Source organism: Pagrus pagrus (genome assembly GCF_965226575.1).
Source record: "Pagrus pagrus genome assembly, chromosome: 17".
Lineage (NCBI taxonomy): Eukaryota > Metazoa > Chordata > Actinopteri > Spariformes > Sparidae > Pagrus > Pagrus pagrus.
In genome coordinates this window covers 28,653,525-28,797,703 of record NC_140201.1, presented here as the reverse complement: position 1 = coordinate 28,797,703, position 144,179 = coordinate 28,653,525, and the positions used below count along the sequence as shown (strand labels likewise).

Here is a 144,179-nt window from a genome sequence, read left to right as displayed (position 1 = left end):
AATTGACGACGCAGAAGTCAGAAGATGCCCCGCCCCCCTACCGCTACGGTGGCCTATGAGGCATTCACCGCCGGCTACATGTATAACAACCTGTGCTATAGATGCTGATCCTAAGCTACTTTGTGTAATGTTATAGTATAGTACATTATTGTATTAATATGCTCTTTTTATAGCTTAGTGACATAAAATGGCATTAATGGAACATGCAGTCAATAGTTTGATATTATGCATATTAGTATTTGCAAAAATGTACAAAGAAATCCCCATTTCAAATGAATGGAGGCCATGTATGATGAAGCTTATTGCTTAAACCACTTAGATGTATGCCATGTTTTGAACAAAGGTTGGCATCTTCTCATCAGTAAAGCTGAACAGCTCTGCATGTGCAGCTCCTTACACTATGTGACGTATATGTAACAATCTGGATATGTACAGTATTGTCCTGTCATTTACTCTGTGTGATCTGTGCATTTTCAGTTGCAAAAATATTCACAGTGGGAAAAACACCATGACAGAAGTTACAGTGCACAGCAGCAGCTTTGAATAAATCAGCCTAGCTGCTGCTGTCTGTTATCACCTACTCCAGGAGTGTCAGTGCCAGGCTTCATGCGAGGTTCACGGTGATAAATATGGAAGTCCATTTACGCCAGTAAAGGAAAGTATAAGATAAAAACTGAGCTTGATGAAAAAATATTTACATGGTAATTCAAAATTATGAGAGAAAAAGACATAATCATGAGATTAAAGGTAGAGATTATGACATTTAAATAAATGCAAATGATGAGATAAAAGTCATTATTATGAGATAGGATTCAAAATTATGAAATAAAAAGTCAAGGTTATGAGATAAAAACAGTTGAAATTAGATTCTAAAAAATCTAAATTGAGGCTAAGTTTTTATTAATTTGTTGTGTTTAATCGACAGAAATGGGTTTCCATAGTAAGGGTCATATCAGGGCTATAAAAAAGTCCTGTATCAGAGAGAAGTCAGTCTCTTCTGGGTCAGTGAGTTGCTCCAGATTTTTTTTTTAACAAGATTTTCCTTTTTAATGCTGCTCCTTCTAGTAGGCCTATGCATGACCTCATGACCTCAAAATCCTGGCTACAGGCCTTCAAGCAAGAAAATGACCCATAGCTAGCTAACATTAACTAGTCAGCATGACGGCAGCAAAACATCCTTTCATTGTTTAGGAATAGCTAAATAGGTAAAAGCTCACACTGCTGTTGTTAAAAATAGTGGAACCATGTGCTAGCAGTCCCGCACATGATGCATGTGCACATGCGGTACACAGTACTAAAACAAATAGCACCAGAGCCGGCTCGAGGCATAAGCGAACTAAGCGGCTGCTTGGGACCCCCTGGCTTGTGTAGCCAGGTGAACAAGAGACCAAGAATGTTTTCAGACTGTTAAGACCGTGTTTTATTATTCTGTAGGAAATTGTTACTGTGTTAGCAGTTTCTTTTTGTTTAGGTGTTTTGTTTTTTTTTTCAACTTTATTTGACAAAATCATGTACAAACAACATGGCTTACATCAATTTTAACATTCCAAAAGGAGCAGGTGCATTGAGGAATGCAGAATAGAGACTTTACATGAGAAATAAATAAATGAAATATAATAAAATAAAATAAAATAAAATATTATAGCTAGGGCTTTTGTCGCAGATCATATTTTTCAAATAAACTGAAAAGTTTCATTGCATATCTACTTTTCATTATGTTAAGGGCTTTGGTGAAAGAGAGAAACTCATTATGAAACACATAGAACCTAGGTTTCACTTTCATGTATTTACATTTGTGTATGTAAAATTTTCCGAGGATGAGTATATTGTTTACCAGAAAGTCCCATTCATTATTGTCCATAACAATTCCATAGATAATGTCTTTTTGAGAATAGGGTTTCAGTCAGATCTTTATGTGCAGCCAGTTGTGCATATCAGTCCAGAGTGCTTCAGAAAACATACATTGAAAAAATAAATGATCAGAGGTTTCAATATTATCACAAAATTCACATTTGTTTGTTTCAAAACCAAATCTCTGTCGTAATAGTTCACCAGATGGGTACACACCACTTAAAATTTTAAAATGGATTTCTTTCGCTTTTGGATTTATGGGAAATTTTAAGTATTTAGTGCGTAAAGAATATATGATATCTTTGGGGAAGACTTGTTTAATGGAGTTTTGAAAAGACAATAAAGGGTTTGTGATGTCACCAAGCATCTTTCTAATTGTTTTATTAGGGATTTTAATACTCTCGAAATCACAGTTTCCAACTAGGAGATGTGGAAGATTAGGAGAAATGTGAGTCGAGTTCGAAACAATCCCTTGAATTAAATTTAAAGTAGGCTTAGGGATGGCTCTCATTATGGAAGCAAAAGAATTACGATCAACTGCTAGATCATATTTAAGACAAACATTTTCATATGTCATCACACGGCCATCATCGTCGGTCAAATGAATTAAGGACCAAATACCTTTATCGATCCAGTCCTTTTTATACAACAACTTGTTTTTAACTGTAATGTATCTATTGTTCCATATCGGTGTGTTGTGTGGGGTGAAATTATGATTGTACAAAAGTTTCCAATATAAAAGACTTGCTGATGAAACAGGGATAATTTGACCGGAAGCTTCTGAATACTGAAATCACATTTTAACAGAAAATCAATACCTCCAAGCTTCTTGAAGATTTCTCTGGGGATATGATACCAGAAGCTCTTATTGTTAAGGAAAGATTTTAACCAGTTAATTTTCAGTGTTCCATTGATGAAATCCAAATCGATAGCCTGTAGGCCCCCTTCTTTGTATTCCTTGGTCATTTCTGTTCTCTTAATGTAGTGCATTTTTTTTCTCCAGATATAATCAAAATTAATTTGGTTGACCTTCTTGATGGCTCTGTTAGGAATGGCCAACGAATACGCTGGATAGATACATCTCGATATGCTTTCCATCTTAGTAAGAAAGACTCGCCCCAGTAAACTGATGTCTCTCAATAACCAGGAGTTAAGTTTAGTTTGACATTCAGTTATTATTCTCCGCACATTCAAATTTTCTCTTTCAGTTGGGTTTTTAGATGTATTCCAAAATATTTGACAACTGATCTTATAGGAATGTTGTATGCTTCTGTTAAATCACTTTGATGAATTGGCATCAACTCACATTTATTCAAATTAAGTTTAAGCCCAGAGGCATTGGAAAACGTATTAATTGCTTGTATTATCTTGGGGGTCTCAGTTAGGTGTTTCATAAAGATGGTCGTGTTGTCTGCAAGCTTGCTAATGACAACAGGAAGCCCCATAACATTTAAAGGAGCAATGTCTGAATTTTTTATAAAAATAGAAAGCATTTCGGTGGCAATTATAAAGAGGAATGGAGAGATAGGGCAGGCTTGTTTGACCCCACGTTTGATAGCAAATCTTGGTGATGTACCTCCTGGTAGTGAAATGGAGCTATTTGCATTATCATAAAGAGACTCTATGGTGGCTCGAAATTTGTTCCTAAACCCTAAAAGTTTTAAACAAAAAATTTTGTTTAGGGGTGTTCGATACAGTCAAAGGCTTTATAAAAATCAAGAAATAAAATAAAGCCATCATCACCTATTAAATGTTTATAATCTAGGAGATCGATCACCAAACGGATGTTGTTGTGAATGGATCTATCTTTCATAAATCCAGATTGGGAGTCGCTTGTATTGTATCTAGTTTACTCTTTAATCTATTGGCATAAGCAAGGGTTACAATTTTATAATCAGTATTCAATAACGTGATAGGTCTAAGATTATCCAATATCTTGGAGTCTTTACCCGGTTTGGGGATTAAAGTAATTATACCTTGTTTCATAGTGGGAGGAAAAGACAAATTATCAGTTGCTTCCTTTAACATGAGGAAAAAAAGGATTTTTTAATAGATCCCAAAAGTGTCGGTAGAAATTAGATGTAAGGCCATCACAGCCGGGAGATATATTTAAAGACAAGTTGTCTACAGCTTTATCCAGCTCAAAAATAATAATATCAGCTTCACATAACTCTGCAAAATCATCATCAATACAGGGGATAAGATCCTTGATATGGTTAAAAAAAAGAGTCTGAATCAATTGCAGAGAAAGCAGACGAGTATAACTTACTGTAAAAGGAAGTCAGATCAAATCAAATCAAATTTAATTTGTATAGCCCAAATTCACAAATCACAGTTTGCCTCAGAGGGCTTTACAATCTGTACAGAGACGACACCCTCTGTCCTTCGACCCTCGATTCGAGTGAGGAAAAACTTGCCCCCAAAAAAACCCTTTTAACAGGGAAAAAATGCGGAAGAAACCTCAGGAAGAGCCACAGAGGAGGGATCCCTCTCCCAGGACGGACAGACGTGCAATAGATGTCGCATGTACAGAGCAGATCAACGAGATCACAATGTATACAATTATAATAGATGGTTGACAGGAATGAAAGTACATAAAGAGGTATTATAGCAATAATAATGAAATGCACATAATGGAAATGTGACTACTAGTAATAACATTAGTAGTGGTTAACGGTAAGGATAGTATGTAGTCATGCATTACAATAATAGTAGTGAAACGTATGTAACAGAGATATGACTAATATTAGCAACAGTAGTGGTGGGTGTCAGGCAGGGCCATGGCAGTAGGCGCATCCACGATCCACGACCCGGGCGCGGCCAGGATCCATGAGAGCCTGTAGGACTAGAAAGCACAAGGACTCCGGGGAAGAAGTGAAGTCAGTGACATGCAGAGATGGGGCATGTATACAGGCATAATGTATACAGGTGGAGAGGAGAGGAGGAGAGAGAAGCTCAGTGTATCATTTGTCCCCCGGACTGGGCCTATAACAGCATAACTAAGAGCTGGTCCAAGACAGGCCTGGGCCAGCCCTAACTATAAGCTATATCAAAAAGGAAGGTCTTAAGTCTACTCTTAAAGGTAGAGAGGGTGTCCGCCTCCCGGACCAAAACAGGAAGATGGTTCCACAGAAGAGGAGCTTGATAACTGAAGGCTCTGGCTCCCATTCTGCTTTTGGAGACTTGGAACTACAAGTAATCCTGCGTTCTGGGAGCGTAATGCTCTAGTTGGGTAATAGGGTAGTATGAGCTCCTGGAGATATGATGGTGCCTGACCATTACCAGCTTTGTAAGTGAGGAGAAGGATTTTAAACTCTATTCTTGATTTTACAGGGAGCCAGTGCAGAGAGGCCAATATAGGAGTAATATGATCTCTTTTCTTAGTTCCTGTCAGTACACGTGCTGCAGCATTCTGGACCAGCTGGAGACTCTTTAGAGACTTGTTAGGGCAGACTGATAATAGAGAATTACAATAATCCAGCCTGGAAGTAACAAATGCATGGACTAGCTTTTCTGCGTCTTTTTGAGACAGGATGGGCCTGATTTTTGCAATGTTACGTGGATGAAAAAATGCAGACCTTGAAATTTGTTTTATGTGGGAGTTGAAGGACATGTCTTGATCAAAGATAACTCCCAGATTCCTGACGGTGGTGCTGGAGGCCAAGTTAATGCCATCCAAACTAGCTATATCATTAGATAATGCATCTCTAAGGTGTTTAGGACCAAGTACTATAACTTCGGTTTTATCTGAATTTAACAGCAGAAAATTGCAGGTCATCCAGGTCTTAATGTCCTTGAGACATGCATGGAGTTTAGTTAGCTGATTAGTTTCATCTGGCTTTATTGATAAGTATAACTGGGTATCATCTGCGTAACAATGAAAGTTTATGGAGTGTTTCCGAATTATATTTCCTAGAGGGAGCATATATAAGGTGAATAGTATGGGTCCAAGCACGGAGCCTTGAGGAACACAATGACTAACCTTGGTATACAGGGATGACTCATCATTAACATGTACAAACTGAAATCGATCCGATAAATAGGACTTAAACCAGTTTAATGCGGGTCCTTTAATGCCAATTAAGTGTTCCAGTCTCTGTAGTAGAATGTGATGATCAATGGTATCAAATGCAGCACTAAGATCTAGCAAGACCAGGACAGAGACAAGTCTTTTGTCAGAAGCGATTAGGAGGTCATTTGTAACTTTCACCAGTGCCGTCTCTGTGCTATGATGTGCTCTAAAACCTGATTGAAAATCCTCATATAAACTATTGTTATGAAGAAAGTCACATACCTGGTTGGCAACTGCTTTCTCAAGGATCTTGGAGAGGAAAGGGAGGTTGGATATAGGTCTATAGTTGGCTAAAGCTTCTGGATCAAGATTAGGCTTTTTAAGGAGCGGTCTAATTGCAGCTAGTTTAAAGGACTGTGGTACGTATCCTATTAATAGAGACAGGTTGATCATTTCTAGTAGAGATGAGCTAATTAAAGGTAAAGTTTCTTTCAGCAACCTAGTTGGGATGGGGTCTAGGAGACAAGTTGTTGGTCTAGATGAAGAAATCATCGAAGTTAGTTGGTGGAGGTCAATGGGAGAGAAGCAGTCTAAATATAAGTCAGAATTTGCAACTGTTTCTGAGGTTCCTGTGTTTAAAGATACAATAGTGCCAGTTGAGGGCAAGCGATGATGGATTTTGTCTCTAATAGTTAAAATTTTATCATTAAAGAAGCTCATGAAGTCATTACTACTGAGCGTTGTAGGAATACATGGTTCAGTAGAGCTGTGACTTTCTGTCAGCCTGGCTACAGTGCTGAAAAGAAACCTGGTGTTGTTTTTATTTTCCTCTATTAATGACGAGAAATAGCTTGCTCTGGCATTGCGAAGGGCCTTCCTATATATTTTAAGGCTATCTTTCCAGGCTAAGCGAGATTCTTCCAAATTGGAACGCCATTTCCTTTTAAATTTCCTTGATGTTTGCTTCAATTTGCGGGTATCCGAGTTATACCAAGGTGCTAACCTCCTGTGTTTTATAGGTTTCTTTTTCAGAGGGGCAATAGAGTCCAGTGTTGTTCGCAATGAGCCTGCAGTGCTATCAACAAGATGATCAATTTGTGAGGAACTGAGGTTAGCGGAGGAGTCCTCTATTATATTAAGACATGTCATTGAATTAAGTGCCAGCGGTATAATTTCTTTAAATTTAGCTACAGCACTATCAGATAGACATCTAGTGAAGGAGTTTTTGCCTAATGGTGTGTAGTCCAGTAATAGAACTTCAAAAGTTATTAAGTGATGGTCTGATAAAAGAGGATTCTGTGGAGAAACTTTTAGATTTTCAATCTCGATACCATAAGCTAGAACAAGGTCAAGGGTGTGGTCAAAACAGTGAGTTGGTTTATGTACACACTGAGAGAAGCCAATAGAGTCTAATAATGAGATAAATGCAGTACTAAGGCTATCATTAACGACATCCACATGAATATTAAAATCACCTACAATAATTACTTTATCTGATTTGAGGACTAGACTTGATAAAAACTCAGAGAATTCAGATAAAAATTCTGAGTAAGGACCAGGTGCTCGATACACTACAACAAATAGAACTGGCTGTAAAGTTTTCCACGTTGGATGTGAAAGACTAAGAACAAGGCTTTCAAATGAGTTATAATTTAATTTAGGTTTAGGATTGATTGACAGACTTAAGTCATAAATAGCTGCAACACCACCTCCTCGGCCGGAGCCTCGAGGAATGTGAGTATTAATATGACTAGGGGGAGTGGATTCATTCAGGCTGACATATTCTTCAGGATGCAGCCAGGTTTCAGTAAGACAGAATAAATCAATATTACAATCTGAAATTAAGTCATTTACTAATACAGCTTTCGATGACAGGGATCTGATGTTTAGGAGTCCACATTTAATTCTCTTGTCTTGTTTTGAAATTGCAGAGTTGCTGTTAATTTTTATTAGATTTTCATGCACAACTCCTCTTCTGCTGACTTTTGATTTGATTAATTTAGGTGGTCGGGGGGCAGACACAGTCTCAATAAAGTTTTGGTTGTGCAACTGATCTAATGGAAGCTCAGAGAAGCGTGTAAGACTGCAGCTCTGCCTCCTGGTCTCAACTCTGGGTTGTCAGGTTGGTGGTTGGCTAATAAAATGGGTCAGATTTCTAGAGATGAGAGCCGCTCCGTCCAAAGTGGGATGGATGCTGTCTCTCCTAATCAGACCAGGTTTTCCCCAGAAAGTCCGCCAGTTATCAACAAAGCCCACATCGTTTGCTGGACACCACCTCGACAGCCAGCAGTTGAATAATGACATGCGGCTAAACATGTCATCACTGGTCAGATTTGGCAGGGGCCCAGAGAAAACTATGGAGTCCGACATTGTTTTGGCATAGGTACACACCGACTCAACATTAATCTTAGTGACTTCCGACTGGCGTAGCCGGGAGTCATTACCGCCGACATGTATTATGATCTTACTATATTTACGTTTAACTTTAGCCAGCAGTTTCAAATTTGATTCGATGTCGCCCGCTCTGGCCCCTGGGATACATTTCACTATGGTCGCTGGTGCCGCTAACTTCACGTTTCGTACTATGGAGCTGCCAATAACCAGAGTTGGTTTCTCAGCGGGTGTGTCGCTGAGTGGAGAAAATCTGTTAGAAACGTGAAGCGGCAGATGGTGTACCGTGGGCTTTGGCTTGGTGCTATGCTTCCTTCGACTAGTCACCCAGCCGCCCTGCTCTCCTGGCTGCTCGGGAGCTAAGAGAGCTACAAACAGCAGTAAGTTTAGCGACTTAGCTATAAACACAGAGTACTGTTGAATGCTTTAGTGGACTAGTACGTGCTTAATTGTAAGCGGGAATTCGGCCGCTGCAATAAGGAATATAACAATAATCTGCTCGGACGAGCTGGAGCAGCACAGGTACGCTATCACTATCAGTAACACAACAACAGGAAATGACGCAGTGACGCAATGACGCAACACGCTTACCGTAGTACGTAGCAGTAGAAGTCAATTCCTTTGAAATCAAGGTTGGATCTGTACATAGTTGGTTTTGAATCAATAAGGCTTTAATTTAATTTCTCTCTTGCCTTCTTTTTTCTTATCGACAGAAATAAGCTGTACTTCTTTCACCATCTTCGATCCATTTAGCTCTGGATCTTATGTAGGCCCCTTCTGCTTTTTTGAGATAAATCTCATCAAGTTTTGTTTGCAGAGTTAGTCATTTCTGTTTATCATTGTCAGATGGTGATGCCTTATTACAATGAATGTTTATTTCTTTAATTAAATTAAGTTCTGCTAGTTTGTTATTTTTGTGAAATGATTTCCCAAAATGAATGGAAAATTCTCGAAATTTGAATTTTAAAAACTCCCACTTTGAAACATAGGATATTATAGTGTCGTCAGCCATCACTTCAGCAATTAGAGATTTTATACCATCACAATACACTTGACAATTTAATAAGGATGAATTGAATTTCCAGTAGCCCTCGTTTCTGCAGCAGCCACCAGGGGGTTTAAAACTCAACTTAATAACCGAGTGATCAGATAGAGGAGCTGCTGACATACAGCAGTCTGAGATGCATAATTGAAGCAGAAATGAACCAGAAGTCGATTCTGGATTTTAATGTATTATTAGGTTTGAACCAGGAGCATTGTTTAGTGTTAGGGTGTACAAGGCGCCAGGGGTCTACTAAGTTATGATTGCCACAGAAATTAGATAAGGCAGGGTTCTGAGAGCTGTGTTGACATTTAGATCTATCCAGGTATTCATCATAAACCATGTTGTAATCTCCTCCCACAATTACATTTGCAAGTGGGTAGGTGAGTTTTAGATTTTTAATATTATCAGAAAGCTCTGTAAGTAGTAATTTATTTTGAGCTGGGTTGTTAAAGCCATAGATATTAGCGAGAATACTATACTGTTCATCAATATTCAAAACACAGATTAGCCAGTGACCATTATTACTAGATTTAGAAGCCATCAATTTACCAGGAGAGTTACAGAAAATAATGGCCTGCCCAGCTGATTTTGTGGAGCCATGGTCAAAAATGATTTTATCTCCCCATTGATTAATCCAGAATTTTTCATCATCCGGTTTTGAGTGTGTTTCCAATAAAGTTTGCTTTCTCGCCCTTACAAAATGAAAAAATAGATTTTCTCTTAGTGATATCTCTTAAGCCCCTAGCATTCAAGGAAATACAAGAAAAATCAACATTCATTTTAAACCACAACTAGCAACCGCTAGTGAACAGTAAGAAGTCCAACTGAGTGAAGAGAAGTCAAAGATGAGAAAAAGCCCGCAAAGATAAGTGTGGGCAGTGTCCCTTCAATATCAGAAAAAAAATTAACTTAACCATCCAATCTTTTATCACAGGGGAAATTAAGACCCTGTTTAATGCTTATGTTTGTATAGGTTTTAACTACCAGTATAACTCAAGTGTTTTTATTTAAGTGATTCTGTGTCCATCGATGTATCCGTCTCCTCCTCTGTAGTAAGCTCGTTTTCCAGCCGACCGTGCTTGTTGTATCTTCGGCCACAGCACCGCTCGAGCCTCCCTGTCAACCTTGCAGAGGTCTTCGATGAATCCGATCCCCAGTTCTTTGCAGATGGAGGAATCCTTGGTCATCTTCCATAGCGCGTCCCAGTGTATTCTCTGTGTGAATTGGACAATGACCTGCCTGGTCTTGTTTTCCTCTCGTCTCCCCAGTCAGTGAGCTGAGTCCACGATGTGGTTGATGTTCGGAGCCCATGGAGGGGAGATTTTTATCAGCAAGTTAACAACCGCTTCTTGTGTTCATTTTCCTTTATCCCTCGGATTCTGAGGTTCCAATGGCACTTGTACCGTTCAATCTCCATGACTCTTTCCATTAACTCAGCGTTGTCTTTTTTAATCACCAACATCTCCCGCTCGGTGGTTTGTAGCTGAGTTTTGCAGTCTTTGATCTCCGCCGCGTTGAACTCAACCGCTTTAGCCATGCTAGCTAGCATAACAGTTCTGTTTTATTTGGGTGCCGAGACAATCCACTTTATCAGTGAGCTTTTTTATCGCTTCGCTTCCAATATGACAGACAGCAAGAGCGGGGCGGCCGGGATGCGAACCGACGTCCGATGGTTTAAAATGCAAAATTTGCCATTGGCCTTGACCACTCGGCCATCGTAACACATAAACTATTTTGAGAGTATTCACACTAGATAACATATTTCCGCTAATATTGAATGAGAAAGAGAATCTAAACTACGATAACTCGTTTTACGATTACTTAAGAATAATTATGCATAAATATGCTGGCGTCTTAAATAAGTGACGATTCAAATAGCTGGCTAATATGGTAAACTGGTGTATTTTGAGAGAAGCAGTTTTACAAACAGACCATATACCCGCCCCTACGGAGCACTCAAAAAAGTGCGAAGGAACGCACCCAAGGCGGCATCCGTCATTTGATTGGTCCACACTCTAGCTGTCCCCTATTGGCTGGTGAAACACAATAGTTTGAGCGCAAGGAGGGACAGCCTCGAGTCTGAGCAGACTCCTCAACCTGAGAGGAGGTGCTTGTTCTGAGTGCGTGCACATTAGTTTTGAGCGCGCAGACTTTAGATCTGAGCGAGCGCAGGACATATTTGAATGCGAGCGAAATTTTTGAGTGCAAGCAGAAGAAATGTGAGCACGAGCATGTGATTTTTGAGTTCAAGCACACATTTTGAAAGAAAGCAGCAGACATCCAAGTGCGAGCAGAAAATATGAGTGCGAGGAGAATAAATCTGAGCGCGAGAAGGAGCTATGTCACTGAAAAGGAATGAAATCATGCTCTCAAACTGAAAATCTACGCTCTTGAATAAAGATAGGATAATTCTTCCATAATCCGCCACCTTGCCGGAACTGTTCCCGTGCAAAGTTAGTTACACGGAAGTAGCAGTAGTGGGAGTGAAAAACGGACTGCTGAGGTGTGTATTTTGATGTCGCGTTGACGCACGAGCTGCACACAGGAGTGAGAGTGAGTTTAAGACTATTCACTTGAAAATTTATTTTGTTCATTAGTGTAATTTACAGTATGGTTTCTGTGAACTAAAGAATATGCTGTAATGTGACTATGAGTAATGTGGCTGGGAAAATGTATTTATTTGTTTTTCTGTTTTTTATTTTATTTTTTCAGAAAGAGCCACTACTGTTGTCTAGTCAAGTCTAGAGTGTCTAGTCAAGTCTAGAGTCACTTTTAACTAGAGCAAATGTCTAGGACACAGAGATAAGTATTTTAAGTTCATAACCTAACTGAGGTTTACTGTCAGTGTGACGTAGCCTACAGTGAGGAAAAATATTTTGTTTGTTTGATACTGATTACTTCAAATCCTCAAAATTGCAGTGTTAATGCTGTTTCTTTTATAAATTGCAGTCAGGGAATAAAAGACTCACAATAATTATTCTACTGTGTCCGGTCTCCTCATTTATGACCTGGCCACACTTGTTTACAACAGCCCATGTACCTTCCGTTCATTCTATTTCCAATTTTGAAACGAAAATCAAAAAACAAATTTAGGGCCATTTTTTCTATTTCCATTTCTTAAACAAAAATCGGACAACCAATTTAATGACCCGGTGTAAAAAAAAACCATTGCATTTTCTGACCCAAAATGCAGTTTTCGTGAAAGGCCTCGAATTTCTGTATATCCATTTTCAATTTTCAATTTTTACGCTTTGCAGCCTGTAGCCCAGAAATAAAATAAATTATCGCGCGGATTGATCCGCGTTGCAGGAAGCGCAGGAAGCAGTGCGGTCCATGTACCTTTATGCTGTAGCCTAGTTTAATTAACTTCAGCGTGGTGTCGGTGCGGTAAGAATGGAGTCGAGTTTTATCCTTTTTAAAGGAAACAAAAGGCTCACGCTTAAGGAGAGTGACACGATTGGAGATAAAATCGCCAGAATATTTCAGGTAGGTAACACTTTTTTCGTATGCTTGGAGAACATGCTAAGACTAAAGGATGCTATGCATGGCACATGCATAGACGTCGGAACTAGGGGTGCGGGGGGTGCGGCCGCACCCCCTCCCATCCACCGCCCCGCACCCCATCAGCCTCCCTACCCACTGCATTACGCTTTAAAAAAATAAGGAATCTGATACACATTTATCTCTTACATATAATTAATGCATAGATCTATGCTTTTGATGTGACATGCAGCCTGCCTGACTACATACAGTAGCCTAGGCATCTGGCATAGGAGTCAGGCTGCATCTGGACCTGGTGCGCTCCGAGGCGGAGCGGCGTTTTGATCAGGAAGGACTCCGCATAGCTGCAGGGCGAGAGCAGGCAGTTCTTGAGGCGGCTCAGGGGAAACGAGTGGATGTGGGTTCCTCGGAACTGACCCCCTTTCCACGAGAGCAGCTAAGCCTTGAGCTGGACATACTGAGGAATGTGTGTAGGGGACATACTGGACATACTGAGGAATGTGTGTAGGGGACGAGAAGTAAGCACCATCCAGGATGTGTCCATCCTGCATACCTTGCAGCCCCAAACCCGCTCCATGCTGTTGGAGGTGGAGAAGCTCATTAAGCTGTGTCTGGCCCTGCCAATATCTGTCGCGGCATCCAAGCGCTCTTTCTCAGCCTTGCGCAGGCTGAAAACCTGGCTGTGCACCATGACGCAGGAGAGACTAACACATTTGACCGTTATGAACATTCACAGTGACCTTATGGATGAAAGCGATGTCTCGACCCTGCTTAAAATCTTCATCAGTAGGTCGACTGAGAGAAGGTCCACTTTTGGATATGCATGAAAGCCCTGAGTCAGGAGCGCAGACTTTTTTTTTTTTCATTCAAGGGTACAAATAATGCTGTTATGTTCCTTAAATGGCTTGATTTAGTGATCAAAGTTTCATTTTCTTAACAATAAAGATGCCATGTTCATCCATTCTAGTTCTCTTGTAACTGCACGCCATTATAAAATAACTTCAAATCAAATCCTTAATCATTGATAAAAGTGCGTGCTTCCCCCGCCCCTCCCAACAAAAATCCCGCCCCCCCTCTCAGAAAATAGTTCCGACGTCCATGAAGCCGGTGAATCAGATCAATAGAACGTTTTTTTTCTGGTTATCATCTATTGATATTCGGTACTACAGTTGTGGTGTCAGAATTTAATGTATTTTATGTACACAAGCAGGAAAGCTGGTGCCGCGGCCCGGCGAAAAATTAGTGCTCATTTGCTCATTTATTTGCTCAAACTTGGGGTCATATGTGATCATAATGATGATGAGAAAAGACAAAAAAATTAACTAAGGGTACAACCTATACTGAGATTCAAACCCATACTAGCAGATGATTCTGCTTACTGAGGGAGCTGCTCTACCAGGGGAGCTATACATCAGTAATAATGCTCTCATGTGTCTTATGGATCACCAACCCGCTGCCCCAGCTGACACACATCAGCGTCTGGACATACGTGCTGCTGTCGTGTCTTCAACCTAAAAACTGATCTTTATAAATTTTTTCGTTTTTTTCCTCTCTGAATTATGGAACTGATAAGAATAATTTCTTAAATGCTTGTATGGACGTTGAAACTTCTGTAGGCTGTGCGTAATTGTTTCTGCCTCCGCTTAGCCATGGCTGCAGCGAGCGAGCAAAATCACAACCTCAGATGTCTTTAGGGTATCAGATATTATTATAGGCTATTCTTATATTCAAGCAACATCCAGTCAGGCCGTGATATAGGCTCACAGGGGCGGACTGGGACAATAATTCAGGTCGGCAATTTTACCAGTAAACAGTGATATAGGCTCACGGGGGCGGACTGGGACAATAATTCAGGTCGGCAATTTTACCAGTAAACAAACAACTAATGTCCATATTTTAGCTCTACTGTAAAACAAAGAAAGCACAAGTGATTATCCAAGGTCACCCAGATAATCGAGGTGTCCCACCACTGTGAAACAATCAGTCTGAATCAATCTGATACGGTTTAGCAGTCCCCCTCTCCATTCACTCTACCTGTAGCCTAAAACAGCGCCACTCTCCATTGCAGCTACATTGTGGTCAAATGTGGAATTGTCCCAGAATCGTTTGAGCTGCAATTCAGCACTATGCTTCCACCTAGTGGCTACAGTTGTCACTTACATTTCACGCGTTTCCATTGGCTGAGCACTCTCTGCTCTTCTTTTTGTGGCTCTCTCCAATTTCGTGTTGTTGAACATAAGGCGACAACTGTGGTGATACTGCGCCTTGTTCCTCCTCAGAGTTTCTTCAATGCCACCACCATCATCAAGTCTGGCTGGATCCAGAACAATAGGCATCTCATTAATTGTGTGAAAGAGGGGAATATTAGTCGCAATCATAGTGTAGCCATCATGTTGTTGTGGTTGTTGTGCATGTGGTGACTTGAGCTCTTCACTATTCTTCTTCTGGCAAAGACAACACTTGCTCCAGTCAGTCCGGAATTTAGACGATCCTGGATCTGTATTTGCCATCTTGATGAATGGTAATCAAGGTATCACAGTATGATAATTATCTGTATTCAGTGAATCAAGGCCGAGGGGTTATTCTTTTACCACCTTGCACAATGCGCAATCAAGCACAATAAGGTATGGGATACCATAGGGTTGGGGTTGGGGTTAGGGTTAACCCCCTAGTACAGGAAGATGCTACACATACTAAACCTCTAACACTACTACGATATACACTACCATGCATTTTAGCCGAGTCAGACGTAACATGAACCTCTAATGTAGCAGAATATTAGGATTCCGGGACTGATATATGGTACAAGGAAGCCAGTGAGTAAGTCCATGGGTACAAATTCGGATTCTACATAGTGAAAAATGTATTATTTGACACCAAGATCATTCAAATAGGACAAGTCTTTGCGATTGTATTCCGAAATGCAATCTTACTGTAAATTCAATGGCGGCCATCTTGAAAAATGGCCACCGTCTTGAATTTTTAGGTGGCTAATGGGTTTTATCAAAAGAGCAATCCCCAAGGAGTATGTGTGCCAATTTTGGTGTTGTTTCCAGAAATGAACGATTATTACAGTTATCTGCCCCACTACTTTGAAGTAGTACCTACTGTATGTAGAGTACTTCACCATGTCTTCAGCATGAGCCTGAGTCTACACAGGGTCCCTGTCATGTGGAAGACATCCTGCCTTGTCCCTGTGCCGAAGACAACGCGTCCCTGTGGCGTCAAGGACTACAGACCTGTGGCACTGACCTCCCACATCATGAAGACCCTGGAGAGACTCGTCTTGGAGTAGCTCCTGCCCTAAGTCAAACCACTCTTGGACCCTCTACAGTTCGCCTATCAGCCCTAGACCACGGACTTCAACTACTGCACAGAGACCTGTCATCTCCAGAAGTTCTCGGATGACTCAGCAATAGTTGGATGTATCAGTGAAGGTGCTGAGGATGAGTACAGGACTACTGTGGAGAACTTTGTCACATGTGACAGTGACACGTGACATGTGTGAGCGGAGCCATCTACAGCTCAGTGTGACAAAGACCAAGGAACTGGTTGTGGACCTGAGGAGGACCAAGGTGCCGTTGACCCCGTTTCCATCCAGGGGGTCAGCGTGGACATTGTGGAGGATTATAAGTATCTGGGGGTCCACATTGATAATAAACTGGACTGGATTAAGAACACTAATGCCTTCTACAGGAAGGGACAGAGTCGTCTCTATTTTCTGAGACAGCTGAGGTCATTCAACATCTGCCGGACTATGCTCAGGATGTTTTATGAGTCTGTGGTGGCCAGTGCTATCCTCTATGCTGTTGTGTGCTGGGACAGCAGGCTGAGGGTCACTCAATAACACACACACGCGTGGACGCACACACACATACACACACAGGGAGAAGTTGAAAATGTCACAAAAAAGTAAAAAACGTTGGTTTATGTACCACTTTATGCATTTTATGTAATAAGTGTAGCGTAGTTTAAAACCCATCAAACAGGTTAATAATAATGTTATGTTCATTTAGGTGTCTTTTTATTCAAGAATTAAATATTAACCCAACATCCAATCTGCCATCTAGTCTGAGATACGTTGCAAAGAGATACCTGTGTTTTTCCAAACCTCATGACCATGGGGGGCGGGAACTAAAACTCATTGAGGAGTGCGCACCGCCCGTACGATCTGCCCCTTTGATCCGCGCACAGATTAAGAGCGAGCACACCTCCTGAACTGCCGTCAACACCTCTCTGGGATAAAAATAGCTGTCAGCGTTGGTTACAGCGAGCTGCAGTCATTGATGCTTGGACCAGCATTACTCTTTCCTTGTGAAGCTGTATGAACTAACGTTACCACCTTGGTTTCTGGGGCAGAGAGGCGAGGTAAGCATTTTCACTGTAACTGTTAGCGTTAGTCTGTGGCTGAAAATGTGCTTGCTCTGGCAATGCTTCTGAAATAAGCTCTGTATTTAGCTCACGACAGCTAACGTTAACTACGCTAACACTAATGGTAGCATCGACGACATTTCAATGCTGTCTGGTTGTTAATATCTCTTATGTCGTGTTTGCAGAGGCAAAGTCACGTTATCTATTACATTGCCATCTGTTTTATTGGAGTTTAGTAAATTGGCTGAGTCCCAGTAGGCTAAATTGGCTAGCTACCGTTAGTGCGCTAAAAACGTTAGCTACTCCACCGACCGTTGGTCGGCTTAACGTTATTTAACTTTACCATTAACGCTACATTTTTAGTGTCTGTGGGTTGTAATATGTCAGTTACTGTTTTAACGGTGCAAATTAAACGCTATGCCAAAGTTACATTTGACAATATCAACCAGTTTGGTTGATGAGTTCTTTTTGGATATTTTATTTATAAGTTGCTAAAATTGGCGCCCAAAGCTTTTTTCCCGGCGGTGTTCGTCCCCTCCATTGCCTGCTGAAAAGCGAACATTGGAGAGACATTTGTATTTAGCTATCATGTATTTTGAATGCTCACATGAGCATAGTGCCTGTCTTTTCAGTTGTTTGTGGAATACAGTAATGTATTAAGTACTGTTATGCCCCGGCCTAGGGTCTACCAGAACATAACATACGGCTTCCCTCTCTTTCTCCCACTCCCAAGAATAACACACCACAAAACTAAGGATGCAGTCCAAAATAAGGGAATTTATTTACCCAAACAAAAAAACAACTTCAGGGTGAGCATTACCATACAACAAACAAAACGATCTGGGTTTTCAAACTCACTTTCCTAACCAAAAACAAAAATCAACATACCTCACTCCCAAACAATAAACAGGAGAAAAAGTGCACAAAGAAAAAGGCTACTCACCCCTACTACAAAACTGGACTGAATGATATGATCAATACTATTTACAATATATACAATTGAGATATGAGATCTCTGCGAAAACACGAACATCAATCTGTTTCTGTCACAACGGGAGTCAAAATGATCAGGCCAAAGATGCGATCGAGAGAGAGAGAGAGGCGACGAGGTCTGCTCCAGGCTCCACTTTTAAATTGTCCCAGTGTCTGGATCCGACCAATCAGCAGCCTTCCAGCTTTCCCCAATCCGCAGCCTCCACCTGTACGGACGTTCTGGGACACAAATAGAAACACAGCACCTCCTCTTGACAGGGAGGGGGAAAACAACACTGACAAATACAAACAGGACTGAACATACAAATTATGACCCCTGGGGTCATAACAGTACTGTATAATTGGCCTTTTTAATTATTAAGTTATTATTACGTTATTAAAATCATATTAATTGACTAGTTTGAAGTAGGTATATTAAGAAAGGAAATATGTCCTTGATCATTGATAAATTCTGTTAAAACTTGTATTACGCCTTTTGACATTTTTTTATCATCTTGAATTTATGCTGTAAATGAAACATATTACAGGCAATTAACAGATTGTTTTATGTTATGCCAAGGACTGGCCCTTGAGTGATAGCTTCATTGCTCTGATAAACAGTGGTTATTGAAAAAACACAATTTCAGTAGGGTCCATTCAGGATTTTCACAGATTCAGAGTAGGTCTACATCCTAAACAACATTATAACTTTTTGTTTCTTTATTCAGTATGAGAAATATAATTCATGTCTCCACCCTGTTACTGCAGTTACAAACAAATGCCATGCAGAGCAGCCACTTCACACTTAACTGATAACAGCTACATGACTCTCATGTTTTACCTGTAAGACTCGTGTTTTAATGCTGTTTATCACCTGTGATGTGTTTATTTCCACACAAAGAAATAAAAAGTGTGTCCTGGTTTTAGTTCAGTTATAAAATCCAAGCCCAGGAAACACGGTTGCTCTGACTTCCGTTTTCATCATCCCTCTGTTTCAACTAGAAGAGTGCAGATTTCCGCCAGGTATGTCTGTGGGCATGTGGGTGCAGTAGTATGCGAGATTAGCTGTGGACTGATACACACACACACGACCAAATGCATGATCAGGGCAGGTAGCAGCAAGTTGGTTACTTCAATAATAACCAGAGAGCAAATAAAACAACAAGTGTTCCCTGATGCAGTCATTCTGTGTTCAATGCCTGTATGGGACATGGGATAAAAGACTTATTGTATGTTCCGGCTGGCCCTTGGGACCCTGAATTGATATAATGTAATCAGTTTTGTCTTCTCTTAACAGATAATGGCACAGCAGTGGACAGTTGGTGACGTTTCCATTTGGCAGGAAGAAAATGAGTTAAACAACTACCAGCAAGCCTTCATAGGTGAGGCTTTTGATGGAGGCATCCTATCAGTGTCCACGGTGCTCCACAAGAAAACCAACCCATGAGAAACTACTCAAACATCAACAAATCTATCATCAAAACAAAAGTAGATTCTCTATTGTGTGCGGACTAGAAAACTGTCCAAAAGAGTATTTGTCAGTAAAATCTTTACAAAATCACATAAGGAAGAAACATAAGCAATGGTGATTCTGAGGGGTGGCCTGGGGTGGCCGGGGCCACCGCTGAAAACTCATTGGCCACCGCTGTGGCCACCCCAGATCAGATAGGTAGTTGGTCAAATTCGTCAACACAAGAAACAAGAGAAACGCTGTCAATCAATGATGACAGCTGATCAGCTGATTTAGGGCCAGGTTTACATTTTTAACTAACACAGTAATGGTTGTACTGAGGCTGTGAGAGCTGATTTCTGCTCAGCGGACATTTGGCCATGCAGGTCTGATAGGTGAGCCATAAGAGATGAGCACGGCACGCTGCATCTGCTGCTGCTGCTGCTGGTCCAGTCATTAATGAAACAGGAGGACGGTCACAGTGACAACGTCAACTGCTGGATAAAAACGCTGAAATCTGTTGATTGAGAGGTATGGTAATTTAATGTTTAGTTATGTCGTAGTTCCCTCTGAATGTGTAGGAAAACTTTATCTAGCACGAGTGGCGTATCCAGGACATTTTTACTGGGGTGGCCAAGATGGGACACAAAGCTAGTGTGGGGTGGCCATGGCATAGCGAAGTTTAATACCACATATTAAACATATCATCCCCTCTCTCTCCCATGATGTCCTTTCTCGTAACTGTCCAATAAAGGTGTCTATGCTGGTAAAAAAAATCTTTTAAAAAAAGTCTTTTTTTTCCCCATTTCCACCTATCACAATCCTCAGGAATCTCTGGTTATTTTAACATGTCTATTTTTAATCAGTAATTATGTTCAGAATAGGGTACACATTTTCTAAGAGCCATTTCCTTGGAGTGGATTAGGGTCAGTCCCAATACACCCCCTCGCCCTACTTTTTAGCCCTATCCCTACATTTTGCGCGTTCCCGTGAGGGTAGTGGTGTCCCAATTACTCTTTGCATATAGGGGTAGTGGGCATAACGAGGGGTAGGGGGTATGAATCTAGCCCTTCAAAACGAGGGATTTCCCAGAATGCTTTACGTCCTGTTAACGTTACTTGTTAGCTCTCATATTTCCTGCAAATTTGTCGGATATTTCACATAAGTAAGATAATAAGCAGCAAGTAAGGTTATTTATGTTACTGCGTACCGACCGCTACGACTGCGACCGTTACGAACGTTAGCAAGCTAACGTTAGCTAGCAGAAGCCCCCCGGCTGCTCCCAAAGTCCCAGTTGTTAACGTTAGCACAGCGCTATGGTAGCAAGCAAAGGGCGTTTATGCCTTCCAGTAATCACACACCGATCACAACCGTTAACTCCATTGCTGCCGGGTTTGTTGTTATGGTTGGACGATGTGCAAACGTAACTACATAGTCGCTTACGTGCCCGAACGTAAACAATGCAGTGACGTAGCAAGTGTTGTCCCAATTCCTAGGGAAGATTACAAAGCTCTACCCCTTGTTGCTTCATTTCCAGGGTGTAGTGGTAGTGGGTGAGGGCTAGTGGTAGTGAGTGAGGGCTAGTGGTAGTGAGTAGGGTGAACATTGGGATTCAGCCTTAAAGTCCTCATCTCTTCACAAGTTAGATTAAGGTAGCAAAATTCAACTGCTCTTAACTCATCCTATAGAATAACATTCTCATCATCATCAGCTCACCATCTGTGTCACCTGTATTGTTACCTGTGTTTGCTTTATTAATTGAGGTGCCATCTTGTGGTTACATAAAAACACAGCAATCCAGGCAACAGAACAAACCAAAAACTTCAAATCAAAGCTTAATACTTAAAGATAGGCCTTATTAAAAAGTTTATCTGTAAGCAAAAGATAAACTAAGCTTGTAAGGAAAAAACAAATATTTGTTGTTCTTTACATGCTTAGGTTATGTTATTATTTAGCTTAGATATAATTTGTTGGAGATACTGGAATTTGATTTCTTTGGTTTGTTCTTTGCCAGGTGTGTTTTTATTCAACCACAAGATGGCGCCTAAATTAGTAAAGCAAAGAAATGTAATCAATGTCAATCACTCAATCAATCAATCAATCAATCAGTCAGTCAATTAACTTTGAAGTAATAGCTATAACTACAAACGTCAAGCAGGATCATTGTCAAATTGGGTTAGAATCAGTGTGTAAAATACAGGTGTTCATGGGGCTCTGGAACCCCTTAAATAACAGCTTTGACTCCATTAAAATGTCAAAAAGAAAAGAGGTGTCAACAATGTGCTTAATAATGTCTATTTATAGTATCTACAAAGGTTTATTTTTACATAACTACAGACATCTTCGATCACTTTTAATAACACAATTAACACATATTTCATCTCAAGCATTTGTGGCATTTGAATGCAATTTGCTCTGCCTCTGCCTATTTAACGTCTAAAACATGTGATCTGTGAAGATGAGCTAATTGATACAAACAAAAAGTGCTTTATCTCCAAGAGAAAAAAGGCTTTTTAACAGCCCTTAAGTCAGATAGTAAATAAATAAATCACAGCTTGTTCTTGTGTTGTAGCTACTTCAATCTAGACTGTCACACTATATTTCACACTATATTTTTTGGTTGGTCAAAAATATAACATTAGCTCTATTGAACACACACATCTGCAAAAAACACTCTCAGTCTTCAGTCCAGAAAACAGCGTTTGATATTTCATGGCGCTATCCAAATAACAATAAAAAAAACAAAACACTAACATTAAATGCTTAACTTGGTTTGCAGGCTGCTAAGCTAGGCTAGCTTAGCAGCTAGTTCGTCTTTTAGCTAGCAGCTAAAAGATGAACTACACTGCACTAGCTGTAAAAAACAACTGGCTTTATTCTCTTTGAACCTGCAGGAGAAAAATGTTGTAACTAGAAAAGTTCAAACATTTGTTGTCAATGAAGTAGAGTCACTTCTTAAATATTTCATTGAAAACTACAGGAATATTTTTTCTAAATGTTTGCAGTATTTAAATGTTGATCTATCAAGTCTCCAGTTTCTGAATATTGAAGATAATAGTTTGGCAGAACATTGCTTCAGTGCAGTCAGAAGCACATACCAACTAGATAAATATTGTGCTGAGAAACTGAACTTAATTGAACCTGTTGAATATGTCTTGAGTGTAGACCCTTCTACTGGGAAACAGGACACTTTTCAGTATATCCCATTGCTAAAAGTGTTGACTTTAATTTGTAATGACCATAGTGTTGTCAGGCAGATTTTCAGAGCAGATTTCTCCGTTTCTGACACCTTGACTGATTTCAATGATGACAAAATCTACCAAGAAAATCAGTTTTTCAACACTAATGAACCACGTTTGAGAATTCAGCTGTACAGTGATGAATTTGAAGTTGCTAATCCTTTAGGATCAAAGAAACTTCTATGTAAAGTATCTGCCTTTTATTTTACTGTGGGAAATATTCCACCAAAACACAGATCTCTTTTGAGCCATATTCATCTGTCGATACTTGTCAAACACAGATTGGTGAAAACATATGGATTTGAAAACATTTTAGAACCACTTATTTGTGACCTTCAAAGATTGCAAGAGGGTGGATTACACCTGGATTTTGAGGGGAGGAACTATTGCATCAAAGGTGGTCTTACTACTGTATCTGCAGACAACCTCACTGCTCACACACTTGCAGGTTTTAGCTGCTCATTCAGTAATGGTAGAATATGCAGATTTTGTATATGTCATTATAAAGACCTGTCTACGACAATTAGTGATGGAAATTGTGTGCTTAGGACAAAGGCAACTCATGCATACCATACCATTTGAAATGTGTTCAGGATGATCCAAATTGTAAGTCAATCTATGGTGTAAGTGGCCCATGTGTTTTTAACAAGCTGTCATATTTTGATACTACAAAGGCATTCCTGCCAGATGTAATGCATGCTTTTCTTGAGGGGGTTGTTCCTCTTGTTCTGAAGTCTGTTTTAAAGGCCTTGCACAGGGACAAAACTATAGGCATCCATGACGTTAATGACAGTTTAAGAAAGTTTTGTTATGGACAGAATGATCGCCCTTCCAGACCTGTTCTGATACCTGAGAAGGTTGCACTGGATGGAAATATCTCTGGAACTGCTGTTGAGAAATGGACATTATTCAGGACCCTCCCTTTCCTCATTGGACCCAAAATTGAAAAGGACAATAAGTTCTGGCAGCTCTATCTTGTGGCTCGAGAAATAGGAGAGATAATACTTGCTCCAACCATCAGCACTCATTGGATTAGTCATCTACATACACTGATTACGGTTTTTGACGGATTTCAATGAACTGTTTCCTGAAGCCTTCACACCTAAACTGTATTTCCTTGTGCATTATCCTCAGCTCATCCTTGAGTATGGGTCAACTCGGTCTCACTGGTGCATGAGGTTTGAGAGTTGCAAGAATCACCAAAAACTGTGTAAATGTATGTTAGACTCTTGCAAAGAGACATCAGCTCCGTCAGTGCTGGGAGTGGCAGCCTGAAAGTCTCATCAAAGAGGATCATACACAAGCAGCAGTCAGTGAGTTGTCCCTTCAAGAAGTTCCAGCGAGCTTGCAGGCTCGTTTGCTGCACTTAGAGACAGCTATTGCTGTGGATGAGAAACTCTGGAAGAGTAAATGCATTGTCTTAAACTCTATCAAGTATGCAATCGGGGATTTCTTCATCTTGGATCTTGTGCATGCAGAGCAGATACCACTGTTTGTGAAAATAACCCTGATTTGTGCATATTCGGGCAAACTGGATTCTTGTTGGAAAACTTTTCACAACAAGAGAGTTTTTAAGACACCCTCATTCATACCACATCAGAGAGACTGATGAACAATCAATGATCAAGCCTGGTGATGAGGTGGACTTTCATGCTCTGGATGCATACAGATGTGATGGTAAAGACCTCATAACACTGATCCATCGGCCTTTGAAAGCACTTCCCGCAGAGTAAGGTAAGAATGTTACATCATAAACATTGGGAGACAATGCATTATACTATATTTGGGGTGGAAAGGTGCAACAAAATTTGAAACAAAAACATGATCACAGAGTGACCAAAGATGTTTCACCCAGTTGAGATGCAGCAGACTAACTAATGAAATTATCACAACTTTTTTAGCAATGCTTTAGGATGTCTTTTCCTCTTATTCCACTTTTGCTGACTTCTAACGTTGTTTTTCATATATTGTTTCTCTGTGCCACAGACAATGAAATAGATGGGTCTACACTTCTGCAGATGACCGAAACAATGAGTGAGCGACTTGTGACGGGCTGAAGTAATCTCCGTTCACGTGACCGCCAGGTGAAAAAAAAGGATACGTCACCAGTGTCATGGCGTCGCCCGTAGGAGAGGCAATAGAGACGTCATAAGTGTCATGGCGGCGCCGGTAGCGGCGGGAATGGCAGCAGCAGGAGCAGGAGAGGAAGCAGAGCTGCATATCTCCAGTTAGAGTGGCCGAGTCGAGTCGCAGAAGTGACGTAGTGGAGAATAGCAAAGGAGAGGTAGTTAAGCCCGTTCGTCCGCCACGTTTGGCCACCTGAAACTCGGTTACTGTCTCCTTGCTGTGAACGTCTTGCTTCTTGCTTCTCCGGAATCCCTCTGACTATTAGACTGACTGACGTGACTGGTACGTTTGAACGGCTCCCCCCAGTGGTGTGTGTGAGTACTACCTATCAAGTTTTGTTGGATTACTTTTGTTTTTTTTTGTTTTTTTCTGGATACTTTGGGGGTTTTCTGGTTACCCTCTTTTTGTTTTTACAAGGTCAGATTTTTTGTTGAAAAGAACTGAGATAAGAACTCATCCAAGAACATTGTTTATTGTTTGTGGGCAATTTAAATACATTTTTGAAAAGAACAAAAAAAAGCTTTTGTGGTGTCTTGTTTCATTGCCTTTTGTGCTGGGTACAGTGTGCTTACATGTGTTTTAAAATATGGTTATGTGCTTAGCTTGAACTATTAAGAAGGTACATATCCTTTGTGGGGGGTTTATTCATAAGTGGGACACAGACAGACTCTTTGTCAGGACACAGACACCTGACTGGCACCCCAGCATAAACCAAAAGTCACTCTTTAAAAACCGTCACATAAAAAAATGGCACCCCAGATGGGACCCACATCTCCTGTCCCCAGCTAAACAAGGAATCAACTGTGAAACAAACAAAAGGAAACAATAAAAAAAAACAAAAAAAAAACAAGGAAAAAGCTGCTTGCTCTCAAACAAAACAAAACAAAACAAACAAACAAACAAAAAAACACAACAAACACCCTTGGATCTGGAAACAAACGGACAAACAAAACTACCAACTCAAAAATCAATACAAGCAGCAAACAATCAAACAAGGACTGAAACAAAGGACACAAAATGGCAGATAGCCAGAGCACGGAGCATGTCATACAAAGAAACCCCAGTGAGCCAGGAACTCAGTATTCCCTACTGGAGATGGATCTGGAGTTGGATCCGGATCTGGGCGGAGATTCTATGCTCCTTCAGCCATTGATCCCCCTGCCGGAGGTGAACCTAGGCCTGGGAAAGAAAGAGGTACATGAATTACTGGCAGAGGTGAGCAAGTGCCACCAGGAGGAGTTAAAGAGCTGTCTGGAACAGAGTAAGAGTGACATTGAAAAGGTGAGCCAGGAACAACTGAAGGGCCTGAAGGCCAAACTGGACAAGCAATTTCAATACATTCAGAGTCAGTTCACTTCCACCATAAACTGGCGCCTCAAACAATATCACACAGAACTTGTGGAAGATTTTGAGCATGTATTCACCCCGCTGGTCTCTACACTACAACACCTCGAAGAGGAGGTGACACACTGCACGGCCAGTATTCATACTCTAACAGGGGAAGTGTCAAGCATTCGCAACAGTTCCATCTCCATGCACCCCCCTGTGCTTGTCCATGCATCTGTACAGACCCTCCTTGATGAACATCCTCTATTTAGACCAACTGCTCAACCCGCCCGTCCAAGGCTACAGTCCACAATGTTCCCCAGTGTTACTGACGCAGAGCTCATCTCCCCTGTGTGTGCTGAGACACCCCCTGCGGCTAAAGTTATATTCCGTGGACACAGCCCTATCAACCTGCAATTGCCCATGTTTGGAAGGATAGATGATACACAGGACCCTCTATTTTACCTGGAAAACTGTAAGGATTTCTTGGTACTCCACCCGCTTACTGATGCAGAGGTCATTGCTACCCTTCGTAACGTGCTCCATGGAACAGCCCGTGACTGGTGGGATGTGGCTCGCTTGGAGGTTGCTACCTGGAAAGAGTTTGAGAAAAGATTTACATCTGCTTTCCTGTCAGAGGATTATCAGGACGAGTTGGCTGAGAGAGTCAGAACACGCATACAAGGAGAGGATGAAAGCATAAGAGATTTTGCATATACAGTACAGACCAAAAGTTTGGACACACCTTCTCATTCAATGAGTTTCCTTTCTTTTCATGACTATTGACATTGTAGATTCACACTGGAGGCATCAAAACTATGAATTAACACATGTGGAAATATGTACTTAACAAAAAAGTGTAAAACAACTGAAAATACGCCTTATATTCTAGTTTCTTCAAAGTAGCCACCTTTTGCTCTGATTACTGCTTTGCACACACTCTGCATTCTCTTGATGAGCTTCAAGAGGTAGTCACCTGAAATGGTTTTCACTTCACAGGTGTGCCCTGTCAGGTTTAATAAGTGGGATTTCTTGCCTTATAAATGGGGTTGGGACCATCAGTTGTGTTGTGCAGAAGTCAGGTGGATACACAGCTGATAGTCCTACTGAATAGACTGTTTTGTATTATGGCAAGAAAAAAGCAGCTAAGTAAAGAAAAACGAGTGGCCATCATTACTTTAAGAAATGAAGGTCAGTCAGTCCGAAAAATTGGGAAAACTTTGAAAGTGTCCCCAAGTGCAGTCGCAAAAACCATCAAGCGCTACAAAGAAACTGGCTCACATGAGGACCGCCCCAGGAAAGGAAGACCAAGAGTCACCTCTGCTGCGGAGGATAAGTTCATCCGAGTCACCAGCCTCAGAAATCGCAGGTTAACAGCAGCTCAGATTAGAGACCAGGTCAATGCCACACAGAGTTCTAGCAGCAGACACATCTCTAGAACAACTGTTAAGAGGAGACTGTGTGAATCAGGCCTTCATGGTAGAATAGCTGCTAAGAAACCACTGCTAAGGACAGGCAACAAGCAGAAGAGACTTGTTTGGGCTAAAGAACACAAGGAATGGACATTAGACCAGTGGAAATCTGTGCTTTGGTCTGATGAGTCCAAATTTGAGATCTCTGGTTCCAACCACCGTGTCTTTGTGCGACGCAGAAAAGGTGAACGGATGGACTCTACATGCCTGGTTCCCACCGTGAAGCATGGAGGAGGAGGTGTGATGGTGTGGGGGTGCTTTGATGGTGACACTGTTGGGGATTTATTCAAAATTGAAGGCATACTGAACCAGCATGGCTACCACAGCATCTTGCAGCGGCATGCTATTCCATCCGGTTTGCGTTTAGTTGGACCATCATTTATTTTTCAACAGGACAATGACCCCAAACACACCTCCAGGCTGTGTAAGGGCTATTTGACCAAGAAGGAGAGTGATGGGGTGCTGCGCCAGATGACCTGGCCTCCACAGTCACCGGACCTGAACCCAATCGAGATGGTTTGGGGTGAGCTGGACCGCAGAGTGAAGGCAAAAGGGCCGACAAGTGCTAAGCATCTCTGGGAACTCCTTCAAGACTGTTGGAAGACCATTTCAGGTGACTACCTCTTGAAGCTCATCAAGAGAATGCCAAGAGTCTGCGAAGCAGTAATCAAAGCAAAAGGTGGCTACTTTGAAGAACCTAGAATATAAGACATATTTTCAGTTGTTTCACACTTTTTTGTTAAGTATATAATTCCACGTGTTAATTCATAGTTTTGATGCCTTCAGTGTGAAGCTACAATTTTCATAGTCATGAAAATAAAGAAAACTCTTTGAATGAGAAGGTGTGTCCAAACTTTTGGTCTGTACTGTATGTACAGATCTCTCTGCAAGCGTTGGAACCCAGACATTACCGAGCAGGAAGTTGTAAAGTTGACACTAAAAAACATCAACCCGAAAATGGCCAGCCAGCTGAGGGGCAGCCACATAAGTACAGTGGAAGCTCTTGTTCGCCTTGGTCAACAGCTGGAGAACGACAGAGAAAATCAGCGTCACTATGAACAGCGGAAAAAATTTATGCAGAAACCAGCGAGGTCTGAAGGCGCTGCTCAGCCCCACCCACCTGTCACTCAAGTCACTACCGTTTACTGCTGGCGCTGTAAAAGCAATCATGCCCCATCAGCTTGCCCGCAGTATCAATTTGGAAAAAGCAAGTTTCCTAAACAAACACCCGTACAGGCAAATCATAATCCAAGAGGTAATCACCCCCCCCCCCCCCCCTACACTTAACACACTCACTGGCCCTGGACAGGCTCCTCTTTTTACCTCACCTGCCCCATCTCCTCCTCGACAGCTTGTGATCCCAGTGGCAGTGGGTTTCTGGAACGGAACGGCCATTTTGGACACCGGATCATCATACACCCTCATAAATGACACACTCTGGAAGGAACTGAAAGGGCATGATGAGGTATTACAGCCATGGCTTCATGGTCCACTATATCTGGCTGATGGCACAGGAAGATATCCTATTGGTTGGAGTGAGTTGCAGTTCAACATACAGCAACAGGCGAAGACTGTATCTGTGGTGGTCCTGCCTACGTCAGGTCTGGCACTTCCTGTGGTTCTTGGTCTCGACTTTGTTTCTATCTCCGGCCTGCAGTTTGATGTATCAGACAACGCATATTGGTTCAAGTCTGCTATGAAGAGGAGATATCATTTCCTAAAGGAACAAAGGACTGCACTTGACACAGTTTCACCCCAAATTGCTTACTACTCAGCTGTTCCACCTGTCCTGCCACTCCCCTCCACTGCACATCCTCTGGTTGCTGGCCTAGAGGCTATCATTCAGTCCACTCATCTGGATGAGGGAGGGAAACAGAAATTGACAAACCAGATCGAAGCAAATACAGAGGTTTGTACAACATGAGTGGGAAAAACAAATGTGCTAACTCATAAAATCACATTGTCACAGGACATGCCCGTTTAACAGAAACCATATCGTTGCTCACCTGCCAAGCTTCAAGAACTGAGGGCTCATGTGGAGGAGATGCTAGGGGAGGGGGTTATTGTACCTTCAACATCACCCTATGCGGCTCCCGTGGTCTTAGTGCCTAAGAAAAACACCAACAAATCCCGTTTCTGCATGGATTTCAGAAAACTGAACGCTGCCACACAAACAGATGCCTACCCCATTCCCAATATTCAGGAAATCCTGGAGTCCCTGGCTGGCTCTTCCATTTTCACGACCCTGGACCTGAACAGTGGTTACTGGCAGGTGCCCATGGATGAGAGCAGCAAGGAGAAAACCGCCTTCATCTGTCCCTTTGGCTTATTTCAATTTGAAGTGATACCCTTTGGGCTGAAGAACGCTCCTGCGACCTTTCAAAGGCTTATGGAGGTGATTTTGGCGAAACATCTTGGGAAAATCTGCTTGGTGTACCTAGATGATATCATTATTCATTCATCATCTGTAGAACAACATTTTTATGACATTCAAGCTGTGCTGGACAGTCTGAGGGAAGCTGGACTCACAATCAACATGAAGAAATGTCAGTTATGCAGGACGACACTCAAATTCCCTGGAAATGTTGTCTCCGTCTCAGGGGTTCAAGTGGATGAGGAGAAGACACGGGCAGTGCAGTCCTTCCCTCCTCCCCGAAATCTGAAAGAACTTCAGAGGTTCTTGGGACTGGCCGGCTGGTACCACCGGTTTGTGCCCTATTTTTCCTCTACCGCCAAGCCACTGAACCGATGAAGAGGAAAGGTGTTATATACATATGGACTCCCACCTGTCAAGCTGCCTTTGACACCCTGAAGCAACATCTTGCCTCTCCTCCGATCCTTGGCCACCCAGACTTCACTCTTCCCTTTATCGTCTACACAGATGCTAGCGATGTTGGGTTGGGTGCGGTTCTGGCTCAGCCCACAGGGGGTGGCAGCGAGCAAGTCATTGCGTTCGCCAGCCACACCCTGAACCCGGCTGAGAGGAATTATTCCACCACTGAACAGGAGTGTCTGGCTGTAGTCTGGGCCTTAGAGAAATGGCGTTACTACCTGGAGGGTAGAACATTCACAGTGGTTACTGATCACTCATCCCTGGTCTGGGTTTTCAAAACACAGAAACCCAATACCAGGCTTATACGCTGGGCACTAAGACTACAGGAGTTTTCCTTCACAGTGGAGTATCGCAAGGGGAAATATAACATCGTACCTGACGCTTTATCCAGACCTCCAGTGAATGCGACTGACAGCCTGCTTCTCACCTGCGCTGCAGTTCAGCCTGCAAAGAGGGAGACATCTGAGGATCTCCAGATCTCAGACGAAGACATCTGGAGGGCTCAGAAGAATGATAGAGAAGTACAGAAACTATATGAGTCCATCCTGGAATCTGCTCATCAACCCGTAACCTCTGCTACCAAATTCACTATTTTGGAGGACAAGGTGTATCGTATTGTGCAGCTGCCACATAAGACCCTGTGTCAGATCTACATACCATTACCTCTCCGTGAACAGTTGCTCCAGCTCTTCCATGACCACCCACTGGCAGGACACCTGGGAAGATACAAGACCTATAAACGGTTACAGGCTTTGGCGTACTGGCCCAAAATGAGCTTAGACGTCAAAACTTACATCCAGTGTTGTCAAACCTGCCAAATACAAAAACCGGAGAACCGGAAACACCCTGGGAAGTTGCAACAGACAACAATCACACAAACATGGGAGATGCTGGGGGTTGACCTCATGGGGCCCTTCCCCCGCAGCTCATCTGGCAATATGTATCTACTTGTTTTCGTAGATTACTATTCACGCTTGGTCGAACTATTCCCTCTCCGCCGAGCTACTGCCGAGACAGTTTCCCAGGTCCTCCACAAGGAAATCCTTACCCGGTGGGGTGTGCCTGATTATATACTGTCTGATCAGGGCTCTCAGTTCATCTCTTCTGTCTTCAGCGAGATCTGTAGAAGATGGAACCTGAAACAGAAGAAAACCACTCCATATCACCCCCAAACCAACCTTACCGAGCGAGTAAACAGGAACCTGAAGGCCATGATTGCCTCATATCTGGAGGACAAACATAAAACCTGGGACAAATACTTACCAGAGTTCAGGTTTGCCCTCAACACTGCAGTCCATGAGTCCATCGGAGTGACCCCGGCCGAGCTCAATGTTGGCCGGACCACTGGACACTGAGCTAAAGTCTCAGACCTGCACTCCTGATGAGCCAGCCTATCACCAAATGAAACACATAAATGACTTCCAGAAACATGTCACACAAATCATACAGAAAGCTAAAACCCGCCAAAAACTCAACTACAACCGATACAGGAGAGAGCAAGTTTTTGAAGAGAAAGACTGTCTGGTTAAAAACTCACCCCTACTCCAAGGCGGACAAATCATTCACGGCCAAGCTTGCTCCGCGCTGGAAGGGACCCTACCGCGTGACCCGGCGGACCGGGCCCCTCAACTACGAGATCTTCTTAGAGGACTCAGGAGAGGATCTTCGGATATCAAATGTTGCCCAACTCAAGTCGTGCTATCCCACCGCGAACGAGCTGGAAAAACAGCAGCGCCGTCGCGTCATTGAGCTCTTCGCCGAGGAGTCCGACGACGAGGAGTTTCATGGGTTCACGAAGGCCGACAATGGAGAACAACTGTGTTAAGAGCGCCTGTTCAGGCTTCTCTCATGGGGGAGGGGATGTGACGGGCTGAAGTAATTCCCGTGAAAAAAAAGGATACGTCACCAGTGTCATGGCGTCGCCGGTAGGAGAGGCAATAGAGACGTCATAAGTGTCATGGCGGCGCCGGTAGCGGGGGGAATGGCAGCAGCAGGAGCAGGAGAGGAAGCAGACCTGCATATCTCCAGTTAGAGTGGCCGAGTCGAGTCGCAGAAGCGACGTAGTGGAGAATAGCAAAGGAGAGGTAGTTAAGCCCGTTCGTCTGCCACGTTTAGCCACCTGAAACTCGGTTACCGTCTCCTTGCTGTGAACGTCTTGCTTCTTGCTTCTCCGGAATCCCTCTGACTATTAGACTGACTGACGTGACTGGTACGTTTGAACGGCTCCCCCCAGTGGTGTGTGTGAGTACTACCGATCAAGTTTTGTTGGATTACTTTTGTTTTTTTCCTTTTTTTCTGGATACTTTGGGGTTTTTCTGGTTACCCTCTTTTTGTTTTTACAAGGTCGGATTTTTTGTTGAAAAGAACTGAGATAAGAACTCATCCAAGAACATTGTTTATTGTTTGTGGACAATTTAAATACATTTTTGAAAAGAACAAAAAAAAGCTTTTGTGGTGTCTTGTTTCATTGCCTTTTGTGCTGGGTACAGTGTGCTTACATGTGTTTTAAAATATGGTTATGTGCTTTGGATACACAGTGCTTTGTCAGGACACAGACACCTGACTGGCACCCCAGCATAAACCAAAAGTCACTCTTTAAAAACCGTCACAGACTGTTTCCAAAAATGAAAGACCAAGTTAAATTCCTCTCTGCTTTAGAGCAACTGAAAGTGTGAGTCATCTCTTCATTCAAGTAAACTGTATTTTTTTATTAAGATTCTACTGTTGAAATTCTTGGCTTGAAGTAAAGTCACATTTCTTCATTGCAGTGGAAGAGAGAGTTCAGACACCCCCAGGAGCCCAACCATTGTTAAACTGCAAAGTTCGGTTTTCTCCAGCTGTCCTCACCGCGTTGACAAACAAGGATGCTGCTCTGAAGTCGCATGCGAAGAATAGACTTAAAAACATGTTAATTCAAGCCCTTTTTGACCACTTGAGCCAAGAGACAATGTAAGTCTAAAATAAGAAAATGCAGAAATTAATTCAAAAATGTAGATCAGAATGTAAGTCCCTCACTTAAAACTTGCAGGTATCCATCTCACATGCAGTATGTGGAACTCCTAAGGTCTGTCCTGCTCAGCTTCCCTTTTCTGAAGGAAAGTTATGGATCTGGATATGTACAGTAGGCAGGTTAAGGGGGAGACGCGGGGAACGACGGCCCACTGCGTGGCTGGTCCACTGTCTAACCATCCTTTTGTTCCTTTTTGCCGGGACCTTCAGCCCTTTTGTTTGTTTATTTTTTCTGTTAACTGATTCATTAAAAAAACCTTCGAATGAAACCTGAATCTTCTGAGTGGTGCCCATTTATGTTGCGCCTCCAACCCCTGATTTTGAGCTATAGGTTAATCCCTGCTGATGGAGGCCGTAGCAATGTGGGGAACAGACCAATGCACAATTACAATCCACAAACCATCAGATACATGGGTAGTTCAGATGCGGGCAGAACCGCAGTGGAGAGTAACGTATTATGACTTTTATATAATAGTGGGCATTAATGTTGTCAGAGAGATACCAAACAGAAATGTTCATTCTATGGAGGATAGATGATCCCAGAAACATACCCGAAGAGATCCAAACAACATTAAAACCCAATGACACAATTACTTCTACATTGAAACCCAAAAATGTGACAGTTCCAGAAGTTGTTGATATCATGCTAATGCCAAGAATGCCAAACACTAAAGGTGCGTTCACACCGGACCTTTTATTTTTGTCGCTGTCGCTCATGTCGCTCCAAAAAAATCGCTCGGTTGCTCAGCTGCAGTCGCTCGTCGGCACAATTCAACAGATCGCTCTGATAACGTCATTCAAGCGATTCCAGTGAATTTCACGTCGCTCGGAGGCGCTCATTTCTTCCCGTTTTCAACGGTATACGCGGCTGACAACGGCCCAGTTTGACGAGCTGTTGGCGAGAATCGGAGGCAGGAATTGCCCGGTTGGACACCAACTACAGGCGCTCCATCCCAGAGCGCCTGGCCATTTGTCTCCGGTGTTTGTGTGTGTCAACGTAAAGCCGGCTTTGCTCTTCCGGACCGGTGGAGTTGTATTACGTTTACATGGTTTCAGTAGTTGTCATAATTAGGCCTACATATAGATTACGGCAGCCAGTCAGCGCTGAGCGACAAGCGACTGACGGCCAGAGAGTTGGGGTTTCTCAACTCGAGCGACAGAGCGTTTTTTCGCTCCGTCGCTCGGACGCTGTCGCTCAGAGACCCAGCGACATTTCGCCTGAGCGATTAATCGCTCAGTCGCTCGTTTGCATTAACTTAATATGTAAACTTGTCGCCAGCGACAAAAATAAAAGGTCCGGTGTGAACGCACCTTAATGTGGATGAGAGAGTCGAGAAGGTGAGAAAATACATACCTGCCCAAAACATATGGTGCGATTCGTAATGTCATTCTTCTTAAAGATGCTACAGAAACCAATGCTAGACACTCTGATGTGTGACTGGAGGGAACATTATTTACATGGAGTTTTTACAACATGGGGTACTGATATTTGTGAGGTAAAAGTGTATGGCGGAGCAGGAGAATGGATCTTTGAGGTAAACCAAGCAGTTATAGACCCAAGTAAGGAATATACTCTGGAGTTTATTCACACAAAGCAAAACATGGGGAAGCAGAACAACTGCGTTGAATTGGAATTCTTTAGACAATGTGACTGATATTGACTTTGAACTTGCATTAAATACAACTCATTATCTAATTGGCAACATGGAACCGACTACAACGATTGAACCACTTGTAACCACTGAAACAAATGTAACAACGAAACCAGACACACTGTTAAATACTCTCCCAGATCGCTGGATTGGTCTCTGTACATTGGTAAGAATGAAAATACCGGTACAAGTTGTGTTTAAAGGTGTGAGAGAGCTACTTAACATCAATGATGATGACGAGCTAAGTTGGGTTAAAAGAGATTATTCAGCAGATCCACACATTTATTTAGATGCAATCGATCAACCCAGAGGAATCCCAGATGAATTTAAGGCAAGAAATGAAATACAAACAGGCTTAGAATCTATATTCCTTTGGGTCACACCAAACAAAAACACTGACTGGATTAACTATGTCTATTACAATCAACAGCGTAGTTCATAAACTACACGAATGAGGCTCTCAAAGCTCTTGGAGAGCAGTTGCATGAAACCAGCAGGGTTGCTTGGCAGAACCGACAGGCTTTGGACTGGATATTGGCTGAAAAAGGTGGAGTCTGTCACATGTTTGGAGAACAATGCTGCACGTACATACCTGAAAACACAGCCGCAGGCAGAACATTCACTGCAGCAATGTCTAAACTTAAGAAATTAAGACAGGAAATAACAGAAAATGCAGGAGGGAGTGGAGAATCAGAGGATTGGTTCGCTTCAAGGTTTGGGCAGTGGGGTGCAGTGTTTGCTAAAATAGGAACAACAGCTCTAATAGTCTTGGTTATAATCAGTTTATTGGTTTGTTGCATCATACCCATTCTGAGAAATGTACTTACAAAAGCTTTGGCCCGACAGATGACCATGATGGCAACTACGAAGGTGGCAGAGGCTCAGCTGGCACAAATGGTGATCGAACATCCAGAATTGTTCCCAATACCTGATTACTGCATGGACTCGGACAGTGAATCAAAGGTATAATAGTTCTATGAATGTGAACAAGGACTGAACTTTGAAACAAAGAATTAAAGGATTTCAACATGTGCCTGTACTGTGACCTCTGGACACCGGTGACGATGACATTGTAGTAGTTGCCATCGAATGGACTGATCGAACTTATGAAGTCTATATCAAGTCAAGAAGTGTTTAATTAATCAGTACTATTATATGTGTATTGAAGGAATGAGAAGGTCAAAAGCTCTGAATTTGGGATGTTCCCTATTTAATAATGTTACTGGATTCATACGAAGAATAACAGGAGATTGAAATGTTACTTTCGAACAAATGTTGTTTTCATGCCATGGCTGTCATTTAAGTTTTAATCTGAAGTATATTATTCCATTTTATAGTCATCTAAGTTACACATTACTGCACACCGCAGGCAAACGCTAATGATAATGTTTGGCCATTGTCATGGGCTAAGTTTCCATTTCAGTTTAAACACAACAACAACAAAAACTCCAGGATACAGATGATTACTTTCCATGAAATTTACTGGGAATCTTGTGAAACTAGAAACACAATACAACAAAATGTATGTGTTATTAAACAAATCAAACATCACAGCAGTATTTGGTACGTAGCATGGCTTAGCTGTCCTAGCGGCAGCAAAATATAGAGCTAGCTTAGCTTTGCAACACAATTGGCATCTCAGTAGTCTGAATATTTACATGAACTCAAATTGCTTCATAACTTTACGTTGCTGGATGAATAATACTCACAGACGTTGCCTTAGCAAAGAGGGAGGAAAAGTAGCCTGCTAACTGAAGAACTGACACAACTGTAGCTGCTCACACAACTGTAACTGCTCATACAACTGTAACTGCTCACACAACTGTAACTGCTACTTTGTTGCTATGGTTACGAAAATAAACAAATGACACAGAACTATGTTGTTCTAGAAAGGCACACATTTTCTAGGGGCATAACAGCCATGCTTACATAACATTTATAACAAAGAAAATGTGTATATGCAATATGTATAACCATTGTATGATCAACTCATGTAAACAATGTGAGCCTAAGGTGGTCGTCGAGATAATTTAAAGTAAAAGCAAATCTGGGGGCCATGGGGGAATTTTTTAATCCTTATAAGAATATAGGTTTTTTTTTCGCCCTCACGCACATTGTTCAGTTTTGTGTGGGATCTGTAAACCCACAGAGGGGGGATTATATTGAGAATCCTGGCCTGACTAGATGACCACCAGTATTGACCTTTGAATGAATGTGTCATTCTGCTTTGGGGTCTGAGATAAACAATAGATTGGGAAATACAACTGACATCATACTTGATAAGAACACACACACACACATAACCGCATCAACACGTAGGGCCAAGTCAACCAGGATAAACACACACACACACATGCACGAGCATACACACACTCCATCACACAAGACTCGGGAGTTATTGGAAAATACATGAAATAATAGGAAAGATATGGAACAATGAGTCAAGGGTCATCGTGACATTTTGATAATGGTCTAAGTCAGGGGTGCCCAAATTCTTCCCAGTGGAGGGCCAACATTGAATCTGGGGGGAGGGTCGTGGGCCAAAATGTTAATTTTGCAGTACATTAAGTTAAATATGGGTATATATAGCATATGTGTGAGAAAAAAAACACCATTACAAAGTAATTTTGAATAATGAATGACACTTTATTGTGCTTCACATTTATGTTCATAAAATTACTTCACATCCATATGGCTTCTTTAAATTAGAAAAATAATTGAAGCACTATGAAATATTTGAAGACAGACAGGGAACAATACTAGGCCTTGGGCCTATATCTTCAAATCAAAGACATTTAATGCAATATAATTTCAGTAACATGGGACAAAACATGTCCCCATGGGACCAAAATACATTCTACACTGGTTTCAATCATTTTTAAGTCAGGAATATTAGTAGAATTGGACAACAGCTTGAGAAGGTTTGTAGATATCAGTGTACTGTACTTACTTAAAGACATTCAGTGCAATAAGCAAAGTAACATAGGACAAAACATGCCCCCATGGAACCAAAATACATTCTTCACTGGTCTGAACGAGCATTTTAAAATCAGTGTACAGTACTTACTGTAAGTTGAAACATTAATCATACAGAGCAGAACATACTCCAAGATGACACATTGGAGGCCTAGGCCTACACATTATGTGCCTGAAGTAGGCCTATAAGTGGGAGACATGAAGCCTGTCCTTGGTTTTTAAAAGTCTCTCAATATCAGGCTCTAGCTGACTAACTGACAAAGTGAGAATATCATGTAGGTGAGAATCAGATAAAGCATTTCTCAGTTTGGACTTATTAAGATCCATCAGGCTGAAAGCCTGCTCACAGACATAGGTACTTCCAAAGAGGGATAACATCACCTGTGCATGTTTGCGGATCTTGCCATGTCCTTTTTTACATAACATTGGCTATTGCTAATGACATACACAGTAATTAATCTAGCATACTTTCATTAAATAAATCAATTCAAGCTAAAATTTAAGAGTCTATAATTAGGCTATACTGAGCCTGATCTATTTATACCAGAGATTTTCTAATGAAGTATATACCTTTTAGAAAAATTTCACCTGGGGTAAAACTCCCCCTGCTTCCCTGATTTGCATTTGTATAGCTCACAGCATTTTCATTTACATGTTAAAGCCTCCCCTAGAATTGGGGGGAGGGGGGTCATGGGGGGACAACTGCCAAGCAAGGCCCACTTCAATTTCCGACAATTCACGGCAGTTTTCAGTGTTGCCTGCAAATTGCCGTGTGCAGTCGTAAACCTGAACTTCCACAACAATCTACATTGCCGCTTACTGACGAAAATCCCACTTTTCATGCAGTGTGAGAAGACCAAAGTTCACATTTAAGAGTTTTGCCAAGTCCATCATGTCACGAAAGAGATGCAGGCAAGCAGTGCATGTGGCCATCCCGCCCCTGTCGTTTTTCCAGCCAAAAGAAAAAAGAGGAAGGAGCATCCATTTCATTTGTCATTGAAAAACGAGCCCTGGCAAGAGCCCCTCTTGCTCTATCTTGGAGAAAGAGCCCAAACTTCTCCTTAGTTCAGCCAGGTTTTGTATCTGCTCTGTAGTGTTTTGCTCCATAATCCTCTCCTCAACCTCCTTTATGATGCTCTCCATCCTCCCAATAGCACTTTTCATCTCTGCAGTAGCAGATGCTGTATACTGTTGACAAAAGTGTCTAATTTGGCACTTCCCCACATCCCACCATAAGCTGTGTGAATCAAACTCCTCCTTCCTTTCTCTCCACACCACCCAAAACTCTTTAAAAGAAGAGCAAAAAAGGGCATCTTGCAAAAGCCTCACATTGAATTTCCAATATACAGAGTGCCTACGTCCTGAGGAAATAATCAGGTGACACTGTACCATACGGTGGTCTGAAAATACTGCAGGGGACAACTGTGTCCTGTTGTGCTCACATCACACGAGGCACCATAATGTAGTGCTTCATGCAAGAATTTTGGGTTAAATGTGGCTATCAATAATAATTAATGATTATCAGGGATAATTATTAATTCTGATTACTAATAAGATCCAATTTACATTAGATCACCTTGGGGCACCACCCTTGAAGAAGGGAAAATATAGCCAATTCACCAAATCAGTCTCAGAAAAGGTACTAAACTGTTTGTAACTCTGATTAATAATTAACTTAATAACAACAACCAATATTACCATAACAGCTAGTGATGGTCGAAGGATTTTGGAGCTCTTGACAGAGTAGAGGTTGGCAACATTCACTCTTGTACAATATTAAATAGACAACATGTGGGTTAAAAAGTCTTTTATTCAACACAAAGATGAAAACACACTAACTAACATGTACTATATACAGGTGTGTGTGTGTGTGTGTGTGTGTGTGTGTGTGTGTGTGTGTGTGTGTGTGTGTGTGTGTGAGTGTGTGTCTGGCAGAACAAAGAAACAATGGTGGTCACTGATATCACATGTGGGTGTGATATGCTCCAGGCTTAAGGAATGTGTGTGTGTATGTGTGTGTGTGACGTGATGTGTGACGTGATGCCAGGTTATAGAAGATGGTTAGTTGCATGCAAAGACCCTGAGCCTGTGTGAAGCATCATTCGACTAACTAAGAATTAGCCGTCTAGGAAAGCAGACTACCAATAACCTGACGTGAGATCACAATAACACTCAAACAGTGGACACACATAACTTTAACACATATGCATTACATCAACCAGAGTTTAAAGTCCTGTGCTTAGCCGTGCTATGCTATGCTATCTAAGCCCAGTTCAACGTTACCAGTCTTTGAAGAAAAGGTGCTGGTGGCTGCAGGAGAACGTTGGGATTCCAATGTTGAAGGCTGTTCTTGCTGTGCAAGGACTGATGAGTTGGCAGAGGAGGAAACGGTTCGCTCCTTTCCTCAGCAGGGATAGCAGCTCAGTGCTAACTTGCTTGGTGTTCCTCAGATTGTGAAGTAAGCTGGCAAGCTTTGCGTCGTAGCTGCTGGTGCTAACTTATCAGGAATACTGGCAGGACCTCATGTCGCTGCAGTGAGGAGAAGTTCTTTGGGCCTGCTGCAAATGAAGCTTGCAGCTCTCCGCAGCTGTTAGGCCCAGAAGAAGAGATCTTGAGGGCAGGCAGCCCCGTGGGGGGGGGGATGGAGAGGAGCCCTTGAGGATAAGAGAAGCTTGTGGAGAAGAGAGCTTGTGGAGAAGAGAGAGAACAAAGGAAGGCGCTGGAGGTTTGACTCTCTGATCAGAGGGGGGTCTGTCACCCTGACCAATAGTAGCTCAAAGCTGAATTTTGCACCTAGGTGTGAAGAATGGGGAATTCTGGGACACTGAGTTCAGTTCAGAGTCCATTTTGAAATCCACAATGAATGACTTCATCTGTGGGTCCCAACAGTCCTAATCAGTCTATTGTTGTATCAACTGAAAATATATATCCTGTCCAACCTAGCTGCACTAACCCTATCGGGCCCCTTTCACCCATGTGAAGCACCTCTTGTCTGGATGTTTGACCCTCCATGTATCCACCAGATCATATATGGAGGTGCTATCGTGTGTGTTTGTTTGTTAGTATAAAAGATGTATTAAAAATGATTGTATAGTTTAAAATCAGGCGAGAGAGCAATTGCTTAAACCAAGAAACAACAGATACTTGAGGAGCATAAACACTGATATTTATTCACAGAATAAAATCAGGTTAAAACCACCAGTAAAAGTCCATAAAAAATGGTGAGACAGGGCTGGTAAAAAGGCGCTAAAAGGTTAAAATGAGGGAAGCTAAAAGTAAGTCCAATAAAACAGTTTGGAGTCTTATCTGTGGGAGGAAGGGGCTGCAGCACACGTGCAGAACGCCGGGGGGAGTGGCTCTGTTGGCCCGTAGAAAGAGCATCGATACGTCCTGTGCTTGCGGTCCTGTAGTCGCCTGGCTCCACCGGTCCACCACCATAGTCCTCCGCTGGGCACTGGCCTCGAGCTATCGGGGAGGCAAGACGGCAGTCACTGCACTTTTAACACATACAGGTACAGAGTCATGCTTTGTCATCCAGGGCCCCTACTCACACAAAAGGGCAGAGTATCACTCTGCCCACGTCTTCATGGAGCCTTCTGTCAATCAGCCACCTGGCTTCTCCGTCCAAAATGCACGCAATAAAATCATTACTTTACCCATGTGACATCCCCCCACTGTTTGATGTTGACAGTCCCTGCAACGTAAAAATCACTCAGTCTCTGTACCTTTCTGGCGGTCGGCCAACATTAGGCCAAGTGGAGCGTCGTGGCGCTGCCTCCAGTTCTCCATCCTGAGGGGGCATGGGAATGGCTGCAGGTTGGAACCCATAAAACAATGGTTCTGGCAACCTTTGAGTTTCCCATACTCTCTCTCCTGGCAGCAGTGGCATGGCTTTGGCCTTTTTGTCATAATGCCGTTTATGCTGAGAGGCTGCCTCACCTATCCTCTGCCTTGCCATGTTGTTGGCTAAGGAAAGTCTCTGTTGGTGATCTTTCACCCACCCACCTAGCTCGTGACGAGATTGCTGGGGGCCCACTCCTAGTTCTATGTCTACAGGGAGCCGCAGGTGTCTGCCAAACAGAAGAAAAGAGGGAGCATAACCTGTTGTGCTATGTGTTGTGTTGTTGTAAGTGTGTACTAGCTCAGGAATGTGCTCAGGCCAATGGTTCTGCTTAGCTGTTTCCAGTGAACAAAGCATGTTCAACAAAGTCTGGTTAAAATGCTCTGCACTGCCATTCCCTGCTGGGTGGTATGGTGTCGTGCAGCTTTTGGCTATACCATGGGTGTCACAGAGCTGCTTCATCAAGGCTGACTCAAAATTAGGGCCAAGGACAGAGTGAAAACAAGCCGGACAGCCAAAAGGCTGGATTACATGTATCCATAGTGCTCTAACTGTGGTCTGAGCCGTCTGGTCACGTGTGGGAATGGCCCAGGCAAAACGAGTGAACAGATCCGTAGCAACTAGGATGTTTTGGTAAGTATCTGTGGGCCGACCGAGGGACAAAAAATCTAAACCTTTCACTTCCAAAGGATAGGACACAGTAATAGTAATAGTAGGGCCCTGGGCTCTACCTTCTCTCTTTGCAGGCTGCAAGCGACACAACCCGGACTTCTTGGCATCTGGAACTGGGGCACAAAATCTGATTGACCCACATTCTAATGAAGAGCATTTCCACCCTCCGACACAGTAAATTACCCTTGATCTGGAACTTCTTCCACTGTTGCAGCATCTTCTGGGCTCTGCGGGACATAGCATGCCGTTCAGATCCTGAGGGTTTTACTCGTCCCTCCACGTACTCCTTGACCACTTGGATATCGGGGTCACTGGCTTGAGCTGCCTCCCATTCACCATCAGACCACACCTCACTCCCTAGGGGTTAGCTGCACAGCTGCTGAGAATGCAGCCTCTGCATCAGTGGGTTCGGCATCTGGGGTCTCCACTTGGAACCTAGACAAGGCATCCGCGTTCACATTGCTTTTACCGGAACGATACTTTATGTTATAGTTGAAGGAGGCGAGCTGAGCAACCCAGCGCTGTTCTAATGCGCCCAGGCATGCTGTCTGCAAATGGGCAACAGGGTTATTATCAGTACTGTAAATTGTGCACCAGTCAGGTAATCTTTGAACTTTTCAGTTACCGCCCACTTGAGCGCTAGAAGCTCTAATTTGAATGAGCTGTAGTTGGCATCATTCTGTTTGGCTGGATGTAGACCACGGCTCGCATAGGCTATGACACATTCTTGCCCCCCTTGGACTTGGGCTAACACTGGTCCCAGCCCCTGGTTACTGGCATCTGTGTACAGAATGAACGGGAGGGAGTAGTCAGCATATGCTAAAACAGGAGCCTGTGTGAGTGCTGCCTTTAGTGCGTCAAAGGATGCTTGGCACTCATGGGACCACTGTACTGACTCTGACCGTTTGTCAGTAGGGGCGCCTGCCAACAGTGCTACAAAACATCTGTAATAGCCAGCCAGTCCTAAAAAGGCTCACACCTGTTTCACAGTGGAGGGGGTCGGCCAGTCCTGTACTGCAGAGATTTTATCTGGGTCAGGTCTTACCCCTCACTGGTCTACCATGTGGCCCAAGAAGTTCACCTCACGTTGCAGGAGCTTACACTTATCCAGCTGCAGCTTCAGTCCATGCCGCCACAGCCTTTGAAACACCTCATCCAGGTGCTGTAGGTGAGAGAAGAAATCAGGTGAGTAGATGATGATGTCATCACGATGTAATCATCATGATTTTAGTTTCTTGGCTCGCACAGCTGCACTCATGGCCTGATCCTGCTCACAGCGCCAAATTTTATGTGGAAGTGCTATGGTGTGTGTTTGTTAGTAAAAAAGATGTATTAAAAATGATTATATAGTTTAAAATCAGGCGAGAGAGCACTTGCTAAAACCAAGAAACAACAGATACTTGAGGAGCATTAACAACAGATACTTGGGGAGCATAAACACTGATATTTATTCACAGAATAAAATCAGGTTAAAACCACAGGTAAAAGTCCTAAAAGTAAGGGGTGAGGAAGTCCAATAAAACAGTTTGGAGTCTTATCTGCGGGAGGAAGGGGCCACAGCACACGTGCAGAACGCCGAGGGGGGTAGGCTTTGTTGGCCCGTAGAAAGAGCGTCAATACGTCCTGTGTTCGTGGTCCTGTAGTCGCCTGGCTACGCCGGTCCACCACCGTCGTCCTCCGCTGGGCACTGGCCTCGAGCTATCGGGGAGGCAAGACAGCAGTCACTGCACTTTTAACACATACAGGTACAGAGAGTCACGCTTTGTCATCCAGGGCTGCTACTCACACAAAAGGGCAGAGTATCACTCCGCCCGCTTCTTCATGGAGCTTCTGTTCTGATTGTGCCGGGGGTCTCACAACCGTATGGGATTTTCAAAATAAAAGCACAACACACTCCCAGTGTACAATACATGCAATAAAAACACAGATAAAACTACACACTAAAATCAGAAATATACTTTACCCATGTGACACATAATCTGTTAAAATCCCACTCAAAACACTGGCTGAACCCACACGTGGCTCTTCACCCATCCTGTCTAGATGCGGATCAACAGTACAGTTAAAATCCCCCCCCAGCACTAAGATATTGTCTTGCTCAACCTGAGATAATTCATGTTTCAGAGCCTCAAACAGCACCACCCTTTCCCTGCCTGTATTATGTGCATACACATTCACAAACACAAACACCAGCCCCTGAATTGTTGCCCTTACTACCAACAGCCTGCCTTTACAAGCCTCCTTCTGTGAAATCACACCAACCGCCAGCTCCGGTGTGAATACCACTGAACTCCTGTTTGTGCCATTGCTTAGGATGTGAGTGCCCCTCCACCAGAGCCCCCAGTCCACCTCATTATCCCCATCTGTATGTGTTTCTTTCAAAAAGATTACATTAACATTTTTGTCTTTTACATATTCCATCAACACGCCCCTTTTCCCCTGGTCTCTGGCGCCATTTATATTAAGTGACCCAATTTTTAAAGCCTCAATAAGAAAAGAGGAGATGAGAAACAGAGAAAGAGACAGAACCAGCAGGACAATAGGCCCCCATGACAAACCAGACACACTCATCATATAGCCAGTGATCCAAGATTCCTCCTAACAGTTGTAGCCCATTTCTTCAGCCTAAACCTCTTTCTTGGAGTCACTGCAGCACCTGAGGCCATCCTCCTACCCCCAAGCACGTTTCTCACAGATCTGAGAAACTTTTGGGACTCCGGAAACTATTCAGCCAAATCGATGTTCTTCATGTTCTTGGTTCTCGTCAGAAAATGATCAATTTCCTCAAAGGAGTAAACTTCACCTTCACCTGCCTGACTGCCTGACAACTCAGCCTCTACATCCGCCTGAGACATTTCCATCTCATCCCATTCTCCTTCAGACTCCTCAGCCGGCCTGCTGACTTCCTGCTGACCACCAGTCTGCCCTCTCTGGACCCAAGCCTGCCTTCTCCCCAGTGCAGGTGGCACACAAGGCACCCGTGTGCTTCTTTTCCTTTTCATTCTACCTTCAACCTCGGTCCATCCATCCTCCTCCAGAGCATCTGCCTGCTCCCCCTGATCATCCTCACACACACTGACTCCTGTTGCAGACTGCCCACTCACCTGTCCTCCCCCTGCAGACTGCCATCTCACCTGTCCTCCCGCCGCTACAGGCCCCTGACTCTCCTGAGCTCCATCAGAGGACTGACTTGCAGCGTTACTGTCCTCCGTCACCGTAGCGTCCTTGTTTTACATAGAAGCTGACATTTAGCGTCTGCTCGGGAGATTTCAGATACATCAGCACTTGTCTCCTCAAAGATAACACATGCTTCAGATCTGTGCTTCTACACTTAAAGGGGACATATTATGCAAAACTCACTTTTTCCTTGCTTTAGTATGTATATTTGCGTATCTGGAGTGCCTCCCCACCCCTTAAGCATGAGTTTTGACAACTGAGTCAATATTTTGTACCTGGCAGAGTCAGGAATTGAGTCTCTAAATGAGCCGTTTGGATTTCACCCGGATTGTTACGTAACAGTCCGGGTGATTTGAATAATCCGGCCCTCGCGCTGGGTATCTCCTCCCACATTACGCCAGCTACCTGAGCGAGGATTCGCCATTTTCTCGTTCTCACTAATTTATACGCGACAGCCTGACCGCTACCATGTACAACCCGAAAGCCAAGCACTGCTGCTCTGTCGTCGGATGCACGGATCCTCCTGTTTCGCTACATCGCCTCCCTACCAAAGAGGATATCGGAGCGAAGTGGCTACTTTTTATTTATCAGGATCCCAGCTTCAGTGAGCAGAAGCGTTATGGTCTGTGCCAGTCACTTCACGCCGGACTGTTTCAGCAACCAGGGTCAGTATAATGCTGGACTGGCAACGAGATTGTCCCTTAAAAGATGGATCCATACCCACTGTCAATGATGGAACTGTAAGTATTTAAAAACCAGTATAGTTTGTGTTACTTTGGCCGTTTAGCACATGAGATAACGCTAGCCGTGGGTGTAAATATGAGGCTGAACTAACATTACATGTGAAGTTATCAACGCTGGGCTTACTGGCCGTAGGATTCACGATAATGTTAATGATATGAAACGTTAATTTGTCATATCAGCACTCTTTTAAAACATGACAGTGAATTGAGAAAATGAATTAGGATATTGAGATTTTATCGCTTCTAACCGGCTGGTGAACCACTGCTCGGCCGTGAACATGGGGAGGAGATGGGGTGAAATGTCTCAGATGTTCGCGGACAGTGAGCTGCTGCTCCGCTGTGAACAAACAGAGGAGACGGTGTGAAATCGCCTCAGCTGTGTGTGTCAGTTGTTCGCGGACATTTAGCTGCTGTTCTGCGGTGAACACGCAGAAGAAACAGTATGAACTGGTCTCTGTTATTCACGGCCAGTGAGCTACGTTAATTCATTAGCATGTTGTGCTAAAGGACAGTGTGTAAGCAAACTTCTAGAAGCGTGTCTTGTCTGAATGCACTGCTGACTGTGTGACAGCCCGAGGAGCTGCTGTAGTTTGGCAGATGTCATGGCTCTGGGAGACTGTCCTCTGACCGTTTTTGTGTGTGTTGGTATACATGTAATACGTGTGTAGCGTTAGCCGTAGCCTTAGCCGTAGCGTTAGCTGTAGGCTACAGCTAGCGGTACAGCTAATGCTACAGCCTGTAGCGTTAGCTGCTGGCATGAGAGACCAGACCTGAGAGTACCAAAATGTTATCTGCAGTACAGCAATCACTACTTTATTTTGAAGCCGGAGACAGGGGCTACCTGCTACATGTCTGCTGTGCTACTATCAGTTATATGCAGACATGGACACAGAAAAGTTGCTTCGTGTTGTGTATTGCTCGTTGCCATGGTCACACGATGCCATCCTCACGTCTTCCGGCTGGCAGGAAGAAGTGGGCGGCCACCGACAGCCAGCAGCACGTCCTCCACTGAGGCATCGAAATCTGGCACGCACCTGATGCCGCTTCGCAGCGTAAACTCACCTCAGGGGGGGTCTGGCCATAGGGAGGTTCGGGAGTATCCCGAACGGCCTGTCTGTTCCAGGCCGAACCGGCCGGTGGTCGGAACGTTTTTTTTACCCCATAAAACGGCCACAGGTGGCACAGAGTGGAACATCAGACTGGGTCAATCTAATATTTTGCATATTAAGGGGGGATACAAGCGGCCCCTCCCAACTTGAGTTGATCCTTGTTTCTATTGAAATGTGATTGGCTCAGCCGCTCAGTCAGTGATTAAACCGTTATTTTCCTGTTGAAAAAAAAGAAAGAGGAGCGGGATAAATTACAATTAGCAAATGCTAAAAAAAAAAAAGAAGCCGGAGAAAGAGAGGGGTGGAGCAGAAAAAATAAGGGCAATAAAGAAAAAAAGGTTAATACAGGATGCAGTCAAATGCGCCAAATTAACAGAGCTTTTCCGTGGTGGAGGGGCGAAGGTCAGCACGGCTAGTGTCAGCCAGGCCAGTGAAGACACAGGACCCAGCAGCTTCGGGCAGACAATTAATGCAGGTATGTCGGGCTGCGTCAGGTCGGGTTGTAATTTTCAGGCCCATTGAGAACTCTAGTTTGTGTTTTTGGATGTGTTCAGGGCACACAGAACTAGGCTTTCCGCCGATCTGATAAGCTATATCGGATCGGCCGATATTTTGCCTTTTATGCAATTTGTGAGATGTTTTTTTTTTTTTTTCTTTATTGACAATAGATCTGCCGTAATGTCTTAATTCACCGATCCGATCAATGACGTCATTGTCGTGTTGAAACTTTTTGCAGATGCTCCCGTTGCATAGATTGCAGATGGCTTGTGTTTTATCTGTCTCATTTACTCCGAAGAAGTAAATGACGACACCAACATGTTTGTTTGCTAGTGATGATGTTGCTAGCTTATCATTCAAGATTAAAAAAACTTTATTGTCCGTCACATAGTGACAGGGCTCAAAACATAAACGCCACAAAGACATAAAAAACACATTTAAACCAATGAGACGTGTTTGTTTTGCTTTAAACAAACAAACAAAGCAAAATAAACACGTCTCATTGGTTTAAATGTGTTTTTTATGTCTTTGTGGCATTTATGTTTTGAGTTCTGTCATTATGTGATGGACATCGATTATCGGTTTATTTAAACTCACTTATCGGTGATCGGCCCCAGGAATCCTGATCGTGTAAAGCCAACACAGAACATTAAAGGTAGCCTATCAGCAATGTTAAACCATACGTGCATAAATCATTAATCTGCTTTATCAATTAAAAATAAAATCCATACTGGCTGACCAGAAAAACACACAAATTTCCTTATTGCAAAAGAAAACATATTTCAGGAGTGAGTCTGTGTTCAAAGTTAAAAATATAACATAGTGTGTGAGTATGAGTATGCATAGTATGTGAGAGTATATGTACTTCAATACACTCTACTGACTGACTAATCTGTGTGTGTTGTGTTTAATATCATTAGATTGTTTTTATACTGCAAATAAAGTATTCGTGTTAAAATTACGGTTCCACTTGCATCCGTCATGCGATCGGATAAAAGGCCTCTCCAAACCAAGCTCCCAGGCTGAATTTCAACCCCAGCCCACCCCTGACTCACCTCCACCCTCCGACTCTCCGGCCAGAGTGGACATCGCCACCACCATGCCGAAAAAACAAGAGGATCAAACTCCTAAAAAAACAAATTAGACCCACTGAACTACAAGAAACACTGACCACTCAAACCCTGCCACCAAAGAAAGGAAAATATAAAGAAAAACAAATAAAAGAAAAGTACAAAAACAAAGCACCGGCCTCACGGCGTGTTGCCTCCTCTCAGGAGAGTGAGAGAGAGACAGACAGAGAGAGCAAGGCCAAGGGGAGAGAGAGACACCAGCTGATCCAGGGACCATATAACTGCCCGCAAGATCACATGGATGGAGCTTTGGAAGTCAGAACCAGCTAGAGTCAAGTTTCTGATCCAGGCAATGTATGACGTTCTCCCAAGCTCATCCAACCTGCACTGCTTGGGTCTAGCAACACCCTTGCATGCACACTGTGCCAGAGAAGAGGTTCCATGGAGCACATCTTAAGCTGCTGCCCGAAAGCCCTGGGAGAGGGGAGGTACAGGTGGTGCCATGACCAGGTGCTGAAGGCAGTAGCTGACACCATCTGCACTGGCACTCAGCTGAGCAAACACTAGCTTCACACAAGATCACCTTTGTCAGAGCTGGAGAGAGACGGCAACCAGAGCCCGGGGCCTAAACCGGGCTGCTAGCCTCAGCTCGCGAATGGCATCTGAACGTTGACCTAGGCAAGCAGCTGAAATTCCCTCAACACATTGCAAGGACGTCAATCAGGCCAGACTTGGTCTTGGTCTTAAGCACGTAGTTATGATGGAGCTCACTGTCCCCTGGGAGGAAGCTGTGTACCTCAATTTCACTCCACTTTTCAGAAAGTGTAACACCAGCCACCCCCAGTGATGAATTACCACCCTGCCCTTTATACTCATCTGCAGCTGATCTCATCAACAAGACCTCCCAGTGGACGTCTGTCATAATACATTACATCAGCTGACATCTTTGACCATCATCCCATGACATATACGCTCCATACTGTGAACTTTAACACATCCCATGATGAAGAGGTGTGGAAAAAACTGTACATCTTTATGAGTCTAAAACAGGGCCGGCTCTAGGCATAGGCGATATAGGCGGTCGCCTAGAGCGCCATCTACTGGAGGGGCGCCGCCAGTCACCCTCGAGGGAAATAATAATAATAATAATAATTTTCGATGCCCATTGGTGCCCTCCCTTCGTGTTCTGTCTTGAAAATAATAAATATTAACAAAATAAAGAAACAGATAAACAATGGCATCAAATCAAATCAAATCAAATCAAATTTTATTTGTATAGCCCAAATTCACAAATCACAGTTTGCCTCAGAGGGCTTTACAATCTGTACAGAGACGACACCCTCTGTCCTTCGACCCTCGATTCGAGTGAGGAAAAACTTGCCCCAAAAAAAGCCCTTTTAACAGGAAAAAAAAAAAAAAATGCGGAAGAAACCTCAGGAAGAGCCACAGAGGAGGGATCCCTCTCCCAGGACGGACAGACGTGCAATAGATGTCGCATGTACAGAGCAGATCAACGAGATCACAATGTATACAATTATAAGCGATAGTTGACAGGAATGAAAGTACATAAAGAGGTATTACAGCAATAATAATGAAATGCACATGGAAATGTGATTACTAGTGATAACAGTAATAGTGGTTAATGGTAAGGATGGTATGTAGTAATGCATTACAATAATAGTAGTGGAACGTATGTAACAGAGATATGACTAATATTAGCGACAGTAGTGGTGGGTGTCAGGCAGGGTCGTGGCAGTAGGCGCATCCACGATCAGGCAGGGCCATAGCAGTAGGCGCATCCACGATCAGGCAGGGCCATAGCATTGGGCGCATCCTTGATCAGGCAGGGCCATAGCAGTGGGCGCATCCACGATCCACGACCCGGGCGCGGCCAGGATCCATGGGAGCCTGTAGGACTAGAAAGCACAAGGACTCCGGGGAAGAAGTAAGTCAGTGACATGCAGAGATGGGGCATGTATACAGGCATAATGTATACAGATGGAGAGGAGAGGAGAGGGGAGGAGAGAGAGGCTCAGTGTGTCATTTGTCCCCCGGACTAGGCCTATAGCAGCATAACTAAGAGCTGGCCTGTCCTGGACCAGCTCTAACTATAAGCTCTATCGAAGAGGAAGGTCTTAAGTCTACTCTTAAAGGTAGAGAGGGTGTCCGCCTCCCGGACCGAAACAGGAAGATGGTTCCACAGAAGAGGAGCTTGATAACTGAAGGCTCTGGCTCCCATTCTACTTTTGGAGACTTTAGGAACTACAAGTAATCCTGTCCATGTTTCTCACTTGTGGTGCTGAGTCACGTGACGTGTGGTCATTGGCTGCGCACTTCAGAGGATCAGATAGGTGTCACGTCAAGTGACAGACAGGTTATGTTTTTTTATTTGGCGAGATGAAATGGCCGTCAAAGCCCTCGGGTGCACGATACCGAAAGAGAAGAATAGAGGAGGAGAAGAAGAAGTCCCAATATAAAGGTAACATTATGTCATCTTTTTTTAAATGCCATTTGTGTGAAGACGTTTCATTTGTATTAGCTTGCTAGCTAGGTTGAAATAAAGCAACTGGCTTAACACGCTAGACCAGGGGTCTGCAACCTGTAGCTCTGGAGCCACATGCGGCTCTTTTGCCCCTCTGCAGTGGCTCCCTGTGGCTTTGACATTTTACATGGAAATGAATAATATATTTTTTTTTTATCATCATCACATTTTTAGGCCTTACATTCTCCGACAGTAAAAATGCGCAGCCTACACACAGAATTGTATCTGTTCTATCAAGTTGTGATTAATTGAATGATGAGTTAATATGATTGTGTTTTATGCTCAAGCCCAAGGGTTGATTGCCGTATGTGGCTGAGGATAAAAAAAGGATTGGACTGAAATAGACTAAAATAAAATTTAAACTGTCCTGTGTTTTCAAATCTAGGCTGCTGCTATGTGTTTTATTTATTATCAAATGAGGCTACCTTTTATTTTGTACATTTTCACAAACACAGGGAGGACTTAAGTAGGTCTGCATATATAGCTCTGTATTGCTACTCTATTTCTATTTATTGTAGGCTAGTTCTGTAATTTCATAAATGCACCAAAACATGGCATCATTGAAGTGGAAATGCAAAGTTCAAGTACCTTATACTGTAAGCATAACTAGCCCACTGCAGAGTTGCCACATGATGTGAAAATATGAATGAATGCTCATTTAGGCCTATTAATAATCTTCTTAGGCTAATTTAGACTTTCTAGGCTGTGTTACCTTCATCATAAGGCACAAATATGTTTTGCGGCTCCAGACAGATCTTTTTGGCAAGGGACCGCTAAAATGGCACTTTTGATAGTAAAGGTTGCTGACCCCTGCGCTAGACAATGACACTGATAGCTACTAAGAAGGATAAATGAATCATCAATCAAAGTAGAGGCCAACCCGTCCGGATGCGCCACCAGTGCAGGTTGTACTCTGTGTTGTTTATCGTGAAATAGTAGTGAATCTTTTATTATAAGGTAATTATAAATGTTATGTTGAACACACCACTTATGCAAATAACTGCTGCAAGCTGCAACAGTTGTTTGTCCTATTCTGTCTGCTGTAGTTGTTGTTGTTGTTTTTTTTTTGCTTGTACAGTAGTGAATCTACTCTATATCTGTCTAGATGCGCTCATTTAATATTTCCAGACGCCCCTAACAGCTGCTGAAGAGGGACCTTCTGATGCAACATCCACAGTAATCTCGCCTAAGGCACCAAATGGGCTAGAGCCGGCCCTGGTCTAAAACATACATATAGATACATATAGTATTTCCTTATATTTCTCATTGTAATTTTTGTATGTTATATTTATGTTCTTGACTGTTGCAGTAATTAGCCTTCATTTTTTATGCACCAGACACGAAGGCAAATTCCTTCCTCTAATAAAATAGTGTTCACTATTGCACTGACATTTTTGTAAACTTTTTAAACTTTGTAATAAATGGCAAAACATGAAGGGCTTTTTGTGTTGACAGTAACTGAAATGAAACATTCCAACCTGCTGGAAAGGCTTTTGTGTCAGCTTTACTCAAATGTTTATTACAGTGGTCGTTTAGTATGCCTGCGTACACAGACCTGTGTTTGTTACACCAATAGAATGAGCTTGAAACTTAGTATCAATGTATACCTCCAAAAGTTTTATTTAGGACTTATTGTGTAACAAAAGAATGCAACTGAGCAACTGAGGAATGGTGAATATATGGGTAAATCAAGACATACATATTAGTAATTATTTCAGTCTTTAGAATTTTAACAACTTGAACAACAATGAATTTGCATAGAAAAATGAAATATATAGAAAAAATAAAAAGTGCTCCCTATTTGTTTGGAGCAGATGGCTGTGATTTACAAAATGCTCCTTTAAGGATTAACTTGCAATCCTTAAGTTCAATTGAGAAAGTTATGTTGACCTGCTATAAAAACTAAATATCCCCTTACAACACAGCAAAACAAGTTAAACTGTAACTTTTTAATAATGAAGTTCATTAAAATAAAATTAGCATGTTGAATAAGGTATCTGATGCTCAGCAGGATTATACATCTGTTACTCCTGACACTGTACATTCTTTCTAAACAAACCATTAATACAGTGTTTTCTACAGCGATGTTGTAAACAGGGTTTAGAGTTAAATCATTACATATGCTGTAAGAAAGACATCAAATGCAAACACACAGCAGTTGAGCAAACCCATTTTTTTTAACAATACTGTTTGGATCATAAATTCAAGTCCTTCTGTTTCAGCTTTTACTGCCTCTTCATGTTGTAACTAATGTGAACGTGTGAAGCCAAATTAGAGAACACATATAAACACACAGTAAATACAACCCACCATTTGCTTCATGTTGGGTTAAAACAAATATGATGTTCCTGTAATAACTTAATTTCAAAATTAAATTTCACTGGATTACACTGAGATATCTTTTCCCAGTTCATCAGCCGGACATTCAGTCCGTCGGTATCATGGACAATTCAAAATCTGCAGTGACATTACATTTGCACATATTAAATAGTTCAAGAAATAAACTGGTAAGACTTTATAGAAACCATCACTAATATATGATGAACAAAAACTTCATTAAACTTCAGTTAACAGCTATTTTACTGTTAACAAGCAGTTCAAAAAATGCTTTTTAAACATTTTTTTTTAACTTTTTTAACATTATTTGGATGGCCATTATAAAGCTGCAACCAATGTTTGGAGACCTTTACAATTGCTTAATGAATGGTTTATAAATAACTATTAACTCAAGTTAAATTAATTATACATTTAAAATTGATTGATGTTCATTTTTAACATTTATTAATTCATTAATTATAATGTGTTACAAATACACGTATCCTTTACGATTTAAGAATGAGATATAAATCCCATGTCCTTATGTTAAATACAGAGCTGGAGTAAGGACGAGATTAGTCTACCTTAGCACAAAGCCTGGAAGCAGAAGGAACCAGCTAGCCTGGCTCTGTCCGAATGTTAAATTCCAAAAATGTACAAAAATGTACAGTAACTCTTTTGGGCAACTCTGTACAAACATTAATGTAAGTACAACTTGTGGTTTTAGAAGGAATTACATGCTGGAACTATTTCAAACATTCAAACTGATATCAGTCTTCTGGGGGAAGCACTGAACTCTTAAAATGTCCCGTATTTACATGTACCTCACCTGAAGACAATGAATACTCATACATGACCAGTGTCAAACATTGGCTTCCAGGTCATACAGTTTGAATCTGCTGTACCTTAAACATAAATAACATACTTCATGATTTAACAACATAAAGATAAACAAATGATCACAGACTATTAGCTCTCTCCAGTTGAAGCAGATTATCCATTGACTAATGCTGATTTCACTTCAGCTCCTGTAAATAATTCTATACTTGGATAACTGAGCCCAATCAGGACTCGAAGGCACTTTAAAAAAAATAAAGTAAGTCATCAACAAATCAAACATTTGGCAATTTCCCTCCGCATAAGGGCATAACTTGGTATATGGCTATCTGTGCAATAGACCTGGGCCTTTAGTTCCATGGCAGTAAACTGGAGGAAACTGATGTTTGAAAAAGTTTTTAAACATTTAAAAATGATATGTTGCCTGATAGTCATAAACATTTTTGAGAAGGACACCCTAAGGGCCGGATCTACTAAAGGTTTGCGTGTATTTAAACGTGTGCAAACTACTTGCACACGCAAAAAAATGTACAAACTGATTTACTAACAGTGCGCAAAAAGGGTTGTGTCTGTCAAAGGTGCAAAATAGCGCGTCTGCATCCAGTTACTACGTTTGCAGCAATGAATATGCAACATGGGGCGTTTACACGCAATTGTGCATGTTGTGGGTGGAGAAAATGTAAATATATTAATTTAGCACTCGCAAAGTGATTTATCAAACCTGAAAGCTATTTTGCCAATAGAAACTGCGTCTATATTTAACACGTCTCAAAGGGAGGTGCAAACGGTTTGTATGCGTAGTGCGCACACATGGCTGCCGTTATTGTTGCAAGAAGGAGACGCCGAAAAAATGGAAGGAGACGCGGAGAACGCATTTTTCACCCTCGTGTGAACATTTTTGGGATGAATGAGGAAAGTATCATTAGAACATATCGCCTATCCAGCCTTGCCATTTTGGAGCTGTTGGAGGAACTCAGAGCGGATTTGGAGCCAGCTACGGGAAGGAGTCACGCAGTACCTGCAATAACAAAACTCCTTGCAAGTTTACTATTATTATTATTATATTTATATTATTATACGCAGATTTTTCTTTTGTTCTTCTTCTGATGTCTTGGTATCTCCTTCTCACTTCATCCACTGTTTGCCTGTTTTCTCCAACAGCATTAACTTTTTCGCAGATTTTCTTCCACACGGTGTTCCTTTGCGCGACCGTCAGATTCCTTTGCTGCAGCTCATTGAAATGTTTATTCGCTTCCTCTACCAACATTTCTAATTCCAAAGGGTCCAATTTCACTTTGCGCTTTCGCTCTCTCAAACTCGCCATGCTGAAAACCATGAAACACGCTAAACCCTCATTTAAATAGGCGTGTCTCCAACACGTTTGCACCTGTTGTCATTAACACAATCACTCTTAGTAAATGGCCCGCAAACCACGGTTCAACCCAACACGCAAATTTCTAGATTGCGCACGCAGATTAGTACAAGCAATTTGGGATCTTAGTAGATCCGGCCCTAAATGTACTACAAGGAACTTTTCACTGGTTATGAAACAGTCTCATTTTAATATGGATGCCTCTATATGACCTACATACGCAAATGAGACCATTAGCTCTTTAGTTTGGTGGTACAGCACTAAAACAAAGTTGACTTTGTCAGCTTTTGTTCACAGGGGCCGCCTGATATACTGGCTCGGCATGTATAGCTCTATTTAGATCATGTGATCACACATGAGCATGTTCCATTTGCTGAACAAGGCAGTAGCTTATGTGAGAATCAATTAAAGTCACTTAAAAAGGAAATACCAATCTGAAGGCATAGGGGACAAATTTCCTTGTCACGCTGCTGTCAGTTACTGAAGGTAAATATTAGTTTGTACGGAGGCTGATGTATCTCAGTATTGAACTGACATTTGACAAATAAACTTCTGTTAAACTATGAAGTCGGATTCAGACAAAGGCATGGATCCAGGAACTTTGTCTCACTTTCTTTAACATTGCTAGATATGGTGTTTTTTTAACATTTCCATTCTTTGGGAAAAATGAATGGATGTTGATGGAAAAAAATCATCCCTATGTACAGTAGGTGGCTGTTGTCTATAAGTACAATATGATGCAAATCCTAGATCTGGTGAGTTTAACTTCTGATTAAGCAGTTATGGCTGGTTTCAAATTCAGAGTGACTCTGCAATCCAGTTTGATATTGGATTAGGAATTAAAGGCGACTGCTGGGCCTTGGTGCAGGTATACACTCTACTGAGTGCCATTCTTATTTGATTTTTCTTAAACAAAATCTTTTCAGTCCCATTCCCTGCAGCTTGTACTTAACAGTGATTAGTTTTCCGAAGCCTGTTTGTTTCATGCACCTTCGTTGAAGTTTCAGGGTGTGGTACAACAGACTGGATCACATACTGCAAAGTACTGTACAAGAGTGATAGGTGGTCAGTGCTCTCTGCAGGACCGCTCTCTGTTTATTGCTGCAGTGTAGAGTCAATAATCTACGGCTGTCTTACCTGCCAACCCTCCCTGCTGTTCCTAACTGCTCTGTCAGTGTGGCGCTGTGTCAATCACTGTCAGCCTCTCCATATCATATTCCTGCCAGCCCATCTACCACTTCTGCCAAGGTGCTTTCTCTTCCCTCAGATTTCCTCTCTGAATCCCTCATCAACTGCTTGCCATGATCCTCACTCGTCATCACTCATCAGCTTCCTGCCGCTCACTATCATAGACTTACACTTCTGTGGTGCTGCTTGATGAACCTCTCCTGCTTCTCCTTACTATCTGCTCCCTTCTCCTGGTGGGCCCTCTCCTGCTGGGGCTCATCAGTCATCACCCTGCAGACTGACTTCTCATTGGACTTCCTGTCACAGTCCCACCCCTCACCCACCATGCCCACCACACTTCCAGCGTCACTCAAGTCACCCAGGTGCTCGACGGAGTCACACTTTTCCAGGTCGGAGGCGATGGTCTGTAGGCTGATGACTGACATGCAGTCTAAGCCGGCATGCTCCACGTCCAGTCGCTCCCTCTGGCCCCAGCCACTCTCTCTGTGCCTTTCCACCCACAGCCTGGTTTTCTCGCCATCTGCCCAGTCGCTCTCTATCCCGCCCACAGCCACACAGCTACTGACATGATTCCCAGTTGCAGCTCTGACCTCAGCCTCAGCACCAACAGGGGAGCTTCGTCCCCCACAGACTGCAGGACACCGGCTGCGGGCCCTGATTCGGCCCCTCTGTGCATGGATCTGCTCGCTAATCTGTTCCAGGTTCCGCAGGGCCACAGAGTAACAGGTTTTTACTTTCGCCACCTGCTCCTCCAGCTGCACCACTTTAGCCTTATGTTCCTGAAAAACAGTGAACAGCAACACAACACTTGACACTTAATAGAGTAGCTTTTTAAGTTGGTCATTTGTACTTGTAATTATATTTTGGTTTAAACCATCCAGTTAAAAAACAACTTACAAAAAACTGCTTGTCAAAGCTTTATCATCAGTCGTCATTATTCTACAGTCTAAATATAATATAGCACAATAGCAGCGATTAAAATATTAGCTCTACCAGGATATCCATTGATATTCACACATATATGGATTAAATAACTCCACAGTAAGAAAGAGGCATTTTTCCATTCAAAAACATCATCAGGTGCAGTTTGGTGTGAGAAAACAACAGTTCATAAATATCAGCTGTTTCAGCTGAATGCATCAATTAGGCTGTTAATGTAACAAGCCTAAACGAGTCAATTTAGTTCAAATCTTTCAACTTCAAATGACGGTCACTGAAAATTGAATGCTTTCACTAGCAGTTTGTAATGCCTTATGGCCACAAATGTCTAAATGCAAGGTAAATCATACATTACAACACACATTTTCAGACTGTGTGGTAACATTACGGCTGACAGTAGCTGCAGGTAAAATACATCAGTCAAAAATCATGTGGAATGTCACGCAGAGCCTGCGTCCCTGCTCACTCTTGGTCAGCAAGGTCAAATTATTAGCTTGTGGCTTGCCATATGACCACATGGTGTGTATTTGTTATATTGTTACAAAAAAAATACTGCTGGTACACACCTCCAGAATGTGATTGAATTGAGCCTTGAGTTCAAAATAAGGTTTGGATTTGAGGATGACTTTCTTCAGGGCATTCTGGAGGGTCTGGACTCGTGCCTCAGCATCTTGGCAGAGCTGTGTGACTCGCTGGTGCTCCCGCTCACTCCGGAGGCGCTCCTCTTCTGCTTCGTTTACCTAACCAGCACAGGGAATTTGACTGAGAGAAGCTACGCTGCATGAGCTCATAAATCACACATTACTTTTCTGCCTACGCCACCATGGTTCTGATATTTGAGTGGAGACATCCAACAGGCCTGTTTCATAGCATAAATTTTGACTTGTCATCGTAGGAAAGGCACAGGTGTTACTAATAACATAAAAGATTCTGTGTGTCCCAGTAAGCCCTGACAGTCTCAAGGATTACAACAAATTGTATTCCTATCCAGCCAATTGGTACAAAATGAATTAAACATTTATATATTCACTTACTAGTGAGCATATTTGTAATAAATGAATAAATGTATCCATGTATATGTTGCTTCACCAAGATTCATGCTAGTTCTAGAAAAAGTATAAAAAACTGCTGACAATGTGGAATATTAAACAATCATTAGATATTGTATCGGGAACACTGTTTCTAAAAAGATAGGCAGGAATCTCAGAGACATACACAGTCCTTCCTGGGTGCTTTTCGCATGCGTTTTGTAGGAAGTCCCCTTTACAAAAAATGTTATTTGGTATGAAGGGTTTGCAAATAAAAGTGATGTGTCACATATGGAGAACAAAATGCTGTATAGTGGTTTGACCAGACTGACAATAGAAAGGGCAGTGAAAGACAAAGATAACCTTGAGCAACAGTCAAATAAGAATATAAGAAATCCTTGGTAAAAGAAATTGGAAGCTTACTATCAGTATCTGTGCAGATTTCAATTGGAACAAGTTCCTGTTTCAGTGTCTGGAGCACAAAATGATGGTAAAATAATGATCTAAATTCATAATCAAACAATATTTGGGGAAAACAGATGTTAGAACACTATTATCTCCTGGCATGGAGCACTGTGAATCAACTAAATGGGCATTTTAGGAAGTTCGTTTTGCTTTTGGGGCAAAAATTATTTCTAATGTAAATAATACATTTGGTGTCTGAATTATACTGTTTTTTATCTATGTAATTGATGGCTATCATCAATAAAAGAAAAACAGAAAAAACATCCAAACCTTTGAATGGTGTTTCATTTCAAAGCCTCGACACGAAGCCAAATGTATCTACATGGATATTTCAAACTAGAAGGAAGAGATAAACATTTGTTCCATAGTTTCCAGAGGCGTCACGGTGCACTGGACACCCCTGATTTGCATAGAGTAGCCAGAATTCAACTTGAATCAAATGAAGAGCAGGAAATGAGATACATGTCTCTCAAAACACAACCTGCCACGACCAGCATGCATTGCTAAGGATCCCTACAAAGACAATGAATGGGATGCATGATAAACAATGGCTCCTGTAGACACGTACAGTCACGTTAAAAAGTTTCCACCCACTCATAAAGAACATGTATATCATGGCATCTTCAGTCCAAATGATTTCTACAGCTCTCATGTTTCTGTGATGAATGAGTGGAACACAAACTACTTTGTCACAAAAACTTCATGAAGTTTGGTTCAGTCATTTATTATAATAATTCTAATATTTGGTTAAATGTCTCTTGGCCATTTTCACCTCAGTTAGCTGCTTTTGATAGCCATCCACAAGCTTCTGGTTGTCCTCTGGCTGAATATTTAACCTCTTCTCTTGACACAATTGGTGGAGTTCAACTAAATGTGTTGTCTTCCTTGCACATACTTGTTTCTTCAACACAAAAGTCTTCTTCAAGTCAGGACTTTCCAAAACCTCCATTCTAGCCTGATTGATCATTCCTTTACCACTTCTGATGTGCGTTTGGGATCATTGTCCTGTTGGAACACCCAACTGCACCCACGAGCCAATCTTCTGCTGATGATTTTAGGTTTTACTGAAGAATTTGGAGATAATACTCCTTCTTCATTATTCCATTTACTTTCTTTAGAGCAGCAGATCCACTGGCAACAAAACAGCCCCACAGAATAATACAACCAGCACCATGCTTGACAGTAGGTATGGTGTTCTTGGGGTTAAAGGCCTCACCTTCTCTCCTCCAAACATATTGCTGCTCATTGTGGCCAAATAACTGAGTTTTTGTTTCATGTGACCACAGAGTTTTCCTCCAGAAGGTTTTTTCTTTGTCCATGTGATCAGCAGCAAACTTCAGTCGAGCTTTAAGGTGCCTCGTCTGAATCAAGGGCTTCTTTCTAACACGGCAGCCTCTCAGCTCAGGTTGATGTAAAACACACCTGACTGTGGACACTGACACCTGTCTTCCAGCAGCTTCTAATTCATTGCAGACTTGCTTTTTGGTGGTTTTTGGTTGACGCTTGACCATCCTGACCAATTTTCTCTCAGCAGCAGGTGATAGTTTGCAGTGTTTCCCACACATTGACTGATTTGGGGCGGTGCGCCACAGAATCAATACCGACTGCCACACATTGCATTTTGGTTTTTTTGGGTTTTTTTTAATGCTATTTAAAAACACATGTAGCACCCTATAATGTAATAATTTTCTGGAAATGTAATAACGCCTGAAAATGTAATTAAATTTGCACTTAACTCGATTGAAAATGTAATAAAACCCAATAATGTAATAACTTCACCAATAATGTAATAAAATAATCTGACTGATATTGTAATAACATTTTTACCGATCATACCTTATTACATTATTTGGAATTTATTACATTTTCAGGAGTTTTTTTTTTTTTTTTCAAAACTGATAATGTAATACTTGAAAGATAATGTAATATATATGTTCATTTTCAGTCCAGAGTTCTACATTTTGTGTTTTTAGAATCTAAGAATGTTATATACACTGGATTTGAAACAACAGAATAACTATTGGGTTAAATTGCAGACCTTGAGTACCATAAAGCCATATGCATATTTGCAAATACTCAGGGACATGCAACAATATCCTGGTCTTACTGAGTGGGTGATGGACTTACCTCCTTGGGAGCCCAGAACTCCAGCTCAGATATAAGCTTCTGAGTAGCACTGGAGACCCCAGGTAACTCTTCCCTAAAGGTACCTCTTCACTTTACATATTTCCAACCAATCACTACCTCATGAAAACAACCACAAACCAAAAACCAAAGCAACTTTCAGTAACACTTCATTTGAAGAGTATACATAAGCATTCATAACACCTGCATAAACATTACATGACACCCGACATAAACATAGGCCTACAAATCCACTCATAAATGGGTATTAAATCAATTTCAATGTCACATTGACATCTCTATGTCCAGTGACATAGTGGCCAGTTGACATACTGTCATATTGGTAATGAGATTTACTTGTATAAATAAAGATTAAATACAAATAAAAGAATGAAAATATATAAAATTGTTTGTTGTGTCTAATTTACACTTCCGGTAGTTTTATTTGGAAAATTCCACCACTTCCGCCTGTGCCTCTTCTCAGCACCGCGCAATTGGCAGGCAAGTCTATAGGCATAAAAAAGTAAAAAACAAGCGTCACCGGGAAAGACTCAATAATGAGATGACAGAAGACCCAACGACTGCCAACAAAAAGAAAGCTGTTTTAAAGAGAGTTTGCTTTTGGTAATAAAAGAGTCTCATATTAATGTGGATGAATCTACGTTACCCACTTGTTAATGAGCCCATTTTCAATAAATATATTGTTTTGTCTTTATAGTTATTTTGATATTATTATTTAGTGGTCAGCTCGCCTAGCATTTCCTAGTTCTGGTTTCCCAGACACTGCCCGGTCGGTCATGGGAATAACGCCGCCGGATCGCCGTTTATGGTCGGAACTACGACAGTATCTGTTCGTCTTCGAACCTCCGACTTTCATTCTTGATTAATGAAAACATTCTTGGCAAATGTTTTTCACTTTAGTCCATCTTGCGTCGGTCCAAGAATTTCACCGTGTGCACAGAGGCTCATGGGAAATGTAGTGTGAAAACACTTCGCTTTCAGAAACTCCTCATAGTCACTTTAAAAGAAAAACCAGTCCTGTTTAAATAACGGGTTCATTGCAACAGGTGATTCACATGCTCCAAGCCCGCTGTGTATATTAAATGTGGCGACAGGCTCTGCACCGCTTCATCACTTCGCAGAAAACTTAAACTCTGCCTGTGTTCTGGGTTAAAGCAGATTATCCTGAGATGGCCACAAAAGCACTGAAAACCTGCTTCCATTACAAACATATTATCTTTGTGAAGCGAGGAGTTTTCCGAGGTGACGGCAGCAAAAACGAGATTACAGAGAGTATATTATGGTTAGTTGTAGGGCATTAGTGACTTCAGATTTTTTCAAGTCGACTTATCCGTCAATAAAGTCAAAGTCGAGTCGACACGTCGTTTGATGACGTCATCACATTGACACAGCGGAGGAACATCTCTATACATGGGATGTGTGTCTGGCCCACAGCTGGAGAGTTTTAAATCCAGGAAACAGCTGATCACAGCAATCAGTCCATCACTTCATCCGCGGACGTCAAGATGAGCAACTGGAAAGCCGCTGAGATCCAGGAGATGCTAGCGTCTCCTCGGTCTCTGTAGCTGAAAGCTAGCGGACACAACCAAACAGCTAGTAGCTGCTGTCAGCTTGTTGTGTAGCGGCAAGCTACGAACGGTCGCTACTTTCAAATTAAAAGCCCCCAGCTAAGAACCCAGTTCTAAAATCCAATGGGATGCAATGTAAAGCTCTTATTTTGTAGACAAATTTGTAGTCACTGTTCACTGCCCAAAAAATAAAAAAAACACGACTTGTCGACCACTCTCAGGGGTCGTCGACTTGCGCCACTGAAGTCGACGCGTCGACAAATCGGCTTTTCTGTTAATGCCCTAGTTAGTTGTAACAAAGATGTATTTATTGAATTAAAAATGTTAACAGGAAACCATGTGACCGTCTGCAATCGTTTTTATATTGTATGTGTAATGTTAACAGGTAAACTTATGTTAGTCTTTTCTAAAACAACTTTTTCACTTGAAAAAAAAATTGTCCACCTGTGAATGGTCCACAGTGAAAAAATGCTGGGGAACCCCTGTCTTAAGCTCTTTAGAGAAGTAGCCAAGCCTTGGCTAAAGTGTCAAGAAGTTAGCATCAGTAAGAACTAGCATGTAGCCACATGGACAATAAAAACTAGTCTAAAGCCTACAGTACACTATTCTACCATGATCAAACTTTTTCTGGTATCCTACAGAAATCTGAAGGTATTGATGCTGAGGCGTTGCATACTCACTTTACCAAGCGTTCACATAAAAGGAGATATGTCTTTATTGGCCAGTCACCAGAGAGACGCTGATCGTGTTCTACCTTGCAGGGCCTGCAAGGTAGAACACGATCTAGAATACGACTAGAGGGCCCTCTAGTGGCATTGCAGAAATGACGTCACTTCAATAAAACAGGATTTAAATGGACGTAATACCTTTAGACAATTACTTTCACCAAATTTGAATTGTACTATCATAGAAACATCATACAACTTCAGAAACCCTGTATAAACCCCAAAAAGGATGCCAGTTGTCATAAAGTTTTGTCATTTTGATGCTGACATTTTTAATCTTTATTTATACAGGTTAATCTCATAATATACTATCAGTATGACAGTATGTCAGCTGATCACTATGCCACTTGACATAGAATGAGATGTCCATTTGACATTTAAAGTGATTTGATAACCATTTACAAGTGGATATGTAGGCCTATGTTTATGACAGGTGTCATGCAGGTGTTACAGTATAAATGCTTATGTATACCCTCTTCAAATGTAGTGTTACTGAAAGTTGTTTTGTTGGTTTGTAGTTGTTTTCATGATGTAGTGATTGGTTGGAAATCTGTGAAGTGAAGAGGTACATCTAGGGAAGCAATAGTCATTCTGTTGTTTCAAATCCAGTGTATATAACATTCTTAGATTCTCAAAACACAAAATGTAGAACTCTGGACTGAAAATGAACATATATATTACATTATCTGTCAAGTATTACATTATCAGTTTTGAAGAAAAAAAAACCTCCTGAAAATGTAATAAATTCCCAATAATATAATAAGGTATTACATTATCGGTAAAAATGTTATTACAATATCAGTCAGATTATTTTATTACATCATTGGTGAAGTTATTTCATTATTGGGATTTATTACATTTTCAATCAAGTTAAGTGCACATTTTATTACATTTTCAGGCATTATTACATTTTCAGAAAATTATTACATTATAGGGTGCTACAACGCAGCGTATTTGTTCAGCTGCATTTCCTCTCCCTGCTCTCTGTCACTCACGCGTCTCGCACACGCACACACACACACACACACACACACACACACACACAGCCCATCCCCTCCGTGCACACCGTGTCTGTCTCCCTGAAAACGAGATCGTCCCTGGAAGTGAAAGCATGGAAGCTTGATATTTGTTGCAGAGAAGATGGCTGGCGAAATTCACAAGTTCACGAAAGGTTGGTATCTCATGAACATTCCCCGGGCCGTGGAACTGTTCAATTAAAAATGCACTCTTTCAGATCAATGCTGAGCTCCTTAGACTTTCCCATTGTAGTGTTTGTGGCTGAGTCTAATAGCTGTATCAAACAAGCCCTATTAAAATGGGCCCAGAAAGGTCACCAGTTGTTATCAATCAGAATCACTCAGAAGAAGTTAATAGGCCATGCTACAAAGAAATTTTGATTCACACAACTTTCTATAATCACCAACATTGATTGTTGTAGTTACTGTATGTATATTTTTGATCCAGCAGATTTGGTCACATTTTCAGAAGACCTATAATAAATTCATTACTGAACCAAACTTCATGATTGTTTTTGTGACAAAGTAGTTTGTGTTCCACTCATTCATCACAGAAACATGAGAGCTGTAGAAATCAGTGGAACTGAAGACTGACATGATATACATGTGTTCTTTACAGGGAGATGGAAACTATTGACCGGAACTGTACCTTAAGTTCCCTTTAAAGATACTGTTACTGTACTATTATTTTGAAAAGCAAATCTCATCCTGAGCTTCCTGTTAAGTTACAGGCACTCTATCTGGGTTTTGAAATAAACAGCCTCATCCTGAGTTCCTTGTACTGATAGTTCCTGTCAGGGGCTTTTATTCTGAAAAACTAGGTCCATCCATACTGTCCTGATACCATATAATTACTGCTGGGGGCTTTTATTTTGAAAGATAAACCTCATCCTAAGCTTTCTGTTCAGATACAGTTACTCAAAGTGTTTTTATTTTGAAAAAAGGAGCCTATTGCAATTAATGGGTCAAGTAGTTGAAAGATACAGAAATGTCCCTGACTTTGCCTGCAGAATACACAAAATTCAGGTGGGAGGGAGAAGCCTGGCTGTGTACCTTGGCAGTAGCATGGTTGAGCATTTCCTGCCAGGTTGGGTCCATGGTGTTTCTGTCTGCCAAGAGGCCCTGCTCTGCCACATACACCATCTCTCTGGCAGCAGTGTGCATGGACACAGCCCTCTCATATCTCAGAGCTGCCTTCTGGGTCTCCTGTTGGGCCTGGGGGGAAAGACAGCAGCAGTTGAAGAAACACTCTAACCACATAATCTACTGCAACAATAAATCAATCATTAAAGGCTGCAAGCAGAGTGGAGCTGATCCCTTTAGCAAAAGGCTGCCACCCAGAACTTCGATCCAAATTGTTGATTTGATGACTTAAAGAACATTTTCATACAAAAATGCATTATAAAATATCATCATTTGGGTTAGCAAGTCTTGATGCAGGCTAAGGCACCTTAACGATATCCTTTCTAAAATGTATCTTAATATTGATTGCATGTATGACTGATGCAGATTGCTTTTTGCTTGTATTTTGTCAACGTCCTAAATTATTCGATTTTTCGAGCTCTATTTTTGGTCAGACATTTGTGAACAGCTGAAACAACCGGATCTTTTAATTGTAATCTGTTTTTTCAGGTGAGAAGAGCCACATCATTGGAGCCAGATAAACGTCTATAGCCTTGTTTCCACGCTGTCAGCTTCAGTTCACAATCTCGGGGCTAACCCTGCTACGGAACAGGGCGAGCAATCCCCAAGCTGAAGTTGGGGTAAGCCTTATTTGGAATGTGCCAGGATTGTGCCAGTGTGAATCAAGCTGCAACCTCCAGGGGTGAGAAATTAAGCCAATGCGGAAATACCAAAAACTGCAGTTCCTCAAATGGCCACTCCAAAAGCAAGTCCATCCCCATTAGAGCCAAAATTAAAATGCCCAACTTAACAGCTGAAAGTCTTTTTATATAACTCACTAATTTAAATGACATTATGGCTTAAAGTTTTGCATAATTAGGGCCGTGGCTGCTTTGAGTTACAGGTACCGACAAGCTGTCTGCTCAGCTTTACCTCAGCTTATTACAGTCACTGAATTTGATCTCCGGTCCGTGTTTGTGGTTTTGATTCCTTTTGGAGAATTTGGAGATTAATGAGCAACTCCCTTAGCATTAACCAGCAGACAACTGCTGGAGCCGGCAGGCCGGAGCTTCTGAAGGAAAACACCAGGAGTCAGGGAGTACAGAGTTTGTTTTTTTAACTTTTGGGATTAAAAACTGGATTTATCTTCACTCTCGCTGCCATAACGAGCCACAGAGGTGCTGAAATCCACTGTAATGTAGGATAACTCTTATTTGACTGCTGAATGGGGGAGAAATTAAACATTAACATTACTTTACTACATGAACGTACAGAGAGGAGATGGGAAAAGAAAAGACACTGCAGGATAACAGAAACAAGTATTTGGTGAGTGTTAACTAGCTCAGATCGAGGCACACCATCTGTGTCAGTTGTTGTTGGCTATCTTGCTGCTAATGTAAAACGTATTCTGGCTGTTGGTGGCAAATAAACCTGCAGTCAAACTCACACCAGTTACGTGATGTGAAATTCATTCATCTTTATATGTGAACACAGATAGCTTATTAGTGTTAGCTAGCTTGGCAGCTTCCAGCTCAATTGGCTTGTTTTACTAACTTGCTTGCTTAAGCTCCACCTCTTTGCCCATTTTTGATTAGCTAGGAATTATGTGGAGTCAGGTGCTGCCAAGATGACGACGGCCAGTACCACCCACCTCGAGCTTCATTCTGGCTCTTTAGAAACCTGTGGGTGACATCATAGAGGCTCTGACCACTATTTTTATTCAGTCAGTTAAATACAGGGTTTTTGGGGTTAAATGTTTAAATGCTATGAATTGAGTGGTAATTTTACTTTAAACTTGCAATTGACAACTTTTTTGCTGTAACTTCTAATCATTTAGAAGTTAATACTGATTGCACAGTATAATGACTGTAGAAAAATGACACCATTCACGTACTGATTGGTTCACTATAAACCTTTCTCTCAATATGCCATTGGCTCTGCCAATGGGCTGGATTTTTCCAGCCCAAAAAATGATGGGTGAATATGGCACAAAGGAAGTGGTCTGCTATTGAGCAACCCAAACAGGGAAGAAAGATTGTTTTCTTTCTTATTTAAAAAGTTGCATAATCTCACTTCAGGGCTGTTAGTTATCATATTTATTTATATGTGTGTTTTAGATCTCCTTTCAAAATAAAATTTCAGCGTTGCTGGTTTTTATCGTCATCAGAGTACCAAATCACTCAGGACATGCACATCAGAGAGCTCTGTGAAAGCCTGGAGGAAGGTGCAACTGTATTTGGGAGAAAGCTGTTAAAGTCAAGGTTACTTTGATCACATGAGAAGTTCTGTCATTTCTGCATGAGACAGCAGCAGGAAGGCACGACTGGATGGAGAAGGTGAACAAAAAAATGTAAGGTCGCTACTGAAAGATTAATGACTGCAACACGGTTTATGATGAAGGCTTTTTTGATCTTGAGTCTGTATATGAAACATGTTGTGGTAGTTATAGGAATGCAAAGGCTGTTAAAATCTGCACATGTTCACCACTGATGTGATACTAATGGTATTTTTCTCATTTTCCAATTTGCAGTTGTATTACTACGAATGACAGTGTTTAAACATTTAGATGAATTATGTATTATTTGCTTTATTTCTATTAAATTGACCTCTTTTTACATGCAATTTTCATCCGTTTAATTACAGTTAAAACTAGAAGGGCACTTAGCAGAGCACATACCTCCACTAAGGCCCAATCAAACCTAATCCAATATCAAATAAAGGATATTTAAATCTCCTAGATGCAGATTTTTATTTGGATCTGCGTCATATTGTACTCAGTCAAAGATAACAGCCATCTTAATATGCCTGATTCTTTTCATCAGGATCCATACATTATTTCCTGAGAAGTAGGTGATGCAGAGAGGACCCAGCAAGTGAACTTGGAGCGAGTTAGGGTCTTCTGGAGGTTTGCAGAAAGACATTAAGTTAGGTATAAAAATCCTACACCGAGCACCAGCACAGACTCTTGCTGAGAGTAATTTTAAATAGTCATAACATCATAGATAACTGACATGAAAATGTATAAATAGATATACTTTATTAACCTTAAGATAAAGTGGGAGATTGTCGAGCTACAAACTCGCACACTGAATTTTGACTAGTTGGACCTATTAACCTGCCGACTGAGTGTATTTTTCTCATACTTGTTCATGAACACACACTAAAGAGTCATGTGCAGTGACTACACATACCTCTTTGGCCAGTCTGCGGGCTTCATAGTAGGGCCTTGCTTTCTCAATGCAGGCACCGAGCTGGGAACCCTGAGCATTGAGTTTCCTGGCAGAATCAGTAAGAATCCTCCTGTAGCTGGACCTGGCATCCTGAAGGTAGCACACCCATGACAAAACATTGCAAATCACAATCTGTGAGGTGTTATTATGGATCCCACCATAGATATAGAAATGTAGATACTTCATTGGCTGCTGGATCGCACGTCAACATCCCTGACATATTGAACCGGTCAACTGGTTTCTCAGTGAGTCTTTTTATATTCAAGGGTCTATGTCAGGGGTATCAACTAAAATTCAAATAGGTCCAGTTAGAGAAAATTTCCTCAAGCAAAGGTCTGGAACATCATAATGTCTAACTTGCATTATGATTTAGTGTGATATATATTGAAGTAGCCTAATAGTTGTATCAACGTCTGCGTGTAATCAACAACTGACTGTCAAATCAAATAAAGAAAGAACAATTCAAAAACATTTCGACAATATTTACTGTCACTTAACATTTAATTATACAGATATATATATATATATATATATATATATATATATATATATAAAACTATAGATTTGTATTATTTTCTTCTCTCTTTAAGGAAAAAAGGGCTGCATTTAAAAATAAAATAGTGAAAATAAATAAAATAGCTTTTTAAAGCTATTGTGCATCTTAAATAAAGTACTTCATTTTTGAAAAATAAAATAAAGTGTAGCAGCAGCTTGAGTTTCCCTTTTTCTTTCTTAATGTTTCACATCTTAACAGTCTCAACCAATTTTACAACAGATAGATCTCAACACATCTTAACAATTGAACCGTTTTACAGTTTCTCTTTCATTGAGCTCTAGCTTGTCCTGCCAGGATTTTAAATCACACATGTGCAGGTGCTCATTGGTGAGCCTGGAACGATATTTAGTTTTAAAAATGTTCATTGTGGAGAATGAATGAGTCTGTCCATTCTGGGTTGAAAGCCCTGTTTTCGCTGTCCACTTTTCTCTTCTTACAGAGCGCCATGTGTGGTTATTTTTCTCTGTTGTCTCCGGCTCACTCGTCTCTCTGTCTTCTCTCCCTGTATCGCTCACTCGTCTTTCCATCTGTCACTCGCTTCTCACCTCTTTCATCTGTCTATTCAGAGTCGCAATGTTTATTGCCGGGAATCCACAGATTTGATTGGCTGAGTAGCATCACGTGTGATGGCTTAACTCGCATGCAATTGGTCAGTTGATTTCCTCATCCGCTAAACCAGTACCGTAAAGTCTAAAAAAGCTGCGCCGGTCAAAATAGAAGCTCCCAGTCAAAATGTACAATACTTTTAATAATTTTTAATCAATAATCATTTATTGACTATAGGTCCAGGTCCGTATAGGACGGCGTCTGGGTCTGGACTGTTAGTAACCTATGAAAAAGTGTTGTCTCCACTTACTCAGAAGTTTTGCTATAATTGCTGGTAAATTCACAAGAGAGGAGTGTGTTTGAACATCAGGCTTAACTGAACTGATTACCCTTATGTGGTGAAAATAGTTAATTGTCATAGGGAACTGTAATACATTCTGTTTGTCAAACATGAATTTGGTTTATTTTCCTTGCTTAAAGTTGGGGGAACATGCCTATATATATAATTTAATGTGCTAATGTGCATGAAGTGGGAGACAAGAGCTGCTGCTCAGCTGCTTAGAGCTGGCTTAAGATTCTGGATTAGAGCCAGACCCTCTGGAGAATGAACACCTGCAGTCACTTCGGATTCTGCTCTGATCTGGAACTGTTTACATTCGGGAGGAAAGCTCAGAGACTGCCTTGAAACTTTTGGGGTTAAAAAGTGGATTTTCTTCACTCAGGGGAAATTAACCTAATGGACATCATTAGAGAGGAGAGGGGAAAAGAAGAGAGAGAAGCTGAGTCTCTGGTGACTACTCAATTCACCAGGACCTCCTGAATTTAACCACAGAGATGCACAAACTTGGAGTGTGCTGTTGCTTGCTAACGTTAGCTTACAGCTAGTGTACAGTAAAGTAAACTGACTGTTTGGGGCAGGTAAACACTGCATGAGGAACGCAAATAAACACAACTGGTTCTGCCGTCAAACTCAAACTGTTGATGTATACACCATCAAACAACCACCACTGCTGATGAAAATCTATCTGATGTGACTCAGGCACAAATGTTCACAGATTCAGATTCAGATTATTGTCATTCAACATCTTGAAACCATGGAGGAACAAAATCCGTTACCCAGGTCCAGCAGCATACGGAATTAATAACACTGCAATAACTAAAGTAGACCTTATAATAAATCATTTTCCTTAAACCTATAATAAATAAAACACATAGTTAAAAACCAAGCAGCATGTAGGACAGACTTTGAGTCAGGGAGTTCATAAGCCTCACAGCTTCTGGGAAGAAGCTGCAATTTAGCCTTGTTGTTCTTGTTTTGAAGCTGCGCAGCCTTCTGCCTGAGGGGAGGGAAGTGAACAGGTTGTGTGCTGGGTGGGTGGGGACCTTCATGATACATGAGGCTCTGCTTCTGCACCTGCTGACATAAATGTCCTCAAAGGAAGGGAGGCTGCTGTTGGTTACTTTTCAAGCAGATTTAAGTGCTCATTGCAGTGCCTTCCTGTCAGCCACAGAGCAGTTCCCATTCCAAACAGTGATGGAGGCTGTCAGTATGCTCTTCACCATGCACCGGTAAAAAGAGGTCAGGTGTGTGTGTGTGTGTGTGTGTGTTGCCTCTCTTCCTAAAGTCCACAACCATCTCCTTAGTCTTCCCCACATTGATGCAGAGATTGTTTGCTCTGCACCAATCCACAAGTTCATCCACCTCCTGCCTGTACACAGACTTGTCGTTGTTGGAGATCAGTCCAACTACAGTCTTGTCATCCGCAAACTTAACTATTTGATTGCCCAGGTGCCTCGCAGAGCAATCATATGTGAGGAGTGTGTACAGCAGGGGGCTCAGGACACATCCCTGTGGGGATCTGATGTTGAGTTTGATGGTGGGAGATGAGATGCCCTGGATCTTAACAGACTATGGCCTGTTTGTCAGGAAGTCCAGGACCCAGTTGCAGAGAGATGGTTTTAGTCCCAGGAGCAGCAATTTGTTGACTAGAGTTTGCGGGATGATAGTATTAAAAGCAGTATTTAAAGGGGACATATTATGCAAAACTGACTTTTTCCTTGCTTTAGTATGTATAGTTGCGTATCCGGAGTGCCTCCCCACCCCCTAAGCATGAGTTTTGACAACTAAGTCAATATTTTGTACCTGGCAGAGTCAGGAATCGAGTCTCTAAATGAGCCGTTTGGATTTCGACCGGATTGTGACGTCACAATCCGGTCTTTTGCATACTCTTTGCGTATCTCCTCCCACATTACGCCAGCTACCTGAACGAGGATCCGCCATTTTTTTCCCCTCGCTAACTAGTACGCGACAGCCTGACCGCTACCATGTACGACCCGAAAGCCAAGCACTGCTGCTCTGTCGTCGGATGCACGGATCCTCCTGTTTCGCTACATCGCCTCCCTACCAAAGAGGATATCAGAGCGAAGAGGCTACTTTTTATTTATCAGGGTCCCAGCTTCAGTGAGCAGAAGTTTTACGGTCTGTGCCAGTCACTTCACCCCGGACTGTTTCAACAACCAGGGTCAGTACAACGCTGGACTGGCAACGAGATTGTCCCTTAAAAGATGGATCCATACCCGCTGTCAATGATGGAACTGTAAGTATTTAAAAAACAGTGTAGTTTGTGTTACTTTGGCCGTTTAGCACATGAGCTAATGCTAACCGTGGATGTAAATATGAGGCTGAACCAACATTACATGTGACGTTATCAACGTTGGGCTTACTGACCGTAGGATTCACGATAATGTTAATGATACGAAGCGTTAATGTGTCATATCAGCACTCTTTTAAAACATGAAGGTGAATTGAGAAAATGAATTAGGATATTGAGATGTTATCGCTTCTAACCGGCCGGTGAACCACTGCTCGGCCATGAACATGGGGAGGAGACGGGTGAAATGTCTCAGTTGTTCGCGGACAGTGAGCTGCTGCTCCGCGGTGAACAAACAGGAGACGGTGTGAGATCGCTCAGTTGTGTGTGTCAGTTGTTCGCGGATGTTTCGCTGCTGTTCCGCGGTGAACACGCAGAGGAAACGGTATGAACTGGTCTCTGTTATTCTCGGCCAGTGAGCTACGTTCATTCATTAGCATGTTGTGCTAAAGGACAGTGTGTAAGCAAACTTCTGGAAGAGTGTATTGTCTGAATGCACTGCTGACTGTGTGACAGCCCGAGGAGCTGCTGTAGTTTGGCAGATGTCATGGCTCTGGGAGACTGTCCTCTGACCGTTTTTCTGTGTGTTGGTATACATGTAATATGTGTGTAGCGTTAGCCGTAGCGTTAGCTGTAGCGTTAGCTGTAGGCTACAGCTATCAGAGCGACGAGCTGTAGGCTACAGCTAACGGTACAGCTATTGCTACAGCCTGTAGCGTTAGCTGCTGGCATGAGAGACCAGACCTGAGAGTATCAAAACGTTATCTGCAGTAAAGCAATCACTACTTTGTTTTGGAGCCGGAGACAGGGGCTACCTGCTACATGTCTGCTGTGCTACTATCAGTTATATGCAGGCACGGACACCGAAAAGCTGCGTCGCGTTGTGTATTGCTCCTTGTTTTTTTTTCCTCAACTTTATTGAAAGTTGCTGTGTGTCGCTCGTTGCCATGGTCCCGCGATGCCTTCCTCACGTCTTCCGGTCGGCAGGAAGAAGTGGGCGGCGCACGCAGTAGCTCATTAACATAATGAAAAAAAGTCACTGAATCCGGCCGCTGAGAGCAGGGCTGTGAAACTGGTGTGTAAACAACCCTGCTGTGCTCAATCCTTTGGTTTTTTCGACCAAAGCATGTTACTGTCATTCCATTTAGACATCAAGGACCCATGTCAACAAGCAGAAATGAGCATAATATGTCCCCTTTAAGTCTAGGAAGAGCAGCCCAACATCGGAATCCCTGCTCTCCAGGTGGGTGAGAGCAGAGTGGATGACAGCTGACACTGGCGCTTCCTATAAGCATACTGATGAGGGTCCACATTGATGTTGATAGTGTCCTTTGTGGGCCAAAAACAGGCATTCAAAGCATTTCATGACCACTGGGGTGAGGGCCACCGGGTGATAGTCATTCATGCTTTTCACAGCTGAGTTTTTGGGCACCGGAATAATAATGGGCATTTTGAGACAAACATGCACCACAGCTTGGGAGAGTGAGATGTTAAAGATCTCCAATGATCTCCTGTGAGCTCCTGAGCACAGGCCCTCAGAACGCGTGCCAGGATGTTGTCCAGGCCTGCTGCTTTGCGGGGGTTGATCCTCCGCAGCGTCCCCCTCACATCCACAGCAGACACACTGAAGGACAGCTCACCTGGTCGGTGTGCGAGCCTGGTGTTGTAGGAGGAGTTGAATGACTGGAAGCGGGCATAGAAGGTGCTCAGAGCATCAGTAAGAGATGGGTACCAAGTGTATTCAGCACCCCTCCCTTTGTAGTCCGTGATGCTCTTTGTGCCCTTCCACATGCTCCAGGGATCGTTGGTTGAAAAATGACCCTGTATCCTGAGGGCATGAATAGCCATCGCCCTTTCGATGCCAGCCTCCAGTTCCCTCCTCGCTGCTCACAGTGCAACTGCATCTCCGGACCTGAAGGCTGAGTCCCATGCCTTCAGAAGAGACCGCATGTCTCCATACAGCCAGGGTTTCTGATTGAGGCAGATGTATCCACAAACAGATGACACATATTCCTCCAGGTCCACCCTGTCCTCACCATTTGCTGCTTCTTTGATTACCTTGAATGACAGTCGGTGCACTCAAAACAATCCTGGATCATAGAGACAGCTCCACTGGGCCACACAGTGGCGGTCTTCTGTGTGGGCTTGTTGTCTTTGAGCACAGGAAGATGAGCAGGAACCAGCAGGATGGAGATGTGGTCAGAAAAGCCCAGGTGGGGGCAGGGTACCGCTCTGTATGCATCCCGTCTCTTGGTATACACATGGTCCAGCGTAATGTTTCCTGGGGTTGCTAAGGAGACATGCTGGTGATAGCATGGCAATGTTTAAAGGTAAAGTTTTATTCCCCTTAAATTTAGTCTCCTTTGCTGACTTCCCCATCCTGGAAGTAGTGGCTGCGACCAAATTAAAACGCACCATTAGCTTGAGTAAACTTGTTGAATATTGTGGTTTGAACATTATTGGAAAAACTTGGGATAAATACACAACTCAACAAAATATATATCAGAGGTCGGGGTATTTTTAGTCATTTTAATGCAGAATTTTTACATACTGTACTACGCTTTTAAATATTTACATTTAAAAAAGTAATCATAAATATTTGATGGTAATTTTAAACTTAACAAAAATTGAAAATTAAAAACTTGAATCATGTCAGAGCCGACAAATGAGTGAACCCACACCCAGACGGACTTGCTCGCCACAAAACATATGCACAAGTAATCACAGACAACTGCTCCGTAGTTTATTTATCATTACAAAAAATTATCAATAATCAATAACACTTCAATCCATAAACATCTATTGTTCAAGCACAGTTACAGCAACTAAACATTCCGGTATACTCAAGCATCAAGCAAAACAAGCATGTGTCGTGTGTGTGTCTGAGTGCATGCGTGACAGAGAGAAGGGGAGAAAGAGGTCAAATGGCGTGAACTCGTGGAGATCACATCAAGTGAAAGCTCAAGCTGCCGGACATGGCATATCAGTGGGTACGTCACAGCAGGGGCTCGTCAGCAAGTGACCGCAAGACTTAAATGAGACCATGGTGCCTTTAATCACAGTGTGGTTTTGGACAGAGCTAAACTCTGTGGTTCAGAGTGAGGTGTGTATGTTACCACATGCGGCTGAGTGAACGATGGCTTGGAGGCGAAGTTAACTCCAAACAATCTGTTCACCTGAGGGTGTGTATGGATGTGCGTAGGTGTGTGTGTGTACATGTGGGTTCTTAGAGAGGAGAAAGAGGGAAGGACAAAGAGATAACTTCATTACTTATTACTTTATTGATCCCAGACTGGGGAATTATTTTTTCACAGCAGCAGTGGGTCTGTACGTAACATAAATAGAAAGCAAGATATATACAATGTATATACACAGTGCAAACTATACTATAAAAAATAATACTTTATACAACTATACAAGAAATAAACAAGTCCTATGAATGTGCAATAACAGAACCAACGCATACTTATGAATGTGCAATAAGAGAACCAAAATGTACATATGAGTGTGCAATAATAGAACCACAGGTAATATAAATAGATAAATAGACTTAAAAGAACCTAAAATGTGCAGATGTAAACATGTTATAAACAGAGTAAAAACAGTAGAGAGATCAGAGATCTCTCTGTCAGGCAGAGGTGAGAGAGTTATTGTATGAAGTGATGGCTTGTGGCAGGAAAGATTTCCTGTATCCGTTGTTATGACAGCGAAGCTGAAGCAGCCTTTTGGAGAAGGTGCTCCACTGTCTGACAGGTGTGAGATGGAGAGGGTGGAGAGGATTATCTATGATCGATAACAGTTTTTTCAGTGTCCTCCTCTCCACCACAGCGTCCAGAGTGTCCTGTTTACAGGACTCAATGGCCCACAAAACTCACAAATGCAGCTTAAAGCTTTCAATACATGTTATCAATATCTGCTAAGACACCAATGAAGACTCTATCTTTGATGTTGCAGTGGTTGATTAGCGTGTGTCTGTCCACCTCATTAATCCATCTCATTCCCTCCGCGTGGATGAATGGCGTTGCCGCTGTAGCGTCCTATCAGTGGGCTGACGGTGGCTGTTCTCAGCACTGTAGCGGAGCAAGCTCAGCAGCGGTCTGTTTCTTCCTGAGGAAAATTCCTTACTTCTACAGAGATTAGATGCTGCGTTGCACAGCGTCTCCTCTGGATCTGGAACATGTTTAGTAAACACAAAAACAGTCAGTTGCTCGTCCTGCAAGGTTGAAGACTGTGGCCTAGGGTGGGTTGAAGTCCAAGTGTTTGGGTGCTCCCTTTTAGCAATTGTTGCACAGAAGAAAGCAGGAGGTCCCTGCAGCAATGTGTTATGATGAGAAACGCAGTGAGTAGCGGGAGAGCAGCTGCACTTAAGATCTCGTGACATCATGGCCGTTCCACCGGAACTGAGGTGCATTTAGGTACGTCTCAGCCAATGGGAGATAAGAATTTCAGTTTGGGTAAATCTCACAATCAGGTGCATGAAGGCTGCATGTCAGGTTATTGGTTTTACATGCAGGCCTCTCTACTGTCCTCCATGTGGTGAGGTCCCAACAGCACCAACCTGTTCAACCAACTTTGCTTCCACCGTCCTGCAGATTTCACCACAGGAGACAGCATTAGCCCTTTCACATTGGACAAAAAACCCACTACCACCCACTAATATCTGCTTTTGTCTTCAGTGTGAATGTTTATAATTGGAATTTACACCTGCATCAACTGACTTTGTTATAGTCACAGCCTTTGCACCTGTTAATATTGTCTTTTTTGGTGGGTCAGACTCAATGAATCAACCTTAGTATTTAGAGTTCATGCTTGTCCTGCCGACGAGTAAAAATCAATGTTAACTTCTGATAAACATTAGCTAGAGTTAACTCCCTGGCTACAGGCTGACAAAATAATATGTTTCTAACCCATGACAATATCACAGATCATTAAACAAAATCAATCTACATGCACCAGATCAAACATAAAATCCTGCTATTACTAAAACGGAAGTTATGTGTAAACATACCTGCGCATTGATTACGTGTCTATACATCGATGCTCCACTATGACCCTGGCCAATAGAGACGTGTCTTACATCTTTCAGCCTGGGTCCCGCCCACAAGATGCAGCTCAACAGCAAGCAAAATTTTTTGATTTGCATTAATATATTTTTAATCGCAAATTTATTTTACTGACTTACTTTTTTTAATTGCAGTGTCAATAGTTTTGTTCTCAAATCTATTCTGTTTGATTGCATAATAAAGACACAAAAATAACTCCATACTGGTTCACCCAGTTTGTGTCCACAGTAGAACTACGGTTGCCATGGAGTAAATGTGGGGCCGACACCTCTCTCACAGAGCATTGTGTATTGTATGTGGAAAAAACAGTAATACACATGCTCAGGGTGTTTGTGTATACATTACACTGTAAATCACAAAAATTTGATGACAACTGGGGCTTACAGCCTGAAGCCCCACTACAGCGTGATTTGATATTTCAGACTTGATTGGCTAATATTTCAGAGTGGAAAGGATGATTGGCTGGCCGTTTGTGAAGTCTGGCGCCACTGACACGAGGTGTAAACTTTAGCTAGTCGGCAAGAAGCGGGAAGACTGTAAAGCTAGCTAACTTGCGAAAATGAATGAAGTGGATTTCATGCTGGAGCACAGGTTTGAAACCCTGAATTTGCAGGAGAAGTTGGAAATAAGTGCCTGGGTGCCCACCAGCCAAGGGATATTGTTATTACTCGAACTGCAGATTCAACATGGACTTTTTTTCAGATTTAACTGCTTTTGCCATGTTTTTCCCTGGCGCCCCAAAACGTTTTTTTCATTGCTCATGCCAGAAGTGGACGTTTTGTACAACACTTTGCAAAAACGCTGCATGGATGCACCTGGGGTTAGCTGTGCCCTCACCCATTTCAAGGAGAATGTACAGAACTCGGCAAACTGATGCATTAGCCGCTCATGATGAAGCAGACGAGCCAGGCCGACGGGTAACCAACACCGCACCAGTAACGGAGGAGGCATGCGCCACAGTCATCTTTCAGGTTGAACAGAGGCTTTCAAAGAGTGATCACCTGATCGCTACAAAGCTGGTTGGCAGCTCGCTCTTCCGACAGTTTGTCCTATCATTCCCGACAACTGAGCTTGACTGTGCTGTGAAACTGTGGCCTGTAGGAACCAAGGAAAAGTTTAAGTCTGAGCTGACTACTCTGTACCGTCACACTGAGCTTTTCACTGGTATGACGGCCCTGTCTCTATTAACATCTGTACATGAGAACAATTTAGAGGAGGCTTTTTCTTAGACAGTCACTGCTGAAAATCATTATAATTGTTGAGAACTTATTTGAAAGAACATATTATTTGTAAGAATTAATAAGTTAAAATATAAGTTAACATTCATATTCATAAAAACTGTTAATATGTTAAATATGTAGTTAAAAGGAGAACTGTATTTCATTTCATTTCATTTGGAGTTACATTAAAAACGGACTTCATTACCCAGGATGCTCTTGGAGCAAAAGGTGAACGTGATGTGATGACGTCAGTTTTGTGGCAGGAAGCTATGCTGTACCTCTCGTTTAGTTAGCACATGCTATATGTATGTTTTTCTTTGCCCCTTCTTTACTCACTAAAGGACGTCTGATTGGAATTAACAGTCTTGCTTCGTCATTTTTAGTTATAAGCTGATTCTGCTACATTTTTTGGTGCTGAAATCCGTGAAGAAGGAGATAATGGCTGATGAAGACGGAGACAACGAGGGGCGACTAGACGGTGGGGAACAACTTACTGAAAGGTTAAAAAGAAAGCGCCGGACAACACAGAGTTCCACCACGAGACTGCTGAATCAGATTGATGCTGAACTATTAAAGGAAGACCCGAACGTTGGCCGTGTGCGAGAGATGTTGGCCGTATTATCAGCAAAGGAGGACAGCTTGCGTGAGCTTTACCGAGTAGTGGAGGAACACACTTCACTGGAAGATGTCGAGGCGGAGACCAAGCTCGCAGAGGATTACAGAGACCGCATCATCGGTAAGAAGGCGCGAGCCCACTAAGTGATCAGAGCACATGAGACTGTGAGTAACGACGAGTAACGGCCTGCTCAGCTAAGTGATGTTAGCGGAAGCTCCGCCAGCTCTCGGTACAATAACCTGACTGTGAGACTGCAAAAGCTGATGATCGATAAATTCAACAGAGATGGAAGTTTATGGCAGGAATTTTGGAGCCAGTATGAGACTGCCATTCATAGCAATGATGCCCTTTGCAAAAGAGATAAGTTTACCTACCTGAAAACTTACCTCACTGGAATGGCTGCAAAGGCAATAGCAGGACTCACACTGACAGACAGTAACTATGATGCTGCAGTTGATATACAGTACAGACCAAAAGTTTGGACACACCTCATTCAATGAGTTTCCTTTCTTTTCATGACTATTGACATTGTAGATTCACACTGAAGGCATCAAAACTATGAATTAACACGTGGAAATATGTACTTAACAAAAAAGTGTAAAACAACTGAAAATACGCCTTATATTCTAGTTTCTTCAAAGTAGCCACCTTTTGCTCTGATTACTGCTTTGCACACACTCTGCATTCTCTTGATGAGCTTCAAGAGGTAGTCACCTGAAATGGTTTTCACTTCACAGGTGTGCCCTGTCAGGTTTAATAAGTGGGATTTCTTGCCTTATAAATCAGTTGTGTTGTGCAGAAGTCAGGTGGATACACAGCTGATAGTCCTACTGAATAGACTGTTAGAATTTGTATTATGGCAAGAAAAAAGCAGCTAAGTAAAGAAAAACGAGTGGCCATCATTACTTTAAGAAATGAAGGTCAGTCAGTCCGAAAAATTGGGAAAACTTTGAAAGTGTCCCCAAGTGCAGTCGCAAAAACCATCAAGCGCTACAAAGAAACTGGCTCACGTGAGGACCGCCCCAGGAAAGGAAGACCAAGAGTCACCTCTGCTGCTGAGGATAAGTTCATCCGAGTCACCAGCCTCAGAAAACGCAGGTTAACAGCAGCTCAGATTAGCGACCAGGTCAATGCCACACAGAGTTCTAGCAGCAGACACATCTCTAGAACAACTGTTAAGAGGAGACTGTGTGAATCAGGCCTTCATGGTAGAATAGCTGCTAGGAAACCACTGCTAAGGACAGGCAACAAGCAGAAGAGACTTGTTTGGGCTAAAGAACACAAGGAATGGACATTAGACCAGTGGAAATCTGTGCTTTGGTCTGATGAGTCCAAATTTGAGATCTTTGGTTCCAACCACCGTGTCTTTGTGCGACGCAGAAAAGGTGAACGGATGGACTCTACATGCCTGGTTCCCACCGTGAAGCATGGAGGAGGAGGTGTGATGGTGTGGGGGTGCTTTGCTGGTGACACTGTTGGGGATTTATTCAAAATTGAAGGCATACTGAACCAGCATGGCTACCACAGCATCTTGCAGCGGCATGCTATTCCATCCGGTTTGCGTTTAGTTGGACCATCATTTATTTTTCAACAGGACAATGACCCCAAACACACCTCCAGGCTGTGTAAGGGCTATTTGACCAAGAAGGAGAGTGATGGGGTGCTGCGCCAGATGACCTGGCCTCCACAGTCACCGGACCTGAACCCAATCGAGATGGTTTGGGGTGAGCTGGACCGCAGAGTGAAGGCAAAAGGGCCAACAAGTGCTAAGCATCTCTGGGAACTCCTTCAAGACTGTTGGAAGACCATTTCAGGTGACTACCTCTTGAAGCTCATCAAGAGAATGCCAAGAGTGTGCGAAGCAGTAATCAAAGCAAAAGGTGGCTACTTTGAAGAACCTAGAATATAAGACATATTTTCAGTTGTTTCACACTGTTTTGTTAAGTATATAATTCCACGTGTTAATTCATAGTTTTGATGCCTTCAGTGTGAATCTACAATTTTCATAGTCATGAAAATAAAGAAAACTCTTTGAATGAGAAGGTGTGTCCAAACTTTTGGTCTGTACTGTACTTCAAAGCAGATTTGGAAGGAAAGCTCCCATCCATCTTTGGGCGAGACGGTCTACATCTGAGCATGTTGGGATGCCACATGCTCGCTGCCAAACTCCGGCATGCTGTATGTTATGCACGTGATTGACTATTTTCCAATGTGCACACCTGTCCATCCGCTCTCTCCTTTCCTCTTTCTCCCACACTCAAAGCAAATCACCAAACAATCACTCCCCGTTCTGGTGATGACAGCAGCTGCGCCATTCGCTCCTTCTGGACACTGAGATCATGCGAGCCAAACCGAGTTAGGAGGTCGGTTGACCACTCTGTGTTAATCCCTGTGTTGCGGACTCAGAAACTTTCCAACGTCACTCTCAAGCTCTCCCCCTTCAATATCAGGTCTCTCACGAACAAAGCAACGTTTCTCTCCATTTTTTATTGCAGACTCTAACTTGGACATTGTCTGTCTTACTAAAACCTGGCAGCAACCTAATGACTGTTTTCATTTAAATCAGTCTCTGCCGCATGGGTTTGTTTATGTTGCCAAACCACGCACTTCCGATAAAGGCGGTGGCCTCGCCCTGATCTATCGCGAGAGTTTAAAAATAGTCCCAATTCCTGTGAAAGATTCACCATCATTTGAAGTGCTGGCTGTGCAGTTAAAGGGACCTGTACCCACCATTATTGTGTCTCTCTATCGTCCACCTAAGCCCTCTTCCACCTTCATCACTGAACTCTCATCTATTTTAGCAGATCTATGTGCCATCACTCCAAATATCATTTTAACTGGGGATTTTAATATTCATGTTGACAATCCCAATTACATTTTCTCCATAGACTTTATCTCCACACTGGATAGTTTTGACCTTACTCGGTATGTCACATTTCCAACACACAATAAGGGCCATATTTTAGACCTGATCTGCTGCTCTGGTGTTGTCTCATTTCATCTTTCCGGCACAGAACTTCCATTGTCAGACCACAAATTTTTAACTTTTGATGTCAACCTTCCTGTCTGCAAATCCCGCCAAGACCGTATCATGTCCTTTCGTAATATTAAGAACATCAACATCACAGAACTTAACAGTCTAATTTCTATGACAATTTCTCATCCACACCTTTTCTCTGTTACTGAACTTGTCGACCATTACAACAGCACACTACTTACTGCACTGGACACTCCAGCTCCATCAAAAACCCGCACAGTGACTTTTTCTAGGACTGCTCCATGGTTCACCTCAGAACTCCGCCAGCTAAAAACACATGGTCGCCGCCTTGAGCACCTTGCCAAGAAAACCGGACTCACTGTTCACTCTCAAATGTACTTGGACCACATCACCTCTTACAAGACTGCTTAAATGCTGCCAAATCTGCATTCTACTCCAACATCATCCACCGTGACGGAAACAATACCAGGATTCTCTTCTCCACAGTAAATAAACTACTCAAGCCCAAAGAAACTGCCACCCGCTTCACATCAGCCCTTCAGTGTCAGCAATTCTTGGACTTCATCAATCACAAAGTTTACTCCATACATCACCATCTCACCCCCTGCCTGTCTTCTCAGTCAAACACTCCTTGGCTCAATGTTACTGTCCGGCCTACCAGTACCCTGTCTGCCTTCCATCTTCCCTCAAATCAACAGATATCTCAACTCAGGCACGTGCACACATAGGGCCCAAAGGGTGCTTGAGCCCCTGCCCTTTTTGCCTCGTATTAAAAAGTGCCCTTTTTGTGTGTTGTGCATAGGGATGTAAAAAAAAAACGGCGGTATAAAAACGCCACGTTTATCTACCGTACGCATTTCCTTGTAATACGGTGTTGTGCGTGTGTTGAGCCTAAAGCCGCTTCTCTGTCCGCTGCGGCTCCACTCTGTCTCTCACAGAGGGGCGAGAGAGAGAGAGAGAGAGAAGCCGCGGCCTCGTCGAGAACACGCACATAGATGAGACGTGACAGTGGAGCGACTTGAACCTTTGTGAGTTATAAAGCCATTAACATAACTTCCTTGTGGGGGCTAACAAGTCGCCCTCCACTTATTCAACTTGCTTAAATATGAGTCATATTTCAGAAAAGTGCCCATTTGTGCTTGTTAAGATAACTGCTTGTTAATGAGAGTTAAGAATAATCTAATATGTCAGCTGTCTGTGTAGGCTGTTTATCTTGCCACAAATCTTAAACTTCTTCCAGATATTGATTGATTGATATTGTGACTTTGCTGTTGTAAACATTGCTGTTCCTGCTAACATTCACAGCAGTCACAGTAGTAATTTCTTGGTTTTGTCACATTTTTATATGTGTAGCCTGTATTTCTAGTTTGCACTTGCCCTCCCATGAGTTTCTTTTTGTTATGCAAGCTGTGTTAATGTGCAACCTTGGAAAAAATATCATATTAGTCTTAGCCTACCAGTTCGGACGTCATGACTCAGTTTCGGGAAGTCGGGAAATTGGTCTAGCTTATTGTCTAGCTAATATAGGTCTCAGGCTATGTTAGCTATGTGTGTGTGCGTGCGTTCGTGTGTGTGTGTGTGTGTGTGTATGTGTGTGTGTGTGTGTGTGTGTGTGTGTGTGTGTGTGTGTGTGTGTGACAAGGCAGTAATGATGCTGTACCATTTTATATGCTGGCTTACTGTAGGGTTGCTTTAGTAGTAGTAGCACTAGTAGTAGTACTAGTAGAAGTTGTAGTTGCATGAATGCTTCTGCATTTATGCAAATACAACTACTACTGCTACTACTACTGTAGGCTAATAAAATAATAATAATAATACAAAAATAATAATAATGAAATAAATGATTAATAAACCAGTTTTATTGCTTTTAAGAATTGCACCTGAATTGCATGTCTTCCAAACCTCAGTATTATGATAATGTAAATAAACTCATGTTGACAATAATTTGTTGACACAAAAGAAATGTCAATTGCATATCACTCACAGCTACACAGGATACACCGCTAAGTAGTTAGCTTTCTATAAGTACTTTGTTTATTCATTTTACATTAATCTACATATTGTGTTATTAAGGCTTGAAAAAAAGTAGTGCCCTTTTCTGACTTTGAGCCCCTGCCCCTCTATAATCATGTGCACGTCCCTGTCTCAACTGATCACGTCTTTCAGGTCTACTACCTGTCTGCTCGATCCCCTTCGTACCACATTGGTCAAGGCCTGTCTCCCCACACTCTCCTCACTTATCACACAAATTGTACACTCCTCCCTATCAAATGGTATTGTTCCCTCCCTACTCAAACCTCCCATTCATCTCAAAAGTTATTGAACGTACAGTAGCCTGCCAACTTCAAGACCATCTATCAAACAATAACCTCTATGAGCCTTTCCAGTCCGGTTTTCGTCCCAATCACAGTACAGAAACAGCTCTCACTAAAATTACAAATGACCTTCTTTTAGCAGCAGATTCTGGCCTACTCACCATCGTCATACTCCTAGACCTCAGTGCCGCCTTCGACACAATATCTCACACCATCCTCTTAGATCGTTTGGCCGGCACTGGGGTCTCTGGCATTTCTCTTCAGTGGTTCCATTCTTACCTGTCTGACCGTTCACAGTTTATCCAAGGAGAAAATACCAGATCATCACCCTCACCACTCCCTCACGGTGTTCCACAAGGTTCTGTCCTCGGTCCCCTACTCTTTATCATCTATATCCTCCCTCGTGGCAATATCTTCCGTCATTTTGGTATCCACTTTCACTGTTATGCTGATGACACCCAAATCTACATCACCACCAAACCAGACACTACATCACCACCTACTGCCCTTATGGACTGCCTGCAAACCATCACAAACTGGATGTCAAACAACAAGCTCAAACTCAATGGCAATAAAAGTGAAATTCTCCTCATCGGATCCAAATCATCACTCTCCAAATCCCACCCCCTCAGTATTCTCATCGACGGCTGTTTGGTCCCCACTTCAACCGAAGTTAAAAGTCTTGCCGTTATTTTGGACAGTACCCTCTCATTCACATCCAACATCAATAACATCTCACGCACACCCTTTTTCCATCTCCGCAATATCTCCAGACTCCGCCCCTCCTTTACCCAGCACTCCACCGAAATCCTCATAAATGCCCTGGTCACTTCCCGTCTAGATTGTTGCAACTCCCTCCTCACCGGTCTACCACAGAAAGTCATCCACCGTCTACAAACCATCCAGAACACCGCCGCCAGAATCATCACCCGTACCAAGTCCTCGGATCATATTACACCAGTCCTCATGCAACTCCACTGGCCCCCTTTCCATCAACGTATACAAACCTCCTTCTGCTAACATTCAAAGCTCTCCACAACCAGGCCCCCCCCATATCTCTCTAATAATGTAAGGTGACCTTGGGTGTTTGAAAGGCGCCAACAAATAAAATTTATTAGGGCCCGAGCACGAATCTCGTGCGAGGACCTATTGTATCTGTAAGGATTATTAGGCCCCGAGCACGAATCTCGTGCAAGGACCTATTGTATCTGTAAGGATTATTAGGGCCCGAGCACGAATCTCGTGCGAGGACCTATTGTATCTGTAAAGATTATTTATTATTAGGGCCCGAGCACGAATCTCGTGCGAGATTGAATGGGAATCTCGTCCCATTCATTTTTTGTCATGTTTTCGCCTCATACTTTATGTAACTTGTCCTACAGATTTAACGCCACAGACTTCACACTCACTACATATCATCTCCAGACCTTGATGATGACACCTTGTGCAAAGCTTTTGCCTCCGATATACCTGGCAATGCAGTGACCCCTTATGGCTGTACCCATTCTGTAGGAACCCATTTCTAAGCCTCGTACTTTAACTAAGTCGTCCTACTGATTTAACGGAACAGACTTCACATTCACTCAGTAGCATCCTTATACCTTCAACAGCCTGCGTTGTGCTTGGTGGGCGGTGTGGTCATTTTCGATCCTTCGCCATCACACAGGAAGTCCTTATAACTTCAACATACAATTGCCCCTCTGCATCAAATTGCTCACACATGTAGAGGGGCTGGCCATAAATATGTCTCTGCATCAATACTGTGTCATATCTATAGCGCCACCCACTGGACACGGGAAGTCACTGAAGATGTCACTGTTGTGTTTTCAGTGACATGGATCCCATTTAGGTAGGAACCTTTCCACAGGCAACGGGTGAGCACACATCTGGACGGCCTCCGACAGCGCCACAGCCCGACGTACGTGGGGGGGCGAGGGCCCGTTCATCACTGCTTGTAGTTTTAATTATTATTGTAAACGCCCATATGTCAAAGCTGCTGAATCTCACTCCTGTGAAGGAGTCGTCTGATGTCAGAGCAGTTGCATTGAGGCAGTTATATGAGAGCTGTGAAATTCAAATCAGAAGCCTAGAGTCACTGGGAGTGGTATCAGACACCTACGGAGGTATGTTATGCCCAATACTGCTCCAGCTGATGCAGGAGGACATGGCTCTTGAGTATAGCCGTCAGAGGGGAAGTGAGGATGAGTGGAAGGTGCCTAGAGTGCTCAGGTTCCTGCAGAAAGAGGTTCAGAGCCGAGAGAGAGCTTTGCAAATGATGAGATCATATAACCAGAGAGAGAACCAGTCTGCTCACAAAACATACAGCAAATCATATTCAGCCAGTGACATGAAACTAAAAAAACCAAGCATGACATCAGCAGCTGCACTACACACTGCCAACCAGACAACACAACACTGCCTGTTCTGTGATAGTGCTGAACACAAATCTGAAAACTGTCCAGACCACCAGGTGGCAGCACGTAAAGAAAAGCTGAAGAAGCTTGGCAGGTGCTACATGTGTTTTGGACCCAAACACATCGCAAGGTTCTGCAGGTCAAAGGGCAGGGCAGGCCAACATGGACACTGTTATTTCCTCAGTAATTCCTCAAGCAGAAAAGAGCAAGCCTGATAATGAGAACACTGTGCTGCTACAAACCGCCAAGGCATGGGTTGTAGGGCCCACAAGCAGGAAGATGGTCTGCTGCTTGCTAGATAGAGGCAGCCAGGGAAGTTTTGTGCATGAGAATGTGGTGAGGGCACTGCAGCTACCTGTCATTAGACAAGGGACATTTACCCATCACACACTTGGCTCCCCTGCTCCAACAACGGTGAAGTGCAGCATAGTGAAGCTCAGCTTGGAGAATATCTGGGATAAACGGCAGAGCATTGAAATAGAGGCAGTTGTGACCCCCAAGGTGTGTACAGCATTGATGAAAGTCCCTGGTGAACATACACAGAAAGAGATGGAAAAGAGAGAGACTTCGCTGCAGACTTAGCTGGAGATGACAAATCTGAACTTTTTGTGCTAATTGGCTCAGATTACTACTGGCAGACATGCATGCACATTCAGCTCAGTGAGGAGCTTGAGTCCCTGGGCATCACAAGCGAGAAGTCTGACAGCCCAGAGGATGTGGAAGCATTGCAGCGGTTCAAGGAAACCTCCATCTTCAAGGATCCACTTGGTAACGCCCAAGTGGATTTGCCATGGCGACAAAACCATCCTCCACTCCAAGACAATTACTGCATCGCAAAAAAGAGGCTGGAGAGTTTGAAAAGAAAACTAAGAAAAGATGTCACACTCTACTGCAGATACAATGAGGACTACTTAAAACAATGAATGGCTGAGGATGTGCCGAGGGAGCATACATCACCACCAAGCAGTGAGACATATTACTTACCTCACCACGCTGTACTGAGGGAGGATAAGGTGACAACAAGACTGCAGGTTGTGTTTGAAGCTTCATCCCACGAAGACAGAAGTCCCTCACTAAATGACTGTCTCTTAACAGGTCCCAATCTGAATCCAGATCTGATGAGTGTTTTGATCAAGTTTAGACTGCATGAGATTGCATACATGGCAGACATCAAGAAAGCATTTCTGCAGATCTCACTCTCAGAAAGAGACCGGGAGGGGTGCTAGCGAGCAGACGATGGAGTAGGCAGCACAAGCAACATGCTCTGCTGAATTTCGGGTTAAAAGTTTTTCTTAGGCACCTTATATCAACAAAAAATATGACACATCACTCTGAGTTATTTCTATTGCGATACTGCAGTGTAAATGGCCAACAATTTGCGAAAATTCAAGTTCACCGGAGGAGCCTCCGCAACTGGGCCCAAAGCCTCAAGCTCAAATGATTCACCATCCAGGTGTAGCACTAAGACACCTCAGCCTGATGACCAAATGGATGTCGCGGACCTGAAGGCAGAAATCATCACGTCGTTGAAAACAGACATTGCTATACTGCTCAGGTCGGAACTGAAGACCACTCTGGCTGAAGATTCTGAAAACATCAAATGAAGAGACGATGAAAACAACAGTGTTGCACATGGAGCAGGGGCTCTCATCATGTTCAGACGACGTGACTTCGTTGCTAACGAAAGTGGGGAAACTCAAGACAGAAGTCGGCAATCTGCAAGAGAAATGTCTTGATATGGAAGGAAGAATGAGGCGCTCCAACATCCGAATATTAAACGTCCCAGAGACCCCAGGCTCAAGGACACCGACAGCTGTCTCAAAACTTTTAAGAGAGGTACTGAGAATAGACAAAGACGTCCTGATCGACCGGTCTCACAAGGGTGTACAGCCGAGGAGCCAAGTCGGTAAACCTCATGTCATCATGGCGAAAGTCAACTATGACCAAGATTGTGTTGATATCCTTTGCCGCACCAGGGAGTCCGGGCCGCTCCGGTTCAAAGGGACCAACATCTCCATTTTCCTGAACTATCCCCTGAGTGTCGTGCAGGCCAGATCCGCTTTCAGCGAGGTGAGACAACTACTTCTTGGACAAGACGGTGTTAAATATGGCCTTCTCTACCCAGCACGGCTCCGGATCACATATAATGGAACTGAGAAACGGTTTCAAAACCCAGAAGAAGCCATGGCCTACGTGAAAACCAGAATTCTACTGACTTGAAACAAGTGAGAATAGCTAAATTCTACATCTGAATAAGGTTGGTGCTGTCCACTCTCTAAACATATCACCTTGACCGATACGCTGTACACCGCTACAGAGCCATAAGGCTCCAGACTGTTCCAGATGGAGACATAGAGAGCACCTAAGAAATCAAAACTGTGCTGTTTTTTCGCTCTTTTATTTTGTTTACAACAGATATAACAATTTGACTGGTCAGAATACTGTAGTGTGTCTCTATTATTATTATTATTATTATTATTATTTCCCTTTCTATCTATGCTCAACACTTAGAGAACAGAAGAAATAAGTTTTGTTTTTTAAAAAAACTTTAAGTTTGAAATATTTAATCCGTCATTCTCTAAGGTGCCTCATACAAAACTATGTTCTATATACAGCAGAGTTTGTTCTTTTAGAGCTAGTGTATCCTCACACAAGCACTTAAATGTGTGGATATCTTTGCGAGGGGTTTGGGAGTCACCTTGTTCTGACAGGTGAGGGTTGGGGATTTATTGTACCTGGGTTTACAATCAGTTTTTTTTTCTCCGTGGTTCATTGTTCATACTTATCTTTTAAAGGGTCCTTTCAATATTCTGGAACGTTTAAATGCAGGCAGACGTAATACACAACTAATCTTTCTCTGTTTTGAATATGGCTACGACTAACAGATTTTTCAAACAGATCAGCTAATTGCGATGTAATCTTTGTAAGCTGGAATGTAAAATCCTTGAACCACCCCATCAAACAAAAGAAAGTATTGACTCATTTGAGTAAATTAAAGGCGGGAATTGCCTTTCTTCAGAAGACACATCTCCGAACCTTTGACCATTTTCGACTCAGGGGAGGATGGATTGGACAATCATATAATTCTAATTTCCATTCCAAATCTAGAGGTGTGGCCATCCTTGTTAATAAGAATATCCCATTTGTTATGTCAAAGGTTGAAACAGACTCCTCAGGGCGTTACATAATTGTAGTGTGCAGGCTGTACAACACACCGGTTGTCCTGGTCAATTGTATACGCACCACATTGGGATGATAGTTAATTTTTTATAAATTTCTTTGCTCATATCCCCAACATGGATACACATTGTCTTATCCTCAGAGGAGATATGAACTGCACATTATCCCCTACTCTGGACCGTAGCTCGTCAAGAAGCTTTTTCTTAATACAAATGGTATAGCTGATGCGTGGCGCTTTCAAAATCCTACAGCTAGAAGCTACTTCTTTTCTCCGGTCCACGGAACATACTCCCGCATAGACTATTTCTTTTTGGATAAAAGCCTTCTTTCACTAATAAGAAAGTGTGAATATCAGGCTCTAATTATTTCAGATCACGGCCCTTTGTCGATGACTGCATACTAAGTTCTCATGCCAACTATCACCCCTGGCGTCTTAATACTTTACTACCTTCAGATGAAGACTTCATTAAGTTTATCTCTTCTGAAATCATTTTTTTCCTCGAACATAACCAGACCCCAGGAATGTCTCCTTTAACAGTGTGGGAATCCATGAAGGCATACTTGAGGGGACAAATAATATCATATAGCACACAACAAAGAAAATGTCACAATATGAAACTTGAACAGCTAACAAATGATATTCTCAAATTAGATACTACCCTTGCTTTCACCCCATCCAATGATTTATTCAAACTGCGATTAACTCTTCAAACAGAGTTCAACCTGCTATCAACAAGACGCATTGAAAACCTAATCAATAAATCACAGAGTAAAGCATATGAATGTTGTGAAAAGACAGGGAAGATTCTTACCCATCAGCTCCACCAGAAAACTGTGGATAGGACTATAGCTGAGATAAATGATCAATCAGACACTAAGCAGATAGATCACTCTGAGATTAATTCATGTTTCCATAGATTTTACTCAAAGATGTATGATAGTGAATCCCTTGGCACCACGCTTTATTTGATTCATTTTTAAGGAAAATAAACGTCCCCACAATTGATAACAGAACTGCATCTGAACTAGACAAACCATTTTGTGTAGAGGAACTTAGCTAGTTTTTCGACCTTAAAATAATGTTTCTAAACTCAGTTAAGTGGTAGAGTAACGGTTAATAGGATGAACGGTGACGCCTCTGCAGCCTGAGGGGGGTCGCGCCGGCAGAAACCGCACTGCGTAACTTCTCAGAGAGGGTAGGTATCTACCTGACGTAAAGAAGTCTAGTGCGACCTGCTTTACGACACGTTTATTCGTCAGTGGATTTAGCCAGCAGCTACTTGGATTTTATGTAAACCAACGCCATGGCCAAGCCAGCTAAAAAAAGCCAAGAAGGTATTGTCTGAGGAGGCGAAGAAAAGAAAAAGAGAAAGTGATATAACATGAGCCGGACACAGATAAATATTGGACCAGCTTACGCTCAGTGGTGCGAGCTGAAAGAACTGATGGCGACCTAGCCTTGATGCTACTGGATTTGTAAGTCATATATTACATACAGTATATACATATTTATTATCTTGCCGACTTTTACTTTGAGTTGATTTGTTATGTGGTGTTCATTGAGGCTCTATTTGTCCACAGGTTATTACCGTAATAAAGCCAGGAGATAATCTAATGCTGTCCATTTCGATAGCTTGCTCGTTTTCATGTGACTGTAAACGATGACTAACTTAGCACCTTGGTATAACTCGGATACCCACAAATTGAAGCAAACATCACGGAAATTTGAAAGCAAATGGCGTTCCACCAATTTGGAAGAATCTCGCTTAGCCTGGAAAGATAGCCTTTAAATATATAGGAAGGCCCTCCGCAATGCCAGAGCAAACTATTACTCGTCATTAATAGAGGAAAATAAAAACAACACCAGGTTTCTTTTCAGCACTGTAGCCAGGCTGACAGAAAGTCACAGCTCTACTGAACCATGTATTCCTACAACGCTCAGTAGTAATGGATTCATGAGCTTCTTTCATGATAAAATTTTAACTATTAGAGACAAAATCCATCATCGCTTGCCCTCAACTGGCACTATTGTATCTTTAAACACAGGAACCTCAGAAACAGTTGTAAATTCTGACTTATATTTAGACTGCTTCTCTCCCATTGACCTCCACCAACTAACTTAGATGATTTCTTCATCTAGACCAACAACTTGTCTCCTAGACCCCATCCCAACTAGGTTGCTGAAAGAAACTTTACCTTTAATTATCTTCATCTCTATATCTCATCTATATCATCTCTACTAGAAATGATCAACCCGTCTCTTTTAACAGGATACGTACCACAGTCCTTCAAACTAGCTGTAATTAGACCGCTCCTTAAAAAGCCTAATCTTGATCCAGAAGCTTTAGCCAACTATAGACCTATATCCAACCTCCCTTTCCTCTCCAAGATCCTTGAGAAAGCAGTCGCCAACCAGCCATGTGACTTTCTTCATAACAATAGTTTATATGAGGATTTTCAATCAGGTTTTAGAGCACATCATAGCACAGAGACGGCACTGGTGAAAGTTACAAATAACCTCCTAATCGCTTCTGACAAAGGACTTGTCTCTGTCCTGGTCTTACTAGATCTTAGTGCTGCATTTGATACCATTGATCATCACATTCTACTACAGAGACTGGAACACTTAATTGGCGTTAAAGGACCCGCATTAAACTGGTTTAAGTCCTATTTATCGGATCGATTTCAGTTTGTACATGTTAATGATGAGTCATCCCTGTATACCAAGGTTAGTCATGGTGTTCCTCAAGGCTCCGTGCTTGGACCCATACTATTCACCTTATATATGCTCCCTCTAGGAAATATAATTCGGAAACACTCCATAAACTTTCATTGTTAAGCAGATGATACTCAGTTATACTTATCAATAAAGCCAGATGAAACTAATCAGCTAACTAAACTCCATGCATGTCTCAAGGACATTAAGACCTGGATGACCTGCAATTTTCTGCTGTTAAATTCAGATAAAACCGAAGTTATAGTACTTGGTCCTAAACACCTTAGAGATTCATTATCTAATGATATAGCTAGTTTGGATGGCATTAACTTGGCCTCCAGCACCACCGTCAGGAATCTGGGAGTTATCTTTGATCAAGATATGTCCTTCAACTCCCACATAAAACAAATTTCAAGGTCTGCATTTTTTCATCTACGTAACATTGCAAAAATCAGGCCCATCCTGTCTCAAAAAGATGCAGAAAAGCTAGTCCATGCATTTGTTACTTCCAGGCTGGACTATTGTAATTCTCTATTATCAGGCTGCCCTAACAAGTCTCTAAAGAGTCTCCAGCTGGTCCAGAATGCTGCAGCACGTGTTCTGACAGGAACTAAGAAAAGAGATCATATTACTCCTGTATTGGCCTCTCTGCACTGGCTCCCTGTAAAATCAAGAATAGAGTTTAAAATCCTTCTCCTCACTTACAAAGCTGTTAATGGTCAGGCACCATCATATCTCCAGGAGCTCATACTACCCTATTACCCAACTAGAGCATTACACTCCCAGAACGCAGGATTACTTGTAGTTCCTAAAGTCTCCAAAAGCAGAATGGGAGCCAGAGCCTTCACTTATCAAGCTCCTCTTCTGTGGAACCATCTTCCTGTTTTGGTCCGGGAGGCGGACACCCTCTCTACCTTTAAGAGTAGACTTAAGACCTTCCTTTTTGATATAGCTTATAGTAAGGGCTGGCCCAGGCCTGTCTTGGACCAGCTCTTAGTTATGCTGCTATAGGCCCAGTCCGGGGGACAAATGATACACTGAGCTTCTCTCTCCTCCTCTCCTCTCCATCTGTATACATTATGCCTGTATACATGCCCCATCTCTGCATGTCACTGACTTCACTTCTTCCCCGGAGTCTTTGTGCTTCCTAGTCCTACAGGCTCTCATGGATCCTGGCCGCGCCCGGGTCGTGGATCGTGGATGCGCCTACTGCCATGGCCCTGCCTGATCGTGGATGCGCCTACTGCCATGGCCCTGCCTGACACCCACCACTACTGTTGCTAATATTAGTCATATCTCTGTTACATATGTTCCACTACTATTATTGTACTGCATTACTACATACTATTCTTACTGTTAACCACTACTACTGTTATTACTAGTAGTCACATTTCCATTATGTGCATTTCATTATTATTGCTGTAATACCTCTTTATGTACTTTAATTCCTGTCAACCATCTATTATAATTGTATACATTGTGATCTCGTTGATCTGCTCTGTACATGCGACATCTATTGCACGTCTGTCCGTCCTGGGAGAGGGATCCCTCCTCTGTGGCTCTTCCTGAGGTTTCTTCCGCATTTTTTTTTCCCTGTTAAAAGGGCTTTTTTTGGGGCAAGTTTTTCCTCACTCGAATCGAGGGTCGAAGGACAGAGGGTGTCGTCTCTGTACAGATTGTAAAGCCCTCTGAGGCAAACTGTGATTTGTGAATTTGGGCTATACAAATAAAATTTGATTTGATTTGATTTGATTTGATTTATCTCTGAATCTAGCTTGTTGTTGGCACTCGGTTGAGGTTTCATGTTTTTGATGTTTCCAAACGAGGCTTCGTGGTTCGCCGGCTCCGTCAACAAATTCACGTGCATTTTCCCCAGGGATGCTCATACAGCGACAGTATTTACGACACAGGTAACAGATAATTGCGCTTCTCAACCAGCCGGGGGTAGTAATGAGTCCAAACTACCTAGTCAAATCAAATCAAATCAAATTTTATTTGTATAGCCCAAATTCACAAATCACAGTTTGCCTCAGAGGGCTTTACAATCTGTACAGAGACGACACCCTCTGTCCTTCGACCCTCGATTCGAGTGAGGAAAAACTTGCCCCAAAAAAGGCCCTTTTAACAGGGAAAAAATGCGGAAGAAACCTCAGGGAGAGCCACAGAGGAGGGATCCCTCTCCCAGGACGGACAGACGTGCAATAGATGTCGCATGTACAGAGCAGATCAACGAGATCACAATGTATTCAATTATAAGCGATGGTTGACAGGAGTGAAAGTACACAAAGATGTATTACAGCAATAATGATGAAATGCACATGGAAATGTGATTACTAGTGATAACAGTAGTAATGATCAATGGCAAGGATGGTATGTAGCAATGCAGTACGATAATAGTAGTGGAACGTATGTAACAGAGATGTGACTAATATTAGCGACAGTAGTGGTGGGTGTCAGGCAGGGTCATGGCAGTAGGTGCATCCACGATCAGGCAGGGCCATAGCAGTAGGCGCATCCACGATCAGGCAGGGCCATAGCAGTGGGCGCATCCACGATCAGGCAGGGCCATAGCAGTGGGCGCATCCACGATCCACGACCCGGGCGCGGCCAGGATCCAAGGGAGCCTGTAGGACTAGAAAGCACAAGGACTCCGGGGAAGAAGCAAGTCAGTGACATGCAGAGATGGGGCATGTATACAGGCATAATGTATACAGATGGAGAGGAGAGGAGAGGGGAGGAGAGAGAAGCTCAGTGTGTCATTGTCCCCCGGACTAGGCCTATAGCAGCATAACTAAGAGCTGGTCCAGGACAGGCCTGGGCCTGTCCTGGACCAGCCCTAACTATAAGCTCTATCGAAGAGGAAGGTCTTAAGTCTACTCTTAAAGGTAGAGAGGGTGTCCGCCTCCCGGACCAAAACAGGAAGATGGTTCCACAGAAGAGGAGCTTGATAACTGAAGGCTCTGGCTCCCATTCTACTTTTGGAGACTTTAGGAACTACAAGTAATCCTGCGTTCTGGGAGCGTAATGCTCTAGTTGGGTGATAGGGTAATATGAGCTCCTGGAGATATGATGGTGCCTGACCATTAACAGCTTTGTAAGTGAGGAGAAGGATTTTAAACTCTATTCTTGATTTTACAGGGAGCCAGTGCAGAGAGGCCAGTACAGGAGTAATATGATCTCTTTTCTTAGTTCCTGTCAGTACACGTGCTGCAGCATTCTGGACCAGCTGGAGACTCTTTAGAGACTTGTTAGGGCAGCCTGATAATAGAGAATTACAATAGTCCAGTCTTGAAGTAACAAATGCATGGACTAGCTTTTCTGCGTCTTTTTGAGACAGGATGGGCCTGATTTTTGCAATGTTACGTAGATGAAAAAATGCAGACCTTGAAATTTGTTTTATGTGGGAGTTGAAGGACATATCTTGATCAAAGATAACTCCCAGATTCCTGACGGTGGTGCTGGAGGCCAAGTTAGTGCCATCCAAACTCGCTATATCATTAGATAATGCATCTCTAAGGTGTTTAGGACCAAGTACTATAACTTCGGTTTTATCTGAGTTTAACAGCAGAAAATTGCAGGTCATCCAGGTCTTGATGTCCTTGAGACATGCATGGAGTTTAGTAAGCTGATTAGTTTCATTTGGCTTTCATGTAATCAAATCCATGCAAACTGGAAAATCCCCAGGACCCGATGGGTTCCCGAGTTAATTATTTAAAAAAATTGCAGACAAGCTTTCTCCCATCCTGCTCTCTGTATTTGAGGAGTCACATGCCACTGGTTCCCTTCCTCTGACTATGTGACAAGCGGTCATTTCTCTTATTCCTAAAAAAGATAAAAACCTTCTGGATTGTGACTCATTCCGTCCCATTTCACTCTTAAATGTAGACAGTAAAATCCTTTCTAAAATGCTGGCCTGCCGCTTAGAGGCGGTCCTGCCCTCAATTGTAGCTGACGATCAAACAGGCTTTATTAAAGGTCCTCACTCCTTTTTTAACATTAAAAATAGATAGATAGATTACTATTTAACATTCCAGAAATATTACTATCACTTGATGCTGAGAAGGCATTTGATCGGGTGGAGTGGGATTATCTCTTCCATACTCTCAAACAATTCGGCTTCGGTGAGAAATTCTCCTGGATTAAAGTTCTGTATTCTTCTCCATTAGCAGCTGTCCGAACAAACAACAGCCTCTCTTCTTACTTCCCCCTCCATCGTGGCACCCGACAGGGCTGTCCCCTATCGCCCCTCCTATTAGCTATTGCGATTGAGCTACTGGCTTTAGCGTTACGTGGTGAAGCCAATATAAAGGGAATACGGAGATATGACTCGGATAATAAGGTGTCCCTGTGTGCTGATGATATAGTTTTATATCTGTCCCATCATTTGACTAGTCTACCAAATACCCTGATATATTGGGATACAAAATTAACCTACAAAAGTGTGAAATTATGCCAGTGAACAGACACGGACAACGGACAGCAGCTAAGCAAATTGACTTTGGTTTATTCCCACTTAAAGTCAGTCCACAGAAATTTAAATACTTAGGAATCTGGATAACACATGCCTTTAAAGGGACAGTGTGTAATATATCACGTTTTTAGCACCATCTAGCTGTGAGGTTCTGCATTGCAACACTCCTTCGCTCACCCCTCCCGTCCTGAAGACGTTGGAGACGTTCCTTGAAGCTACGGTGGCCCTGACGGACAAGAAACTCATTTTCAAAATATGGACTCTTTCCGAACAGCGTCGAGTGTTTCTAATGATTCAAGTTATGAGGTAAATATGTAGTTAGTTATTAAGGCTATAAAACTAGACGTTATAATAAAACAAAACAAAAATAAAAATAAACTTTACGATCTTACGAAGAAATGATGAAATGATGTGCGAATTAGTAGTAATGCATTCCTTATTCGTTTATTTGTCGATGTCCGTGCATATTCAGAAAACATCATCGTCATCATCAGTAGATGACACGGTAGTGACAGGGAGAGGAAGAGGGAGAGGGAGAGGACAGAGAGGCATGCGTAAGACCATTTAACCACGTTGTCTATTTTCTGAGGAAAAGTACTGACGGAGGTCGCAACCCCCACACGTTCCTCGACGCATAGTAGCCAGCGCTTGACGCATAGTAGCCAGCGCTAAGTTATGCTGTCTATGTAGCTGCTAATTAATAACACAACCAAGAAATGAAAAAAGTTTGCATTTTAGACAGTTACATTGACTTACCTGTCGAGAAGAAAACAGGCAACTTCGGCGTCCCTTTTGAAGTCCTTCTCGGTCATTAGCTCTTTCCACCTGGGAAAAGCTGTGCCGATATTTATCCTCGTTTTCTGAAGTCGCCGGTCACGTTGCCTTTTTCTCTCTCTTTTTCGCTTTTTTGGTGGGGAGGACTCCTTCTCTTGTGCCGTGGCATACGTGTGGTCTGCCATTTAGAAAACAAACCTCGCAGGCTTTCTCATACTCCGGTGCAGTGACGAGCGCTTTCGCTGAGCTCCCTCTCAGTACCGCAGTCAGGCTGGCTCTGAGCGGAAACGCGTTTCGCTAACTAGCACCACGTAGCGCTTTCTGTCCCTCTCGGCAGTCCGTAGTTTTCTTAAAACCGGAAGACATGGTGGCCTGTAGAGGGCCTGCCCGTCCTAATAATACATCCATGATTCAGATAGGCAATTCTGCGCTCAGGAGGACAAGTCAGACTGATGACAGAGGCCATTGTGCACCAATGAGGACTTACTTATGAACGAAGACGCTGATTTGAGTTAATAAATTACGTAAATAGACACACTGTCCCTTTAAAGACATATTCAAAGCTAACTTTTCACCACTAGTAACCCACCTTAAGCAAGATTTGGAACATTGGAGTTTACTCCCCCTGTCACTAGGAGTGGACAATTTGGTGTCGGGATTTATATGGAATAAGAAAAACCCTCGAATACGGAAAAGGATCTTACAACTTCCAGTTTTACTATTTGGCTGCCAACATTAGGTCTATTCTGTTTTGGAAAGATTCTCCATCTGGTGACACTACCCCTGAGTGGTTACGAATGGAGAACTCCTCTTGTCTTCATACTTCCTTACACTCACTACTCTGCTCAAAACTTTGTGAAACACTCTTTTAGAATTCGGACACAGTTTAGACGAGCTTTATCTCTCAGGGATCTGCCCACTTGTGCTCCTACAATAAAAAATCACCAGTTCATGCCATCAATTATAGACTGTGCTTTTCATGAATGGGCTAATAGAGGAGTCGCCACAATAGAGAATCTATTCATTGATAATACTTTTGCATCCTTTGATCAATTAATGCTTAAATTTAACATCCCTTTATGTCAACATCATTTATTTACTTCCCATACTCCTTACTAAATACATACAATTTGGAGCCTTTGACGTCATTAAAGATTCAATGGGAGGACGACTTGGGGTTCTTCCTGAGGAGATCTGGGAAAGAGCTTTAGATAGAATACATTCCTCTTCAATCTGCTTACGACACACAGTTATCCAGTTCAAGGTTATACATCGCCTTCACTGGTCTAAAGTGAGACTAGCAAAGTTCCCACCTAGCATCAATCCTATTTGTGATCGGTGCAGGCAAATGCCAGCCACCCTCTCACATATATTCTGGTTTTGTTCGAAACTAGACAATTTCTGGCAGTCAATATTTAAAACTTTTTCAGATGTTTTACAAGTACCTATAGAACCTTCTGCCATCACTGCCGTATTTGGAATAACTCCACAAGACACTCACCTTAACCGCCAGGCAAAGAATATGATAGCTTTTGCATCTCTCATAGCTAGGCGATTAATACTCCTTAAGTGGAAGGAAACAATTCCCCCAACCTTTAAGATGTGGATCAATGACCTTCTACACCATTTGGTATTAGAGAAGATTCGCTATTCTACAAGAGGATGTATTCAAAAATGTTATGCTACATGGAAACCTTTTTTAAGTTATATAGAGAAATTAGATGTCACTTATATTGGTGTTTTATATGACTGATCCTGTATTGTGTATAATTTGAAACCCATAAGGACCATTCTTGATTACTTATTGTTTTTTTTATTTACTTATGTATCATACTGTTTTGTTTTAATTATTATTATTTTTTTTTTGTATATGCAATTTTGGTACGTACAGTTGAGGACGAAATTATTAGCCCCCCTATGAAATTTGAAGTTTTTTCAAAAGTGCTTTTTTAACAGAGCATGGAATTTTCAACATAGCATTTCTAAGCATATTAGTTTTCTTTTGAAAGCATAGATTATTTATATTTGCACAGGATAACAGAATTATTTAAAAGAAACAAAAATTACCAGGGTCAATATTATTAGCCCCCTTAAGAACTGACCTTTTTACTGAGCCATAGCACAAACCACTGTTGTGCAATGATGTGCTTTGACTTTGTAACACTCAAAGCTTGTAAAGTGAAGTTAAAATTAAGAGTTCTCTCCCAATTTACACACAGTATAAATACTTCAGTAAGGGTTGTAGCTGGCACTTGAGAAAGCATCATGCCAAAAACAAAAGAAATCAGTTTAGACTTGAGAAAAAGAATTGCTGATGCTCACAAAGCAGGAGAAGGATATACAAAGTTATCCCAGCGTTTCCAAGTGTCAAGAACTGGAGTGAGAAGCATTATCAGGAAATTCAAAGAGAGCCACACCGTACAGAACAAGCCTGGCAGAGGTAGGAAGCGAAACATTTCAAAGACCCTGGAAAGAAACTAGTGAGAGATGTGCCTAAAGACCCCAAAACAACTGCCAAGACACTAGTGAATGACTTAGCCAAGTCGGGAATTGTAGTTTCAACGAAGACGATCACTAGAGCTCTGCACAGGAATGGACTGCGAGGTTGCAGACCAAGAAAAACTCCACTTCTGCAGAAGAGGCAGACTGAAGCTAGACTGAAGTATGCTAAGGACAACCTGGAGAAAGATTATGCATACTGGAAGCATGTCCTTTGGTCAGATGAGACGAAACTCGAGCTCTTTGGCCATAGAGACATTGCTTATGTTTGGAGAAAAAAGGGTGAGGTGTATAACCCAAAGAACACTGTCCCCACAGTGAAACACGGTGGTGGGAGTATTATGCTGTGGGGATGCTTCAGTGCGTCTGGAACTGGGAATCTCGTCAAGGTGGAAGGAATCATGAAGAAAGAAGGATATGTGAAGATTTTGAAAGAAAACATCAAGCAGTCAGCAGCAAAACTGGGTCTGGGGCGTCGCTTTGTCTTCCAACACGACAACGACCCAGAACACACGTCACTCCTGGTGAAGAACTACTGTTTGGAAAAGCTGTGTTAAAAATTCTTTGCTCTGTTTAACAGCACTTAGGAAATACTTTCAAAAGAATTACATTTTCATAGGGGGGCTAATAATTTCGTCCTCATCTGTAAGTGATGCATGTAATACAAGTGGCTGCATACAAGCTCAATCAATACTAGGTTGTTGAATGGTACAGTAATATTGTTGCAGGGACCGGGCTCTGTTGGAGCGGGGGGGGGGTTACGATGTTTATACTTGTATTATTTCTGTCCACCTAAGCTTCTGACTTTGTACACTATCTTTCTATGTATAAATATCAATAAAAAGACTTGAAGCAAAAAAAAGAAAGAGACTGGGATGCTGTAAGATTTCTGTGGTCCACCGACAGAGGAGAAGGACGAGAAGCTGCACATGCTTAGAATGACAAGAGTGGTGTTTGGAGCTTCATCAAGCCAATTCTTACTCGCAGCCACAATAAGGAAGCATTTGAGACAATATGAGCTAGAACACCCGCAAGTGGTAGAAACCATCAGCTCTTCACTTTATGTGGATGAATTTATTTCAAGTGCAAGTGAGGTGACAGAGGCCCATGCAGTGACAACAACAGCCAAGACCATTATGTCTGCTGCAGGCATGGAGCTATGTAAATGGATGAGGAACTCCCCTAAGCTCAAAGAAAAATGGCAGGAGAGGATGGATTGCACTGTACAGCCAGAAACAGTCACCGATGATCTTGTGTTCGACCTTAGGGGGCTGCTTGATATTCTGAAGGAAAGGGAGAACACAAAACGAAGTGTTCTGCAGTCTTCTGCTCGCATTTTTGACCCTCTAGGATTCTTAACCCCCTTCACCATCAGGATAAAGTGCTTGTTCCAAGAGATATGGGAGAGAGGGCTCAGGTGGGACGAGGAATTGCCGCCTGATTTGACAAAAAAATGGCAACATTGGTGTTCAGAGCTCCCTCAACTGCACCAGATGTCAATCTCACGGTGGTACAAAACACACATGCAGCAGAACGGCCATGTTTTAAAACTACTATTATTCTGTGACTCAAGTGAAAAGGCTTACAGTGTAGTTGCTTATCTGCAGGGAGAAACCAAGGATGGAGAAGTGACCATAAGCCTGGTTGCATCAAGTCCAGAGTCGCCCCACTCAAAAGGATCACACTGCCACGCCTAGAGCTGATGGGAGCTGTAATAGCAGCCAGGCTGGGGAGCACTCTCACGAAGGCACTGCAACTAGACAAGACACAACTCAGACTATAGACAGACTCAATGATAGAGCTACACTGGATTTGCAGTTCTGCTAGCAAATGGAAACGGTTTGTAGCCAATAGAGTGACAGAAATCCAGTCTCTAACCCGACCCACAGTCATTGTCGCACTGTAAGGGGAAAATGAACCCAGCTGACCTTCCCACCAGAGGCCTAACTGTGCAGGATCTGAAGCAGAGCACTTTGTGGTAGAATGGACCTTGTGGTCTGATATCACCTGATCAGTCGGAAAGCACTCAGGATGATGTTCAGGAAGATGAGGTAAAATCTGAACTCAGATCCAAATACCAGATTGCTGTACAGTTTGTTAATCAAGACAGAGCTCTTAAAACCTGTGTTATGTCTAGAGAAGTACAGTAAACTACAAACAGTGCTCCGAGTGACAGCCTGGATGAAGAGGTTTATCACCAACACCTGCTCAAGCACAAAAATGAGGGGTGAACTGACAGCAGAAGAGCTGAATGAAGCAGGAAAACATTGGATAAAGGTGACTCAGATCCAGAGTTTCAGCTCAGAAATGTATCTGCTGAAAGCAAAGGGCGGAGAGCAATAACAGAGGAGAACTTTTCCACCCCCAAGAGGTTAAAAACTTTCACTCACAACACCATGGGACAGCCCCGACTCAATGCTCCGGCCATGTTGTCTATAGAAAGCTAACTGATTCAGTAGCTACAGGATTTCATGGAACTGACAGGTTGGCCCAGGGGAAGAACCGCCGTGCTGCCTTTCTTTTTAAGTGAACCCTTTGGTGAGTAATTTCACTTGGGCTGGAATTTTGCTGGATTGATATAGATGGTGACCAGTGTCTGTTATTATCTAAGAGGTTGTTGTCAATGGATCTGCATCCCTAGAAAGGTGTGCTTTGTAGTGGCCCTCAGTGGGCTTTTTGTTGTTTGTTGTTTGCTTTTATGGCCATGTAGGGTCATTTGTATTGAGCTCAATTGTGTTGGTTTATGACGATGGAATATTGCATTCTTAATTTAAGCGAGTGACAGTGGTGACATAACTTACTCTGTCTCTCTCTCTCTCTCCCTCCCTCGATGTATGTATGTGTGAAATATGTGTTACAAACAAGCCAATCTGGCTTGAAAAGAGTGTTTAGTGGAGCCCTTGATATGTTAAAAAAACAAAACGTAGCAGTAGCAGTAGTACTGCAGTTTTCCTGGTATTTAGGGTATCAGTTAAAGTGGGTGGTGCCCCACCAATATTTTACATATAGAAACACCACTGATTCTGTTCCTTTTGGATTTATTTTGCAGCAGGGAAGTTACTTTCCACACTTTCTATTTTTTTTAGATGCTTATGGGGCAAATCTTGTTTCCTTTTTTAACAATGCTGGAGACTTCATTTGGATCACAAAATAAATGCTATTGGTTGACATTGGACTATTAGGATGTGTGAAATGGTGTGTTTGGCCTTGGAAAATTGGAGGTCAACTGCTCTTTCTTTATTTAGCACATGTCGTCCAGATGTTCAGGCCTGTGCAGTTTTAAGTTATCTGGAGGTTTGTGAATGCTATGCATTGTCACTTAATGTAACTGGGATAAATAATCCAATTAAAAGGAGCAAGGTACTGGCTAAATTGGAAAAAGAAAGGGCTATTTTTACAAGAGTTCCACCTGCCCCAACAAAAACATGAGAAATTAAAATATCATTATTATTAATTAAATAAATAATTAATTATTATCACAAATGCAGTTCAATTTGAATACCATAAAGAAGTTAGGGATAAAGAGGGGAGATATGTCTTAGTTAGGGAAACTACAAAACAAAGTGGTGACACTGATCAATGTTTATGTCCCCCCAGAGAGTACCAAATGTTTTTCAAAACTCTGTTTGACATTATTGCCTTCGAAACTGAAGGTATTTTGATATGCGGAGGGGATTTTAATGTGGTCATGAATCATAATCGTGATACAACAAGTCTCAAGAAAACCAAGATGCATCTAACCAAATGTATTAACACAGCAGTGAAGGAAACGGGACTATTTGATATTTGGAGAGAACTTCACCCACTAGAAAAGGATTATACACATTATTCAGTACCTCATTCTGTCTACTCTAGAGTTGACTACTTTTAAACTAATATTGGTGAAAGTCACAAGGGTCATAGACTGTAAAATTGAGGTGGCGGATGTATCAGACCACAATGCAATTAATTTAACAATACATTGAATAGTAGAAAAATAAATACCGTATGGAGGCTTAATGTGGGTGTTTTGAATTATAAGGCAAATGTGGAACAAATCAGTGAAGAGATAGAAAAGTCTATAGAAGATAATGATACTAGAGATGTTGACCCTGCAATACTTTGGGATGCTATGAAGGTAGTTATTCATGGAAAGCTGATTGCCCTGACAACATTTCAAAAAAGGGCCTGGCTAGCTATATACAATCATGGAGTAGACAAATTGAGAGAACTACAGAAAAAAAACATTAAAATACACAAGATCAGTCAATATTACAGCAAATTAAGGAAACAAGGGGGAGATAGATGAGATACTTAGGGGTGATATAGAAAAAAGGGCAAGATTTGCCAAACTGGCTTATTATGAGGTCCAAAAGCAGCCAGACTTCTGGCCAGACGCCTGCGTAAACAGCGGGCCTACAAGCTATTAACTTCAATCATTTGCAAGAGATTTGAGACTTTTGAAAAGTACTTTTGTACTTTATATGCTGAACACTTAGCACAAGCAATAAGGCAATTTAAAGACCTGCAGGGCGTCAGTATTAGGGGGAAGGAACATGTCATTGGACTTTTCATGGATGACGTAATTGGTTTTTGAGATCAAACAGACATATGTTTCCCAAATCTAATGAACCTATTGGAAACATATGGATACTACTCAGGGTATAAATTGATTATATCAAAAACACAAATTACTTCATTTAATTAGTCTATCCTACCTCAGCTACTATATTTATTTAAATCTCTCTCAATTAATAGTCCAAAAAACAAATTCATAGCCTGGGCCAAGATGATCTCTAGATTCATTGGGAATAGCAAAAAGGCCAAGAACAAGATTTACAACATTTAAACTGCCCAAAAATTATGGGGGGATGGCTCTACCCAACCTTAAGGAATAGCTCTAGTAGGTAGTAGAGTCACAATGGAAAGAAATGCAAAGGGAGATACAGGGTTACCAGACCCATATCCTGGTGGGGGACAACTATTTAAGGGGGGCATTAAGACATGTTATGGACCCTACAGTAGCATTGACGCTAGCAATATGGAATGTTATAGTAGAAAAATACAGATTTAAAGCGGGGGCTTTGTACTCTGAGGTGGTTCGCGTATGATTAAAATTTTAAGCGAGGGGTGCATGACCCAACATTCAAAGAATGGGCACAAAAAGGCATACAGGCAATATGTATATTCTCAGAAAGTGGGGAATTTATAAGCTTCCAAGATTTAAAGGAAAAGTATGGTCTCCAAAACAATGATTTTTTTCAACACATGCAGTTAAGAGACTACTTTCAAAAAGAGATAATAGAAAAACCTTGCATACAATGCAAAAAATAGAAGTAGCCTTGGTTCATCTCAGCTTTCTATCAAGCTTTGGTGGGAAGCAGGGCGGATTCAAAGCTCTATATTAAAGCATATTGGGAAGCAGAGTTAGAGACTCAAATAACAGACAAGGAATGGTATCAAGTGTGCAAGACACAATGTACATCCACAAATACACTACTGTGGAGGGAATTCTGCTGGAAGAATTTAACCCGCTTTTTCATAACACCCAAAATTTAAAGCAGGCAATTGCTGCACAACAACAGTGTTGGAGGCTGTGTGGAAGTAAGGAGTCTGACCATTCACACATTTTATAGAACTGTTCAAATACGTGGTCATATTGGGTAAATGTAACTACAGTTATAAAATCTATTTGGGATATGAAATCCCAAATACTTGCTTTGTGATCTATCTAGGAAATATTCAGAATGCTGAAATGAGAGAAAATCTTTACCTGATCTTGGTTTTACTGGCAGCAAGTAAAAAACACTATTAAAGGAACTGGCTTAATGTAAACAAGGCATTTTTGTGATGGAAAAACTGACATACCTTCTGGGAGTCAAAGAGGATGCATTTTATAAGAACTGGATCAAATGGAACAACTCTATGGCTTATGACACTGACAAAATCATGTGTAATTATTAGGGCCGGGACTTTAACGCGTTAATTAAGATTAATTAATTACACAAAAATTAACGCGTTAAAAAAATTAACGCATTTTAATCGCACTTATTTTTGCACCGCGGAACGTTTCTCACTGGATGAGTTTCAGGCGTTGTTATACTGGAGCACAATTATTTAATGAGTTAAAAAGCCGCCGACACTGGCGCCCTGGCAATAGCAACATAAGCAAGACAGCACCGCTGTCCAGCTCCTCTCTCAGGCCAGCCTTGAAAGTGAAAGTGAAAGTTAAAACTTTACCGAGCAATCCTTGTCGCTGCTGAATCATTGTGGGTGATTATTTATTATTTATTTCACTCGTAAGGCCGTGTAATAGTCATTATTCAATGGCATACTAAAACCCATATGAAAAAAATTGCTTCTCACTGTTCTCAGGTCAAATATTTATATGCGATTAAAAATGCGATTAATTTCGATTGATTAATTACAAAGCCTCTAATTAATTAGATTAATTTTTTTAATCGAGTCCCGGCCCTAGTAATTATAGTATAATAGTATGAATATTGAAATATCGCTGTTTATGTTTTTGTTTTTTTTCTACTTTGTATCCGTTGGCACACCTTACTGTTTGTATGTTGTTTGTTGTTGTTTATAACCTTGTCAAAACTCAATAAAAACGTAAGAAAAGAAAGAAAATACAATAGGCTTGAGTGATATATCACAATGTTGTCCAGCCCAAATATTCTGATTCACAATATTATTGTTGTTGGTGTGGGGCGGGCCAGAACAGTTCCTCTCAGGTGAAGATCACACAGCTGTTCAATATTCGATAATATCTAATATTGTCCCAAGCCTAAAACACAACACCCGGGGGAAAGTGTTAATTTTTCACATCTGTCAGGCGCGATACTATGAGGCGTGTTGAAGTTAAAGACACTGGCTTGTTAATACTTTTCCATCTGTCTCTGTTCAAGCAGCACTTGAATATCGTTCAGTCGTGTCCTTGGTTAAGATACTGAACCCCAAACTGCTCCTGATTTGCTGGTCACCATCTTGCATGGCAGCCACTGCCATCAGTGTATGTATGTATGAATTACTGTAAGTCACTTTGGACAAAAGCGTCTGCTAAATGTAAATGTAAATAAAGATCATCTTAGTTTACTGTTGTTTGCAGTCATTTCTGTGCGTCTTTATGATGAAGGAAGAATCAACACCAGAATGAGCCAGAGCCTGTGCATTGATGATATTAAGGAGGAGCAGATGCCTGAATAATCAGGAATAATGTTCTACATAATCAGAGAAAAATATGGACAAATATTATTCACCTTATTTTTGAACGCGGAAGTAAAAAGTTGGTCGGCTATAGCTTGTTCAGCGTGTGCTTGAAATTGCATAATGTACAATTCGTACTAATGATGATGTCAAAATGAGTATGTAGTAGACTTTCTGAGTATATGCCGTCAGCTTACTGCACATATTCAGGCACCCAAAACATACAGTCACGGTCAAAATTTCCACCCACTCATAAAGAACATGTATATCATGGCATCTTCAGTCCAAATGATTTCAATAGCTCTCATGTTTCTGTGATGAATGAGTGGAACACAAACTACTTTGTCAGAAAAACATTCATGAAGTTTGGTTCAGTAATGAATTTACTATAGGTCTTCTGAAAATGTGACCAAATCTGCTGGATCAAAAATATACATACAGTAATTCTAATATTTGGTTAAATGTCTCTTGGAAATGTTCACCTCAGTTAGCTGCAGGTCGTTCTCTGGTTGAATTTTTAACCAATTCTCTTGACACAATTGATGAAGTTCAACTAAATTTGTTGTCTTCCTGGCACATACTTGTTTCTTCAACACAGTCCACATGTTCTTGATGGGGTTCAAGTCAGGACATTCCAAAACCTCCATTCTACTCTGATTGATCCATTCCTTTACCACTTCTGATGTGTGTTTGGGATCATTGTCCTGTTGGAACACCCAACTGCACCCAAGAGCCAATCTTCTGCTGATGATTTTTAGGTTTTACAGAAGAAGTTGGAGATAATACTCCTTCTTCATTATTCCATTTACTTTCTTTAGAGCAGCAGATCCACTGGCAACAAAACAGCCCCATAGAATAATACAACCAGCACCATGCTTGACAGTAGGTATGGTGTTCTTGGGGTTAAAGGCCTCACCTTCTCTCCTCCAAACATATTGCTGCTCATTGTGGCCAAATAACTGAGTTTTTGTTTCATGTGACCACAGAGTTTTCCTCCAGAAGGTTTTTTCTTTGTCCATGTGATCAGCAGCAAACTTCAGTCGAGCTTTAAGGTGCCTCGTCTGAATCAAGGGCTTCTTTCTAACACGGCAGCCTCTCAGCTCAGGTTGATGTAAAACACACCTGACTGTGGACACTGACACCTGTCTTCCAGCAGCTTCTAATTCATTGCAGACTTGCTTTTTGGTGGTTTTTGGTCCACTCTTGACCATCCTGACCAGTTTTCTCTCAGCAGCAGGTGATAGTTTGCAGTGTTTCCCACACATTTCCTTGCCCTGCTCTCTGTCACTCACGCGTCTCTCTCGCGCGCGCGCGCACGCACACACACACACACACACACACACACACACACACACACACACACACACACACAGCCCATCCCCTCTGTGCACACTGTGTCTGTCTCCCTGAAAACGAGATCATCCCTGGAAGTGAAAGCGTGGAAGCTTGATATTTGTTGCAGAGAAGATGGCTGGTGAAATTCACGAGTTCACGAAAGGTTGGTATCTCATGAACATCCCCCCGGGCCGTGGACCTGTTCAATCAAAAATGCACTCTTTCAGATCAATGCTGAGCTCCTTAGACTTTCCCATTGTAGTGTTTGTGGCTGAGTCTAATAGCTGTATCAAAAAAGCCCTATTAAAATGGGCCCAGAAAGGTCACCAGCTGTTATCAATCAGAATCACTCAGAAGAAGTTAAGAGGCCATGCTACAAAGCAATTTTGATTCACACAACTTTCTATAATCACCAACATTGATTGTTCTAGTTAATGTATGTATATTTTTCATCCAGTAGATTTGGTCACATTTTCAGAAGACCTATAATAAATTCATTACTGAACCAAACTTCATGAATGTTTTTGTGACATAGGCCTACATGTGCTTTACAAGTGTATGAAAGCCTTTGACTGTGACTGTATATACAGTATGTTTTCTTGCCTGTAATTGGCTTATCCTGATATTCTTATGCTAACTTAGTTAAGATAGACAGCAAGCCCAATTAGTGGCAAAAGCAGCTAGCAGTGGCATTTGTGTAGGCAGGATCAGCTGCCTCTGATCTGCCACTAACTTGCTATGTTTGGGGTGTAATGCAAGGAGTTGAAGAAGTCAGGTGATGAAGTATTAAGAGCATATACATTAACGTTATGGTCGAGGCATGGATGAATGGTTCATATGCAGGAGGGGGAAGGATTGTGTCATGGGTGATGCTTAATGTTATTTATCTTGACTTATTATTTTTGACACTGTTGACTCATTTTTCTGTAGTTTATGATAAATATCATTTTCTGAGTTCTGTTGTAACTGCTAAAGTTTTCAGCAACCAAACTACTCAGTTAGGTTTAGGAAAAAAATTTACTTTGTTTTGGGTTAAAATAGGTGCTTTCACAATGTAAGCTTATGGGAAAAAGTATTTTTGGGCCACAGTGCATCATGTGGCGATGTGATTACATGTTTGGCCACTACGAAAACTGACTGACAAAGCCTGGTGCTCTTCCTAGGGGCTTGGGACAGAACCCGAGAGGAGCAGTAGCAGGCCCACAGGAGGGATGTGACAGATGACTGGGTCAGTGTGTAAACTGTGAAAAATGCAGCTCACAATGCGTGTCAGCACCGCCTCTGGCTGTTTGTTGTACAAACCAGATATAAGAAAAACACAAACACAACCACAGCTTAGCATAATACAGCCCTGAAGTTTAACTCAAGTTTTTAACTCAGTCATGCACAGCCAACGCAACCAACCAAGGCAACCAATCAGTGGCAAAGTAGGGCAGGTCTTGCAAGAAAAGCAGTGGGATCCATAATAATATTATAATAATGTAATAATAAGGCACTGAGGTAGTGATAAGAGGTGTACACATGTTCTGATTATGACAAAAACAACTCCCTCACATCCAGCTGCAGCTCCAGCTTGTTGATATCATCACTGGCCTGGTTGAGATGCTCCAGCTCCTCCTGGAATCAAAGGGAAAAGATTACCTATTTTATCAGCAGAATATGAATATAATTGCTGGAAAATTCGAAAGTGTTAAGCGGGGGGACATTTGCTAGGCTACCCAGAGATGCACGGTTGGCTGTCGACTCCCAGTACCAGTCTGTGGAAGGAGCAACTAGAGGATCACATAGCCCATGTATTTCCTCCGGCTCCGCTCAGTAGATATGTGGATCATTTGTGTCAGAGCATTTAACACTGGCTGCATCTCCTTACTGCATCATAAATAATGATAATGTGCTAACATGCCTGGATTCTTGGGTCTAGTTCCTCCTGGTGTTTGCCAGCATCTTCTTCCTCTCCAGCTTTAATCTGCTTCTCACGCAGCGTTTTCACCTCCTCCGCCGTGGCTTCGTCCACTCCTCTTGGCTTCAGCATCCCGGTGCTCCCCTCTCGTCCTCTCGCCTCTCCTCCCGGGGTCTCCTCCCGCGCACCGCTCGGTTTAGGGTACCCCGCGTCATTCGGAGTTTCACGCGAGGTCCCCGGCTCCATCTGCGGCCTGTCGGTCGGCTGACGTTTTTATCGCTCCTCCCGAACAATTTGGGGTCAGCGCTGAGGCTCCTGCTGCTGAACAACACCTACTTCCAGTGTGAGAGTGTCAGGCTGTCCATGCAGCTCAGCCCAGCCCAGCCCAGCTCAGCTCAGACAGGACTGTGAGGCCAACTGGAGCCGCGACCTACGTGGAGGCTGCAGCAGTCTCTCACGCTGCACATGACTCCACCGACACTCCCTCGTTTTGTCTTTGGCTTCTTACAATATTAGTGATTTATTTTGACTTATCCTAGTATTTTTATATAGTTTTATTAATCCAATAACAAACGTAGTTTGTGGCCTGGGCTAAATAAAAGTCCATGTTTTGCACAAATGGATGAGGAGAGGACTAACATACACCACGAAGAAAAGGAGGAAGACATAGAAAACCCTGAACCGCACCAGAACTGAGGAGCGCGAAAAGAACAGATAAAGGCACTAAGATACACTTTACACATTAAAGGGGCACTGTGTAGTTTTGAGCAAAGAGATTCAAACTCAGAATTTTAATATTTACAAGCCTGTGGATTTTTGTTTCAATGAATTTTTGATCAAGCCCTGTACATACCCTTGGCACATTCTTCAGATTGCACAAGTTGTCTTTCCAAATGAAGCAGAGGCCTAGATTTGAATCCAGTGGTACCTCCATCTTTGTTATGTGTTTCAGCAAACACAACTGGTCATGAAGGTTTCCATTCTTAGTTCAGAAAACTATGGAAGCCTTGAGAGGCAAGTGAGACAAAACAATTCCTGAGATGCATTTTCTAAATCTGATTTAATTGGTTTTCTCTCCTGTGTTTATGACTTAAGAACAGGTGAAAAAAAAACTGCCAGGATAGTTTTTCTATCTTTTTGGAGTAACTTTTTTCTCATTTGTGAAAACTGGGAATAAAGTTATAAAGTAAAGTGTTTTTGTAACACTCATTTCAGCCAGGACCAAGAGGTCTAAAATCAGACTAAAAGCATTCATCTTTTCTTCCAGGTCAGATTTTATTTCTTCATGCATTATAAACACAAGATACATATATTGTGTTCAAACAAGTTATGTAACATCACCACCATTTCTCTCTTTTGATTAAGAATCTATTATAAGAGGCACTAATCTGGTGTTAGTGTGATGGATGGAATAAGGAGTATCAGCATGGAAAAAACATTCATATGCAGCCAGTGACTCCATTTAGTATTCACACTAGTGCAAGTTATGCTTAAGTACTACACCCCAATCAACTGCCATTTTTTTCTTTGACCACACCAACCTGAGATGGGGCTGTACTAGGTGTCATTTGCTCTGGATGCTGGAGACATGTCCCGACCACTTTTTAAAATGACAGTTTTGACCCTCACCACTTTATACAAGCATAATTTGATGGAGAGAACTGAGAAATGAGAATGCTTTGCTCTTCAGCAGCACCTGCAGCTGAACCTGACAGTTTGCAAAAAGTGTAATAAACTGATTATACATTAAAAAAAGCATAACCACTCCTTCTCATTAAAATCATCCATTCTCAATGTATGTGATCTGGAGATATATTTTTTCATATCACTTACATACAGACTGTTTGGTCAGTAACCCACGTCCCCTTTTTAGAATAATGGATTTTTTGGAAAAGCAATTATTAAGGCAAGGCAAGTTTATTTGTATAGCACAATTCAGACACAAGGCAACTCAAAGTGCTTTACAGGGGCATAAAAATTACATTAAAAGAAATAAAAAATTGCATTTAAAATACATTAAAACAAAAGATTAAAACAATTTAAGAAATAGGAAAGTAGGCTAAAATAGAATAGGTTTAAAAGAGACAAGACTAGAAAATAAGTCACAGTGCAGTTCAAAGCCTTAAAATTGCTTCAGTGAAAGTCTGTGGCAAACAGAAAGGTCTTCAGACTCGATTTAAAAGAGGTGAGAGTTAGAGCAAACCTGCAGTTCTCTGGGAGTTTGTTCCAGATATGTGGTGCATAATAACTGAACGCTGCTTCTCCATGTTTAGTTTTGACTCTAGGGACTGAAATCAGACCTGTACCTGACTCAGCCGAGGAGGTCATGTTATGTTTACCTGTGCCCATTTGTTTTTTGGTTGTTTTGTCAGCAGGATGACACAAAAACTACTGAATGGATTCCCATGAAACTTGGATGGAGGATGGTTCTTAGCACAGAATAGACCTCATTCTGTTTTGGTGTGGCTCTGGATAAAGGGACAAATCCAGGATTTCTTCTCTAACATTATGAGATAGGGTGTTTTTCAACATTTCAGTTATTTTCTCATGAATAATGCGTGGATCTTGATTGAAAAAATCTGGTGTATTTAGGTTGTCATCTGTGAGTGAGTACAATCTGATGTGGATACTAGATCAGGTGAGTTTAAATCATGGTTAAGCAGTTTCAAATATAGAGTGGTACAGGGCTATCCAGTTTGATATTGGATTAGGCTTGATTGATAGACTGTTGGGCCATGGCACTCAACTGAGTGCCATTTTAGTGAGCACAAGGTGGTACACCAAAGCTTTCTTCTCAGGCTCAGCCACCCCTTTTGTTATACTGCAGGTTTCACCTTGCTTGCTCACCTCAACTACAATACTACACTCTGTTCATTGAGTGTATCCATACAAATGTCCTCTTTTGAAAACAGTAGCTTGGCATGTGTGTGTGTGCAGATATTAAATCTTAGCCTACAATTTTCATATCAATCTAGATCTAGCTATCTAAATAACAGTCTAAGACCAAGGTTACTGAATCATTGCAGCTAAATGAAAGCAACCTGAATCAGCAGCGTATTTGCGGTCCTAAAGGCATTCCATTACACCCACAAACAAATGACTTGAATGAGTGAGCGTGTGTATCCCTGCCTGTTGCTCACAACTGACTGATTGAGAGCTCAAATGATATGACTAATGAATGAATAATTTCAGGAAGTGATGAACGCAAAAAAGGATCTAAATCCATATTTAGATATTGCTTTATGTACGGTATAAAAGATGGTATTTCATCACAGGCTAATTAGAAAATTGCCTAACTACTCAAAAAGGCAAGAAGAATGACCAGATGAGTATGTTTTCCTCTTAACACCATTTAATTCAAATAAAAAATAATTGTATCTTCTCCATTTTCTTACAGGACTTACAACAATGAACAACTGTGGCAGCAGGAGCATCTGGACGCCACAGGAACAGCTGTCTGGTGCGATATCACTGCACCTCGTTTCTCTTCCTCTGGTTACGTGTGAGACTTCTGTCGTTTCCAGAACCTCTTCACCTCACTGTGTCCCTGTGGTGTCACCACCATCACCCTGTGAGCCACGTCTTGCCACACCAGACAGCCAAGACCCTGCGTCACAACAAGTACAAGAACTTCTGTTACTGTAAGGAGTTGATGATTATGTCATTAAGTAGTGATTGAGCAGCAGTGAGTTGGAAAAGTCAAAGACATGGAGGGGGTGGATCATTTTCTAGAGCTAATGTTGAAGGAAAACAACATGACTTCATTAATCCCTGCAGTGGTTATTGGATCATCATAGCAGTAACAAGTAATAGCATGCATAAAAGAAAACAACATATAATACGAACAGAGTAAATGAAGGCTGGGGGACCAAAATACCCATGGAAAGAACACTACCAGGCTGTGCACACTGGACACCTGTGTGCTGCATGGCGGTTGCGTTACCGAGCTACTGCTGCTCACTCGCGTGTTTGTGTTCACACAGGCTGCGTGTCAGCTGCACTGCTGCTGCAGCGTGGTTCCTGCCTACCCAGTCTGTTTACATGGAGTTTGCCTTTGATAATTATCGACAAATATGATGACGTGATTTTCCTTTACACTGCTGAAAGAGCGAGAAAGCCAGAGGGGAAGTGAGAGGGAGAGAAAGTGAAAGTGAAAGAGAGTGCACAGGAAAGAAACTGTCCCTCACATGTTGTGTTTGTATTCTCTTCATGTCTGTGACATACTCTACACATACAGACATTAAAACTGTAGTAAAACGTTTCTATGATGTCCATGTGACTGTCTTTCTACAGGTTGTTTTCAGGTCGATTTTTGCCAAGAACCGCGCATGTGTCAAAGTAGAAATAGGCGAGACTCTGGCCGGCAGATGTGATGGAAAAATAGCATATGTGACATCATCTTCCACATTCTCCTCAAAGATCACTTGCTCTTATGCTCCAACACTATAGTACAACAAAGCCTAAATTATTTACAAATCTAAGTCTATTTATTTATGTATTTATTTGAAGGACAAAGAGATGAAATGAGATGGGCCATCTCCTTTTCAATGGAGTCTTTTATAAAATCCATAAAATATTGAATATAAAATATTATATTATTTAATCATGGATATAGAAAAAAAATCCAACCTGAGCTCTGTCTCGCAGCACCTCAAAGTCAGCCTGGGAGAGGAACTGGTTATAGAGCACGCCTGAAGGAGACATTGACATCAACAAAACATAGACAGGTGATAAATGAGGTTAAAGACCAACACAATATCAATACTCATCCTCTCCATTACAGCATCCAACAAGTCAGACAGCAAGTTACAGCTCAGCTGTCAGTGAGGTTCAGGCAGGACAGATGAAGATGACCAAACAAATTAGTTCACAGCAGCTCTACAGAGAGCAATTCTGTCCTTTCATCCACTGGAAGGCGTTTTATCAATTATCTGTGCAAGACATGTTGACTTTCATAGATGGTACAAAGGCAGGTAAGAACTTTGCCCTTTTAGTCACTGGTAGGCTTTGAATGTAAAACGTGATCACTAATACATGTGATCTAAAAAGTAGAACTGACAGCAATTAATTGATTGAAAATAGTATGTGTCAAAAGAGCTCTCAGCAGAGTGGTGAGCATTACATGACCCTGTTGTTGTACTGATGGAATAAGGGCAGTGGCAATGACACTGAACTTATCAAGACAACAGGTAAACAGTTCAGAAAACAGGGAGAGGTGTCAGTAAAATATGACAAAATAAATGTACAAAACAGGGAGATTAGGCCTGTCATCAATAAACATCAGTGAATTCAACACTATCCCCCAAGCTTGCACACACTGAAAGATAAGAATGCTCACCCTCTGTGAACTGCAGGCGATCACGCTCTAGCTCCCACAGTCTGATCTGATCAGTTATAGTTGGAGGCAGGACTGGGGTCTGAATCACAGAGATAGAGGATGAAGACACTGTACAGAACCGCCAAAGGCCAACTAGTCATCATATATTATAATCAAGTGTGAAATGAACGGATTGGCTTGATGTACCTGTTTGAGCATGACAGGGTGAGCTCTGGTCCTCAGAAAGTGGATAATCTGGACAGTGAAGAAAGACTTATTACACTAAAGCAGGCAGAATTAGACAATAGATATTAAGCACAATATATGCAATTTCAGTTAAACACATACATCGATCAGCCACAACATTAAAACCACTGACAGTTCAAGGGAACAGCATTGGTTGTCTTGTTACAATGCATTGTTCTGTTGAGAACCCTTGAGTCGTGGCATTCATGCGACTTGACACACACCACCCATCCAAACATGGTTGCAGACCAAGTACGATCCATCATTGGCAACGGCACTCCAAATTCCCCAGATCTCAATCCGATCGAGCATCTGTGGTACGTCCCAGAACAAGTCCGACCCATAGACTTCACCTGTTAATGTTGTGGCTGAATGGTGGCATCAACCCATCTTACTGTAAGTACTTTAAGTAACTGCACAGATAGTTCATCTCACTGTACGGTTGTAGCTGTAGCTTTTGACATAAGTATATTAAAAAGAAAGCTTCACAGCATCTCTAAATTAACATTAAAAGGTCCAGTGTGTAATATGTAGTGGCATCTTACAGAACAGACTTGGCAGAAATGGAATATAATAATCATAAGTATGTTTCATTTACTGTATAATCACCTGAAAATAAGAGTCCTTGTGTTGTTATGATCGTAGGATGAGCCGTCTATATCTACATTGGGAGTGGGTCTTCCTCCACAGAGGTCGCCGTATTGCATCGCAACGTTTCTACAGTAGCCCAAAACAGACAAACCTGGCACTAATGAGAGCCTTTCGTGTTTTTAAATTTAGTCGGTGGCCACAGGAAATGCATCGGTTGGAAGAAGAGGAAGAACAAGAACAAGAACAAGAACAAGAAGAGCGAGTGGCTGCTGTTTCTTGCCAAATGATGATGCTGAATGAGATCGGGACAAGTGACGGCATAAGACAGGAATAAACATTGGAGTTGCCTTTCCATGCTGGAAATCTCTGATGATGAAGAAATGTCATGCTTTCTGCTGGACAGGCAAGAGTAACATTAAGGATTACAACCATGGGTGTAGCAGAGCTGCTCCACCACTTTTTTTTCTTTCACTAAGTGAAGAAATAAAATGTTCAGTTTGCATAATCTGATTAAATGTTGAAATATTAAAGTGATGAATTGCTTAAACTACTTAGTTGTGTTACCGAGTAACACAACTAAGTAGTTAACTTGTGTTGAAATGATAAAAAAGAAAATGATGAATTGAAAACTAAGCTTGATGAAAAAATATTGTTAGTCATGCAGGAGTACGCATGCATGAGCACATCTTAGGTGTGCTCCAGTACTAAAACAATTAGCACTGCACCCCTGATTACTACTGTCAGTTATATATATTTCCCCTCACTGCCAATGGAACAAAACCTAGATAATGTAAAATGTATATTAGCAGTACACTAGTTTGACTGAAAAGTAATGCCGCCACGCATAATGCTAAATATTAGCACACCGTTGCCTCAGTTTGTGCCTCTCACAGAGCTGTGGTATCGTCACGTTAGCAAGATTTATTTAGATTTTATCCTTGTCTGTTGCAGTAAGACAACACATGGAGCGATAATTAACTAACTAAGATATAGTACAATATACAAGTTCAATATGTCCCCCTTTGAATATCCTAAACCTCCCCTGTAGCAGTACAGTGTGTGTAATAGTTCCCTACCTGTTGTGCAGTGATGCCATTGGCAATGGCCTGTTGCACTGACTCCCTTGTAACCTGAGCCACAACTACATTGGGGAAGCGATACAGCAATTCACTGAAGAGGGCCACTAGGGCAATCTGAAGTTCTGAATCTGGGAGGGATACACAAACACAAACAAGACAGTATAGGTTCTGTAAACTAATGTGCATCCTTTCAAAAGCCAGGTCAATTCTGGTATTAAGTGTTGGAGGTGTGGATAGGTATATTTTTGAATTCTGGGCAGAGCAAGGTTTACCGTTTCCCCTGCATTCAGACTAAATGCTAAGCTTGGCTTCTCATGTGACTCCATCTCTGTACTTAACACACAGATATTGGATTGTTATCCAATATCTGACCATCTCAAATTCAGAGAGAATGTAAATAAGGGTTTGTCCAAAACTGTGGGGCTGTTCCTAATAGTCTCTTTACATGCTCAGAGCATGTCAAAGAGCTCAAGCTGATCTTGTGTGGTCATCACTGGTTTTAATGATTTAACTGTGATAATGTTCACAGTTCACTTGGATCAAGTTACAATGAACCAGAGCAGGCAGGAAAGACCTACAGCCAGCCGGTGTTGCCAAAGTTAGGCTGCACAATATAAGGGGAAAACTAATTATATTGCGATTATTTTGACAGATTACAATATAATTCACGATTAGTAGGAATGACCGTTTTTGCATCACAATTTTCATTTTTACTGAAAAAACCCATTAAAATCATGACATTTAAGATATTGCACTTGGCCATATCACGATTTCAATAATATTTCAATTAACTGTGCAGCCCTAGCCAAAATCCAATATATAAGAATCTACCAGCCTTCACACAGAGTCTCATATGTACAAAGATTTAAACATTGTCTTTATACTTGTGTACATACTTGTGTAGGCGTAGATACGATAATTGGTTTCTACCACAATGAAGCCTGCATCACCAGCACCAGGAGTGGAAGACAAATTACAAGAGGAGGAGGAGGAGGACGAGGAGCTAGTGGTGACTCCTGCAGCCAGAGTGATGGCCAGTCTGGTGGGGTAGTAGCGCCTAGACTTCCTCTGTTGACACAAGACAGAAGAAATTATATATATTATACAGTGCATTCAGAAAGTATGTAGACCCCTTTCACGTTTTTCACAAGCAGAAAGAGAATTTTTGAAATTTTTTGCAAAGTTATTAAAAAGGAAAAACTGAAATAACACATTGACATTAGCTCAGGTGCCTCCCATTTATCTTGATCATCTCTGAGATGTTTCCCCAACTTTAACTAGAGTCCACCTGTGGTAAATTCCGTTGATTGGACATGATTTAGAAAGGCACACACCTGTCTATATAAGGTCCCACAGCTGACAATGCATATCAGAGCAAAAACCAAGCCATTACATTTAGGGCATTTAGCAGACGCTTTTGTCCAAAGCAACTTACAGTAATTCATACACTGATGACGGTGGCTGCCATGCAAGGTGCCGCCCAGCACATCAGGAGCAAGTTTGGGGTTCAGTATCTTGCCCAAGGACGCTTCTACATGCAGACTAGGGGAATCGAACCAGCGACCTTCCATTAACAAGACGCTGGCTCTACCCCTGAGCCACAGAAGCCATGAGGTCGAAGGAACTACCTGCAGAGCTCAGATCCAGGATTGTGTCGAGGCACAGATCTGGGGAAGGCTACAACAAAATTTCTCCTGCATTGAAGGTCTCCAAGAGCACAGTGGCCACCATAATCCTTAAATGGAAGAAGTTTGGAACAACCAGGACTCTTCCTAGAGCTGGCCGCCCGGCCAAACTGAGCAATCGGGAGAGAAGGGCCTTGGTAAGAGAGGTGACAAAGAACCCGATGGTCACTCTGGCTGAGCTCCAGAGATCCTGAGAGGGACACTCAGACTGTGAGAAACAAGATTCTCTGGCCTGATGAAACCAAGATTGAACTGTCTGGCCTCAATTCTAAGCGTCATCCTGGAGGAAACCAGGCACTGCTCATCACCTGCCCAGTACCATCCCAACGGTGAAGCATGGTGGTGGCAGCATCATACTTTGGGGGTGTTTTTCAGCGGCAGGGACTGGGCGACTGGTCAGGGTTGAGGGAAAGCTGAACAAAGTACAGCGATATCCTTAATGAAAACCTGGTCCAGAGTGCTCAGGACCTCAGACTGGGCCGAAGGTTCACCTTCCAACAGGACAATGACCCTAAGCACACAGCCAAGACAACGCAGGAGTGGCTTAGGGACAACGGAACCCTGACTTGAACCCAATTGAACATCTCTGGAGAAACCTGAAAATGGCTGTCCACCGACGGTCCCCATCCAACCTGACAGAGCTTGAGAGGATCTGCAGAGAAGAATGGCAGAAAATCCCAAAATCCAGGTGTGCAAAGCTTGTTGCGTCATTCCCAAGAAAACTCTATACTGTAAATGTGCCAAAGGTGCTTCAACTAAGTACTGAGTGAAAGGTCTGAAAATTTGTCAGTGTGATATTTTTCAAATTTTTCTGAAATCAGCATCTCTAGGTTATTTGGGTTAGGGGTTAAATTAGATTTTTTTTTTTCAGTTCATAATGCTCATTAGGGTTTAAGTCCATATATATATATATATATATACACATATATATATATATATATATACATATACATATATACATATATATACATATATACATATATACATATAAATAAGAGACCACTGCAAATTCTGAAATCAGCATCTCTACATGTATGACAGCCATTCCATTCCAGTGTCTGTTGAACACAAGCGCACCTCATTCTACTTAATGAGGTACTGATTAGGTGATCACCTGTACCCAAATCTTATTAAACTAGGAAAAGTATAAAAACCACTACTGTGGTCATCACTATCCTCTTGCAATAGGACCAGCTGGATGGCAAAAACAGTGCTAGTAGTACCTCAAAAGTAATTGGAATCAACAAATAACTATTGACCATGCCAAAAGAGTTGAAAAGAAAAGTTTTGAGTGAGGAAAAGAAGGGTTCAATTCTGGCTTGACCGGCAGAGGGATACAGTGAGAGTCAGGTTGCTTCCATCCTTAAAATTTCTAAAGCCCTATTCACACGGGATTAGTATTACCTGGGGACCTCTAGTAATTTGTAATAATTGCGGAGATTGTCTGTGATCTTAATCCCGTGCGAATCTGCCATGTCCGTAATTTGTAAAGTAAAAATTCCACCGCAAATTACCTACCATATTTCGCCAAACACAGAGGTCATGTGATAATATTAGTCCCGTGCGAATCGGCATCTCTGTGATTTGGGGTCGTTTTTTATTTTTTTCCAGGTCGAGAATTATGGAGGCTGCGTTGGCAATTATAAATGAAAGTTTTGACAGCATTCATGGACGTCGGAACTATTTTTTGAGGGGGGGGGGGGCACGGGATTTTTGTTGGGAGGGGCGGGGGAAGCACGCACACTTATCAATGATTAAGGATTTGATTTGAAGTTATTTTATAATAGCAGGCAGTTATAAGACAACTAGAATGGATGAACCGGCATCTTTATTGTTAAGAAAATGAAACTTTGATAACTAAATTGGGCCATTTAAGGAACATAACAGCATTATTTGTACCCTTGAATGAAAAAAAGAAAAGCCTGTGCTCCTGACTCAGGGCTTTCATGCATTTCCAAAAGTGGACCTTCTTTAAACAAGTCAGTTGACCTACGGAAGAAGATTTTAAGGAGGGTCGAGACATCGTTTTCATCCATAAGGTCACTGTGAGCATTCATAACGGTCAAATGTGTTAGTCTCTCCTGCGTCATGGTGTTGCGCAGCCAGGTTTTCAGCTTGCGCAAGGCTGAGAAAGAGCGCTCGGATGCCTCGACAGATATTGGCAGGGCCAGACACAGCTTAATGAGCTTCTCCACCACCTCCGACAGCATGGAGCGGGTTTGGGGCTGCAGGGTATGCGGCTGCACCCCCCCCCCCACCCCTAGTTCCGACGTCTATGATTACATGCATGGCGGCATGCGGTAAGGAAGATTTTTCTATCTTTCAACAGGCTCACCAGTTATTATTATAATAAAAATATCCATATCTAACTGTTGTGCTGCTCCAACGAGGGCTCTGGTGTGATCGTTACGCATAGGTTACGCAGAGCCTTGAAATCATATCCGGGGAATAATGTCAGTAATTTCGAGTTAAAACACAGACTTCGCTTATCCCGTGCGAATCCGCCACACGAAACACAGACGTGGTGGGGAAATTTCTAAATCACATGAGGTCCCCAGGTAACACTAGTCCCGTGCGAATAGGGCTTAAGACGGCGGTTCATAAGAACAAGGTCAAGCAGGAGACATTGGGGACAACAAAGCTACAGACCGACAGAGGGTGAAAACGACTCTCCACTCTCCACACAATGCTCCATGCCACACAGCCAAGTCAATCAAGGTGTGGATGAAGGACCACCAGATCAAGACCCTGTCATGGCCAGCCCAATCTCCAGACCTGAACCCCATTGAAAACCTCTGGAATGTGATCAAGAGGAAGATGGATGGTCACAGGCCATCAAACAAAGCTAAGCTGCTTGAATTTTTTCACCAGGAGTGGCATAAAGTCACCCAACAGCAATGTGAAAGACTGGTGGAGAGCATGCCAAGGCGCATGAAAAGCTGTGATTGATAATCAAGGTTATTCCACCAAATATTGATTTCTGAACTCTTCCTAAGTTAAAACATTAGTATTGTGTTGTTTATAAATGAATATGAACTTGTTTTCTTTGTTTCATTTGAGGTCTGAAAACACTGCATCTTTTTTGTTATTTTGACCATTTATCATTTTCTGCAAATAAATGCTCTAAATGACAATATTTAGGGCCCGAGCACGAATCTTGTGCGAGGACCTATTGTATCTGCAAGGATTGTTTATTATTATTCTTCACCCTCGACAACGAGAGCATATTTGGCGGTCTGAACATACCCCAAAACTCACCAAACTTGGAACTTAAGTCACATGTGGTGAAAAATTTGATAATTTCACATGATTGGGGGTGGGTGTGGCCAGGGGACTCCATAGCGCCCCCTAACGTTCGCTTGTCCCCGTAAAAACATTCTTTGATCGTCTTGAAATTTACAGGAGTCATGGGTCTCAAGGATGTGGCCAGGTATTATTTTTGTCGGAATTTTCGCCGTAACAGGAAGTCGGTCATCTTGAACGGCGTGCGGCGATTTTCATTTTTCCAACGCTGTTTTCGGGACTTTAGGATGGTCGCAGACTCACCAAATTTGGCATGTAGGTTCTTACCCATGAGTACGTTAATTCGATACCACAACTGCCCTCATGCGCAGCTCGACAGCTCAGTAGCGCCCCCTAACACCCCCCTTATGGCTTTTCCCATTCATTTTTTGTCATGTTTTCGCCTCGTACTTTATGTAACTTGTCCTACAGATTTAACGCCACAGACTTCACACTCACTACATATCATCTTCAGACCTTGATGATGACACCTTGTGAAAAGCATTCGCCTCCGATATACCTGGTGGGCGTGGCAGTGCAATGACCCCTTAGGGCTGTTCCCATTCTGTAGGAATCCTTTTCTAAGCCTTGTACATTAACTAACTCCTCCTACAGATTTTACACCACAGACTTCACATTCGCTCAGTAGCATCCTCATGCCTTGATGATGAAAAGTTGTGCTCAGCTTTTGCCTACGTCATTCCTGGTGGGCGGGGTGATACGTTTTATTTCAATGACCCCCTTATGGCTTTTCCCATTCTGTAGGAAACCCATTTCCAGGGGTCGTACATTAACTAACTCGTCCTACAGATTTTACACCACAGACTTCACATTCACTCAGCAGCATCCTCATACCTTCAACAGCCTGCGTTGTGCCTGGTGGGCGTGGCCGTGTGGTCAATTTTGATCCTTCGCCATCACGCAGGAAGCCCTTATAACTTCAACATACAATTTCCCATCTGCATCAAATTGGTCACAAATGTAGAGGGGCTCACCCAAAATACGTCTCTGCATCAATACTGTGTCATATCTATAGTGCCACCCACTGGACACAAGAAGTCACTGAATATGTCACTGTTGTGTTTTGTGTGACACGGATCCCATTTAGGCAGGACATTTCCACAGGCAACAGGCAAGCACACATCTGGGCGCACGGCCTCCGACGGCGCCACAGCCCAATGTACGTGGGGGGGGCGAGGGCCCGTTCATCACTGCTTGCAGTTTTAATTTTATTTGGAATTTGGGAGAAATGTTGTCAGTAGTTGATAGAATAAAACAAAACTGTTCATTTTACTCAAACACATACCTATGAATAGTAACATCAGAGAAACTGATAATTTTGCAGTGGTCTCTTAATTTTTTTCAGAGCTGTAGATATATATATATACATATATATATATATATATATATATATATATATATATACACATATATATATATATATATACATATACATATATATATATATATATACACTGTATGTCATAACTATATGCAGTATTTTTAAAGTCATTTCATATTTCCAATTGTTTGGTTCAGATTCTTTTCTTTGTCTCAAATTCCCTTTGATAAGTCACATTATTTATGAGGGACAAAATTACACACATCACATTTGGCCATTTATGCATTAGACACATGAAGTTATTTAATGTAAAATTGTTTGTAGCTTTAAATATGCAAAACAGATGAATTTTTCACAGCTCTTGTTGTGCCAAAATCTATTGCAGTCAAACAGGGGGATTACTTGTATTTGAGCTTCATAGTGTTGTAAACTAAAATCCCTAAAAATGGTTGTTGGAGCTATTTGTTTGTTGTTTATTTTTAGTTATTATTATTATTATTATTATTAATAATAATAATAGTTATTTGCTTAGTCTAGTTATTCCCTTGTTAAGCATGTTTAGTTGTCTAGTTGGTATTTTGTTTTGTTTGGGAATATGGGTAACACTGGGGTTATATAGGCAGAAAGATCGGTGTAGGACCATGATGCACCTGGGTGAGGCTATGGTTTTTTACCAGAGCAGGAGAGGCATGCAGAATTCCTTTGTTCTTTGTTTGCGTGGGGGCTTTTTGGAAAAATAATAATAATAATAATAAGCCCATGGTGCAGCAGGGGCTCTTTGATTTGCATTTTGACGTTTGATTTAAAGTTTAAAGTAGATTTTTTAAAACAAATGGCCACTACAATGGTAAAAGGTAAAAATGCATTCACTACTTTTCACTTCACTTTCCTATATGTCGCAATCCAATTTAGAACCAGGATAATTTTTTGTGGAACATTTAATGGCCAGGAATTTACATTATTGACACTACAACTGACTTTACCTTTTAGTATTAGGCCACAATATAGCACATCAGCCATGCATGGTCCAGCCATATACAAGGTTTCCACCTGGTCTTGTCACTGTTCATAGATTCTGTCTGTCTATCTATCCATCACACGTGTACATTTTTCTACATGCTGAATGTTGCTTACATATAAACCATTTGCTCACTTTTATATTTAAATTAAGTGTTACTTTTATTATTATTATTATTATTATTATTATTACTATTATTACTATTATAATATTATTATTATTATTATCATCCTTACAGGTGTAAGGTAGGTATAGTTTGGTGTATATACCATGTGGTGCTGACTGTATTTCAAGCGTTCGTGGATCTTCTCTCTCCATCCCAGTGCCTTACCTTCCTCTGAAAGACCAGTCCAAACTCCCGCAGGTGCTGCAGGAAGGTGAGTAATGACTCGCTCATGCCCTCCACTGAGTAATCCTGAGACACACAGGCAATGCATATCATACTAAAGAAAACTCAAACTCAGCAGGAATATTTTAAACCTCAGACTTCTGACATTGTTATTTTGCCTTCCTGCATGCACAAAGATTCAAACAGAAGGAGACTGCAGTGCACTCACTCTTCCAAGAGTAGAGAAACTGAGCTGGAATAGGAATGACAATATCTCCACCAGGTCCATCCCTCTGGACTGCAAGGGACAACGAATGACACATGAGAAAACATTCGTCATTAAAAGAGGGCATTCAAATAATAGCAGGAACAAATAAATGACAGTCCCTAGCAAATCTGGGCTAAAAACACTGAGGCGGAGTGGAACTACGCACACTATATAGCTTATGGTAAATTCAGTCTGATTTTTCACAGCACCAATTCCATCAGCACAGCAACAGTCATACTTACTATTCTGCTGAAAACACTTTCTCCTTTTAAAAAGAAATTGTGCTTTAATTTACTACACGTACATTTCCTACAGAAGTGTTTAGTTTCATTGACAGTAGCTTAAGACCAAAATAGATAGTATCCTTAAGTAAATACCGAGGAAGTGTTGAGTTATCATAGTCAACCATGTTGTCATAGTATCATGATAACCCAACACTGGAAAATGTTATTGTTAACAATATTGTACTAATGCTGTCTCAAAAGAAACTCCTCAACTCAACATACTTGCTGGCAACACTGCTGCTGTAGCAGGATAAAAGGATTTTAAAAATACACTTAAAATGTAGTCTTAAAAGGAAATTGTATAAAGTATTTTATCTTTCTAGAGGAAGCTGTGTGAAGTCTGATAAATGCAATGTCAGTTGACTCAGTGTTGGTTGAGGCTGAAGACAACAAAGTTAGAAAACGACAGAAAATCTGGCAGTGTGCAGTTAGAAAGAAGCGAGCTTACCACACACGGTAGCTGCTACTGATCTCTAATTGAGGCTACAAGCTACATTAGCCATAATCAGCATAATGCACCCCAATCTACACTCAAATGTTGAATTGCAGTGGGGCTAATGTATGCACCAGGTTTTAACATGGCAGGAGACTGCAAGGAATAAACTAGAATTACGGCCTCATGATTGTATACCTCTACTCACCAGTCAGGTTGCAATTTACACCCGTCTGTTCATACTCATTGAATATATCTAGTGAAGACTTTGAAGGAATTTAGTAGTGTAGTTCTTAGGGAACGTGAATAATTTCACGTTCCCTAAAACATACTGTCTTCACTTAGAGACTATTTTGCAAACCACAATCATCTGAAAATCAACATCAGCTACAGCTGTATGTCTGTTAGAGTGTAAAACAGTCAAATTCCTTGTATGTGTTCACATGTATAGCCAATCAAGTTGATTCTGATAGATGCTACAAATTCTAAAATGTAGATACTTCACACACAAGTTCAACCTAGCAGCACAGAAGATCTCTACAATCAGCACAGTTTGAAGGTTGGAAACTGAGATTAGTGTCACCAATTCAGTTCTGACCAAATGTGAAATATCAATCTCCCTTCTGTTCCTCAGTTATGGGCTGAATAATGACCAGAAAAATGTCTTTGTTGAAAATTATGATGTGGCAGTGAAGTTGACCTTTTGGATATAAAATGTCATCACTCCATCATCACATCTGCATGAAATGTTGTCATATTGGTTTACTAATCAGGTCAAAGTGGCAGATGACTCAAAGGTACCTGAGCTGTTTTGAGGTACTGCAGGGTAAAGTACCACAGCTGCGAGGCTGTGTCCAGTAGGAGGAACTGGAAACCAGCTGAGGTGATGTAGGGTGCCTCTCCAGCCTCACTGACAAGCAGAGAAGATGACAGGGCAACATGAGGTACAGCACAAAATACAGCACAAAAACTGTGGTCTTGGTCTGTGGTATTGCTATTGTTGCTGCTGATTTGGCACATTATAAATAAAATTAACTCTACCTGACAGTATCACTTAGATAACAATAATTCAACCTGTGGCTAAAGCTCTAACTGGAATCCACATTAATTTTCATTGTTTTGTGGTGGAGTCTGCTCATGCAAAGAATCCACACACTTTCTATGTCTGGATTAGCATCAGTTACTAGAAATGGGAGGTTGGTCAGCCATTGATTGGGTGGAGGGGGCTGTAGTAAGATTGGTTTAAGATTGAAGTGTGGTGTTTTATCCACTTTCCAAAGTCAAGAACACAAGAGCAGAACTGTAGGGAATCTATTAAAAATCCATTCATCTGCTCAAATCTAAGCTTCTAATGCTAGTAAGCCTGACTACTTAACTTATTGCTTCCATGGCCTATAGTTAGCATGTCCCTAGATAACTATTTTATTTTCAATGGTTATAAGTAACATTAGATGAAGCCCTCTTCAATGACAGGAACATCTACTATGTGAGGGTCAGTCCTCGATGCTGCTTTTTTTACTGTAGGGTTTGGGGTAACATTAGAAGCTGTTGTTGTTAGCTAGCTAGCTACAGCTGAGTGAGTAGCTTGTATCTTATTATGTCTGAAGTTAACATCCATCTTTAAAACCTATGAATTTCCAGTAACAATCTGCCACCACTGTCATTGTAAACTGCTCATGCAGAGCTCCAATGGAAAGCTTAACAGGAGTATCAACAGTAATGAAGGCTTAGCAAAGGCTCAGTTAGTTTCACAGTGTTATCAATACTGAATTTCTGAGGCCAACGCTAACGTCATAACTTATTTTAAAGTAAAAAAGAAAATTGTGTAACGCCAGGTTCAAACAGGACGCCGAAGTGCCGCGCTCGGAAATTCTCGCGTGAGCCACGGCCCTTCTGTTCACAGCAGACACGAATTTCTCCGCGCCGGTCGGCAAACGGCTCTGCTCCTCAGCTGTTCTGTAGTCACACTTGGAGCTGTTTTTTCACCATAGGAAAGTAAATAACCGCATAAAATTACAACGCCATGCTTTCCTGACAATTGTAAATGTATATCCACTTCATAGTAATGAGTAGTTTTCTGTCAATCGGGGTGTTTAATTATCGAAAATAGTTTTATTTTGAAAATCGACTGGATTCTCTCGTTGTTCCTTTTTTTGACTTCCTGCCCGGCTGGAGACATTCGGGCTGCGGCACGCGGAAAAAATAGACCAGACGCCGAAACAATTGCTGCACGGCGCGCGCCGGCAGCGGAGCAGAGCGCCACGGCGCTTCCTATGTGAATGACACAATTGGTTAACATGGGCGCCGAAACAAAAATGGCTCCGCTCCTCGACGCTTCGCAGCTAATCTGGCTTCCGGGTCGCTGCTCGTGCGGTCGACCGGTTAGTTCGTGGAGCGGCTGTTTTTGCACTATTTCGTTTATTAATGTTCTGTTTGTGTGTTTTTCATAGTCTCGTGGACGTATATGTTGTCTCTTTGGGCTAGACACCAACCACCCGTGTCATTGGCGTCTGGCTGCTTTTTTTTCTAACTTTATTTAAAACCTTTCTCCCTCGCGTGACGTCTTCGTCGGCTCAGCTGTTTCTCTTTGTTTGTTTACACTGCGGCCGGCTCCCAGTCCGGGTCTTCCACTACTGCTGGATTACTTCACGCGGCCCGGGAAACTACATCCACCTCAGCATGGAGACCAGGGGACTTTTCTGGGCTCTGGTTTCTCTGCTTTTCTGGCTGTCTGTGGAGTTTATCTCGGCATATTACAACGAACTCAATCTTCCCGACGGGCAGCGATTCACCTACACCAGAGACTTTCTGCTGCGGCTCGCACCCCACCCCCATCAAGCCGTTACTACGGACTCATTACCTGAGGAAATCCGACGGGACCATTCTTCAAATAAAGAAGAATCGACCAACAATAAAAAGAAGGTAACCAGGAGGGGAAAGAAAAAGGGTGGACTGAAGAGGGAGAAATGTAAACACCGAGTGCTCCCCTCAGTCATCTTGGCTAACGTGCGCTCTTTGCGCAAAAAAACAGACGAGCTGCAAGCTAATGTTAACCACATGCTTGAATACAGGACTGCCTCAATTCTTGCATTCACGGAAACGTGGTTAAAAAACACAGACAGTGATGACATGCTGCACATAGATGGCTTCGGGTCCCCTTTAAGACTTGACCGAGACACTGAGCTCACCGGTAAACAACATGGCGGCGGCGTGTGTCTCTACGTAAACACACGCTGGTGCTCAACGGTCATCGTCAGAGAGGAGCTGTGCAACACCGACATCGAGCTTCTGGCTGTCTCCCTCCGCCCTTTCTATCTTCCCAGAGAATTCCCACAGCTCTTTCTCATCCTGGTTTACCTTCACCCCAGAGCAAATGCATCTAAAGCAATAGAGTACATAAAGGAAACCATACACACTCTTGAACTCATATCTCCAGACTCTCCTAAAGGAGGACCAAAGAGAGCACAGCACCTGGCCCAGACAACATCAGCGGGCGGGTCCTGCGCTGTTGTGCAGAGCAGCTGGGGGGCGGGTTTCAGCTACTGTTTCAAAGATCTATGGACAGCGGCATAGTCCCCCAGCTATGGAAGCACTCCACAGTGGTCCCCATCCCCAAGAAGAGCTCTGTCAAGGCTCTGAACGACCTGAGGCCGGTGGCTCTCACCTCACCCGTGATGAAGGCTATGGAGAGGGTCATCAAGTACCACATCATCAAGGTCACTGACCCACTGATGGACCCTCTCTAGTTCGCTTATCGCGCAGGCAGAGGGGTTGATGATGCTAAAATATACATCATGGACACTGTACATAAGCACCTGGAACACCCCAACACCACAGCCAGACTCCTGTTTACAGACTTCTCCTCTGCATTCAACACCCTAGAGCCACACATCCTGGCAAAGAAACTCCTCACCCACTTCCACCTGGACGACCAGCTGATACTGTGGATTACAAACTTCCTGACCAACAGGTCACAGAGGGTTCTGGTCAATAACACCTTCTCTGACCTCTCTTTCCCCTCTACTGGCTCCCCTCAGGGCTGCGTCCTCTCTCCTCTGCTCTTCATCCTCTACACTGATGACAGCAGGTCCACCCATCCAGACTGTCATCTGGTCAAGAATGCCGATGACACAGTTCTCCTGTCCCTGCTCTCAGGCCCCTCACATCACCACAGCTCAGCTTCATGAGTTTGTGGAGTGGTGTGATAACTCCTGCCTGGGGTTAAATGTGGAGAAGACCAAAGAGATGGTGGTGACCTTTTCCAGCAAGCAGAGGGAGCTGGCAGCAGCAGCTGTCAGCACAGTCCATGGGAAGACTGTAGAGATTGTGGACGAGTATAAATACCTGGGCACAATCTTCGACTGCATGTGGAAATTTGCCTCCAACACAGAGGAGATTCTCAGGAGATGCCAGCAGCGGCAGTATCTCCTGAGGAAACTCAACACGTTTGGGGTCAACACAAACATCCTCCGGACATTTTATTATTCATTCATTGAGAGTAATCACATTCTCAATAACCTGCTGGTTTCACTCCACCAGCCTGAAAAACAGGACCCGTCTGCAGAGCACTGTCAAAGTCTGCTCTAGAATCATCGGACTTCAGGTCAGAACACTCTCAACCGTGTGTGAGCAGCAAACACTGAGGACAGCGCTCAGGATCCTACAGGACCCCTCACATGCTCTGTTCCCAGTGTTTGAGTGTCTCCCTTCAGGGCGCCGGCTCCGCTGCCCGGGCTGCAGGACACAGAGGAGGAGAAGAACCTTTGTTCCCAGAGCTGTTCAACTCCTCAACTCCCAACCATCCCTGCCCCGCTGCCTCCCTTGCTCTGGACCCTGGACCCCCCCATCCCACCATCCCCCCATCCCCCCTTCCCCATCCTGCTAACAGACAATAATCTACACACATCCCCACTTTATCTGTACATATTTATAGTATTTATACGGACATTCAATCTACCTCAGTACCAACTTGCACCTTATGTAGATACTGCTTATATTCCTTATTATATTTATAACCCCTTATATTTTATACCTTTTTACATTTTTATATTTTTATTTTTATTTTAACTAGCTTACTGTTCTGTGTTGTGCTGTATATCTGTTAAATGTTGTGTTGTGTACAAATGCTCCATGTGCCTTACCTTGAATTGCCCCCTGGGGACAAATAAAGTTTTTTGAATTGAATTGAAATGAATTGAATCGCGGCGCTTCGGCGTCCTGTCTGAACCTGGAGTAATAAACAAAGCACTAAACATTTTTGATAAGGATCCTTCAAATATGGTTCTTAAAGAACTGTACCTAAGGATGCACGATATGAATTTCTTTCAATAACCCATAATTGTCTGCTTCTCATGGCTGATACTAATAATTTCATATTTTTGTATTTAAAAAATAAGTTCATAAGTAGTGTAGTGATCAAAAATGGCTGATTGAATATTCCATAGCTCGAATAAGATTTGTTGTGTACTTGTTGTGCTCTTCCCTCCCTTTAGAACCCTTGTAGACCATGTGTTGCAAATTGCAATGTCCAGACTAGAGGGTGACACGGGAGTGAATTCTCACTCCTGTCCCATCCCACTCCCACAGAAAAAAATCTTGTCCCGTCCCAATCCCGGGCCAGAGTAAAAAAAAAATTCCTGTCCCATCCCACTCCTGGTAAAATGACTCCCACTCCCATCCCACTCCCATTCAGAATGACTCCCACTCCTGTACCGCTCCCATTTCTTTTTTCTATTCTAGTCTTTAGGCAATTTACATTGAATTTGATTTGATCTTCTCCCCATTCTTTTTAGATTACTTTCTGCGGTGTTATTTCAAAAGATATGGCAACAGGAACAGTTCATCTGTGGTAATATAGGGAGGCATTTTTTGCCTTAATCCAATCAAAAAACCTTCACTAAAGGGCACAAAACATAAATAATACATGGCCTGTGGTCCCTATAGTTTTTCTATGGAGGACCTACTGCTAAGTCCCTGCTTCGAGCTCTTTTGGAGGTCAGTTACAGTAAAAAAACAACAACAAACAAACAAACAAAAAAACGATACATGGGTCACACCATGCCTACCTTAGTTGAATTAACCTAAACAGAATTTGCCTTGCAAGTGTGCCTCTTATGCTGCATTCCAGATGCATGGGAGACGACTCGCCCAAGTTGCAAAGACAGAAATCTCGCAGCTGTCTCGCAACATTTCACCGAGGCACGCCCCCTTTTGGTCAGAATATCAACTTTCCGACTCGGGGCTACTGAGAGTACACCGAGCATGGATGTATGACACCGAGTCGGACAGCTGATATTCCGACGGAAATCGGCGGGAAGCGGTGGCCGGAAGCACTGTTGGTTTCTGGACCGTGTAGTTCTTTTGACTTGCGTAACAGTGTAGGCTTATGGAAAGAAAACTACAAAGTGGCGGCGCACCTGTCCTATGTTTTTTTGTTGTCGTTGTCCTATTGGTTGGTTCCCGCTCCCGTCTGCTCCCGTTAACTTTTTTATCCTGTACCGTCCCAATCACGTGATTAATAGTAAGGTTGACTACCATCCCGCGGGAATCCTGTGACCCCTGGGATTCCCGAACAAATGTCAACCTGTAGTCCAGACAGACGGCGACATGTTTGGCTCTCTAGTTCACACTGTGTGGCTCTACCTGGGTGCAGCAATCTGATGTCATGAGCACGACAACAGCAAGCTCTATTTCTTTGTTTCTATGTTATAAAAATGCATACTGCCAACTAATGTGATCAGTGTGTAGATGATTTGGCTTTGTATTATTGGCTGTATTTATCAGCTACAATTCACAGATCGATAACTAGCCGAATAATATGAATTATTGGCCCCATACATTTCATATATCTGTGACCAAGATAGGCTATTTATTTGAGCGGGCCATTCTACAGTGTAATATAATAATAGTCTACTATTGCTACTGTGTACCTTTTCATGAGGCCTGCTTGAACCAGCAGCTGAGCCAGGTCCTGACTGACAGCAGCACAGGGAGAACCCACCATGAAATGCAGGATGACCTCCCAGCGCTCCATAGCATAGCGGTCAAGACTGTCAATGTCCCGTGCGTGGCGGTCTGGACCCAAAGTGCTGCCATCATCTGCCCATGCTCTGCCCCTGTATCAACACAGCAGTGGAAAATTTGACCTTAAACAACAATATATATCTTCTGGTGGTGCTGCTCTGCTGTGACCCAGACAATCATGCTGCTGCATGTACTTGTGTCTTGTGTCAGTATCAGAATCAGAATCAGTATTCCTTTATTGTCCCACAATGGGGAAATTTGTTTGCCACAACAGCCAAAGGACAGAATATTACAAAAACAGTAACGATAGCCAAAAACTAATATAATTAAAAAGGTAAGAAAAAGAATAGATTTGTATATACATATAAACATGATATTGTACAAAATTAACAGCAATGAATTTTTATTTACATACAAATAATAAATATGGGTATTAAGAAACATAAGCTGTTTTTATACTGGACAGCAACCCGCCAATTTGGCTAACCTTTTTGCGGCTAGGTCCGCAAATTTAGACAGACCGCGGCATATAGGGGGTCTGTTTTGGTCCGCCAATAAGACGCCTCGGAGGGTACACTTTTTGCCGCCTCCATTGCTATGTAAATCCAAGGCGTCGATGTGCCGGCAATTGCGTGACATGGGCAGAGGTGTTGTTGACATGCACTGTTGTGTGACCCACAGCCGGGAGTTTTAAAAGCAGGAAACAGCTGATCACAGCAGTCAGTTCATCACCTCATCCGCAGACATCAAGATGAGCAACTGGAAAGCCGCTGAGATCCGGGAGATGCTAACCATCACAGCCGAGGGAATCGTCAATAACCAGATCACTCGTCACTGTTCACGCCCAACTTTGTGCTTCATGTCACATCACATGTTTACGCCTACCCCAGTGGCAGCTTTTTTGCAAAGGAGGAATATTACACCTCCGTTTCACATAGACAAGGCGGCAGATTGCAGCCTTTACCTGGCTGCAAATGTGACGCATTTTCTAACTAAAAGTGCAGAGTGCAGAGTGAGGTCTATTGGGAGCAGTGCTGATTATAAAGTCTGACAGCAGCAGGAAGGAAGGACCTGTGATACCTCTCCTTCACACACTTAGGGTGTATCAGTCTGTTGCTAAAGGAGCTGCCCAGTGCTGTGAAACTGACCTGCAGGGGGTGGGACTCCTTCACCAGCAGCGATGACAGCTTGTCCATCATCCTGCTCTCTCCCACCACCTGCACTGGGTCAAGAGGGCATCCCGGGATGGAGCTGGCATAAGTTTATCAAGTCTCCTCCTACCTGCTGCCGATATGCTGCTGCTCTAGCAGACTACTCCATAGAAAATGGCTGTGTCTGTCTATGTATGCACTGTATTATATGTATTCTTATGTGGCAGCCTTTTGTCCATGACAAATCTCCCAAGGGACAAATGAAATGAATTTTGAAGTGATACAGTAACTGCAGCTCCATCTCAAGGTTGTCTCGCTAAAAAAATCAGATTTGGAGTTAATAAGACTTGGTCTATGCTTTAACATTTTAGATTTCATTGTGGAATGAACACTTAATTGTTATTAAATGGTGTGTCCACGGAGAGCAGACTTACCCGCCAAGTAGAGCTATCCTCAGGTTATCTTTGAACACTGGATTTAAAATGTATCCCTGCAGACCTCCCTGCAGCTGCTGACTGTGCCAAAGGCGGAGTCCTGCCAACACTGAGACACATTCATCATGATCCCTGCAGCCAAAGACAAAATATAACAATGAACTGACCTGGTTGTTACTCTGACATGTGGAATTTTCTTAGTTTTGTTGTACTCCTACTGAATAGGTGATAAAAGAGTTGTTAACCCTGACTGGGTTATTTACTGTTTACTGCCACAGGCACTTTCACCATTATGATGTTTCACAGGGGTTTCACCTTACAAGAATACTATTCTTCTGGTGACACTATCACACACATGGATTGATTGCATTGTAATATCTGCCAGAATCATCATGTGTATATTTACAACACAGTCACATCAACAGTGAGTATTGCAGTTGTAAAACAGGGGGCAGTATTGTCCAGTTATGAGTCCTGAACGGCCAAAAATGGATTGTTATGGAGTTTTAGTCCAGCCAAACACAAACAAGGCTACACTGCACAAAGAATACAACACAGGGCCTGACTTCAATAAATCTCCAGCAGTAAGTCATTCCACAAACAAAACGTCCAGCTAATGTTAGTAAAGTAGTTCAACCGAGGATTCAATATAACGGTGACTTCACTACAGGCTGGGTGATATATTAGAGTCTCTTTGGAGTGCTGTCGGGTCCTGCTGGGCTGACAGGGTGGAGGTGTTTTGACTGGTGTTCTCAGATGTTTTCACCCTACTCTGTGTATTGTATTAGTTCTAGTGTTTTATTTAACTTATTTGATTAATGACTAGTTTACTTATGTATTTTACAAATGATAGTGCTTCCTCAATTCCTGTTTGTTATTGCTTGTGTTGTATGATATGTGTGTACTGTACCCATCCATGCCTATCTCTGGTTATGAGGTGTTTCTAATATTACATTTTCCCTTGTTGATATAAATATGATGGACAAAAAAGAAGCACCTCAACCACCTGAGTAAAACACAATAGAGTTTTAGAAAACAGCTGTGGATGTAAATGAAAAAGAATGAGCATAACTCTAACAGGTCAGTCGGGGTACATTTTACACAGTTGTACAGGAGCACAATCAAAACGGTTCACCCCACCAGAAGTGCAATGGAGACATGACAAAGTAGTAGGAGTACTGACTCACTTCTGACTGTCTTTTTTCACCCACAAAGCCACTGCTGCTTGGGGTAGAGGCTGATCCAGGAACAGCATTCGTATCACATAATTCTTTGCCAGGGAGGGGAGTTCCCTGTAAAAAATCAAGAACAATATAAAGTTAAAGCTGCAAGCACTGAATGGGCTCTTGCACCCAAACCCGTGTTAAGAATGTTCTGCAGTTGGAGTCTTGTTACTGGACACTGACTGGCTGACATGGTTCTGGTTTTTCAAAGTTTTGGACACTGCACAAAGGAGTTACACGTCACCCTCTGTGTCCACTACTTGGTGCTAGAGGACACGCACTGACAGACATGGGTGGACACCATGGAGTTCATTTATAAAAAAGTCTTAGATTTGTCCTTGAACTTTATCTTAAGATGATTTTTGCTGATGTGTTTACCTTCAATTCAACCAACGCAACCAGGCAACCAAAATAGCATATTTTGTTGTTATTTTATAATTAACAACCTGCACACAGTCCTGGTACATAGAAATTCCCTGAACACATCTGTGACACACTCAATCCTGAGAACCATATCAGATCACTATTTTCCCCACTTGTGACGCCTGTGCCAGTTTTCTTGAGTTTTCAAGTATGCCAACAACACAATGTGTTGTAAAACTGTAAAAACTACGACTATACTATGCTACGAATGATAATATTCTACACGTACAATAGGTTCTTTGCACCTCTGGAGATAAATTATGTATGGCCACATTAACATCATCAACATAAGTACAGTATGTGTTTTAGCAGTCATACCTGTAGACAGCCAGACATGTTGCTGGATGGTTGTACAGTCTGTCCAGGATCTCAGGACTCAGCTCTCTCAGGTATTCGTGCAGATTCTTGCACTGCAGCTGGACACGCAGCTTCATTATCTACCTAAATAAAGATTAAATGTTACGGTAAACGGCTCAATTCGATTTTTTACGTCGTTTCTACCAATGAGAGCAGAAAGTCGCACCATACCCCCTTTAAACATGTATCAACTGGAAGCAATGGCTGCTGTGGTCATCCATAACCGGACATAAAGATCTAACAGTGAGTGACTGAACAGTATTTTTTCTTTGCGTCCAGAATTTAATTCAGTACACGTATATCCGTGTTTCGAGTGAAAGCGGCTTATTTTTAAATATGTCACATTTGCATTTACATTTTAGGTTCATGTCACTCACAACAAAGTAATAGCGGACAGAACATAACCTTATTAGCAAATGTATATAAAAGGCAACATTACCGTTAAGATGAGTAAAAACTTTGGACTAATTCTTGACTGATTTGTTGTCGGTCGGAATTGCAGCCTGATGTGCGCGGCGCATGCGCGTCCGCAATCTTGGACAGCACGGTACGGCAACACCACTTGGACAAACCACATAAGTGGAAGTTACGTTGCATGACACTTGTTTCTACACAACATGAATTAATTTTCAGACGCGGATGCTTTCAGATTTGACCTCGGCGGACAAATCGAACAAATATGTGGCTGTAAAATGTCACTTTTTACTGGCATAAAGGCAGTATACATTAGGCTCGTTCGAGATGAACCAGGCCTGCGCAGAATCGATCACCGGCGACCACCGCACAATGCATGCCGGTTAGATTTGTGTTTTTTTTTATTTTTTTTTTGTTGTTGTTTTTTTAACATTTTTATTGAACAATTTCAGTGTACAAAAATACAAGGTATACAATAACACAAAGCACATAGGTGACAAACAGTAAATAAAAAAGACAGTACAAATATATATATCTATACCGGTTAGATTTGTGTCCGACTTGATCCCGACTTGCTCTGACGTCATTGACGCGCCTGCAACGATAACCTCGCGAGATCAAGGCGGCCGCAGCCTTTAGAGCCAGGCGCCGCAGTTGCTCTCCACCGACTGCAAGACCTCAGGGCATGATGGGAAACGCCTGGCTGTCGCCTGATCAAAGAGCTGATAGTTTATGCTTCTGCGTCGCGGCCTACGCCGTCATTGAGCATTCGAAGTTCTGCGTCGAGGGAACGCGTTCAATTCACCGCCAAGCCGCGAGGGGGGGGGGGGGGGATTGGTTTCGGGGGGTTCTTGCTCTCTTGCACTGCAGTTGCGGTCAGAGCGGATATGCTGTGTAGCATTCTGGTCACAGTGTGGGGCTTACAAGCTACATGCTACACAACACCAATACTCCTCCTGCCCTGCTGGGATCTCACAAAGCACGGAGTTCACAAGCAATAGGAGACAAGCATGCAGGCAGCAGAAGTAACTGGCGGTGTTGTTATACTGTTGACCGGAAAAGCAACTGCCGGAATGACGGTCTGAGCGGACCAATCCCAGTCCTTGCCGTTCGCGTCTCGACGCGTCGACGTGACGCGTAGTCAGAATTTTTTGGAGGCGCACGTCAGGCTACGGCGCAGGGTCTGCGTAGGTATGGCGAGTGGATAGTGCCAAACCAAGGATTACCAGGAGAAGGAGAAGGAGCAACCTCCCCTTCCGTCGCCGTCAGACCGTGTGGATTTTTGAATGGGACTGAATGGGACAGCAGATGAGAGACCGGCGGCGACGTCACGGCGAGTGCACTGAAAGAACGTGTAACGACGGCGACGTGACGACGGCGTATGTTAGGATTACCAACAAAATTTACGCCTGCTCTGGACGTCTGAACTAGGTACGTCGTCACCAAAGACGTGTGAAACACACAAGTACGTTGCCCCATGTACGCCGTCGTCAGTACATGTCTTCAGTTTGTTTATTTAGTCATCAATGAAGACAACATTTTCCAAGACGTGAAATTTTTCAATAAGAGCCTAAAATTGAAACAGTAAAGTTAATCAATAAAGCTAAGCATAATTGACCACAAGGTAATATTTTTCATCCTTGTGTATGACTATTAGCCTAAACGGAGTGTAATCCTTGCACAGTTATCATCAATTTGTAGGCTATTTGTGAATATCCAACAAAGTTGAAGCCAGTCTGAGATCTATTACTGTCCAGACTACATCACTTGCTGTCACGTGAATGTGCATTACTGCTGAAAATGTGTATGAGCAATACCAAAAGTTACATTACTCTGTGAATATCAGTTATCCATTGTGTTTAATGTGCATACTGTGTGCATACCATGTTCTATTTGTGTGCTGATCTATTGCTCTGTGTTCTGTAGGCTATATAGCCTATAAATATTTTTCAATATAAGAAAAAAAAAGAAAAGAACATGTTGCGATTGAAGATTCAGAGATATCAACAGTGAAATACCAGAAACTGTTGTAACACTAATGTACTCTGGCTTCTACAGTGAGTCCCATGTTAAGATGTTCAATAGTACAGCAGAAAAAAAAAAATGTTTACAGACTGGTAGGCTACACCTTGTTAAAGATGTGTCTTTGCAGTGTTTTAGTTTCAGATGCATTTCTTGTTCAGGACTTATTTTTCAAACAATCTTATCTGATAAACAAAATTGACTTCACACTTATTATTATTATTTTTATTTATTTATTTAGTTAAATGGGCTTTTTCAATCTCCTTTCCCACCATCCCTCTCCTCAGCGACTACCCCTGTTTCTCTTTCAAGCTCCTGCTGTTAAAACACTTTTGTTTTGTCACCACAATCTGTTTTGAGGTTATGTGAGGCACTGTTGCAAATGGATCTTATGACGGCAGAGATATTCATACCTCAGGGTTGTCCAGTCCATCGCAAAATTCGGTCGGTCATTATTTTATGTTTATGTCGCTGTGATTATGGCCTCTTCCTTTTTTTCTTTTTTTATTGCTTTTTTTAATTATTATTATTGTCATGGTGAAGTTTTTAATGTCATAAAAACAGATTCCAATTTAAACAGCATGTTGGAATAAATAAAATTAATTTCATGCCTCAGATGAGAAGTGTGTTTTATTCTAGCCTATTTGTTATCCATTAATGCATGTTTTCACTAATTTGTATTGGGTATAAGAAAATGCATCTGTTCTATTAGCAACAGTCGAATTAATAAACTCAACTGACTAACTGTCTGTGTGAAAGAAAATGAAAATAATTTTGATTTTTTTAAAACATAATTTGATATATATTTGAAGCAATTTGCACCTTGTGGCTGAACGTATAGAGTAAATTCAATCAAAGACGGTAAATACAGTATCTTTGGTTCAATAAATGACACTCAATTTTTTTCTCATTAACTTTATTGCTGACATTGAAATACAAACAATTCAACAGCGCCATCAAGCATTTAAAGATAGCAGTACATTAGAGTCACGACGGCGTACATGTGGCAACGTACTTGTCAACACGACCCTGACGACGGCGTAGGTGAGGCGACGTACTTATCAAGCTTGATTTATGCTTCTGCGTCGCGGCGACGGCGTAGCTACGTCGTCGACGCAGACCCTGCGCCGTAGCCTGACGTGCGCCTCCAAAAAATCCTGACTACGCGTCACGTCGACGCGTCGAGACGCGAACGGCAAGGACTGGGATTGGTCCGCTCAGACCGTCATTCCGGCAGTTGCTTTTCCGGTCAACAGTATAACAACACCGCCAGTTACTTCTGCTGCTTGCATGCTTGTCTCCTATTGCTTGTGAACTCCATGCTTTGTGAGATCCCAGCAGGGCAGGAGGAGTATTGGTGTTGTGTAGCATGTAGCTTGTAGCCCCACACTGTGACCAGAATGCTACACAGCATATCCGCTCTGACCGCAACTGCAGTGCAAGAGAGCAAGAACCCCCCGAAACCAATCCCCCCCCCCCCCCCGGCGGTGAATTGAACGCGTTCCCTCGACGCAGAACTTCGAATGCTCAATGACGGCGTAGGGTCGACGACGTAGCTCCGCCGTCGCCGCGACGCAGAAGCATAAACTAGGCTTCAGCGACGACCTCCACTGACGGCGTATGTGTTGCAAAGGGTTCAGACGTCAATTCCACACGACAGTCTCCTAACCGTGGCACTATCCACTCGCCGTAGCTACGCCGTCGCCGCGACGCAGAAGCATAGTTAGGACTACGTTCAGTCGACAATTCTTATTTTCTGTGTATTGGTTATATTTAATGTTAGATTATATGAATCTCATGTGCAATGAAGGTTTAATCTGTTAACAAACATATTTTGTGTGGTTGATATACTGTATATAATTACAAATATAAATACATCAATGAATAAAGATTATAAGAAACCTTTGCTGCTTGTCCTCCCCATGTGTAGCCTATATATGTACAGTAGCTGTGAGAACGTTTGGACTGTTAATTCAGTAGTTCAATTTCTTAAATTTAGGGATTGTATGATTTATAAATGACAGTGTCTTTATATAAATCTACTTTGTAGGCAATTCTTGTTCAATAAATGACTTCCAAGGGCTGAAATCTGCCCAGTCGTTCTGACTCTCACCTCAGTCATAACAGTGGCATTGTTAAACAAATAAAAAGTTATGATTGACAAATTTAGACCACAGTGAAAAGTAGTTATCATTTTAGAAAAATCCACTTTGTATGACCTCAAAGTTTGTATTTCTATTTGTTACATTTGTGAGATTAAATATTAAAAATCACACCACATCCCATCTGCCCATTAAGAGGATTAACACAGTGTAATTTATGTGCAAAGTGGAAAAGTAGGGGGATCTCTTCTGCTTCAATTTCATCAGCGATCAAGAACGCATGTGCAGTTTCTTCAGCCATAGCTATCCGAACGTGTTGTGCAAACTACAGATAGCCTACAGATGGATCTGACAGGATGTAAATATTTCTGTGACTTCCTGTATATTCTTTGACGGCGGCTGGAAACTGTCCGACTTGACTGCAGCTTTTTGCCACTGCCCCCTGCTGCTGCCGCCTGGTCTCGTCAACCTTCCAGGCGAGGCGCAGTTCATCCATGGATGTATTCATCTCGAACGAGCCTGCTTGATTTATGCTTCTGCGTCGCGGCGACGGCGTAGCTACGTCGTCGACGCAGACCCCTACGCATACGCAGACCCTGCGCCGTAGCCTGACGTGCGCCTCCAAAAAATCCTGACTACGCGTCACGTCGACGCGTCGAGACGCGAACGGCAAGGACTGGGATTGGTCCGCTCAGACCGTCATTCCGGCAGTTGCTTTTCCGGTCAACAGTATAACAACACCGCCAGTTACTTCTGCTGCCTGCATGCTTGTCTCCTATTGCTTGTGAACTCCATGCTTTGTGAGATCCCAGCAGGGCAGGAGGAGTATTGGTGTTGTGTAGCATGTAGCTTGTAGCCCCACACTGTGACCAGAATGCTACA

General features: G+C 42.2%; 2 protein-coding genes and 3 long non-coding RNA genes across 9 annotated transcripts; 1 reads left to right on the top strand and 4 right to left on the bottom strand.

Moving 5' to 3' along the window:
- Window positions 1-36,017: 36,017 nt before the first annotated feature.
- Window positions 36,018-37,033, bottom strand: LOC311273144. Its single transcript, XR_014624644.1, has 2 exons — window positions 36,961-37,033; window positions 36,018-36,750 (listed from the first exon to the last, which is right to left on the bottom strand). It is a non-coding gene; the product is annotated as an uncharacterized lncRNA (long non-coding RNA).
- A 4,338-nt stretch (window positions 37,034-41,371) lies between these two features.
- On the bottom strand, window positions 41,372-44,603 carry LOC311272926. Its single transcript, XR_014624622.1, has 2 exons — window positions 44,527-44,603; window positions 41,372-44,438 (listed from the first exon to the last, which is right to left on the bottom strand). It is a non-coding gene; the product is annotated as an uncharacterized lncRNA (long non-coding RNA).
- A 3,561-nt stretch (window positions 44,604-48,164) lies between these two features.
- Window positions 48,165-69,511, top strand: LOC311272925. The gene is made up of 4 exons (XR_014624621.1): window positions 48,165-48,244; window positions 67,111-67,241; window positions 68,768-68,950; window positions 69,423-69,511. It is a non-coding gene; the product is annotated as an uncharacterized lncRNA (long non-coding RNA).
- Window positions 53,474-112,977, bottom strand: sh3bp5lb (SH3-binding domain protein 5-like, b). Its single transcript, XM_084379688.1, has 6 exons — window positions 112,279-112,977; window positions 111,930-111,992; window positions 69,792-69,920; window positions 66,532-66,693; window positions 59,098-59,271; window positions 53,474-58,371 (listed from the first exon to the last, which is right to left on the bottom strand). Exons 1-6 carry the CDS (start codon window positions 112,519-112,521, stop codon window positions 57,751-57,753), a joined length of 1,392 nt encoding a protein of 463 aa, XP_084235814.1. The 5' UTR covers window positions 112,522-112,977; the 3' UTR covers window positions 53,474-57,750.
- Window positions 112,978-115,605: 2,628 nt separating this feature from the next.
- On the bottom strand, window positions 115,606-139,989 carry gtf2h4 (general transcription factor IIH, polypeptide 4). Of its 5 annotated transcripts, none has more exons than XM_084379685.1 (14): window positions 139,715-139,989; window positions 138,721-138,843; window positions 137,944-138,048; window positions 136,757-136,888; window positions 135,078-135,263; window positions 128,950-129,058; window positions 127,393-127,461; window positions 127,167-127,250; window positions 120,405-120,576; window positions 119,506-119,636; window positions 117,800-117,847; window positions 117,614-117,692; window positions 116,905-116,966; window positions 115,606-115,882 (listed from the first exon to the last, which is right to left on the bottom strand). In XM_084379685.1, exons 2-14 carry the CDS (start codon window positions 138,834-138,836, stop codon window positions 115,772-115,774), a joined length of 1,404 nt encoding a protein of 467 aa, XP_084235811.1. In that variant the 5' UTR covers window positions 138,837-138,843; window positions 139,715-139,989; the 3' UTR covers window positions 115,606-115,771. The 5 variants fall into 5 exon arrangements, with proteins under 5 accessions (XP_084235811.1, XP_084235810.1, XP_084235809.1 ...); XM_084379684.1 differs by lacking the exon at window positions 139,715-139,989 and adding an exon at window positions 139,199-139,324; XM_084379683.1 differs by lacking the exon at window positions 139,715-139,989 and adding an exon at window positions 139,199-139,311 and having other exon boundaries at window positions 138,721-138,839.
- Window positions 139,990-144,179: the final 4,190 nt, after the last annotated feature.

Excerpts from the sequence above, each read along its gene's own strand:
- gtf2h4 (XM_084379685.1), bottom strand. The coding sequence starts at position 138,836 with ATGAAGCTGCGTGTCCAGCTGCAGTGCAAGAATCTGCACGAATACCTG. Across the intron at positions 119,637-120,404 it reads TCGTATCTACGCCTACACAA|ATTCAGAACTTCAGATTGCC; the intron begins GTATGTACACAA and ends TATCCCTCCCAG. Across the intron at positions 115,883-116,904 it reads TGCTGCGAGACAGAGCTCAG|GGTCTTGGCTGTCTGGTGTG; the intron begins GTTGGATTTTTT and ends GTTGTGACGCAG.
- sh3bp5lb (XM_084379688.1), bottom strand. The coding sequence starts at position 112,521 with ATGGAGCCGGGGACCTCGCGTGAAACTCCGAATGACGCGGGGTACCCT. Across the intron at positions 111,993-112,278 it reads AACTAGACCCAAGAATCCAG|GAGGAGCTGGAGCATCTCAA; the intron begins GCATGTTAGCAC and ends CTTTGATTCCAG. Across the intron at positions 59,272-66,531 it reads TCAACCATGCTACTGCCAAG|GTAAACGAAGCAGAAGAGGA; the intron begins GTACACAGCCAG and ends TGTGCTGGTTAG.